The 108,226-nt window shown below is 36.6% G+C and overlaps 2 protein-coding genes, 2 long non-coding RNA genes and 1 other non-coding gene across 21 annotated transcripts; 2 read left to right on the forward strand and 3 right to left on the reverse strand.

Annotated features, from left to right (window-relative positions):
• Positions 1-29,378: 29,378 nt before the first annotated feature.
• csf1b (colony stimulating factor 1b (macrophage)) lies at positions 29,379-102,751 on the forward strand. Of its 3 annotated transcripts, NM_001080076.2 has the most exon segments (9): positions 29,379-29,662; positions 32,230-32,343; positions 32,444-32,506; positions 33,033-33,203; positions 46,223-46,409; positions 46,603-46,739; positions 65,188-65,234; positions 65,328-65,368; positions 66,293-66,704. In NM_001080076.2, coding segments are annotated over 9 exon segments (855 nt in total). In that variant the 5' UTR covers positions 29,379-29,623; the 3' UTR covers positions 66,349-66,704.
• On the reverse strand, positions 47,160-54,935 carry LOC147842787 (uncharacterized). Its single transcript, XR_015498285.1, has 2 exons — positions 52,491-54,935; positions 47,160-50,776 (listed from the first exon to the last, which is right to left on the reverse strand). It is a non-coding gene; the product is annotated as an uncharacterized LOC147842787 (long non-coding RNA).
• On the forward strand, positions 76,915-77,010 carry LOC137496409 (small nucleolar RNA U13). The gene has a single exon (XR_015498678.1). It is a non-coding gene; the product is annotated as a small nucleolar RNA U13 (small nucleolar RNA).
• On the reverse strand, positions 79,454-81,450 carry LOC141375885 (uncharacterized). Its single transcript, XR_015498292.1, has 2 exons — positions 81,361-81,450; positions 79,454-81,002 (listed from the first exon to the last, which is right to left on the reverse strand). It is a non-coding gene; the product is annotated as an uncharacterized LOC141375885 (long non-coding RNA).
• On the reverse strand, positions 82,421-105,725 carry rbm39b (RNA binding motif protein 39b). 15 transcript variants are annotated; one of them, XM_087263294.1, is made up of 20 exons: positions 105,491-105,723; positions 105,286-105,341; positions 105,106-105,162; positions 97,360-97,435; positions 96,009-96,120; positions 95,623-95,768; positions 94,238-94,290; positions 93,962-94,153; positions 93,268-93,333; positions 93,032-93,127; positions 92,596-92,713; positions 92,347-92,499; positions 92,122-92,259; positions 91,931-91,996; positions 90,977-91,181; positions 90,761-90,841; positions 89,562-89,676; positions 87,146-87,251; positions 83,333-83,411; positions 82,421-83,235 (listed from the first exon to the last, which is right to left on the reverse strand). In XM_087263294.1, exons 9-20 carry the CDS (start codon positions 93,330-93,332, stop codon positions 83,135-83,137), a joined length of 1,323 nt encoding a protein of 440 aa, XP_087119420.1. In that variant the 5' UTR covers position 93,333; positions 93,962-94,153; positions 94,238-94,290; positions 95,623-95,768; positions 96,009-96,120; positions 97,360-97,435; positions 105,106-105,162; positions 105,286-105,341; positions 105,491-105,723; the 3' UTR covers positions 82,421-83,134.
• Between the last annotated feature and the right edge of the window lie 2,501 nt (positions 105,726-108,226).

Raw genomic sequence — 108,226 nt, forward strand, 5'->3', positions numbered from 1 at the left:
TTGCAGATAAGAACAGCTGTCAGGTAAGCAATGTTCCTCCTTAGACACGTAAGTTATTGTTATTGAGCGTCGCATACACTGTTAATCCACACGTGACTCCAGCTGCGCTCTCACAGAGAGAAAATGAAAACAAAACTTAACTGCAGCAAACTATAAAAGCAACGCTTGTTTTGCCAATACAACGTGGTGTCTCAGTCGTCTAAACACTGTGACAGTAATGAATATTAATGAAGTTGCACAATAGAGCACGCTGATTGGTTTGAACCAAGCCTTACTCATGCATCAATGCAGCACACTCTGAGACATAATAAGGCCCACTTTGGTACAGACATCCAGTCTGCACGCTGGAATACATGCTATTATGTCATGGCCATGACGCAGCTTCAAAAATTCGTTTCAAACCGGAAGTACGAATTTGCTTGAAATAACGCAAAAACAACCAATTTACACTTTTTAGTGAAATATATGTGTCCTAATAGTGTTTTTAGCAGTGTGGGACACGTATACGACTGTCAACAGCTCAAAAAATGTGTTTTGGTGTTTTGTGACCCTTTAAAGGTGCAGTATGTAAGATTGACAACCAGTGGTCGAACTAGTTGTTGCATTCCTGGATCAAAAAAAACGTAAGCACAGGTTGCAGGATTGAGGACTAACAAGGCTGATTTAAATCGTGTTTTAAATAGTTTTTTCGAGCAACAGCATGCGATACAAAGAAAATTTTCCATTTTAAAAGGAGCTTTTGTTTCCCAGGGATGGGCTGGAAGAATGGAAGGGCATCCGCTGCGTAAAAACGTGCTGGATAAGTTGGCGGTTTATTTCGCTGTGGTGACCCCGGATAAATAAAGGGACTAAGCCAACAAGAAAATGAATGAATGAATGAAAGGGGGTTTTGTTCTAACCAGCTCCTCAAATTGCTAAATGAGAAACGGCTTCTATTTCTTACAGCTAAACAACAGAAAACTGACAATGATCACCTCAGGTACACCTCATGTGTTTTATTCAGTGTTTAATGCCATTTATTGTAATTTATTGCCATTCTACTAAAAGCAGCAGCAGCAGCAGATAGTTCACCTTAAGTCTTGAAAATAAAATAAACCATTTGAAATTGAACTTTAGAACTGACTAAAAACCAACACATCTATACAACATCTACATTTAATAATGTTAAAGAGGTGTAATATGTGTTAATTAGTGTATATACCTTACTATTTTGTGAGTGAGTGCATGTATTTGGCTGTATGGCTGTATTTAAATTTCTGTCGTGTAAACAGACAAATTGCTTATCACTGCAAAAGTCGTCATGTAGCGTATTGTTTGGACGCAGGGTTTCAATGTAACCCACACCTGCCAACACTCCTGTTTTTCCCAGGAGTCTCTTACTACTAAAACTACTTCTAAACTTACTACTAAACTACCGGAATTTCAACCCCCCCTCCCGGCCTCAGCTCTTTGGTACAGTCTGTAACACCCCTGGGTCGCTGACTTTTGTATAGTATGCGACACCTCAGACACCTCACCACCGACACCAACGTCCGCCCCACCAAGGGACCATGGGTCCGTTCTTACCTTAATTATGCAGATCTTAAATGATTTGACATATCCTGCATCTATTAATCTCAATAGTATCTTCATGCAGCCTCAGTGATGCAATTTCAGACACAATGCACTCAAAGGAGTAAGTGACGTCACTGTGATGGGTAAGGCTGGGGGTGGGGTTAGGTGAGCACATTAAAAAGCATTGGATGCATTTCAGATTGCACTGCACCAGGTCTGCATCCAGACCCCTCTCGTTAATCTTGACAACTGATCTCTGGCTAAACTGGTTTGCAAATCAGATTAAAATGTCAGGATGAACTAATCTGAGATCGCTGGTTGGCTGCATCTGTTGTAAAGGACAGATCCTCGAAATCATAATCAGCAGTGCAATGATTGGCTAAAAGCACAGCAGCGTAATGTTATAATCTGATTAATATTCAATTACCCATGTGAGCAAAATTTGTATTGAATTCTTAGTAAACAGTTTGTTAAATATAAAACACAATAACTTTATAACACATTTGTTGTGGGCTGCAGGCTTTACCCTTTTTATGCGTCAAGAATATTTAGCAATTTATTTTTACATTTTAGAGAGATTTTCTTTATTATTGTAGGCCTAATTAGGTTTCTTTATGGGTGAATTTAAATGAATTTTGCATCAAAAGCATTTTGATTTCAGTAAAGATGTCTGCAACTTCTGCAAAGCATCCAATCGCTGTCATATCAAAACATGCGCATGACTGCATAAATGTATTATTTCTTTAAAAGACAAACAAACAAAAAACAGTCGAATATTGTTTATTGTCATACACAAATTGTAAAGCTGGGTCAGTACCTTATTATAGTACTGTATGTGTTTGTATCTAAAAAGTCAATATTAATAAATGTTCTCTTTGATCCCCTTGGGGAGAACCATCCTATTTTGTACTTATTTCGGAGTGCAGATTGTATAAGTTTTATTTAAATATTTTTAAAATCTTATATGTATATAAGCAAAAATATTATAAATTATTTAATTTTAAATATTACAAATTATAATAAATTCTAAATGTATATATATACATTTATTTAACTATTTTTCCCCCCAGAGTATATAACCTATAGGCTACAACTGAAAATGTCAGCATATATACTTTAAGTGTTACCTTTGCTTGAGAAGACCCAATCTAATCCTGTTTATATAAAATGAGCCTGCTCCCCAGCAGGTTTGATCTATCAAAACAGTTGCTATGACAACAACTCTCAGATGAGTTTTAAGGAGCGAAACAATCCTGGATTATGTCAAATTGTCAATAACCAAATCCAGTTGATTGAGTAATCCACGTATAAACAACAGACCCCAGGGACCAAGTTTGGCTTCCATTCAAGGCCAAACATTGACCATATCTGGACCAAGGCTCAGCCAAGTTAACAACCTATAACTGGGACTGAACTGAGCCAGATATGTTAGTGTGCCACGACTGCAATGAATTTAATAAAGCCATTTCACTTTAGATGTTCTATGGGGATGCTTTTTCTTGAAGCAACCTGGGGTGCGTTTCCGAAAAGCATCATTAGACAGCTAAGGTCACAAGTTATGTTGTTACACACATAGTTTGTTAATTTGGCATTTCCCAAATAAGTCGTTCCAACAACCATTCACAAACTGTGTCGCACACTTCTATGCTTGCAACTACACCTCTAGAATTATAGTTAGAAACATAGTTCCTGGCTGTATTCTATTACTGATGATCCCCCTTTGTCCTATTTGTTTTGAACATTCTGACATTTTTTTTTAGCATTAAAGTCATTACTCAGCTGTAATTTGCTTTCAAAGTATTTTTACAGTTCAGTTTTAGTGATATTCAAGTTTACAATTGTGCTCCCTTTGCAGTGCACTTTGAAAACAGTGATGCCATTTGAAACACAGTCGTGGCTCATGGCAAAAGCTATAGGTGACCTATTATTTAAAAGCAGAATTTGTTACGTCTCCAAAGCTTGTGAAAACAAGACATAAAATATGTTAATGGTTTTAATTTATAGTAAGTTAATTATTAAGTAACTGTAGGGTATATGACATGGACCTTTTGGTTAAAACATTTCTGCAGTGGTTTACATGTTAAAAATTGTAAAAGTAGATTTAAAAAAATAAATAAATAAACAATATCCTACTTAATAATAATAATAATAATAATAATAATAATCATTAATATTATTAATAAAATTATTAAAGCATAATTTTTTCATTTCCTAATAAATTATAAATATTAAATTTCATTTCTTAACAAATAGCCTTTAACTGTTTATTTATATAATTATATATGATATTAGAATATGTGTTAGCTTTTGTAAGTGATTTTATGTTTTAGAATAGAATATGTAATGTTCTCAATAATATTTGTAAAGGAAACATAGGCCTATGTGCCATTTAAATAGATTTCAATTAATATGGAAAACGAGAGCATGTTTTTATCAAAACAAATATATTTTATTTATTATTATTTTATTTATTTTTTTTTTTTTGGTCAAATGCGTGTGCGTGTAAAACAATATAATTTGCACAAAAAAATTATGGGGTTCTTCTCTAAAGAAGTTGTTACTTCACCCCATTTAGAGCACTATTATGGCCGTTTTACATTATAACTAACTTGGTTTAAATGATGGATTTTGGGAAAGGTTTTGGGAAACACTCACCACTATATCGTTCTTTGTCCCAAAAAATGCATTGTATTATTATAGTTAAGTCGCGAGTTACGTCGTTGTTTGGGAAATGCACCTCTGATTGATGAAATTTTTTCTTTAAAGAGGGTCATCATATGGCAAACTTATGTGGCCCACATTTAAATTTTAACATCTGGTCTAAATACTACGCTTGAACGCCTGCTGTGCCAGCTTTATGCCAAATCTGGGCCAGAATTCTTTGCTACCTGGGACATTTTCAAAGCTGAAAAACTTCAGACCTCAGTTTTTTAAATAAACAAGTATGTTCACTTAGCATGTTTCTTAAATACCATTTTATGGTATTTTGATGCTTTAGAAGAGTCAAAAACTTGCATACAGCACCTTTAATATACAATTGAAGTCAGAATTGTTAGCCCCGCTTTGATTTATTTATTTTTTCCCAAATATTTTTCAGGGCAAGGAAATTTTCACAGTATGTCTGATAATATTTTTTCTTCTAGAGAAAGTCTTATTTGTTTTATTATGGCTAGAATAAACACAGTTTAACACTTTTGAAACACCATTTCAAGAACAAAATTATTTGCCCCTTTAAGCTATATATGTAACCACGGGGAGTAACACAAACAACTGAGGTAGGATCCAAATGCAGGTTTAATCAGTGGTCAGGCAAGCAATGGTCAATACAGTTGCAAACAGGTATATGGAGACAGTCCAGAATCGTAACCGGTAAACAGGCGAGAGGTCAAAAGGCAGGCGACAGACTAAGGCCCCGTTTACACTAGTGCGTTTTAGTTTTAAAACGCCGTTTTAGAATGAAAACAATCCAGGTCCACACTTGCGTTTTACCCAGCGTTTCTGAACTGCTCTTCGTCCACACCAAAATGCTGAAAACACACATCATGTGACCACACACACACTCTCGGGCAAGCGCTGCAGCATTTCTACCCAGATGAGAGCTCTGCTGGTCGGACTGCTCATCAAGCATCTCCCGCTGGATCTAATCTCGCTATATTTGCTAAACAGGATATTTCATTCATCTTGTTGTCTTTATCTAATGACATATTCCCTGACTTTGGTCATTGGAATCTATTACTTGTTCTCAGGTAACGTGTTAAGCGCAAAGTTAATGATTAATCAATGTACATTCTGTATATTGACTGATCGCTTGCCTTTATTTCCTACAATGTATAAACCTATTGTATGTTATACTTTTATAATGGCCATTATCGATGATTAAAACTGATATTCAGCAAAAGAGAGGGTGTGTTTTGTATTTTCACTGAAATTGAGAGGCAGTTGTAGGCTCCGTTTTGTTATAAATACCCACACAGTAAAGATGACGCTCATATTATACAGCACAACGCTTCAACATTTCTGCTGTCTGTTAAGAGAAGGGCTGCAGCCTTGATCAAACTTGTGATGTCTGAACTTACAAGAAGAGGATGCAAGACTGAACTGTGTGTGTAGGGTACTTAATATTGAGGAAAAGCCCCAATCAGATGTCTCCGTTTCCAGATGTCTCCGTCTTTCCCCATCCACACTGAGACGGAGCAGCAGTGTTTTAGAATGAAAACGGCCTCTCCAACGTTTTCAAAACGCTCCGTTTTCGGAGCTCGAGAACTCCGACGTAGTGTGGACGGATGGCGTAACCGTAGCAAAACTTATGCGTTTTAAAACGAAAACGCGTTAGTGTAAACGGGGCCTAAGACGAAAAGGCTAACAAGGCAGGGTCAAAACACAAGAAAACAAGACTAGGAAACCGCGTTGAAGTGTTACTAAACAGATAACAAGACTCGGCAATGGGAGTGAATGAGTATGTTGCTTAAAAAGTGTGTGCAATCAGTCTCTGACAATCCTCATGGTGCGAGTAATCAGTCTAGATGAGGAAGCATGTGTGAGTGTGACCGGAGTGCATGAATTAATATGTAGTCCAGAAATGGTGGAATTGTAGTCCATAAGTTATTGTGTGTGAGATCCAGCGATCTATAGAGTTATGATCGCAAGAGATTGTGACAATATATATAAATAACTTGCCTAAGTACCCTGACCTGCCTAGTTAACTTAATTAACCTAGCCTTTAAATATCACTTTAGGCTGTATAGAAGTATCTTAAAATCTAGTCAAATATTATTCTAGTCAAATATTATTTACTGTCATCATGGCAAGACAAAATAAATCAGTTACTAGAGATGAGTTATTAAAACTATTATATTTAGAAATGTGTTGAAAAAAATCTTCTCTCCGTTAAACAGAAATATTGGGAGGGGGGGGGGGTGTTGGGGGATGGGGGGGGCTAATAATTCTGACTTCAACTGTATATAACAGTGGTCACCAAACTTGTTCCTGGAGGGCCTGTGTCCTGCAGATTTTAGCTCCAGCCCTAATCAAACACACCTGAACAAGCTAATCATAGTCTTACTACAGTATACTTGAAACACCCAGGCAGGTGTGTTGAGGCAAATTGGAGCTAAATCCTTCAGGGCACCGGACCTCCAGGAACGAGATTGGTGACCCCTGGTATATAATGTTGAATAAAAATATTATTGTTGTTACATTATGACTGTTTTAATTAGCATATTTATATTGTTGTTTGTTAAATGTTATTAATTATTAAATTACATTTGATATAAATTTAATAAAATAATAAAAAAATTTATATTTAATAAAAGTGCTTTGCTGCACAATCCGGAGCACTGGAGAAGTAATGATTGGCCAGTTGAAGTTACATTGTTTCACCATAAGATAGAGACATATAGTAATCAGTCCAGTCTTTAAAGGAGAAAACGCTTTCTTCAGCATATATTTTAAAGTACAGATAAACAAGTCATTATAGAACAGCTAAATCCTTCCAAACCCTTCTAATTCTTTTTCTATTTTGCATTGCTGTATTAATACAATAGTAATATAGTAGTGTTTGCTTTGATTTGGCTTTTATGGTGTTAATGATGTAAAATTAATGACCAAAAACCTGTATACAGCTGAGAAATTCAGGGTAATTTTGTATTAATGCTGTTTTTATTCCATTCATCCTTATAATCTGTGAGCAAGATCCTGTTTTGCTATTACAAAGTCATTACAATACTCTGTATTATGCAAGGGAGTAACTCAAATGCTAGTTCAAAAGTGATGTTTTTTGGTTAGCAACAACTCTTGCAGTTTATATGGTCAGCTGCAAATGTGAATGCGTGGCGGAAGAAAGTAGTTCCTCACAGAATTTTTTTTAAAACTCTTTGTTTAATTTTATTTTTTATATTCGCAATTATGCCATCAAACTGTTGTATAAATGGAGTATCCCAAGAGTAACATTGTAATATGGCTGGATATCAGCGCTGATAGGATACCAACTATCCCACAAAACACAATTGTGTTCAAATGACGTCTTTTAGATTTTTTTGGGACAATTAGACGTTAAAATGATGTCCCCTAAGGGTGCAGAATGAAAGTTTTTTTGAAAATCTCAGCAGAGGATCATTAAACACCTCTACAAAGCGCATCGGCAGCTTCACTTCTGTTTGACTTTATTGCTGTCAGACATCTACTCAAGTTCTCAGTCCCAATTAGTGAGAACTTAAAGTTTTAAATGCTCTTTTGATAAAAAGTCGCCACAGCAGTGAAGAGTGGTCGCTTTACTTGAGGAGTTTCATGATAACTTTTCTTTGTTTGCCATGATTGTCATTATTTTACAACATTAAGGGCTCTATTTTGACGATCCATGAGCAAAGTCCAAAGTGCAGGGCCAAAAGCATTAAGGGCGTGTCCGAATCCAGTTTTGCTATTTTAAGGATGGAAAAATCTGCTTTGCGTCATGGTGCATTGTCTAACAGGGTTGAGCTTATTCTCTTAATGAGTTATAGGTGTGTTTTGAGAATAAACCAATCAGAGTCTCATCTCACATTACCTTTAAGAGTCAGTTGTTTCGCGCCAAAGCGCATTTGCTATTTACATGGGGGACTTTGTAAGTAAAAAAACAGAATGCTTCACTAACAAGAAAACAGTTAAACAGAGCATCAACAGAGGGAGAATGAGAGATGCTCCATATGGTCTAAAACCTGACAGGTGGGCAAATCTAAACTTGTTTTTAATAAAACAAATAATAATATAATAAATACTACTACTAATATTAACATTATACAAAAGCAAATTGTCATGAATAAACACAAATGAAGATGAAGAAGGTATAAAAACTATTACTTTTTATATTTGTGTAGGCTAAAAAATATTTTGTAATGTTTTAAATCTTTTTCATATGTAATGATATTTGCATATTGCTGTTTTAAGTGAGGCGCACAACTAAAGGGCTCTGCGCTGGACTTTAGAGCAGCTTGATCTGGCCTATTGTGCAGTCTATTATAGTTCCTCAAAATAGCAATGCGCCAGCAACGCGCCTTAACACAACATCTTTTTTAAACCAGAACGCCTATGAGCACACATATGAGCGCAAATGCATTGCCATTGAAACAGTGTGCTGCAAAACGTCAAAATGAGTCTTGCACTGAGCTGAAACTAGCAAACAACAATTGTGTTGCATCTTGCGTTGCATTGTGCCGGGTGTATGATAGGGCTCTAAAAGTCACTGACTAAATGAGATCAGTAAATCAAACTTTTAAATAACCCAGCAGCATTAACAAAATGCTTCTAGGTTTTCTTACCATAACCACAGTGACATGATTTAGCCATGCTTAAAACAGTGAACACAGGTCAAGCAGCCATCATTCACAACAATGGTAATTCTGAAAACATGTATTTTCAAAAAAACTAAAAAACTAAAACTAAAGCATTTTATTCTTAGTAAATGTGATGGGGGTATTTGAAGACATCTGACAGTAATAAAGTCAAGCAGGTTAGTATTAAGTGAAGCTGTTTATGCTGTTGAGTTGTTTATTGATCCTCTGCTGAGATTTTGAGAGATTTAATGTTTTAGTTGTTTTAGGCTGTGTCTAAGTCCTATAAGGACATCATAAAAACTTTCCTTCTGCAGCTTTAGGGGACGTCATTTCAACGTGTAATTGTCCAAAAGAAACGTCTAAAAGACTTCATTTGAATATAGGTGTGTTTAGTGGGATGGCACAAGGCCACACATGCATCACAGCAGTGCTGATATACAGCCATATTGCTGTGCAACTCGTGTGATATTGCTCTTATAACCACAAAAGGTCAGAGCTGACTTTAAACTTACTTCAATAGAAATTTCATTTACATCATATTTTGCAACAGCAGAACAAATGGATCTGTAATGGCTTTTATAAACTAGCTCAGACAGAGAAAAAAACAGACAGCGATTTGTTCCCCTTGAGTATTGTATTGTGTGTTTCATTGACCATGACATTTGGTTTTCGTTTTAGCTGAATATGTCGTAAAGGAGTTCAAAAAGACACACCCTTTGAGCTTCTGCACCAAAAAAGTTATAAAACTTATAGTTTATTGTTATATAAGATATATTTATAGTTACATAATGCTAATCATCTGTGTAATTAACAATTGCTACGTTAAACAAAACACGACATCCAAGAAAATCCAAATATTCCACTTTACGAACTGACTTTGGTATTGTTTTAATTTATTATTATCAGTAGACGCAGTATGTAATGATTTCACACATTAGTATTAGTGTTCTACAATGTGTGAATAATGTGCTAACACTCAATAAAGCAGAAACAACTGGATTGTTTTTAGTTGGCAACAATTCATTCTCCCCTCAGAGCAACCCAAACATGTGCATAAGGCGCATGAGGCAAAGCGAAGGTTAAGATAGATGAAGACGAATGTGTATTATATGTATACCACATTTGACCAACCTCATCCTATCTCCCGTTATCAGCTCTGGAAGCTGTTACGCGTCTCCAGAACTGACAAACAGCTGTGGAACATCTTCATTACTCTGGCGTGTTCATCCAAATAAACATTGACTGAAGACATTCCCTAGTTCGTGTTTTTGATGTTTTAGAGTCTCTGTCCCAGTCTTTGCGTGCTTGGAAACTTGCTTGTCTTGCAGCGTTTCTGTTGAGAAAGGTTGTGAAATGGAATGTGAGATGTGATCTCCTGCTGTTACAGTCACACTGAAGACGCCTTCCTCAGTGGGGGCTACAGATTTTATCACTATCTTGTATCTCCCTCTTTCTCTCTCCCTCCATAACTTCCGTGCATTCTTTTGCTGGATCGTAGTATTTATCATCACTGGTGTCAGTTTCGAAAGAGGTTATATCAGCTATAACAAATACATTTTTCATCTAATGAATAAAATATTGAATTTGAAATATTATGCAGAATATTGCTTATTCATTTCATACCTTTCTCCATCAAATAATTGTTTATTCTGCTGGTGTTTCATAATATTATTTTACCTAACAAAACAGTGTTGCATAACAACACTATGATATAAGGACATCATTTTTGCTTGGAAAACAACAGTGCAGACATGGAGTGTGTAAGGAATTATGAAAACAAGACTGGCCCCTTCATACACCTGATGCAGTGTGGCCACAGGTGCAACGCAAGTGTTTTTCATCATGGCTCAGGTATTATTTCACATCCTGCATCATGTTGTTTAAATAGTAAACGCATTTGTACGGATTTGTGCACCCATGGGCATGCTGGTCTGAAAAAGAGGTGCGTTAAAAAGACCCTATTATGGATTTTTGAAAGAAATTAATCAGTTTGTCACGCAGCTCTAAGTAAAGTGAAATATCCAGCTAGGCCTCAAATCTGAAAGTGCACACTGTTTAAAACTATTGATTCATCAATAAAAGAGTCGACTCGGAGTGGTTTAAATGAATTGTGAGGTAACAAGTCTTTAGCCGTGTCGGCGGGATGTCGATACGGAACTCAAGCCTATTTGTTGCACGCGCGGACCCGGGAAAATTGAAACCTTCGCCCATAAGCAATATAGAAAGAAAAAGAAGACAAACACTGTAGCAGATCCCGGTTCAATCATGTCACAAAGACTGAGGGAAAGTTTGTGTTATGTTTAAAGTTGTGTTATGAAAAAACGTGTTATTTTCCCTAGCCAAAGATTGCTTTGAAGACTCAGTGGTTGAAGTTTATTTTTTGCAAAAATACCATTATATACCATTATATAAGCATTATAGCCTTAGCCTTGTGCTGTGTTCCCGTCATTTTTCTGATAAGTGCTTCTGCAATCTATATGCTTACAACGGGGCATTCTTTGGCTATTTGTTAAAGAAAGGATCAGAAAAGACTATTAATTCTGTATGGGACTTTGTCAGAGCTTGATGTGAACTTTATCAGTACACAGTTTATGGATCAGTTCCTTCCTCCATTTCACAAGTGTAAGTAACTTAAGTGCGATTAAAATGGTTGCCTCCTTGTTTTCTCTAGCTTGCAAATGGGTTATGCATACACACTTTTAATTTCTTTTAAAGTCTTTCCATTACAAAATTGTCATGTTTAAGATCTGATTTCTTTAAAAAAAAAAAAAACAGCGATCTTCATTGCCTGTTAGATATATGATATGAAGTCCCTGCCATGTCTTTAACATATGACAGTTTGTTTTACCCCTGGTATTTTCAATGGAATTTCTGCACTAGCCTGTTCCTACTGATGGTCTTTTATGTTGTTTTACGTTTGAACAATAAAATTAAATGTTTTAGTCTATTTAAATGAATGTATTTTAATTACATCACAACATCGATGCTGTAAAAACAACCTTGTGAATTTGGCAATAGTCACATTAAGCTTCCATCGAAAGTTTACCGTCGGATTTAAAACTCTAGCTGTGCATAGAGCCCATTATGTATTTTAATTGTGCTTTGTTACTTATAATTGCTCCACACAGCTTGGAGTGTGTCTAGTTAATTCTCTAAAACCATACTGAAAATGCGAAACCTGTGGCTTTGTTTACGGGTATAAATGCCTTTGTGATCCTCTGCCGTTTGTCATTGCTATGGCCACCATCAGCTTTTCCTACACACCTGCAGCGGTCAAGGTTTAAAATAGTTCAGCTTTTTTTTTTTTATTGCTTAAAGAGTAACATTTAGAACAATACAAAAAGAAATGGAGAAAAAAATACACACACAAAGCAAATAATACTAATAATAAAAAATAAAATGTCAGGGGTATACAGAACAAAACATGTACAAGATGTGTATATATACATACTAATTATAAGATTTTGAAGGTTTCAAGTAAAAAAGCGGTTTTGTTGGCTTTTTTATTAGTGCTTTGCTTTATGATGTTTGTATAGTGTTTTAATTCAATTAGTATAGCAGGAAAAAATGTTTTTTGATTATTTATTGATTACAGTTTGCATCTGTGAATATGTTACTTTGTAAAAATTATCAAAAGATTAATGACATAAGCTCCCTTCTCTATATTTTTGTTGTAGATCAAAAACCCAAAAATAACATGTTGGTATTCTAAACGGAAATTCGGCAATAATTTTTCATTTATGAAATTGGTCATCTCGTACCATATTTTCATTGTGAACTAGCAATTCCAAAAGATATGCGGCACAGTTTCTGGCTGTAATAGTTCAGCTTTTGCCACTGTGTGGAATACAGAATATGTGTCATGGTTAAAAATGGAGCAAAATGCTGGTGTTAAACTGCATTGCTTTTATGCACTGGGCTCACACATACACTCTGCACTCTTCAACAATTGACTGCTTCAACAATGGTGATAAGCTGTGGTGGGCATTTCTTGCTTGGGTGGTATACAGGATATTTAAAGAGCACATTACTGATATGTGCCTATAGATGGGTCCACAATATGCATACTCATACACACAGACAAAAAAAAAATTAATAATTAAAACGTAAAAGATTTTTATTGTCTACATAAATAGAAAACCACTAACTCTTCTCACGCCTTCTTCACCTCAGGTGGCATTGTGGGAATCTTGCTTGATCTGTAGATGGTCTGCATGTGTTAAACTTGTGCATAAGCAGATTAATTACCTCAGTGTAACCCTGGGCCCTATCATACACTTGTGTGTGCTTTTTTAACTAGTTTTAGGGTGCTTTTACACTTGTAGATTGATGGTTTTGACCCGAAACAGGGATTACAATTGTTAGAATGTTTATTTTTGTTCTTCGTGTGGTTCGCTTTTACACTTCAAAGTTTCTAAATGGACCAAAATAGTTTAAACAAGGACATACCAGTAAACTCGGCTCATATTGGTCAGAGTTTTACAGTTCATTTTTCAGAGTCCCACTTAGTTTTCATGCATTTAATTTATAACAATGAGTTATTAGACATTAGCAAAAAAAAAAAAAAAAAAGCTGTGCTTTCATTTTTAAAAGTGACGTCCACAGACATCATCACCAAATCAGAGGTAAGACTTTCTCATACATAGCCTTTGGTTAAAATTATGCATTACAGGCTTTATATTATATAGAGAAGTAACAGATAAACCAAGACTGCTGTTCGGTAAATTTTCCTAACGGATAAACCGCTTTCTTTTATAGTTCAGCATGTTTTTACTTTTGTATTTAACATGAAACAAACATTTACCGGTAGGAATGACATCCCGACCTACTCAAAATTCTCTCTTCATAGCCATAATACACTGTGATATGGCTGGGTGGTTAGTTTTTTTTTTTTTTTTTGTATCGTATTTCTTTCTCACTACAATTGATTCACTCCAGAGTTTGTTTCAGTCAAGCCAAGACCACTTAATTCAGGCGATCTCGCACCGATAGTTTTGGCACGGATCAAATCGCGATTGCTGGTTTCTGGCCAAACAAACCACGCTAATTGGGGAAACGCGCCAGGTTTCGAAACAAACATCTAAGTGTAAAAGTACCCTATTTTGAAGCAACTGAAATTGACCAACACCATTGCCTTACTAAATATGGTCTAAAATCAATGTCACAGTTTTGTTTTAGTTATTTAAAGAGCACAGTAGTGATAGTGCCCGTAGACAAGTCCAAAACATGCATACAAGTCGCTTATTACACACACAGCGACGTACAGCAGCACACAAATATTCTTAAACATGAAGCAATTTTTGAATAAAAGAGTAAAAGATTGTTTTTGTCTACATAAATATAAAAAAGTTGTTTTCTTCTACTTTCTTTACCTCATGGGGACTTAGATGGAAACTTTCTGATGGTCTGCCCACACACTTTAACCTTGCTCATGAACAGATTTATTTCCTCGGTAATGACTGTTTTTATATAAACAGCGTGCCATGGTGCAACCGCAATTCGCTCTTAAAGGGAATGGAAAATTAGACTTTCATTGGGTTACTGCACATAGTGGCCAAAACACACCCATTACAAGGGCCAGACAGAATTTGAAGAATTTTTTTTCTATTTCTGCTGAGAATTTTGTTAAAACTCTGCAGATTAATGTGGAATGATTTTGGGAGTATCATAACTAAAACCTTATATATAATATATAATACCTTTTTAACTTTTATTTAATGTTTACAATGCAAATCAAATAAGATCCACTTATTTAGTAAACAGAGCAATTCTCGCATATAGTATAACTACTAAATGACAGAAAATATTATTTTAAAAACTGAATTGTAAAAAAGGCAATGCGGTGGCACAGTAGGTAGTGCTGTCACCTCACAGCAAAAAGGTTGCTGGTTCAAGCCTCGGCTGCATCAGTTGGCATTTCTGTGTGAAGTTTGCCTGTTCTCCCCATGTTCATGTGGGTTTCCTCCGGGTGCTCTGGTTTCCTGCATAGTCTAAACACATCCGGTACAGGTGAATTGGGTAGGCTAAATTGTCCGTAGAGTATGACTGTGAATAAGTGTGTATGGATGTTTCCTAGTGATGGGTTGCAGGTGGAATGGCTGCATAAAACATATGCTGGATAAGTTGGCGGTTCATTCAGCAGTGCCAACTCCAGATTAATAAAGGGACTAAGCTGATAATTAAATAAATAAATGAATGAATTGTAAATAAATCATATGAATATTTTCATATTAGTCAATAATTACACTGATATTAATTTAAAAACTGAATAAATATAAACTTATACACATTTACCCAAGTAAATAAATTCAATGATGGGCTAAAAATCGGGGGAATTCTGCATGCACAGATTCCATGTAGGCCTACCCATAACTGATAATGGGAATAAGGACAACTATTTTAGACCATGCACCAGGCCTATTTCCCAATAGCAAATGTGGATCCAGACACACAATAAGTGCACCACAAGTGCTTTAGACCATGTACTTAGTTCGTTAAAACAGAGCCTTACAGCTTCTCTGGTTAACTTTCGCAAATAAATAAATTAATGAATAATTAAATCTATTTTTAGGAAGGATGAATTACATTGAATTCTGCTGACCAAGGGTGCATCTTGTTATTAGTACTACTGGATCTTAATGCTGCATTTGACACCATTGACCATAAAATCTTCATAGAACGCTTATATTCTACAAGTGTCCAGGGACAGGCTCTAAAATGATTTAAGTCATACTTAGCTGACTGTTACCAGTTTGTGAAAATTAATGAACAGCCTTCACAAGTCAGGCCAGTGAAGTATGGGGTGCCTCAAGGATCAGTTTTAGGCCCTTTGCTGTTTACAATATACACTCTTCCTCTAAAAAAACATTATTAGACGACATGGGATCAGCTTTCACTGCTATGCAGATGATACTCATTTATATATTTCAACTAAACCTGATGAGATGTCTGAACTATCTAAGTTAACTAAGTGTATGAAAGATGTTAAAGACTGGATGACCAACAATTTCCTTCTCTTAAACTCAGACAAACAGAATTATTACTTATTGGGCCTAAATCCTGTACATAGCAGATCACACAACTCAACCTGCATTTAGAGGGATACAAAATTTTGCTAACCCTATAAAAGATCTGTGTGTCATATTAGACAGCAATTTAACTTTTAAAAATCATTTATCCCATGTCACAAAAACTGCCTTCTTTCATCTGAGAAATATCAATAAGTTAAGAAGTATGCTATCCATCTCAGATGCAGAAAAACTAGTCCATGCTTTTATGACCTCTAGACTGGATTACTGTAATGCTCTATTTGCTGGCTGCCCAGCATCCTCTTTTAACAAACTTCAGCTAGTACAAAATGCAGCTGCCAGAGTTCTTACCAGGTCTAGAAAATATGATCATATCACCCCAATTTTATCCTCCTTACACTGGCTGCCTGTTAAGTTCCGTATTGGTTTTAAAATATTACTTCTTACCTATAAAGCTTTAAATAATCTAGCTCCTGTTTATCTAACCAACCTTCTGTCTTGCTACAATTCAACCCGCTCTTTAAGATCTCAAAACTCAGGGCTTCTGGTAGTAGCTAGAATAGCAAAGTTGAGTAAAGGAGGTAGAGCCTTCTCATTTATGGCTCCTAAACTCTGGACTAGCCTTCCTGATAATGTCCAAGGCTCAGACACACTCTCGTATCTTTAGCAAAGCATACGCTCAATGCATCACATAGCGGTATGATGCTTGAATGTGCTCCACGCAGGTTTTTGCATCTCGTTTACATACACTATGAACAGTACCTATGCTAATTATTCTCTTTATTCTCTATTTCCACCAGGGGCATATTCATCCCGGAAGACTATGCTGTGCCACTAAAGCAATCCAAGACCTGTGAAGAAATTATCCCAAGGTTTCCACATTCCCGGACCAGGCCGTAGCAGCTGCTGTGGTGGTTATGGAGGAGTAGAGAGCCTGAGACCGCCGAGTCTTCCCTGACACCCTGGAGAACGCCTCCGCTGCCTAGTCTACAGCTCTCCACAAGACGTTTTGCCTTATAAGAAATGGTCATGCCCAACTGAGATTTCCCCCAATGATTTTTGTTCCTTCACTCTCGCCCATCGCCCTCGCCACTGTTGCCCCTGGTTTCCATAGTTCGGGACTTGTAAAGCTGCACACAGACTGATTACTCTTAAGTGTGTGGACTCTCAGCAGTGAATATTAAAACACATTGAATTGAACTGAGCTAATCTACACTGAACATAAAACTCTGAAAACTGAACTACACTGTTTCAATTCACTTAATATTAATAATATTAATATTAATTAATAATCCTTTATGTGAAGCTGCTTTGACACAATCTACATTGTAAAAGGGCTATACAAATAAAGATGAATTGAACATTACTAAAAGACTTATGTAATATTACACAAAGATTTCTATTCCAAAAAAAAAAAATAATAAAAAAATAAATAAATAAATATATTTATATTATATTATATATATATATATATTTTTTTTTAATTTTTCATTCAACAAAGAATTCAAAAAAATTGTTTTGTTTACATAACTGAGATTAAGGAATGTTTATGTTTTATGAATTAATTCTTTGGGATTATGCAATACACCTAAAACTGAAGTACTGATTTCTAATGACTACTAAAAATTCGGCTTTGGCATCAGACAATTTATATTTACAAATATAATACTTTCACTATTTTTACTCTCAGTAAAATGATTGTTTAAATCACAGTTGGCTCTTAAATGTTGTCATTTGACTGACAAACCATATAGCTCACTTTGAAATATGCAGATGTGTTAATAAAGCACAGCAAAGTAACAGATGTGACATCTGAACAATTAATCTCCTCCGTTGAGTTTTAGCTTGTACAGTACAATCCGTGTCATAATTTCCACCAGAGTAAGAATGAAACTTAAGATAAAAAACCTTTGCTGTTAGACGAGTCTCAGGAAGATAAATGATTTGCTTCGGCAAGCATTTTTAAGAGACAAAAAAAGCAAACATTAAAGAATAATAAAGATAAGAGTCATATGAATGCAATTTTGATGAAATATGTCCTAGTGTCACAGAACAGGCAGAGATTCAGTAATCACTCACAACATCCTTCCATTGTTCCTGTACTTGTCCATCCTCTCCACAAAAAATACACAACTAAAGGTCAAACGAAGTCTCATCTGAGCTCTCATAACCTGCATTTAATAACTATACAGCTAAATTTAAAAGCAGCTCACAGATATCTAAAAATATTCCAGATTAGATGGTAGATTTACCCTTTTGTCGATGCATGTGACATTCCCAAAGGCATATTACATTTTCAAAGGGACATTCTGGAAAAATATCAAAGATAGGTTTATCCAAATCATTCTGAAATGTAATAACGTATAACATTTACATTCCTCTTCCCTTAAGGCAGCTCCATTCATGAAAGGGTTAGATAGCAGATCTAACCACACAGTCAGTATTTACCGGCTTTTCTTCAGGTCTGATATCTCATCATCAGGTTATTCTTGGTCATATCCTGAGTTCAAGTATTGCTGAATGAAGTCAGTAATTCTTCATTAGTGGTAAAGAAGAGGTAAGCCACAAAAAAATCCATTTAATAAACATCTAAAAAGGACTTGAACGTAAAAATGAATACCCTGTGAATGTTGTTGTTTTGCTAAATGAAGCAAAAGTGCCTTTTGTTTGCAAGCTGATAAGCTTGTGGTGGCCTAGTTTGCCCTGTATCAAGCACACATGCAAGACATATGATCTGTTTATCTCAAGCTCAGAAGTGCAAAACACAGCAATCGCTCCTCATTTGCAAAACTGGAACGAAATGCAAAAATTGAGAATTATTCATTTTATCTGACATAATATCAATTTCTATCTTGATTCTGTAGTTTTTTTTTAAAGTTTAGTTCCTGTTTTTATAGAGGCTTTGTTCTAGATGAACAATAGCAACACTTTATTTTGATGGTCCATTTTAGTTTTAGTAGACTGTGTGCTTAATATTTGTTGATTCTACTGCTAAACAAATATTTAACTGACTATAAGAAGTTCATGTCAACTTACATTAACCTTAACCCCAACCCCAACCTAACAGTCTACTTATAATATAATGAGAATTAGTTGGCATGTAGATGCAATGTAACTTAAATTCAACAAACGGACCATCAAAATAAAATGTGACTGATTTTTAGTTCATAAAACTACTGGCCAAAGTATATAATGTTTGGCTTTTATTTCAGATTAGGGAGCAACCGAATCATAATCAGAATTAGTGATGTAAGGCCACATTTACACTGCACTGTTCGGGTGACTCAATTCCGATTTTTATCTACCATGTGGCACAGATCAGATATGGCCCATGTACGTGTAAGCAAGAACAAACCACATGGATTCCGATTTACTCAAATCAGATTTAGGCCTTGTTCATATGTGAAAATTTATCTGATATGAATCGGATCTGTGTTCTCGTGTCTACAGTGTAAGTAGGTAGGCCTGAAATGAAAGTGTCAGACGTCAAGTCTGACACTTTCATTTCAGAGCAGACTTCAGCAGAGTCCCAAAACTTAAATCTCATACACGAGGACTTAAACAGTTTTTATATTGTCATATAGCACAGGTATTTAAGCATGTTAACGAAAGCGAGAGAGGGCAATGTCCGCCACGTAAACCTAAAGGTTTAAAAAAGCTTTTATATCAAAAGAAGATGGACAAATGAGAACCTTTCTGTCATAAACTATAGTAAAAAAGCTTGTCAAAAGCTGTGAACAGATTACTTACAGGAATGGACAAAAGAGCATTCTTTAATTATCAGCTGTTCTTTTTGCTGTTTTTTTTTCCTGGTCATTGTGTCTTTGCCGTGTGCTGTGTAAATGCAGACGATTTGATTTGAGTCACTTTGAAACGATGATGTAAGCAGGTCAACAAAAAAAAATCAGATTCACAAAATCGGAATTGAACATCAAGATCTGCAGTGTAAATGCAGCCTAAGTGTACATAACATGCGAAACACATGCACAATTTTTAAAGTGTTACAAGACAAGCACATCAAGCAACCCAAGCTCATTCTGGAAACGTAGCCCCGCGGACGTTTCTGGAGACTGCTATTTACGTGGCCGGAGGTACGTACGGCCGTGTTTAGTTTTTTCAAACGAACGCTGCAGGGCGGTGTGGCGCCGCTCCGCTCCTCCTCTTCGCGCTCGCCGGCCGACGGCTCACCTCCGAGTGGAGGGCTTTCCTGATGCAACCAGTTTGTCCGCTTAGCTCACAGCGTTACGTCGGCGGAGGAGGCCCCGGAGGAGGAGGAGCCGGCCGCGGGGACGACGACCGGGATCGAGTCCGGGGAACAGCGGTTCCAGAGATCAGGTAAGACGAAAAACGGAATCCGAAAAATAAGGGCAAGAACGCGGCGGGATCCGAAAACGCGGTCGAAATCGAAGACGAAGGCTTTTGCTTTTTTTTTTCTGGACGGCTTTTACAAACCGTCGCTCGGGTTTAGAGAAGGAGGAGGAGGAGGAGGAGGAGGAGGAAGAAGAGGGCGGCCGGGTCTGCCTATCCGGTGGCTTTTGCGCGAGAACTGTGCGGGCATGGATGGCGCGCGCTCCCGAGCGGCCTCTCGCGGATCCGCGAAAACAAAAACCGATCGAATACGTACCTCCCGAGACGTATCTCGCGGTCTGAAGAAACGTCTGTGGGGCTACGCTTCCACAATGAGCCCGGGTTGACATCAAGTGAGCTAAAGTAAGGGATACTATTTGCCTGCTGTGTTGTGTTTTGCTCACAGTCTTGATGATAGGTAGCACTATAAGATATCTTAGTTGAATAAATCTCTCAACCCACCTTTTTCACTGAAAATCATGAGTCTTCTTCCAGTAAATAATTTTGTAAAATTCTGTACTCCATGCTAGAGCTGTAATCGGGCCTTAAAAGTTACAAGTGGTGCTCACTGCAGAGCCATTTGGGCAGAGCTGAGCTCCAGTGAGGGGGAGCTTGAGCTCTTGCTCCTCCTTTCTTGCACTTCTTCTACAAGTGACGTCACTGGGGGTTAGGGTTAGGGGTGGGTTGCGTGTAAGCATTAAAACAACTTATAGGAGGAGGAGCGAGAGCTCAAGCTCCCCCTCGCTGGAGCTCAGCTCTGCTCAAATGGCTCTGCAGCGAGCAGTGTCTCAAAAGTTAAGCCCAACAGGGCCCGAGCCCGACAGTATATTTTGATGCCTGAACCCATTTACAGCCCGACATTATTCAAATGTGCACATGCACACAGCTCTTTTGCCTTTTTTCAAGAATGAATCGTTTATACGTGTTTTAATATAATTTATTCATAACAAACATAGGCTATAGGCCACTTAGAAGTTGGAAAAAAAACAAATAAAATAAGTTCTCTGTAACATCGTAACATCAGCACTCTAAACAGACCTATAGGTACATAAACCTTTAAAATGCCCAACACACCAATAAAATTAAGTCTTTCTTAACAAATTAAATCTAAATAAATTCTAAGTTATGACGATTATTTGGCAATAACAAAATTAAGATAAAAACTTTGCAGGATTTATTTCGTCACTTCTCTTTACAATTCAGCCTTAGAGCAACAATGAAGCTGAATAATAAAAGAATAAGGCCAACATTGACGCAGTGGCACAGTAGGTAGTGCTGTCGCCTCACAGCAAAAAGGTCGCTGGTTCGAGCCTCAGCTGGGTCAGTTGGCGTTACTGTGTGGAGTTTGCATGTTCTGCCTAAGTTTGCGTTGGTTTCCTCCAGGTGCTCCGGTTTCCCCCACAGTCCAAAGGCATGCAGTACAGGTGAATAGGGTAGGCTAAATTGTCCGTAGTGTATGAGTGTGAATGACTGTGTATGGATGTTTCCCAGAGATGGGTTGCAACTGGAAGGGCATCCGCTGCATAAAAACGTGCTTCATAAGTTGGCTGTTCATTCCGCTGTGGCGACCTTGGATTAATAAGGGGACTTAGCCGAAAAGAAAATGAATGGATGAATAATGCCAACATTAGCCTATATACTCCATAATGCATTTTTGAGTAACACTTTACAATAAGGTTTATTAGTTAATGCATTTACTAACATGAACTAATCATGAACAACACATCTAAAGCATTTATTAATCATAATTGAACATTTACTAATGCATTATTAACAACCAAGTCCATGCTTGTTAACATTAGTTAATGCACCATGAGGTACCATGAACATACAATGACCTACTGTATTTTCATTAACTAACCTTAACTAATATGAACAAATACAGTGATAAATGCATTGTTCATTGTTTGTTCATGTTAGTGAATGCATTAATTAACATTAACTAATGAATGTTATTGTAAAGTGTGACCCATTTTTGATTCAATTAATATTTAGTTTAATTTGAGAATCCTTCACGCACCAAGATTAGGCTAAATAATTTTTTTTGTGGAAGAACATTATTGAATCCACTGTAGATGTCTTTAGCACGGTCCTGTGGTCACTGATGGTGCGTTCAGCAGCAGTGAATGGGTGTTCAGTGATGGGTTTTGATGATGTAACAAACAATTTGATTACTTTCTCACACTAATCGAAATACATCACATTATTAACAGTGCAAGCCGGAGCACAAGCACAAGCCTGAGCCTGGCCCAACCCTGTCTAAAATAATAGAAATTGAGCTAGAACCCACCTGAACCAGTCGGGTTCCTTCAGGTTTGGGCAAAGATATTCAGCTCTACTCCATGCCACTGTCATACATTACATCAGAGCCAACAGTGAAAGTTCAAATGCAACAAGAAAATAGACCAGTGGAAAACAATACAAATGTATGATTTCTTTTGTCACAAAAATATGTTTTAGGAAGTTGAAATATGAGTAGATTCTCTAATTAACTGACAGTATATATTTTTGTTTTTCACTTTCTTTGGAGATTATGAGCCATTCTGTGACTGTAACCCTTTTATCAGCAGGCCACAGGTATGAACATGTATGCCCTACCAAGAAAACATTATTGAGGTGATTTACCAGAAGCTCTTTTGGCAACATATGCTTCCTTTCCTGTGTTCATCTTCCAGTCTGCCAGCAGTATTCCTCCAAAACATTGCCCATGTCACACAGCAAATTGGGTAAAGTAGTTCCTTGAAGCTAAAAACACTTAAAGAACTGGTTATCCCAGATACTTGAAATAAACCTGAAACCCACTACATTAACTGAAGCCTGGGAGACACTGAAGAAGAGAATAAAATTACACCAGCATTCGCATGGTATTTAAAAAGAAACTAATCAGATGGCGCTCTGTGGTGTGGCAGAAACATGAACTGTGACCTGAGTCATGGCTGGGCGCCACCGACAGCCGCTTTCTTGCGGCAGCGGTGTGTGTACCGTGATATAAACCAATATTTAGAATTGTAAAATTCTGGTGTGCGACCTGCTTAAGGGTCTAGCGATGTCCAATAGCCTCAGATATGCTGAAATCATTAAAAACAAACAATACTTTCTATTCATTTGTGACTGCTGTAGATGTTGAAATTTTTAATTGCAATATTCTTTATGCTACAATTATTGTTCTCTAACTTTGATCACTGTTTATCCCTCTACTTGAATTCCCTTCTCGTTATAGTGGAGGGATTTGAATGCCTGAATGGTTTTAGGAGCCATGTTGTTGGGGGCTGAATTCCCCTGGTAGTTTCCTAAAGCAGAAAGGACCTAGGTGACAGGCCAGACCAAGTGTGATTCATTAACCTTATGCCAGGATCATTGCCCAGGATTGCACAGCCAGGCATCCTCACTGGAGTCATAACTGGATGAGTGCTCAAATGCAAGCACCTGGTGACCCAGTCAATACTTCTGTGGACTTAACTTCTGCAGGAGGAGCCATAGAGGGCAAGTACAAAGTGGATTGGGTGGTGGTTAAAAGCAATAGCCTTGATGACCCAATCTTTAAACATCTTAGGACATGGAGTGTCACCACACTAGAGGGAAGGAGCCTAAGTAAATGCAGGAGGTTGAGCATTAAAGACTAGACAGGATAGTCAGGCCCATCTTCACGCAGTTTGTGCTCTTATAATCAATATCTTAAGAATCTTAAGGATAGACTCTTTTCTATTTTGGAGTTGCCCATGGTGGGCTGGTGAGGCTCGCTTAAAGCTGTGTAGTTTATGTTGGAGCATAAGGGTGTCCATCAGTGCACATGTAACCAGGTCACCCTAGGCCAAATCTTGAATAAATAGAGCGGCACATGGTGTTGAATTGGATTCACTGACAAGGGAAGAGAACGGACAGACGCAGTGGGCCAAAGAGGTATTTTCTACTCTCTGGAGGCTGGAGACATTGAGTCAGAGTAAATCAAGTTCTCCTTCTCCATTGTTGATACATCACAATGAGGTCAGGGACAGTGCCCCTGGACTGGACAACTGGGGTGGTGGTCCCCCTTTTTAGGAGGGTGACTGAAGTCCGTATTCTGTCTAGATCACACCCCTCAGCCTACCCAGAAAGCCTACTGTAGGTCAGTGTACTTGGGAATGTCCTTGCCTCAGGTGGAGAAGTTCAAGTATCTTGGGCTCTTGTTCATGAGTTAGTGAGAATAGAATGTTAGATTGACTGGCGGACTGGCGCAGAGGCAGCAGCAATCTGGTCAGTGTTCTAATCTGCTAGATGAAGAAAGTGTTAAGCTTAAAGGCAAAGCACTTATTTTGATTGTCTTTCCAATGCAACCTTAAGGCAATATCTAGGATACAAGCAGCCAAATTAAGCTTCTTTGTTTGGCAGTCTGTGCCATCATCAATAGAATAAGGAGCTCAATTATCGGGACGAGGCCCTGGGGTATATCCAGGACACACTGGCTTTTCCAAAATTATCCATACCCATTGCATTCTGTCACAATCTATGGAAAATCTAAAGTTCTATACCCTTCCAAGTGCAAGTTGATCAAAAGTATCCTAATTATAGTGGTTCACTGAGAACAGCTTTTTAAATCAACTCAACAGGTAAAAAACAGAAGCTCTTTGCTTCTTTGGTTTGTGGACAGTTGTGGACAATAGGACAACAAAAAAAAGGAGCTCAGTAAAGATCTGTGGCTGTGCATTGTGACTTCTCACAAGTCAGGAAAGGACTGCAAGACCCTGCCTAAATGTTTTGAAGTTCCAGTGACTACAGTACAAAGTAATATTATAATATACCAGATGTTTCACACTGTTAAAATCTCAGAAGATGCGGTCAAGAGGCACCTGGTTGTGACACCTGTGCTGGCCAGGAATAAGAGAGATAGTGAGAGTGGTGGTATAATCCAAGGATTACCACCAAGGCCATCCTAAGGAATCTAGGCTCTGCTGGTGGCAACATTTCAAGGCAGACTGTCCAATGGACACTGCACACTGCTGAATTCCACAAACGCAGACCAAGGAAAACGCTACTTCAGAAAAGGTGCACAAAAGCCCTCTTGGCCTTTGAAAATTCTCATATAGAAAAAGACTTCTGGTCTTCTGTTTTATGTTCAGATGAAACAAAAATGTAATAGTTTGGCAACAACGATACAGCCTTCATTTGGCGTGAAAAGGAGAATCCTTCAATCCTAAGATCGCCATTCCCACTTTGAAACATGATGCTTTCAAACACCTAATGTTTTGGGGATGTTCTGCAGCTGGTGGACCATGGCGCCATGAAAAAGAAGCAATAGATCAAAAAATTCAACAACAACATCAGGCTGTCAGGATTCTGCCACTTTGGTCTTGGTAATCCAGACTAGTGATGGGAAGTTCAGATCATTTTACTGACTCGGATCTTTGAGTTTCGTTCATCAAGATGAACAAATCTTTTTTTGAGTCATTTCGTTCATTTGGTTCAATTTCCCAAAATATTATTAAAATGTTACGAATTGCTTCCAAACACATCTACAACAAGCCCAAAAGGTTGATTGCACGACAAATAAATCATAAATAGAATTTAAGGAGAAAAAAATACTTCAATGTTTACCTGCTCTTTTGTCTATGAAGGCATTTTTGTTTCTTTGCTCAGCTCACCTCTTCATGTCTTCAAATGTCAGGGGTTCATTCACGTTACACTGACAGTCACATATAATCTTAATTAATGCACAGTCTAAGCCAATAGGAGCCATGATCGTTCATTCATCACATGACAGAATGACTCAAACCCGAGGACTTGAGAGATGAACGTTTCAATTCTTTTTCAGGCTCTAAACGCATATGATTGGCCCGTGAGGAACGAATGACTCAGACCCGATTGAGGACTCGAGAGATGAACGGTTCAATTCTTTTTCCGGCTCTAAACGCGTATGATTGGCCCGTGAGGAACGAATGACTCAGACCCGATAGAGGACTCGAGAGGTGAGCGGATCAATTCTTTTTCCGGCTCTTAACGCATATGATTGGCTCGTGATGAACGAGTGACTCAGACCTGATAGAGGACTCGAGAGGTGAGCGGATCAATTCTTTTTCCGGCTCTAAACGCATATGATTGGCTTTTGCCAATGTGATGAAGACTTGAAATTAATGATACTACCTGCACAAATGTGCGCACGCACGGATGAACGAATCACTCCATGAGAGGACTCGCAGTTCCTGAGTCATATTGAAGATTCGTTCAAAATGAACGAATCGTTCATGAACGACCCATCACTAATCCAGACACTTTCCTGTCTTGTCTTGTATGTTGTACTTGGCTTGAGTTTTCTCAGATCGAGCACTCATATCTCCTGTCTTTGTCTGTCTTCGTCTTTGCACTCGACGTGACGTGGATACGCAAGGTCTGGATGAACTTGGAATGCGCATTTTTGTCCTTGTGTTTGTTATTCGTTTGCGCCGTGCTATTTCGTTCTCAATGCTTCGAGCAAGTTGGTTTCTGTTTCGGTTGGCACTGGGATCGGAACATGCACGAAGCATGTGTGAGTGCACGGTAAATGTTTTCATGTATCGTGTGCTGGTGTCTAATGTTAAGTGTAGAGTTGTGTTGGTGTGGTGTTTAGCACGTAGTTCATGTTTATTTGTTCTGCGTGCTGTAGTGCTGTTTCATGTGAACATTTGGTTCTCTCGTTCGCTGCGTGTTCTAGTCCTGTTTTATGTGAGCACATGGCTTGTGTTGTTCTTATTTTCTTTTCGGCTTAGTCCTTTTTATTAATCTGGGGTCGCCACAGCGGAATGAACCGCCAACTTACCCAGCTTATGTTTTATGCAGGAGATGCCCTTTCAGCTGCAACCCATCACTGGAAAACATCTATACACACCTATTCACACACATACACGATGGCCAATTTAGCTTACTCAATTCACCTATACCACATGTCTTTAGACTTCTGGCTTATAGCTCCCTCATGTCTGCTGTCCTGCGTCAGTTTGGCATCGCTTGTCGTTGTTCCAGTCCTGCCTTGTCCATTCTTATTCAGCCCTGATCCCTGCCAGCCTTCCCTGTCAAGATTGTTTGTTTGTTTATTTATTCATTCATTCATTCATTCATTCATTCATTCATTCATTCATTCATTCATTCATTCATTCATTCATTCATTCATTCATTTATATATTTTTGTTAATGTTTTCCCCCCTCTGGGTTGTTTTTGTTGCATTTCATTTTATTTGTTTTTAATAAATCCATGCTTTTGTCCTACACTTAAGTGATTGCTCTTTTCCTTTCCACCAACCGTGAAACAAGCAGTCTGTTAAGAATGTGGCACCAGTGGACATTTCAGCACAATAACAACTCAAAACACACAGCAAATTTGGTGAAGAAATGGTTAGCAAACAAAAACATTAATGTTTTGCAATGGCACAGCCAGAGTCTTGACTTAATTGAGAAATTATTACTAATGCTAAAATCAGCATGATGGCATAGAGAATCTGAGAAACCTGAAAGAGTTAAATACAAATGGGGCAAAAATACCATTGGAGACATACAAAAGCTGGTCAGCATTTATAGCAAGTGTTCGATGTTTTTCCCCCCACAATGATGCCTCTTTTATATTGTCTTATTAAATCTGTGTAATTTTTGGTTAGAAATACCTTGTATAAAGTATACTTTGAATAAAAGTAATTTAAAGTTAGAATTTGCCAGGGGTATGAATAATGTCAGACTTTACTGGGCTTCTGTACAGTTGAAGTCAGAATTATTTGCCCCCCTTTGAATTTCTTAAATTTTTTTTTTATTTCCCAAATGATGTTTAACAGAGCAAAAAAAAATTTTACAGTACGTCCGATAATTTTTTTTCTTCTGGAGAAAGTTTTGTTTGTTTTATTTCGGCTAGAATTAAAGCAGTTTTCAAGTTTTTAAAAGCCATTTTAAGGTCAACATTATTAGCCCCTTTCAGCTATATTTGTTTTCGATAGTCTACAGAACAAACCATCATTATACAATAACTTGCCTAATTACCCTAACCTGCCTAGTTAACCTAATTAACCCAACTAAGCCTTTAAATGTCACTTTAAGCTGTATAGAAATGTCTTGAAAAATATCTAGTAAAATATTATGTACTGTCGTCATGGCAAAGAAAAAATAATTATTATTTAGTTATTAGAAATGAGTTATTAAAACTATTATATTTAGAAATGTGTTGAAAAAATATTCTCGCTGTTATACAGTAATTGGAGACAAAAATAAACAGGTGGGCTAATAATTCTGACTTCAACTGTATTTATAAACTCCAGCAGCTTATTACTAAATATTTACCATAAATACTATAATTTATATGACAAACCTAGACTATAAATTCTGTCAAGCTAATAAAAAATGTCAATAAAAATAAACATCAAACATTGTCTGAGCAGCGATCAACATCTCATTGTGCAATCTGAAATTATAAGTAACAGAAAACATTAGCCAAAGCCAACTGTTAATTATTTTTTATTAGTTAAAAATGTACCAGTTTTAGAAAATCAGACTTAATTTATTTGATTGATAACTTGAATTCTTAAATCACACTTGAAGTCAACTATTGTGAATCATTTGGAAAACAGTTGTCCTTTCATGTCTCATGGATATAAGTGAGAATGAGTCATGGAAAATCATCTAGGAAACACTTTTGATTGACGCTTGTTTCTTTTTATCTTAACCAAGCCTGCGGAGAACACAGTATTTCCCAATCTCCTGAGGGCAATGACTTTTGTTCTGACAGTTAATATATTAAGATGTCTCTCAGCAGGCTTCAGAAGATGTCATCTGCCCAAGGAGAACACAGAGAACATCTGAGCATCTGACCATAAGCGTGCAAAGAGAAGAAGAAAAAAGCAATTGGTGTGAGAACTTTGATCATAAATAGGTTGACAGATAGACTGATGTATTAGGTGATTCTAAGACTGTGGCAGCGGGCTTTGAGTGAGGATAGAGAAAGATAATGAGGCTCAAATCATATCATTTCCTGTGTCATGTTTAATACATGGGCATACTATTTAAATTTAAAATGATGTAGTAAGCAGAAAATCCTGCTTTCATAAAGCTATTATGAAACAAGAGAACATTAAAAGAGAGAGTGAAAGAGGCGTGGGCATGGCAAGGCGGAGAGAAGTTAATGAAAAAGAAAAGGAGGAGGTGAAAGCAAGGCACACAGAGTTACTGTGAGACAATTTACTAACCACAAGTTGCTCAATCACTGTGCCCTGTTTAACAGGAGTATGCATTAAAGAGTAGGATTTGGGTCGGTGAGCTTGAATTTTAGATGGTGGATCAACTGAGTTATGAGCTTTGCTGTCATTCCAATTCAACTTTGAACACCAACTCATCACCTGGAACTGCTCAAATGCATCTAACCGAGGACTGTAATCTTCTCCTGCTGGATCGGTGAGCCAGATGAACAACCCTACACCCCTTCTCTTCTACAAAACCAAGGTAGGCTTACAGCCACACACGTGGTCCTTCCAAAGGCTGAAAATACATCTCATGTTGATTTGATTCTGAATAAGAGCACTTTATTTTATGATTTATGATTTTATTTATTTTTTATTTATGATTTAATTTTATTCTATGAATTTATGATTTATGCTCTATGATGTTATGGTTGTCTGATGTAAAAGTTATTTTATTTAAGACAATTTTGTAGTGATGAAGTGGTAGTATATATGCACTTTAATGCTCCAGGACATCTGGTGTGTTTTCTGAGATGTTTCTTTTGAGGAAATGTTCACATTCATTGTGAAATGATTACATCAGCTATATATGTCTGCTTATAGTGTACAATAGAGGTACAGTTTACCTTCAGGTCAACTAAGATAAGGAGAATAATTTATTAAAATTGGCACAACTGACTTCTTTACAAGCATTTGTATATTAGACAACCAATAACTAAAACGTCAGTTTGCTTGTGTATTTATTGTGAAAAAAACAAAAACAAAAAAAACTATAGATTATTCTTTAGAATTAAAGAACGGTTATATTTTAGTGTGTGTTGACTGTTACCATTGAGACGTTTACTACCTGGAATAAACAGAATTCAAAAGAATTTCTCCAAAAGGTAAAGCAGATGTAGATATATCAAAAGCAGCAGAAATGGAAAAAGAGAACAGATATATTGACAGTGATAGAAGACCAATGCCAGTGACATACCTGGCAAAAAAACCCCTGAAATTCCTTATTTTGGCTCTCCTGTAATAAACTGAAGACGTCTTGAAAGGTTACACCTTTATGACAGTATGATATTTTTTCTTCAGGAGAAAGTCTAACTTGTTTTATTTAGGCAAGAATAAAAACTGTTATTATTATTTTTTTTAATAATTTTAATGTCAGCTTTATAAGCCACTTGAAGCAATATTTTTTGATAGTCTACAGAACAAACCATCAATATTCAATGACTTGTCTAATTACCCTAATTTGCTTAATTAACATAGTTATGCCTTGAATATTCTTGTCTTGAAAGTATCTAGTAATATAAACTGTCATCAGGGAAAAATATATGAAATCAGTTCAATTTAATGTTGAAAAGCTGCTTCACATAGAATATTATAGTTAATTGAAACAGTGTCTGTCCAGTTTTCAGAGTTTAAGTTCGATTTAGTTTATTTCAGTGTGGTTTAATTTTCACTGCTGAAAGTCCAAACACTGAAGTGAAAATCCATCGTTGCGCAGCTCCACAAGTACCGATCCATGCAAGCCAGTGGCGACAGCGGCGAGGAACAAACTTCACCGATTGGCGAAAGTGAAGGAAAAAAAACCCTGAGAGAAACCAGGCTCAGTTGGGCACGACCATTTCTCTTATAGCCAAACGTCTTGTGTAGAGCTGCAGTCTAGGTGCCAGAGGCTGGAAAACAGTTATTATAAATGAGTTATTAAAACAATTATGTTTATAAATGTGTTGAAAAAATATTCTTTCTGGTAAACAGAAATCAGGGCAACATATACAGAGGGGCTAATATATACATAAAAATATATTTTATTCATTTCTCAGTGAATATAGGCAAAGTATTTTTGGTGCATTTAAGCAAAACAGATTAATTAAACAGATATACTTATTAAAATAATATTATAGTCACCAAACATATTTAGAAATTAAAAGATAATACAATTAAATTCATGCAAAACATTGCAAAAAAAAAAAAAAAAAACTACAAAATTTCAGCTGAACTTTTAATTTTTTTTGTTGTATTTAATAATTTTCTATAACATATAAATTTAGGTATACTAGTTTTTGAACCGTTATTTTGTTAGATAAGCTCCAGATTTGGCTTCAGTACTGACTTTTTTAATGTATATGCACAAATACAATATTGGACAGCCTCCTATTAAGAATATGAATTTAAAAGATAAATATTTGTGAGAAGTGTCTTGAAAAAGATCATATGAAATATTATGTACTGTCCTCATGGCAAATATAAAATAAATCAGTTATTGGAAATAAGTTATTAAAACTATTAGGTTCAGAAATGTGTTGAACCAAAATCTTCTCTCCATTAAACAGAAATTGTAAACTAAAATAATTCAGGGGGGCTAAAATGAGACAAAAGTTAATACAGGGCACTTTTGCCCTAATATCTTGGACTTTAGGGGAATGTAACTGCATTCTAAAGTCTCATCATGCAATGTGTAACTAATTAATTAAACAAGTACATTAAATTACTAAGTCATCAATACATATATTGGATTGAATTATATGTTATGTCATTGACATGAAAATTCTTATGTTAATAAGATAAATTGTATAACCAGTCATGTGTAAATTTATTTTAATTGTACAATTGTTTTATAAATATATAAATGCATTCATTTATATTGCATTACTTATTAAAATACTTTTTATTATCATTATTTTACAAAATCTAAATTTAAAATACAGAATAGTTTAAGTGCTTAGAAGGGTGCTTAAATTAAAACTTGCTATTATGAAATTGAAGCATGGCTATGGAAAGCCCCCAGATGATAGAAAAAACAAACATGTGTGTGTTTGTCTTTGCGTGTCACTATAGGTGAAGAATGTGTGTGTTCTCATGCTACTGTGTGTTCCCCTCTCCATGATGGACATCCCCGGTCCTTGCAAACATGCCATAACTATGGACCACCTGCTTCAAATAAAACAACTGGTGAGAAGTCCAATCACAATAAAGCTTTACAGCACCTTTTCCTTTCAAACGCAACACTTGGATCTCCTAACATTTCGCCTCATTTCATTTTACTGACCAGATAAGTAATCAGCTCCGGACTGGCTGCTCAATCACATACACATTCATTGAGAGAAAACACCTGGTAAGAATCTCTTTAAAACCTTTTGCTTTGCTTTTAAATCAGTGTTTAAAAACAGATCTTTGCTTTTTTCCATAATACAACCTTCTATTCCAACGTCTTCTGTTTTGAATCTGCCCTTGGAAATACATCAAAGCTGGAGGTGTGTTTTAGATTAGATAGTCAGTCCAAAGTGTCATCACTCACAGCTTGGATTTCTGTTGTGGCACCCATGACTTGGTTGAATTCAGAGTGCATTTTTGAAGTAGATCTCAAGTAGCTCCATCTTCGAGCACAAGAGTCTGTTGTTCTGTAGACAGCCTGAATTTCTGAACTTTGGTTTATAGGCTCCCAAATCCAAAACATATAGTCAATAGTACAATCTCACAAAAGATGATTCACAAAGTGCGTCATCAGTTCGGTAACTGAAACCAGCTACGAAGCCAACGCTAACGGCTTGATCTCTTCTGAAAATATAAGCTCACATGCAAATGTGTCATATTTTGTTCTTCAACCTGTTTCTTACCCCTTCTCGTTGTCTGTCTTTTAGAGTGTGGTGTGTTATGTGAAGGCTGCTTTGCCAAGAGTGCTTGAACTGGTAAACGTCCACTTCAGATACGTGCGGGGCTCAGGAAGTGCGCAATCAGTGGTCTCCTTACAGAACCTCATTCTCAACATCTACTCCCAGCACTGCGTACCTTCACTAAACGAGGAACTGGAGGTGTGTGCTGTCTCACATTTGTTGATCTCAGTGTTTTGGTTTATAATAAGCTTCAGTTTTCTTTGACTCTAATGAACAAAGCATAATTAATAGTTCAGACAATTTACTCAATATTTACTCATCCTCAAGCAGTGGTGGAAAGAGTACTGAAAAATCTTACTCAAGTAAAAGTACCATAACTTGCCCAAAACTGTGGTACAAGTAGTTTAAAAGTATCTGTTGTCAATATTACTCAAAGTATTGGTAAAAAGTAGCCCTTTTAAAAGTACTCAAGAGTGAGTATTGAGTATTGCGCTGTGAAAAACTACTCAACTACAGTAATTTGAGTATTTGTACTTTGTTACTTTACACCACTGTCCTCAAGCAATAATAAACACTAGAGATGGTTTTTTTGACAAAAGCTGAAAAACTGTAACTTTTGACTTCCATAGCCGAAAAACAAATACTATGGAAGTCAATGGCTTCAGCTTTCTAACTTTTTCAAAATATCTTTTTTTTTTTTGTGTTCAACATAGGAAAAAAACTCAAACTAGTTTGGAATAAGTGAAGGGATTGTAAATAATGATAGAATTTGCTTTTTTTTCTGTGAACTGAACCTTTTAGGCATTTTACTATGGAGACAGATAAGACTCATAAGTAATTCACGCAAAAGACACGATTTACACATGCATAGCCAAATTCATGTGCATAAAACCAAATTCACATGCGTAAAATATTTATTTATATTCACAAAAAAATTTCACATGCTCAAAATAAAAATATATTTTGCAGGATTTGCACATTCTCATTCAGGATGAACTCGCAAGTTTTAAACATTCAAAACTTTTTGTACACTCCTATACATTTGCAAATGGTGTTTTGCATTTGTGAAACGTATTTTATGAAAATCTATTTTTATTTTGAGCAGGTGAAATTTTTTTGTGAACATAAATAAATATTTTAGGCATGTAAATTTGGTTTTATGCACGTGAATTTGGCTACGCATGTGTAAATCGTGTCTTTTGCGTGAATTACTTTTGAGTCTTATCTGTCTCCATATTTTACTGGCATTGAGGGTTCTACGAAGAGCTAGGGATGCACCAATTGCTACATATAAGCGATTACTTATCTATAATAGGTGGATGAAAAGACTCGTTATCAATTATTTCCACTTAGTGGTAAGGTTTGAGCCCATGAAACCTAAATAGTAATTTTGACACATATTTTGAGAAAATGCTTTCTTTTTAAAAATTAACTCAACAATACACCCTGGACAATTGAATTACCTTTTTGTTATGTAAGGGATGAAAACATCCACTAAATTAAACTGCATCATATATATATATATATATATATATATATATATATATATATATATATATATATATATATATATATATATATATATAATTCATCTTTTTTTCGGCTTGGTCCCTTTATTAGGGTCGCCACAGCAGAATGAACCACCAACTTATCCAGCACATTGTTACACAGCAGATGCATTGTTAAACATACACACACACACACACAACTGTGGGGGAAACCAGAGCACCTGGAGGAAACCCACACAAATGGAGGGAGAACATGCAAACTCCACACAGAAACGCCAACAAAGCCGAGGTTCAAACCAGCAACCCAGTGACCTTCTTGCTGTGAGGCAACAGCACTACCTACTACGCCATTGCTTCACCCATATTGAAGTCAGAATTATTAACCCCCTTTTGACTTTTTTTTTCTTTTTTAAATATTTCCCAAATGATGTTTAACAGAGCAAGGAAATTTTCACAGTATGTCTGATAATGTTTTTTCTCTTCTGGAGAAAGTCTTATTTGTTTTAATTTGGCTAGGATAGAAGCAGTTTAAATTTTTTTAAAAGCCATTTTAAGGAAAAAAAAACTACACTTGATGTGTCTAAGAATAATCAAAGTGAAGTTTAAATTTAAACTAATTTCGAGAGGAGCACGTGCTCATCATTGACCCAGCTGGCCCACATTAGCTAATCATGATCTTCCAATCAAAGGATCCCAAGTCGCTATATATATCCTCATTTCCTTTCTACAACTATCTTTATCTGGAAGAAACCCCCCTCCTCCTCTCCTCCCCTTATTCCACTTTTATCCAGAATGGGTGGCACGGTGGCCCAGTGACTAGCACTATTGCCTCACAGCAAGAATACCAATGGCGTTGGGTCCTCGCTGGGCCATCTGGTATTTCTGTGCGGAGTTTGCATGTTCTCCCCCTGTCCGCGTGGGGTTCCCCATTTTCCTCCCACCATCCAAATGTGCTCTATATATTATAAATAAAACAAGGCTAAATCTTTTTTCTAATGTCTCTCTCTCAGGAAGTTCGCCTTGGCCTCAGCAGCGGGGGAGTTTGATATCAACCTGAGCTCAATCTCCCCTAGCCCTGCGAAAGGGGGGAGCCCTGGGCTAGAGGATTCCTTGAGCTCAGGGCTCTCTCCTGGGATGGCATGCTAAACAAGCCATGTATTAATCGTGAGCTAAGTGTGAACTCTTAAAATAGGCATCTCAACTATCATAACTACATGGAGTAAACAAAAACAAAAACTGCTGCATTAAATGTGGTTATAAACAGCCACAACAATAAATTAGGGAGAAAAAAATAAAAATCTAACAATGCAACAAAGCCAATGTTGTTATTAAGCATTCACATGTCCAAGACTGTAATATAACGTAAAAAAAAAAAAAAAATCCAATCCAATTTTTATATTGAAAAGTCAATTTGTGTGCTTTTTTTTCACTAAACCAGTGAAATAATTTGTAAACTTGGCAATTGAATAGTTAAAAACCCTGTAGTTTTTAAAAACATTTAGTAGTTTTGATCAGGACTGAGGCTGATTAACAGATTTATACAAAAAAAAAATGTATCTGATTCTTACCGAGATTTATTTCAGTGGATGTTTTTATCCCAAACATAAAAAAGGGTAGAACATTTGAACATTGCACAAGTGATATGATTTTTTTTTAGATTTCTGGCATCATTTATTCAATCATTCTATCATATAATTTCCATATAATTTAAATTAAATTGAAATCTGTTTATTTTTCTAACAGAATAGTGTCAACAAAAAGTGCTTACACTTGGCCTTGTAACATGAAGTTCTATTAAGACTGAATGAGCAAGAATATTGGTTTCATGGAGACCCTTTACCATCCAAAGAACCTTTTAATTCTTCAAATTGTTCTTAATAAGGGATTCTTTAGATTTAAAAAAAAAAGTTCTTAACATGTAGGGGGAAAAGTCATTGAAAATGAAAATCTTCACCTCACTCTAAACCGTTACCTTGGAATGTTCACGTTCGTAGTAAGAGAAGCTTTAAAGCCAGCATTTTACCAGACATGGCAGGTTTGCTTGATTGAAGGTAACATTTCAGAAGCAGGAGTCTGGAGTTGATTGTGTTCTCCGAGTGATATTGGATGTATATGAAAGGCTAAAACTGATCCACTCTTTTATGAAATGTATTCAGAAACATCACTCAAGCATTTTGACCCGTATCTGTGATCATATCAGCGCTCTTCATATGTTCTTTTCATGAGAGCTACAGATCTCCAGTAAACCCATTGGATTTGCTGTTCCTTATTACGCTAGTTGGGTATTTATAATTGGTTCACTTACCAGCTTGTCATATCTGTAGACATGTTCAACTATTTTTGAAAAAAAAAAAGTATTTTACAAAAATTCAGTTTGGCATTTCTTTGGTCTGGCAGCTGGTGTATCAAATATCAGCCTGTGCGTGAGAATTCTTAAGAACATGAGGTACAAAAATGTCACACTGCTACGCACATTAAAAAAAATGTAAAATGGCCACTCTACCCATTTTCAACATAATTTCTTCTTAAAAAAACTCCATTAAAGAATGTTTACTTACTTATTGATACATTTACTCTTGTTAACCTCGTTTCCAACTGAAACATGCTTAACAGTGTGGCAGAGCCTTGTCTTTCAACAGCCATTTCATCAAAACATAAGCTCCCATGACATGAAGCAAAGCTTGTGGATTATGGGATCTACTTAGACTTCACTTAAGGAAATGCTTATATCTGGCTATAGCACTGAACAGATCATTTGTCTTTCTTGGTTTAACTTGCATATGTTCCTATGAACATATTTCATAGGGATTCCCATTTCAGTTTAAAGGAAGAATCATACAGAAGCTAAATGTATAAACCTGCTACGTTCTTGACAGCATGTAAAAATGCAGCTCAATCAATCAATCAATCAATCAATCAATCAATCAATCAATCAATCAATCAATCAATCAATCAATCAATCAATCAATCAATCAATCAATTACAAGCCTGCAGTTTGAACTGCAGTGTATAATGTCCAGTAGAATAATAATACATATGCAGAACACTTCTAAAATCTGTGTTTTAGAATGTTTCTATTGTTTAACTCTGCTTTATTCATGCATATTAGTCAGACAGAATCACAAGATAACAGCTGTTCCAATTTAGCAGCAGAAAACAATTAGTTCACTTTTTGTCTCTGAATTAAGCTATACAATAATATGTTCTTGCATCAAGAACAATATAAAAATACAAAACACATACAATTTATATATATAGATAAATAAATAGATGAAATAGATAAAAAAACCTTATAGATAAAAGTAACACAGTAGGCCTTACATCAATACAGAATATATATATAATATGGAAATGGTACAGCAGTAGAAAATACCTCATCTTTTCTATTTGAATAGGCTGCATCAGATCATGATTGTTTTCAGAATGTTTTTTTTTTTTAAACATTATCTTGAATGATTTAAAATAATTATATATGCATTATATCAGAAGATTAAGAAAGTTTAGGGCTCTATTTTAATGATCTAGGTGCAAAGTCTAAAGTGCATGAAGCAAAAGCAATAAGGTTGTGTCCGAATTCACTGGTTTGTGCATGGTCTAACAGGGTTGTGCTTAGTCTCTCAATGAGTAATGGGTGTGTTTAAAGCATAATGTGCATTAAACCAATCAGAGTCTCATCTCCCATTCTCTTTAAGTGTCAGTTGTGTCGCGCCATGGTGCAGTTGCTATTTACATGGCGGACTTTGTAAGTGAAAAAACTGAAAGCTTTTTTAGCGAGAACACCTGACCATCTGCAGCGAGAATAAAGAATCCTCCATTCGGCCTCTTTACTTTCTCTTTACTTTACTTTAACTTTTTACACTTTTACTTTCTTGGATAAGGAAACAGTGATGTACGCACTCCATTGAAGAAATTCATTAACCTGCATATTTAATTTTTTTTTTGTTAGGCACAACGATTTGTTTCAAAGATTTGTGAAGAAGTCATGGAGGCAGGGGTTTTATATTTATAAAAAAATATTTTCTTTCTACACCGGAACACACATAAAACAGCAGAAATTAGGGTTGCATTGATCTGAAAATAGCAACACATCGCATCAAACACATCTTCGCCTTATTGCGCTGGGTGTATGATAAGACCCAAAATCTTTCACATATATTAAATCCACTCTACTGGTTAATTTAAGTATACAGGTAATGATAACTTCAATACTTTTGACACATAAAAGTGTAAGCCTGTACCAATACGGCAAATAACTAAATTATTTTTTGTTTCATTTATCAAATCGTTTTAGCTACTGAGCCTTTCATGTATTTTTGCTCTCATGGCTGATCATTGAAGGCTTATGGTGCCTTTACTCTGATAAATGTGTCTATTACACTGATAGATTTGTACTTCACAACAAACATGGGCACTTGAAGTAGTCAGATTTATCCATACAGATATTTTAAAAATGATTCACAAACTAGTTTAAAGAATCAATGTAACCAGAGGTCTGTTATCAAAATAAAAGATCCACATCTGTCAAATCATCTCTGATTCAACACTTGACATTAGGCATTCTCATGTGATTGAAGTAAATTTGCCGTTTGCTCTGTCCAAATGTAAAAGTTACTTGTCAGAGAAAACGAGAGATGGAAAGTAAATCATTTTTATCATAGATACAGAAAACATAGTGTTAATAGAGTATATTAGCATATGGCATTTATTCCAGCACTTCAGTGTTGCTCTCTGTACAGTTTATGTCTCGATATTAAAGTTAGATATTAAAGTGTTCATAATGACTCAGCCAAATTACTCTAAATTATGATCTGGAAATTCAAAACATTGTTTTTGTTCTCATAGCACACCCCGTCAAACTAAAATATAATGGCCATTTCTTAATAAAGGTTTAGGTAATCTTGCTTCACCTTAAATCACCATGTTCAACATCATCTTTAACTGCCAAATTTCAGTTGACCAACACTCTCATGTTCTCAGCATTCTTCAAATATTGTCTCGGGGGCTTTTTGTCATGACCTTTTAAAGATACCCAATAAGCCATTTTTATTTCCAAGTGTCTTTCCTTTAATGGCATTTTCACTCATTCCCATCTGCAGAACAGCTTTCTGTGATGTCTTAAATGCTTCACAGCATGTTCTCTAAGGTTTTTTCTCACGTCCAAAGCTCGATTCTAATACTCAAGAAGCAAGTACAGAGAATGTACGAAAGAACACGAATGTTTTCTTGGTATAGTAGATAAATCAAATGCAGACTTGTGAGTGCACTACTTACTCAAAATAAATAAAGGGAAGCATGGCATTATATTAATTTATTTTCTTTTTGTCTTAGTACCTTTATTAATATGGGGTTGCTACAGCGGAATGAACCGCCAACTTTTCCACCATCTGTTTTACACAGCAGATGCCCTTCCAGCTGCAACACATCACTGGGGACCACCCGTACACTCTCATTCATACTCATACTCTACAGAAAGTTTTAGCTTCCCCAATCACATGTATCGCATGTCTGTGGACTTGTGGGGGAAAACGGAGCACCTGAAGGAAACCCACGCGAACGCAGGGACTTCATACAGAAATGCAAAAATGCAAAAAGACCCAGCCGAGCTTCCGACCAGCAACCTTCTTGCTGTGAGGCGACAGCACTACCTGCTGCACCACTGCGTCGCCCACGGCATTATATATACACTATTATTCTTAGGTCATAGATATGTTGTAAAGAAATAAATGAAAATGAGAACCCAGTCTATAGGAGACTCAAACAAGCAGAATTACTTTATTGAGACGTATTACTTTGTCTGCAGTCTGCAAAAAAAAAAGTCCAAAAGCAAGCAAGCAAAAAAAAAAAGTCTATTATGCGTTTTAGAATGGGGCAGAGTTTGTAGATGGGGACAGAGAAAATGTGCTTGACTAAGTCTTAGTTATAGATCTTGTTTTAGGGTCTTCAATAGATCCTGAGGTTTCAACAGCTCTGACCAGCTTGAAAGTATCACTTTAAGACAAAGGCACAGTTGTTGAGACCCTGCCCTATCAAGTGTCCAGGAAGCAAAGGTTTTAATGTCCCTCATATCTGGGCTGTGATAGTTTTTATGGAATGACAATTCTAAAAAGCAAAGAATATAACGTTTTAGTTATATAAATATGACTGTTAATTTGGAACTAGATTATATAAATTTATATTCTCAAAGATATAACTTGTTTATCTCAGGAGTTTCTCTAAAAAGATCAAAATGTGTTTTAAATTAATAAATGCATGGAAAGATGTTTATTTAGGGACATTCCTATTAAAATTGATTTAATTTGTATATAAAGTATACATACAGTTGAAGTCAAAAATTATTACCCACCTTTTTTTCTTTTTTAAATATTTTCCAAATAATGTTTAACACAGCAAGGAAATTGTATGAATGTAGTCTAAATTTATTTTCTGTCAAAACGTGTGAAGGTCGTGTGACCAGGTATATCAGGGCATCTCATTTCTCACAGGATGCGTTCTCGTGGTCTTGCGAGTTTGTTCCTTGGAGGTAACTTGGCAAGACAGTTTGTCTGTTCTCCTCATTCTCGGTATTGGGAAACAGCCAATAAGTCTAGGGCTGCATTCCACTCCACTTTTAGAGATGCACCCGTGAACTTCCCTAAGCATTTCCCCTCTGAGTATTCCATGCCACCATTTTAAAGTGTGCTTCACTTCATTAAGCAACAGAGGGAAGCTTGCATGGACATACCCTTGACCCCTGGTTTTGTGATGTCACAATAGTGTATTGTTCAAGTGATTAAGGGTTTAAGGCATTACATTTACACCCATTCAGATGTTCCTCGAGTAATGGACAATTTTGTAACATAATCAATTATGTACATCAGAGTCAATGAAACAGAGGGAAGTTATTGAAAGGCATAAAAACTTTGAGTAGAATTTATCCTAAATCAGGGGTGCCCAACCTTGCTCTTGGAGATCTACCTTCCTACAGAGTTGATCAGCACACCTGTCTGTAATTATCAAGTGCTCTTTCAGATCCTAATTATCAGTTTGTAGATCTACAGGGAATGCTGCACCAGCTGTTCGTAAGTTCCTGCTTAAACTGGATTGTAAATCCACACTAAAGGCTTTGTAACTGCTAGCTAGTTTGTAACTAAATTTACTTCAGATGCAGCTCGTTCATAGGCAGAACGTAGTTAGTGTGTGAGTAATGCATAGTCACATTGAATGTAATACTCAATCAGAATCCTTCAAATTGTTCAACGACTCCCATATGTTTTGTTCAACGATTCATTTGTTCCCAAACCCCTCCTTTGCATGAGCCTTATTAGTCCAATGTCCCAGTCTGTTGTGATTGGTCGACTGGGTTCAGTGTGAGACAGAGAGAAATGCCCACAATGCTCATGAAGTAGTCAGAGTACAGAGTGTGCGAGCCCAATGCAGGAATGCAATAAAGAAATGAATTTAAACACCAGCATATTACTCAACTCTTAACGCTAACCCCAAGTAATAACAACGTCACACATTCAGTTATAATCCACACAGTGGCAAAAGTTGAACTATTTTAAAAATTGACCGCGCAGCTTGTGTGACAAACAGCTGATGGTAGAGGATCGTGAGTTCAGAAACGCATTTAAATCGTTAAAGGAAAAAGCAAACGTCGTGTTTTCAACGTGGTTTTGGACGCAATATGTAAATTACCCCATACAGATTTAACCAGAGAGATACAGTACAAGTAGTGATCTATAACAGACACATGATTACAAGCCGCACAGAGTGATCACAACTTACAACACCCAATTAAACACATATTTTGCAAAGTACAGAACGAGGCATCAATTTTAATTACACTAACATGTTATGATCCAGATGAAGAAGAAACTGCTCCAAATGAACTATAGCAGTTACTGACAAAGTCCCTATCAAAGTCTGACAAAGTCCTATACATGATAGTCTCTGCTGCTTCTTTCTTACATAGCAAACAGCCAGTTTATTGGTTATCAAATCAAAAATCTGAAAAATGACGGGAACAAACATGGGTCAGCTATTCTGTGGTATTGTTGTGAAAATGAACTTCAACTCTTTATTCCCTGCCGCCGAATCTTTAGTGATTGTCATCTTCGTGTCATGATCTAGACTAGTGTCTGAAAGGAAAGGCATATTCATGTTTTACCAGATCGGGTAGTTCGTATTTGGTGAGATACAGTACTGACGTCGATGCGTTCAGGCAAAAGATCCGAACCCAACACGATTCATTTATTAGACTCTGAGTCGACTATACTATACAAATATGCGCAAGACATTATTTAAAACTGTATAGGGTTTACATTTATTTGTGTATAACCGACTCTCCCCACAAAGAAACACAGTGGCTTTGTAAACAATGAAAATGCTGTGCTCTGTATTTTTCTATTCTTTAGGTGTGTACTGTGTCTCTGTTGTTAATGCTGCTGTTTGATATTAATTTAGCATTTGTATTTGATCATTTCACGGTCCAAAATAAATAAATAAATAAATAAATAAAATTTAAAAATACGAATTAAATTAAACAAAATGAAAGGAAGATAAATAATTAAATCATCTGAAACTGTCATCTGTGGTGTTATCATTGCTTATTGCATTTACACTGTCTTCTCTGTTGGTCAGAGAGCCCATAACGCGCGCTCTCTTGTTTTTAAATTTTGAGAGGAGTGAAATTTACATAGGCAGCCAGATACATCTAGCCCTGTCCTGGAATGCATCTGGTTGTTGAAACCAATGCGTCCCATCTGAAGCAGTTTGAGAGATTGGATTTATATCCATCTCAAATGCATTTCATTTGTCCATTTACACCTGCCAATTTCACAATCGGATTGTTATCATGCAAAAATGCATGAAATTACCAAGTTTCAACAGCCTCATAGAGCTACATCTAAAATATATTTAGTGGTGCAACAGAAAACTAATGAGTAGTGCACTAATTGTAACTTAGGGCTCTATTTTGATGGTCCATGCGCAAAGTGCAAACGCTTTCAAGGCGTGTCAGAATCCACTTTTGCTAATACAAGGACGGAAAAATCCGCTAAAAGGGTTGAGGTTATTTTCTTAATGAGCTATAGGTAGAATAAACCTCTCAAAAAGTCTCATTTCCCATTCCAGGCCTGTGCAGAGACCTTTTAAGACAAAAATTTTTGAAGTTGTGTGTGGGGGGGGGTTGGGGGGGGGTGTTGTTGCGCTAAAACTGAAGAGCGGAGGAGGGGGGGGTTAAATGTCACGCGAAAACTGAAGAGGGGGGGGGGGGTGATATGTCACGGGAAAACTGAAGACCGGGGGGGTGGGGGGGTTTCGCTAGGGCACTTCAGATCACTTTGGAAGGGCACTGTCTATTCAAGACTAAAAAGGGCATGTACACTGCACAGGTTGAGCCTTATGTGTGCACATGCCTGTACCATTCCCTTTAAGTCCCATAAGCGCATTTGCTATTTACATGACAAACTTTGTAAGTGGAAAAACTGAGCATTTCACGCGCAAGAAAACAGTTAAACAGAGCATCTGCAGCGAGAGAATGAGAGATAAGGCATCTCATAATCTACTTTCACTTTCGCTCTCGTGATAGGGAAACCTTGTATGCACATACATCAATTAGCCTATAAATAATTAATTTAATTTGTTAAGCGCTAAGATTTGTTTCAAAACTATTTCTAAATTCAGTTCTAATTTCCAGCAAATGAATAAATGAACAATAATAACGAAGTGTGGTCAAAAACCATATCCAAATACACATGCTGTGCCCCATATGGTCTGAAACTTGACAGATGGACAAATCTAAGTTTGTTTTTAATAAAACAAATATAAATATGGATATAATAAATAATACTGCTAATAATGATTGCATTATAAAAAAGCTAATTGAATTTAACTGAAATTTAACTGAAAAAGTCTCCCTAGATGAAGAAGGTATGAAGGCAGTGGTTTTTAAATTTATGTAGGCTAGAAAATAATATGTTTTGTAATATTTTAATCCTTCATATTTATATCCTAAATATATCCTTAATATTTTAATTCTTTTTCATTTGTAAAGATATTTGCGTATTGCTCTACATCTTGTGTGTATTAAGCAGTGTGTAAGCGAGACGCATAACTAAAGCGTCTTGCGTTGGACAATAGACTGGCTTTGTTTTGGTCTATTGAAAAATCTATTATAGTTTCTCAAAATAGCAACGCGCCAGCAGTGGGCCTCAGAACGCCTTCCCTTTTAGACCAGAACGCCTATGGGCGCACATATGAGCGCAAATGCCTTTGCTATTTAAACAGCGTGGCGGAATACGTCAAAACGACTTTTGCGCTAAGCTGAAACTAGCAAACAACTATTGCGTCGCGACTTGAGCCACGTTGAGCCGTGTGTATGATAGGGCCCTTAGTGTCTCTATAAGTCATTCTCCACATGCTATTAAGCTTTGAATTAAGGTATTTTTTGGCATTTGACAGCCTTAAACAAATAGCATTTTTATGTGATTTAGTTTATTTGAATAAATCTGAAAATGTAAAAGGTGTGAATTATAGTTGATGGCTACAAGAACACTTTACAGTTGGTTTAATGTAAATATTTTGCATTAAATATGATAGTACATGTTGTATTTGAATTTTAAAATTGTGAAAATTGAATGTCCAACACTGTATAAAATGCTTGGTTCCACATGATCGATTTGTGTTGGGACAACATAAAGGAATTAGGTTTTTTAGTTTTTACCAATTTAAGTGAACTAAACATAAAAAATCAAGTCCCCCACCTCAAAAAAACCCTCAATAATTGTCTTGTTTCAGCTCAATTTAATTAAGTAGTTTGAACAACCAACAAATGAAAAAAACAACTCTTTAACCTAAAAGATTAATTCAAAAAGAAGGATGTGTTTATGGACGCAATGCAACTATTTTGAAGTTGCTTGTCTGATAGGGGAAGTGCATTTTTCTTTCACTTGCCTGTCCAAAACATTCACTTGTTCCTGACAAGCGACAGGCCTTAATGTTCTGAGCAAGTTCTCAGATGATTCAAGCAATGTTCAAAAAGCAGGTCCTTGTTCTCAGAGACTGATTTTTATGTATTGTGATTATTTAAAAAATACATTAAATGGTAATTTTTGGCTAAAATAAAAATCCACATTTATCATTGAAAGAAAGAAATAAGAAACAAAGAAATAATGAAAAATGATGTTTGCTGTTTTCTAAAAACTACTTTTTTAAAAAATGAGCTGAAAGCACAATTCTTGATTTTTGGGTACAACTTAATTGGTTTATGGTGAATGTACTTAAATTTGTAAAAAATATGAAAATGTTGATCTGCTTGTTCAAACAATTTTTATTTTTACATTTAAATAATGTAAAAATTTATTTAAATTGAGCTGAAAACACAATTCTTGATTTTCCTTGGGACAAACTAATTGTTATATGTTGGATGTACTTAAATTTGTAAAAAAATAATAATAAAAAAATAAAAAAATAATGAGTTATCTCAATTCCATTCATCTGGCCTCATTAACATCAACAAAAAAACGGTTGTATGGAACCCAGAATTTTTACTGTGAAGAAAGAAAGAAAGAAAGAAAGAAAGAAAGAAAGAAAGAAAGAAAGAAAGTGGTTTTAGAGTTTAGGTTGAGTAGACGAGTGAGTTTTGAGTGAACCAAAACAATGTTGCACAGAGTTGAATCTAATCTCTCAGAATTTATTTTTACTTTTTGTTTTCAATCTTGTTCTCGGCAGGAGGACCCTGTAGCATTCGAGACGCAATACAAAGAGTCTCCTGTCCAGGCACTTCAAAGAGTCGAGGAGGTTCTGTCCCTTTACTTACACCTCATTACGTCCATCAACACCCCTGTTAACTGGACCTGCGAGCAAGAGTACAGCAGCAGTGACCCCCCGACTGTAACTCAACTAACCACCAGCACAGGTGAAACCACACACACACACACACGTATACACACACACAAATACACAAAGCTACATTAAGAAAAAAAAAAGATAAACTAGTAGGGCTGTAGGCAAAATTCTAATGATTTTCAAAGAAGCACACACACATGCACACACACACACAGACACATGCCTCCAGCAATGATTAAAGCCACATGTTTGTCCTTTGAAAGAGGCTGCGGTAGGATTATTCGGGCAAGATCCTCAGGGGTCCTCCGGCGCTGATTTCTACAGGCTGGGCTTCATTGTGGTCACCATCTGTGGAGGATTTCTTGTTCTTCTCACTGCCTACTGCCTCCTAGAGAGAAAGGTATGCCATTCCTTCCACAAACGTAGACATAAACGTCATGTGAGAATATCTCTTTGTGTTCAAAACATTTCATGCACACAATATGGTTTAATACGGTAAGTTTCCATATGGTGAAACAAGCAATGACCACGCAAATCAAATGGATTTGATCATTTTAATATGCATAAAGCTGCATGTTGTGGTGCCTTTGTTGATATATTTTGATGACAGGTAATGACAAACCTTTTCCAATGTCATTTCAAAGAGTTGGCAGGATTGTCTTACAATGAAAGACCTCCAGCCAGCACAATGAGCTTCACTTCAATCTGCTTTTGATTTGTGATTTGTGAGTGTCTACAGCACTCGTGGTTCTTATAGGAATTGGGTTGAGCTCTTAATATAGAATAAAGATAAATTGGCAAAATATACTGATTTGATGCATTTTTGAAAACTTTTTTTTAGTAATTAAAGCCAAATTTTAATAATAAGTTCTTTAAGGTAAATTAAGATACCTTGAAACATAGTTTTATTTATTGTGTTGATGAAATGTAACAGGAAGACAGGGCTGGACATATTCAGGTGCTCAATACAAGGCAAAAATAGAAAAGTGCACTCACCACATGGTTTTACCTACTTTTACTATATCTTCTTTGGAACTTTGCTTCCACAGATTCAAACCCGAATGCTCAGCATAGCTTATCTTCACAACTGTAGCAGTAGCAAGCAAACTGATCATGGCAGAAAGGTTTTCCATGCAGACATATATACAGTGCATCTGAAAAGTATTCATATAGTGCTTGACTTTTTCCAAACTTTTTTGTTACAGCCTTATTCCAAATGGATTAAATTTATTGATTTACTCGAAATTCTACACAATAAAGATTTTTTTGAAATTGTTGCAAATTTATTAAAAAAAAAAAAAAAAAAAATGAAAATCCCATGTGCATAAGCATTTACAGCCTTTGCCTATGAAGCTCAGGTACATCAGTTGCTACTGATCATTCTTGAGATGTTTCAGCAGCTTAATGTAAGTTCACCTGTGGTAAATTCAGTTGATTGGACATGATTTAAAAAGGCATACACTTGTCTATATAAGGTCCCAGGGTTGACTGTGCATGTCAAAGCACAAACCCAGCATGAAGACAAAAGAATTGTCTGTAGACCTCCGAGACGGGATTGTCTTAAGGCACAATGCTAAGAAAGGTTACAAAAAAATTCTGCTGCTCTGAAAGTTCCAATGAGCACAGTGTTTGGAACCACCAGGACTCTTCCTAGTGCTGGCCGGCCATCTAAGCTGAGTGATCTGGGGAACAAGGCACTGCTCATCACCAGGCTACCATACCTACAGTGAAGCATGGTGGTGGCAGCATCATGCTGTGGGGATGATGACCTCAGACCTAAATCCTATTGAAAATCTCTGAAGAGGTCTGAAAATGACTGTACACCGGCGCCTCCCATCCAACCTGATAGAGCTTGAGAGGTACTGCAAAAGGAATGAGCAAAAATTAGCAAAGACAGGTGTGCCAAGCTTGTAGCATCATATTCAAAGAGACTTGAGGTTATAACTGCTGCCAAAGGTGCATCAACAAAGTATTGAGCAAAGGCTAGGAATACTTATGTACATAGGGTTTTTCAGTTTTTTTTTTCTTTTTTTATGTATTTGCAACAATTTCAAAAAAATCTTTTTTTTTCACATTATCATTATATTATTGTAGTATTATGTGTAGAGTTTTGAGAAAATAAATTAGTTTAATCAATTTTGGAATAAGGCTGTAACATGAAAAATTTGGAAAAAGAGAAGCTCTATGAATACTTTCCAGATGCACTGTAAGTAAAGCAAATGTATTCTATTAAAAGTGAATTAGATTTACTTCATTCAATAAGTAAATTGTTCTCTGATATCCATATTGTAGGTTTGTGAGTTAGCCAAGTTAAAAAAAGCAGAAAAGATTTTATATGCTCATTTATTACCCCAGAAATTACCTCTAGAACAAGGGTGTCAAACTCAGTTCCGGGAAGGCCGCAGCCCTGCAGAGTTTAGCTTTAATTAAACACACCTGAGCCTTCAGGCTTGTTTGACACCTACAGATAATTGTTGGAGCTGGGCTGGAACTGCAACCTCAAATTAGAAAAAGTTGAGACAGCATGTAAAATGCAAATAAAAATTAAGTACTGATTTCTAAATTTACTTTGACTTGTATTTCATTGCATACTATACAACAAAGATTAAATGTGTTCCTCATGATTTTATTTCTTTATTTGGTTGTCTTGTTGAATGCATGGGCGTCCCTGTAAAAAGATTTCTTGTAGACAGCATATTGTTCTCCAATATCTCTATGTAGTTTTCAGCATCAATGGTGCCATCACAGAAGTGCAAGTTACATTTGCCAAGGGCACTGACACAACCCTATTCCATGACAGACCCTTGCTTTTGGACTTGTTGCTGGTAAAAGTCTGAATAATCCTTTTCTTCTTTGGTCAGGAGCATACAGTGTCTATTTCTCCCCAAAAATACCTTAAGTACTGATTTATCTGACCATAGTACACGTTTCCACTGTGTGATTTTCCATCCCAGATGTTTCTGAACCCAGAAAAGTTGACGGTGCTTCTGGACACTGTTAACATAGGGTTTCATTTTGGCGCAGTACAGTTTTTGCTGGGATTTGCAGATGCAACTAAATATTGTGGTACTTCACAAATTGGTGATAGCTGGCAGAATGTGCGCTAACAAAGTGGGCATACCAACAACGTAATGGGCCAAGCACCCGGCTCCTCTACCCCAAGTCAGGTGTTGAGGGCCTCGGAGGAACTCTTTAGGGTTTTCCAGATAGTGAAATAACTAGCAGAGTGGAAATAAGTATTATCATGTTGTAATGAGAGAAGCTGTGCCCAGAGGAGAACTTGCTCATGTCCTAGTTGAAAGGATGAGGTGGCAAAGCACTGTGCATGTTCAACTGACCTGAAAACTGTGCTAAAAATCCGATCATCAAAATAGTGAAAATGCAGATGCCCGCGAGGTGAAAAGAAGGTAGGGCACCTTATGCAAGCTTTGTGAAACCCCATGATGACCAGGACAACTCAAAGGGGAGTACCTTGAACTGTCATGAGCCCCTTTCACACATACAGACCTTTCTGGAAAATTGCCGGCAATTTTCCGGAAAGGTTGTATGTGTGAACAGGTCCTTTTTGAAAATACCGGTAAATTCGTTCTGGCTATTTTCCGGAAAGAGAAGTTGTAACATTACTGGCAATTTGCCGGAATGCTGCGCTGTGTGAATGCAGAAGGAAGATTGCCGGAATAAGCGCGTGCACGTTTAGAACGTGCTGACGTGAGACGTCTGCTTTAGCCAATCTGAACAGTCAGACGCATTTACGTCCATGCGGTTTAAGAGAATGAAAGCCTTTGAATATTTTTCCAGACACATTTAGCTGCTAGAAGTTAGTCAGATCACGTTTATATATTCTTCTTAATGCCAACTGTGTAAATAATCATCGATGAGATGCTTATGATAAGCCGTTGTTTGTTTACCTTCAAGCTTTGCGTGTACCTGTGAAACAGCCTGTGAACGCTTGCACACGCGCATATTATGAACATCTCGAAATGCGAAAGTGATCCTGTGAAAGTTGTTCACAATATTGATCATCCACAGAGTTTGTAATTTAGTCAAATGTTTACAAATACAAGCGCAGCCGTTTAAAGCTTATTTGTGGTGAATGATGTCAGAATTTACCGGTATTTTGGAATGGATGTGTGAATGCTCTTTTCCGGAAAATTTCCGTAGCGTCCTCGCCTGTGTGAACAGCGCTTTTTTGAATATAACGGTAAAGTCGTTCCGGAAATTTTCCAGATATTTACCGGTATCACTGTGTGAAAGGGGCTATGGTTTAGCCTCCGAGCACACACTAAAGAAACGTTTTGTGAAAAGGGATAAACAAGAAACGAAAGTGAGCAGGTCTACAGCTACAAACAATCCAAAGCTAAACGCATTGGGGGAGGCACTTCTTTCCTGCAAAGCCAGGGATGGCTTTCTTGGACCAATGTGTGGCCATCGTTTTCCCTGTAAGAATCAGCTCTTTGGTTTAAATCATGTTTAAACTTTGGGGATTCGAATCAAAGATTCGAACATGATTCACATAGAATTATTTAAAGCTTACACTTAACTTTAGTATTTGTCCAGCAAATAGAACGTTTAGTGTAAAGCAATCCTGTATTATATTATTACGTGGCCAACAATAACAATATAAAAACAGTATCTAATTATTTAATAAGCAAGGTAGCAGTATCTGAAGCTGAGGCATTAACTTATAAAGCTCACAACACACCAACACGGATCTTAAAACTAAACAAAAGTTTATTGCTACTCTATAACACAAAGTACTAATCTACGTAAAACAAACAAACGCACATACATACACACACGCACAAGCAGTTTGAGGAGTTTTGGCTGAGTGGATTTAACTTCTAGCCTTTGCTAAGTTCTTAGCATTGCAACCTGAGAGAAACCATAAAAGCAGAGAATTTTGCTATTCTTTACTACTTAAACATAATTCACACCAGATTCAGTAATGGGTAGAAACCTTGTTTGTGCTACTTGCGTTCTGATGTAATTTTGGTTTCCTTGACTGGTCCAAAGGGAAATCCCGGCGAAGCTGATTGGTCAGCGTAGCAACTTCAGTGACGTGATGGAATTCCCTTGTCGGTGAAGAGGGGTTTCCTTAGTCGGTTGCTAGGGATACGGATGTTGGACAAGGCGGCGTTCGAAGTCCTTCCTGGGTTCCTGTAGTTAGACTGAGTTTCAGAGTTTGGATGTGTTGACCCGATGGCTTGTTGTTGAAGCGGTTGCACAAGCAGATCGGGGGTCGAGCCGGCAGCAAGTGAAGGTCGCGGTCTGCTCCGTGATGTAACGAGGCTTCCGGCGAGGCGATGTAACGGCCACAGCACGAGAAGAGCGACGTCCGGGCAGCGACGGCGGTGACGACTGGCAAAGATGACCGGCAAAAGACGACGATGAAATTCCTTTTTCAAAGTTTTATAGGCTTTGGTAGAGGCTGGGTCTACACAATACTTGTCCAATCAGAGAAGGTGCGGGGTGGAGTCACACCCCAATTCTGCCCTCTAGGAGGCCGGGTTGACACCTGGTGTGGGTGCTGCTTTGATAGCACAGTGGTTAAAATAAAGTCTTATAACGTCAACACTTTTCATAGTATGGTTTCTTCATATAAACCAATGCATTTAAAATGTTCCTAGCTTTCAATCGATACCAAACATAAAGTATTTCACAAACATTCTGTAGATTTCATTTGTCACTGAGGGCTATTACTCAAGAACTATCTATAACAGTTTTGTTAAACACATGGAACATGTACACACAAAAACCTACAGAAACATAAAGTAAACATACATTACTCAAATAAACTGTTTTACTTAAATGTCCATTAAACTTTGGAAGCGTTTCTGATTGCTTCTGTGTCTGCCTGAGAATGTGTATTCCTTGCAGACGCCAAAGGGCAAGCGAACCAAAAGGTACTTCTCAAAAACCGGTTTGGTGGGTTTTTGATTGTAGAGCCTCTTATTGTTTTAGGGTGTAAAGTTAATTAACACGCAACTGTGATGTTGACTGGCTAGGTACCCTGTGGATTTGCCTTTTGCTGGGTGCCTGTGGATTGCTTTGAAAATGAAATCAATCTCAGACTCGTAGGCACCAACCAATCTTTTAAGGATAACATGGTCCGTGGCTTGTTCGGTTCTGGAACGATCCGTTGACTCCCCACATCCCCAAGGCATGGACGGCCAACTTAGGGTTTATAAGAGCCACCGTGCAGAGCTCATGCATCAAGCCTGGGGAAAAACTGCCTCAGCAGTGTGGGCTCTGGCCATGAGAGACACAGATAACCCAAACATCTTGGATAGGGGTCTCGGCTTACCCCTCCAGGTGGATGGCTTCATACCCGCTGACCGCCTTGCCTTCAGGGAAGTTGAGGGTGGAAATGCACAAAGATCAGAAGGAGAAAAGCACCGTCTATCCCTCTGTGAGCTCACTGTGTAACCCCAGGAAGAAGAGAATGGAGGCTGGGAGGATTTTACTTCTCATGTTAGCCCCCACGTTACACACCTCTAGAGGGTGAGGACCCTCTAGAGGCCACCTCTGGACCCACCGCTTAAGCTACCCAGGAAAGCACAGTCAACGACTTCAGATCATTTGAACATGACAGCCCACCCTTCGATGCTACGATGGACATTTGATCTCAGAAGCATGGTCATCCCAGAGGACGAGCCCCCACAAACACTTGAAGCTTGGAAAAGGCATGCTGTGGAGGAGTGGGGGGGGGGGGGGGTCTGAAGGCCCAGAAGTGACAGATAGGCCCCCACTGTGATCCTCAGATCTGCCCAAGTGTGAGCTGCAATCTCAGCGGTGCAACTGACATGGCCCCGCAGTGAAAGTGTGAGCTATCCATGAGCATTGCATCAAAATGCTGGAATCCCAGACATGTGATGCAGCACTCGTGTCCATCATCTGGAGATCCGAACCACCACATATAGTTTAACTGTTTCACCTCTAGTGAAATGCTCAGTTTTTCTACTTACAAAGTCAGCCATGTAAATAGCAAATGCACCATGGCGCGACAACTGTCTCTTAACATGAAATGGGAGATGAGATTCTGATTGGTTTATTCTCAAAACACACCTAAAACTCATTAAGAAAATAAGCTCAACCCTGTAAGACCATGCGCCACAGCGCAAATCGTATTTCTCCGTCCCTAAAATAGCAAAAGTGGATTCAGACATGCCCTTACTGCTTGGATTGATCGTTAAAATAAAGCCCTTCATGTCTAAATAATTAACATCATCTTTTTTTCACATTATAAATTCCTGATCCTTTGCATTATATTTTTATCCATATTAACCCAGTATAAAAACTATTAATGTTCTTCAATATTTATCTAACAATCAATTTATATGAAGACTACAGTATATATAATATGCATGGTAAAACTATTAAACAGTATAAATTATGTACTAGGAACTCGTTGGAAACAAAAATAAACACCATTGCATAACGTGTTCAAAGGTATTTAATTGCTTTAATACTAACTGTCCAAACATTGAAAAAAAGCAAATGATTGATAGTTTTTTTTCCGCAGTATTAAATTGAAAGATCAGAGATGTACAGTTCACCATGGTCGGAGGTGGACAAAAGACTTTAACCCCATTTTAATGTCAGATTTGAAAAAGCAACATGTCTATTGTTTTACCTGTGATCCGATCGACCAAAACGCTTCTTATTACCCAGTATAAACATGACAATAAACCTGACATCAGTCATATTTACATCGTGGACTCCCCCTGTCCCATCAACGTAAGCCAATCCCATGGTTACCTTAAATAAAAAAGCCGATGGTTCGCGATCAGTGGACGAAAATGCCGCACACTGCAGCATGCGCAATGACAGAATAGATTGACTGAAGAAAAAAGTCATTCAAATTGCACACTGACAAAATAATATAGATTGTGCAATGAAACACAATAAAACAAAAGTAATGAGCCCAATTTAAATGTAAGAAGTAGAAAGTACAGATATTTGTGTAAAAATGTAAGAAGTAAATGTAAAAAGTTGTCAAAAAAATAGTGGAGTAAAGTACTAACACCAAAAAATCTACTTAAGTACAGTATTTGTACTTCATTACTTTCCATTTCTGCAACTACCCATGTTGCATTCCCAGTCTGAAGGGGAACAGCTTAAAAGTTGATACAGTCCACCAAAATTCTAAAATCACCCTTCAAATAAAATGTTATGGTCTACTAATGCTTGAAAAGGGCCAGAATGTAAATGTAAGGCTTTATCGTGTTAATAAGATGCAAAAAATTGTGTGCTCATGTTTCACATTAAGGAAATCACTTTATTTTTTTTTAAATAAATCTTACTTTGATTATATACAGCTACTCAGCTAACAGGAAAACAACTGACATATTTCCTAGTGCCTTTGAAAGGCCATCCCTCAAGTGACATCAATTGGTCATGTGTCATAATGTGCTGTGATTCGTGGATTGGCTCCATGTCAGGCCTGTACAAGCATGCGCTTTTGTGCTGTTTAAAAAGTCAGTCAACCTCATGCCCGCTCTCTAAAATAACATCTGACAAGTGTCTGTAACGAGTGAAAATGGAGTGCGGCTCCTTTAAGAGAGATCGCTTTGTGTGTGCATGTATGTGTGTGTGTCAACAGTCTGTAGATGCGTGTAACACGAGAAGCGCATGTGCGCGAGAACAATGTTTATTTTTATTTTTCTCTGATGCTCAGATTAGGTTACTTTCTGTAATATACAGCGATGCTGTTGACAAAAGAATAAATCACTAGATGTGGGATTCGACCTGTGTGTGCCTTGATTGATTTTTCTGCTGCTACACAAGTTAGGTGAGCTCTCCTGTATTTTTTTAACTCAACGCGTTACACAGCGTCTTTCACGTATATTCGGAATATGCATGTGTAAGTAATTTGAATCGTTCACATATCTTTTGCGACTTCATTATTTGAGATGTAGAACGAGGGAAATCTGCTTAGAGAGAAACACTACACAGTCGAACATGCATAGAGAGATGCTGCACGTGCTGGTGAAGTGTGTGTGTGTGTGTGTGTGTTTACAGCGGTTTGACTGATAAATATGAATTTGTAGCTAAATCGTTAGAGGTGCCAAACAGCATTTCCCATTGTTTACATCTTTGCTACAGCATATAATTATGGCTAGACACTGTACATGTCATGATCAATTTTAACAAACAAACACTAATAGGGTTGTGAGTCCATAGCTTTTGCTTATCGGAGCTGCTCCTTTAAGGAGATTTTAACCGAATCCAGCCCTGAACTGGGAGAGATTTTGGAAGCTGTGTTTTGTCAAATCATGCTTGCTATGTATTTTATAATTCTCTGGAACATAATTAATATTGAACTGTAAGCAATTCTGTCTTTGGTTCATGTCTTTTGGAAGCCTAAATACAGAAACAGAAGAAGCTCTGTGGAAATAGCAGGACGATATTTTCTCCCTCTGCTGCGCAGTATGTGTGCACGGTAAAAGTATGTTTGTGATCTTACAAGGGCGGGAAGTATTTTTTGTAGTCCCCAAAATTTGTTCATTGTAGGCTTTGCTAAGCTAACTCTGTAAAAACCAAGGCTCCCTTTGCATTGATTTTTGAGCATTTTACAATCAGAGATGCTGTTTATGTTTACACAGCTACATTACACATCAACTAAAGTTTAAAATATGATATCATAGAGGACCACCCCTTTAATAATAGTCTTTGCATTATAGTCAAGTCTACCATCAAAAATATCCCTTTCACTTTAATTGACTGATTTATTGGTGAATGAATAATGATTTTTAGCTATTAATTGAGTTGTCTTGGTTAAATGTGTACAAGATGCAGCTGGCCCAGGCAATTCAGAATTCAGCTGCTTATGAAAACCAGCCCTACAGCTTGAAGCTACTATCACCTTCCTAAAATTCTATGTAGATTTCATCTTTACAGGTTTTGCTCCACAGAAAGGACTGAATTCTGCCTTAAAAGTTTATTATCTTCCTCTTCATCTTTTGCCACTGTTGAATTGATCCACTGTGATGTTTCCTTGAAATTAATGTGCACTTTTAGTTTACTTAATATTAATAAATTAATAAATAAATAACTTATCAAAGTGTTATAATTATAGTATTATAGGGTTAAAATTTAACAAGATAATTAAGTGATTAATGAAGTGTTAATTGATATACTGTTGAATATTATTAGCCCCCCTTTGATTTTCTTTTTCCTTTTTAAATATTTCCCAAATGCTGTTTAACAGAGCAAGGAAATTTTCACAGTATGTCTAATAACATTCTTTCATCTGGAGAACGTCTTATTTCATTAATTTTGGCTAGAATAAACAATAGTATCTGGATGCAGCCTTCATGATGCAAGCTGAGATTGCATCACTCAGCGATGCAATGTCAGACATAACGCACTCAAATCGAGCTAGGGATGTCACTGTGACGGGTAGGGTTAGGGGTGGGGTTAGATGAGCCCATTAAAAAGCATTGGATGCAGCCCAGATTGCACTGTACCAGGTCTGCAGCCAGACCCCTCTTAGAATAAAAGCAGTTATTATTTTTTAAACACCATTTATGATCAAATTTATTAGCCCCTTAAAGCTATTTTTCCGATAGTCAACAGAACAAACCTTCATTATACAATTACCCTAACCTGCCTAGTTAACCTAACCTAGTTACGCCTTTAAATGTCACTTTAAGCTGTATAGAAGTGTCTTGAAAAATATTTTTCAAGATTCAGATTCCATGTGGGCCTACTTATATTCTAACTGCTTTCATTTATTCCATTCTTTTTTTTTTTGCTGAATATTATTGTAAACAATCATAATATTGTATTATCATTCATAAAACATACAGTAAAAACAAATATTTTCTCTAGTAAATATTATAACAAAAAATAACAAGTCTAATATATCCACATGTATCCGAATAATGTAGCTACTAGCTAACAATGTTTATAAATTATACTATATATAACACACCTGTCTCATCTGCCTCTGAGCTAAAATACCTGAATGGTCTCCATCACTGCTCTTATCAAATGTCTAGTCTGCATCATTCTTATGGTCACTAAAACCCATCTCATCCTTCTTTCTTCTTTCACTTATGATAGAACATGGTGGTCCTCACTACACTGTTCCCTGTATTGATATCTATTCAAAAGTAGTATTGCCATCGAAATTAGATTTTATCCATGATGCAAATGCCGTTAACACATGACTAATCAACATTATATTACTAGTATTCATGTTTTTATTGTTACAACTTAAAAGTTCACAGCTGACCTTGCTAGCTAGCTAATCCATTGCATTATTGTACATTCCTCTATTGCACAGTGTTGCCATTTGGCAACACATACATTTGATCGATTTACAAAATAAGTAATTTGAATAAATCTTTTTTGAGTTGTGCATATGTCATCATAACTTACTAATGGTGGATTCAGATTTTTGTGCAGATCTGACATCATTTGATCCTTTTTATTGATGTTTACATTTGCATTCAATCAAGTCAGTCAAAAATCAAGCTGCAGAAAAACACTGCATGTCATGTGACTTTACCAAACCACATTATTGGCTATGCTAAGGTCTTCTCTTTCCAAAAAAAATAAATAAATAAATAAATAAAAAAAAGAACATTGGTCTTATAAACAGTGGCAGGGAAAATAACCATAAATCCGCTTGTCAGGTGTGACGTCATGCAAAGTGGCTTCTGGGTCCAAGCGCTCTATGAAACTGTATGGGGAGACTTATGAAATGGTAATAATAAACGTTTACAAAGCACTGTAATACTTTCGAAAATCACAATCACATTGTATATATCCATGGCTAATATTCGATGGCCAGAAAGTGATTAATTTTTTTTATAAATTGTTACAATTGTAATATTTGTGATGCAGCAAGCCCAGAGATTGTTGTGTACACTATGAATTGATATAAAATTCACTTTAATGTGTGATATGAATAAAAAGTGATCATAAACGAATATTTTCCAAGTGGCAGCCTAGACCCGGAAACAGTATTACATACATCACCAACACGTCACCACTTAACAAGCGGATTGCATGTTGCCACCATGCGGTAGAAGGTTAGGTAAATTGCAGTATATGTATCCACTTAGGTGTAGACTTACAAACAGTTCTCACCAGTGCAAAGCAAATACATTAATAATTTGAATAAATATAAATTATACAAATCAGCTGCTTTATTTATAAAAACGTCCTGTGAAAAGTTGGCAATGAAAATGAAAGGATTTGTAGAACTTCCATAAGTGTATTCAAATTAAGCTACCATATCAAGTTCTTTTTACCCCCAAATCCGGGTTAGTTTGACTAGTATGAATGCTCCATACCATGCCCAGGCATGATTTAGTAGGCCAGCCCTGGTAAAGTTTGAAGAGGGCCAGAGCATGGTTTGATTGGGGTTAAGGATGGTACCCATGCAAAAAAGACAGATTTTTAAGGGACCACATGTAATTATATATTCTTTAAAATTGTATATAATAGATTAGATTATATATTATATATTTAAATCTCATTACTACCTGTCAATGAACAAGAACTGTCATAGTTTATCAAAGATGCAAACCCTTTTCCTCATTTCAGCTGCCACCTTCAGCAAACCTCATATTACATGCAGCATGCTGACATTTAAGAACGCCAAAAGCAGTGGATCTGCAGCTAAATATTCTGCAAAGAGTCATTGCATCTCAAATTACTAAAAATAATACACAACAAAATAATTAAAAAAAACTGCATTATATTGAGAGAGAATGCTTGCTCTGGTAGTCTCTTAAAGGTTCCTGATTTGATCATTCTTGCACAGGGAGAGACAGTAAATACGTTTAAATGGACACCAATAGTCCAATTTAATATGATTAAGAGAATACTCTGATTAAGAGTCTACCAGTCTACCATGTAAACAGCGGTTTTTGATTAATCTGATTTAGGTCATAATCAAACTAAACAGAAATCGAATTAAGACATGGAGTATGCCGGTATTATTGAAGTGCAGCACAGACATGTAAATCAAACTCTTACCATTGTATAGGATATTGGCTGCATTTTGCTACATGATATTCCATACACACACGGCTGTTATTCTCTGCACTTACTGAGTCAGTGAAGGACCACAGATACCTGCATTTTAAAATGTGGAGTTTTTCCCATACAGCGTGTGGTATCAGTTTCCATTAAAACTACACTCTTCCAGCAGTTCATACTCGCATCCAATATCTTGTTTGTCACAGGGGGCATGCATGAAATGTTCCTGAATGAAAGTGAAAGTGCCAAACTGCAGTTAAAGTCAACAAATTACGATGCAATGGCGTTAATCAAATTATGTGCTATAACATGTAAAACAGTTTTATTTTCATAGTGTTTTTTCCCCCAGTGATTTAATTTCCTCCCCCTCATGTTTCTTCCTAATGGACACCATCTACACCCCTGGTTTTCTCATCTTCATGTTGAAGCAGGGGGAAAACAGCCTCGAGGACCATACAGACAGTTTCCTGTTCCTGGCACAACAATCCAGCTGGCCGGGCAACATGCTCTGCGGGTTCTTAAACTCCAACTTGAACACTGCTTGCAGAGCACGGTCGTCTGAAGATGGTTCTCGGGGCAGTCTCGTTGCCTATGTGGAGTAGACACTGTCGAGGAACCAAGCATTATTTGATGTCAGTGCCACTTCAGACTTAGCGACCAGCCCAACCACTATCTGCAGGGAGCATACGCCAGAGCCCACCGCAGACAGAGAACCACCCCCGGTGTGTGAGCCATCGCCATTGAAAGCGACAGAGCTTAACACCACAGAGCAGGAAGAGCTCAACCAGCCGTCTGACTAGGTGTGTAAGCCGGCAACAATGCTGAATGTGGGAGTCCTGGTGGACATCGAGGGACAGAGCGAGAGTTCCCGGCTTCCCGCCCACCGACCTACTGCAGAGGGTGAGCAGGCCCTGGACCCTAATTTGCTGCTCATTGACTTCTGGAGCGAAGTCAAGCCCCTTCCGCTGTTCCCAGACAGCCCTCCAGCCCTGTTCATCCCCGAAGTATCCCACCCAAACCCGCACTATTCACCTCTGTTGATGTCAACCACAACCATTCTGCCTGCTCCAGTACTGCTCCAGTCAGCCAGTCCCCCTGCTCGCTCTTCAGTCTCATGTGTGGAGGTATCCCTGAGGGCCTGCCTACCTGTTTTGCCGGCCAGAGGTTATCACCTGACGTCATCTCCTCCACCCTCCGAGCTACGACTCCGCCTCGGCCCTTTGACCCAATGGCTCCACGCTGGCTCTCTTCTCCCTCATCTCCTCCATAGACCGTCGGCCCACCGGCTCCACCAGGCTCCTTCGTCCCCCCGGCTTCGCCTTGGTCAGTCGTTGCCCTGACTCGCTGTGCCTCCTCTCTCCATCCTGCCAGCTTTATTGAGCTCCTCCTTCCCTCCAGCTTTGCCTCGGTCCTCTATCGCTCTAGCTTCACCGCAGGCATCCAGACCTGTGTCGTCGATTTGGTCGAGTGAGTCGTTCGCTCCATCTCGGTCCTCCAGATCCTCAGCATAACCTTCGCCCTCCACCTCCAGCTGCGGCCTCTCCCACAGTCGGCCCCCTGAAGTCAGCGACCACTCCTCCTCCATGGTTCCTCCCTCCGTCAACTCCACCCTGGGCCGTCCTCCTGGCTGTGTCCTGGTATCTCCTGCTTCTCATCCCTTCCTGGCTCCTTTTTCCTGCGACTCCTCCCTGCCCAACTCCTCTATTCCACGCCCTCCAACTCACCTCCTGGATCCTTCCTTCTGTGACTCCTCCCTGGCCACCTCCTATTTTCCTCGCACTCCAATTTCTCCTCCACATACTCTCCTCTCATCCCCTCCTTTCGTTTAGGTGCACAACTGGTACAACCTGTTATCCTTGTGTGTTTGTTTTCCTCGTGTGACCTTCACCATGTGCTCCTTTGTTCTAGTTCTAGCCATCATGTTCAACACTATCCCATGTGTCTCACCAATGACTATACTTTGGCAAAACGAAACAAAACAGCAATGGCAAAAGCAAGCAATGTGTATTGGAGGTATAGGGGTGTGGCCAGGTAGGGGGGCTACAAGACATTGTGCCCAGGGGCCTCTGAATTCTTAATCTGGGCCTATCTGTGGGAGACACAGATGTATTAGAGGAACACTTTGTTAGGGCATTATAGCAGCACCCCTCCACTCTTATCAAGGCAGCGCCACTGGCATTCCACCTGCTCAATCGCCCGCTCTACAACTGACCGAGATCCTGCCACCTTGGAGCCTAATCCCAACCATGCTGTTTATAAGGATGAATTAATCATGGGTTGACCAAGTTGTTGACCAAGGCCACCTTGCTACAATATTTGTTAAGTGCATTTGAGCATTACATATTATTTGCTCATTTATTGAATGGAAATGTTTCCGATTCACGTATGCAAATTCGTCTTCAATGGCGCCTTTATAGCAATGTGTGGGCAATCGATCACTCTGATTACATTGGGAAAACTGGTGAAGGCTGCAAATTGAGCTTTAATGTTTGGCTGGTCAACTGCATGGAAACTTTATATACTTGCTAGACATGCAGATGATCCTGTCCCATACAGCTGCCATTGTATGGTTCAAAGATACTTTGTAGTGTGCAATTTAACACAGTTGCCTCTAGGAATCGCCAATGGAAATAAAACAAGAAATGCATGTATGCCAGACATGACGTTGGCTTGGATCAACCAATAGTATCTGGATGCAGCCATTATGATGCACTCTGAGATTGCATCACTCAACAATGCAATGTCAGACACAATGCACTCAATGTAGTGAGTGATGTCACTGTGACGGGTATGGTTAGGGGTGGGGTTAGGTGAGCGCACTAAAAAGCATTGGATGCAGCTCGGATTGCACTGCACCAGGTCTGCATCCAGACCCCTCTCAGATCAACGCACATTGTCACATTTATTTCTTCGTTAGTAAATCCAAACATGAGCGTGAAATCTGGTGTACTCATAGTTTTTGTGCGTACGCAGCGTTGATACATGAGGCCCCTGGTCACTATCATTAAAGTGTGATACCAGCAGGTTTAGTGGAGTGGGCCAGAGAGGCTGAATCGTGCTGATGTCTTTGTTCACTTTGCTAAAGGTAAAGGAATAGTCACTCACAATGCGGTTTGGTGTAAGCTAGCTGACACTGTCATCAGTTGGGCCAGATTCATCAATTCGCTCCAAAAACAACATTTTCAAAGAGCCATTGCTGTCTCTGTGTATGTGTGTGTTCACTATTAAAGAGTTTAGATCCTTTTTTAGTTGTTTACAGTGAAATATCTCATCTTAAACAAAGGAGGTTGAGAAATTTTTTTTTAAATTCTATGGAAATTTAAGATGGCAAATGCAGAACCCAAATTCCAAGTAAAGGTCACCATAATTGGCAGCAAGTCACTTAATTTCAAGATTTTTTCCTAGTTTGCCCCATCACATCAGCTGCAAATGCAGGCAAATCTGAAAGAACAGACAGAACTAAGACAGGAGTTAGACAATGTAGTCTTTTGTTCAGTTCTTCAGAGCTGCTTGTCGAAATGAAAACGTGTCAAGATGTGCTACAAACAGATGTTTACCAGGTGCGTGTTATTGGCATGGCAATTGGTGAACTACACGCTATTTTACAATAGTGAGTAATGCTGTGAGTTTCATTTGGGAAATGTCTTCTGAGTTCTTCGTGAATGAACAATTTACTACTTACATGCCCATCTGTTGTTTTGGAGATGCTTCTACACACATAGACAATAAAATCGGGCATTTATCAAGATCAAATAAATGCTGGACTATTGGTTAAGTGCAAAGTTGGTTCAAACCTTGAGGTTGACAATTAAATATTCTTTCAAACGAATGTGAAAAAGACTTAATGAAGAAGAGTGAAAAGAATACCTTCATTCATTTCATTCATTTTCTTGTGGGCTTAGTCCCCGCCAACTTATCCAGCAAGTTTTTACACAGTGGATGCCCTTCCAGCTGCAACCCATCTCTGGGAAACACACACACACACACACACACACACACACACACACACACACACACACACACACACACACACACACACACACACACACACACACTCATACACTACGGACAATTTAGCCTACCCAATTCACCTGTACTGCATTTCTTTGAACTGTGGGGGAAACCGGAGCACCCAGAGGAAACCCACGCAAACGCGTGAACATGCAAACCCACGCGAAGGAGAACATGCAAACTCCACACAGAAATGCCAACTGAGCCGAGGATCGAACCAGCGACCCAGCAACCTTCTTGATGTGACCTCAAGAAAAGCCACTCTTCACTGCTGTGGTGACTTATTTTTAATAAAACAATTAAAAATGTAAGTTCTCATTAATCGCGACTGAGAACTTGGGTAGTCAATCAAACAGATTATTATAAGTGAAGCTGCTGATGCTGTTTGTAGAGGTGTTTATTGATCCTCTGCTGAGATTTTGAGAGACTTCATGATTTAGTTGATTTTACCTAAGACTGTGTCTAAGTACAAATAAATGTCATAAAAACTTTCTTCTGCACCCTTAGGGGACGTCATTTCAACATCTAAATATCCTAAATAAATGTCTAAAAGACATAGTTTGAAGGTGATTGTGTTTTGTTGGTTATGTTTTTAAATGGAGATACTCACAAATACAACAAAACTGCTTTGCTTTCATAAATAAAAATAAATTAATTAATTTAATTGAGATCATTAAGAGATCATTATGTCATTAAATACACTTGATCTCAGAACAAAGTAAAAAATATTATGTTGTTTTTAGAAATTATCAAAATGTTTCTTTAAAACAAGCTAAATAATCTACCATTGGGGTAGGTTTTTATGAATTTACTTACCCCATTATTTAACTTGTTTTAAGGAACATCTCACTTAATTTTGACTTTTTTATTTTTATTTTTTCATTTTTTTTATTTTAAAAATGGAAACTAGGAAGAAGAAAAAAACTTTTTTGGCAAGGCAAAAATTAAACTATCCTATGATTTTATTACCCTCAAGGCATTCAAGGTGTATACAAATTTCATTTTCAGTCAAATCAAATTGGATTTATTTAATTTATCTGTTGGTAACTTAATAAATTTGGCTTTTTCTAGCGGTACAATGGAAATAGTCAACTGATTTTTATTAGCAGTTCAAAAGTTCAATAAAAGGCATACATAAATAATAAATAATTGCCTCATATGGCTCAGGGTCTCCTCTAAAAGTTTCAAATATCTCTTCTTCAGTGTATGTATTTTTGAGCCAAAAAAAAAAAAAAGATTATAACCATTTTGTGTAACTTAGGGTTGTGCTCCATTTAATTTTTTAGACATACACTGTCAAACTTTCTCTCAGGGAAACAGTGAGTTCCACTTTGTCAAGTGAACGAGGGGAGTTTACATGGACATGCTCTCTGCCCCTCGATTTTAATCAAGCTTTATATGTCCACTCCAGCACCTGTTCCAGAATGCAATGTGATTGTGATGTCACAGTTCAGTTTCAACGTGGATTCCCTTTTAAACCCATTCAGATCTTCCCTCACGTAATCAATGACCTACATACGTGTCACCAAGACAGAGGGAAACTAGCTAATGAAGGGCATAAAACATTTGAACTGGAATGCATCTCGTGTGAGCCCCATCTGCAATCTTTTGGGGTACTTTTATTTTGGTGCATTAGCACCATATACTGGACAGGACTGCATTTTTCTATCTCTGATGTGTTTAAACCACAGTGAAAAGAGACAAAATGCAGTCATGTCCTTGAGGGTGAGAAAATAATGGGACAATTTTAGGTGAACTAACGCTTAACGACACTAATGACAAAATTTTTTGTTGAACATCACATCACTCATTTATATCATTTTACTGTGCTTACTCTACAGAGGCTGCAACGTCAGCTTGACAGAACAAGGAAATCATCAGACTGGGGGTAACTATTATTCCACTTAGTAAACATTTATTTATTACGTGCATAAGATTTTATACATCAAAACTAATATCTAAATAAATTTCTCTTTGACAGCCTGCAAGTTGTCGAAAACTATGAAATTCAAGAAGAAGTATGTAAGTATTTGATGTTAAATCATCGCTTTAGTGTTTTTAAATAGCAGATAAGTCAGTTCAGATTCCTCCCTCTTTGGTACTTAAAAAAGAAATGTAATATTTGATGTGGTGTTGGTTTTATAAATATTTTATCATTGATTGGATAGAATCTTTGTTAAATGATTTGATTATCTTTATAGTCCACATGCAGCCTATAACGCATGAAATTAAAGAATACAATGTCCATTCTTCCATAATCAATAATTAACAAACAATTTGGGTAAACATTTGTACATTAATATTCTTATACATTTCCCAAACTGGGTAAATGTACATGGGGGTTTGAATGGCAAGCTAATAATCATTTAAATAATATTTAAAAATGCTGTTATTTCCAGAAATCAGCCAGTCGGATTCAAGAACCACACAGAACTGTTGTATGAAGAGTTCTAAAACCTCTAAATGCCCTCTGAAATTTTCTCCTAAAACAAACATTTTTTCAGCCTCCAATGTTTATGTTCAGTTATTTCACTTTAAAGACAATGTAAGGAACTTATCTTCAATATAAAAGTAAGAGTCTACAAAACACGAGTCTGAAAAAATTGCTAATTTTAGAGGAAAAAATCAAATGGCATTTAGAACGTCTTGCATCTAAACTCTTCATATGTATTTAATTTTAAGTTAACCATTTTAATGAAGGGGTTAAGATGACAAATAAATATGGGAATACATATAAATTAAAAAAAAGACACAATCAAACAAATAAACTATTAGAAAGACTAAAATTTTTTCAGTCGGGAAGATTAAGGTCTTTACGCTTTTGACAGAAAACAAAGATACTCAACACTTGTCAAACGTCTCAACACCATTAGCATTCAGATGTTAACATCCTGAAAACAACCCACATGTGTTCATGTACTTAATTTTCCTTCTCATCTTTTGTAGACCAGATGACTGACCATCGGAAACAGTTTGACGTCCACCTCTCCACAGCCTTCTAACGGAACCTAACCTTTCTGGCTTTTAACAAGAGAGAGCATAAACAGCGAAACAGACGTGTTGGCTTCAGGAAGAACAAGACCATGACAGTGATTCAAACATCAGAGGAAACCGTGTTAACAAATACAATTTTGTAAAGATCATTCGTATACCTTGGACATTGTACATATGTAAATATACACACGATAACAAACATCTATTTCTGGACTACTGGACATGTCAAGGTATTGCATGCTCTGTAATGCTACAGTTACATCAATCCGCAGTGCATCTACTGTAACACCTACTAAAGAAAAGCAGTCAGTCTTTGTTTGTTTAATAGCTGAGCTGTACATTAAAGGCTTGTTAGTACAGAAAATAGGTGTATTTATTTCCATTTTCAGTGTGATGTAAATATATATTAATATTTGAAAGAGTTCTGCTAAAGTCATCTGGCAAAGTATTCAAGAGAAGACTGTCTAACATATCTTATTTCCTAAAATGAGGTAAAAAGGTTATCTTTCTTCCCTCCCGCAAGCGAGCTGACAACAACGCATTTTCCAAAACATTTTCACATTAAGTGGGCAGTTCTGCATCTGTACAGTAGATGTATTCACATCTTTCAGAGTAATCAATCTGCTGTTTGGGGAGTTTAATGTGGTTTAGAACAAAGCCACAATCCAGGCAGGATGGCATAATTTTTAAGCCAACCGAAGAAAACAATTCTAGACATGGGAAGTTTCCGGGCAACCTCGCTCGAGCATTTTTTGAGTCGCGTTTTGTTTCTGTCTGTTTCTATTGGAGAGTGTGTAACTGTTTGGCTTAGCATTAAACAATCACAGACCTCGCTCAAAATCAAAAACAGACAAATGTGGTGGAGATTTTGGGCATCTGTGAAAAATTAAAACAAGCCAGCCATCTCAGTGAAAGAGAAACACTTTTATTTAGCAGAAAACAGGACGTTGCTTCTTGTGAATGAGAGTATAAGGAAAGAGTATAAGGCTTCCTCTTAAAGATACTGATGGGGAATTTTAATAACAATCATCCATACTAGATTCAAAACAAATCAAATACAATAATCACACTAGGATTTTGCTGTAACATATCTTTCCCACAACCTTTCAGCAGGCTCTGATAACTCCCAACTTCTTCATTTATGCATGAATTCATTCATACTTTTGGATTAGACTCTATTTTAGAGGTCACCACAGCAGAATGAACTGCCAATTATTCCAGAATTCATCAAGATTCTTTGTATTCATCTTCAATACCTCCTCCTTTACCTTACCTCAGGCATGCTCACTAATGTTCATGTCTGATGACTGGGCTGGCCAATCCTGGAGCACCTTGACCTTTTTTTCTTCCAAGAACTTTGATATGGAAGCTATGAGATGCCAGTACTGGGAAACTCCCATACACACTCATAGCCTGTCTTTGGACTGTGGGAGAAACCGGAGCACCTGGAAGAAACCCACACAAACATGGGGAGAACATGCAAACTCCACACAGAAAAGCCAAGCGGCCTGGCGGAACCAAGGTTATTATAGTTAATGAAAACTAGAATTGAAAAAACTTTTTCGTGAACTAAAATAAAAAAAAAAAAATTAGAGTTTTTTTTTTTTAACTAAAGTAAAACTGTTTTGTGTGCTTATAAAACTAACTGAAGCAAACTAAAATTCTAGCTAAAATGTCCTTTGTATTCGTCTTTGTAAATGTTTTTAATACATACTCTAAGCCTTTTAGATGTAAATCTACTTACTTTGCCCTAAGTTGTGCTGAGTGTTTGAGTCTGTACAGAGTCTGTAATCCTGATGCCTACTTGGCCAGATCAAGCCAGTCCTCATCCAGTCATCCTCGCTGTTGCTCCAGCTTCTGTGACAAAAACAATGGCTAGACATGACAGCAGCATGGTGACAACATTAAACACAACCCAATATAAAAAATAAAAGTATTAAATGTATTTAACCCAGTAATGGGTTTTATTTCTGCATTAGTGATCGCGATTCTGAACATTCTTTTTGAATGGATAGTCTTAGTAAACCGGTTGAATTAATTCACCAAATCGGACTGAATCATTTGAAACAATTTACATGTCCAGTAACGTTAAGCACTTATCCACAAACAGCTTACTTTTTATCATGCCTGATACCCCCTCTGACTCGAAATCAACTGATATGTACTGGGTTATTCAGTTATAAGAACAGTATACTGAGATCTAATTTGAGAAGTAGTGTACCGATAATTCTGCGCATATGTGATTCAGTTAAATGACCAATCACTTTTGACAAACAGCACATGACAGTCTGCTGTGACTGAACTAAACTTGAACTGCAGCGCAGGTAATCTGATGCCTTAAATGAGAGGATCTGGCGAAATGTAAATTTATTTCATAACAGAAAGTCTTAATGGAGTTTTAATTAGCCAACTTTTCAGATCATGGTGATGTTTTAACTGATTGAAATTATGATTGTTGACAACATATTTTGATATGTTGACTCCAAACTTGGAAAGATATTCACAAAAGATCCGGGACTCAAACCAGTAGCCTTTTTGCTGTGAGGCGACAGCGCCAACAACTGAGCCACTGTGCCGCCTGAACCGTAAGTTGCTGAGACTATTATTTCAGTGTAAAATGATGTAACAAAATATTGATTATTAAAGAGTAGAAAGGCCACCACTTTAAACACAGAAGCAAATGGTCAGGCTTTGATTGAAGATTATCAAAACAAACTTTCAATTATTTAATTGTTCCCCTAAAGAATAGCAACGTGCACTAACGAAACAAACACATTTTGGTTTCCCAGACAAGCAATTTAGAATTTACCTAGAAAAATCCATGTGGCTCAAATCCGGCCCACACTAGACACTTACATCTGTTCCAGATACCGCATGGAACGATGGCACTTGGGCTGTCCGCTCCTGTTTGCCAGATCTGGGCCACAATTAAGCCATAGCAATATCACATAATAATTATCACCCTTTTTATGACCCCTACTACTCCGAATATTCGCCAGATATGTTTTAAGATGGATGGATCATATGTTTTAAGATGGATTGGCCACATTTGCCATATTTTCTCTGGGCCACTATAGGCTAACAGCCACATTAACCAAAGTATGCTTTGCCGAATATTTGCCAAAAGTGGCCCACATATGTTTTAAAATAACTGGGCCACATTTGCCATATCTTCTCTGGGGCACTTTAGGCTCACAGCCGCATTAGCCAGAGCTTACTGTGCCAAATATTTGCCAAAAGTGGCACACATATGTCTTAGGATAACTGGGCCACATTTGCACCTATGTGAGCAGGTTTAGACCCAGATAATACCCTTAAATGACTATGCCACATTTTGCCAACTGTAGCTCACATTTGTCCTCCATCATTTGGGCCAAATTTACCATTTTAAAATTGGCCACATTAGGCTCAAATTCACATTTTGCCATAAGTGCCATATCTTTGCCTTAAATGGCCCATATATGAATGTATATATTTGCGCCCCTTTGCCATTGTACAGGTATGCCACTTCAGGCTCTAATTCATTTTTTTCTGGGCCGAAGGAAGATCACCAGTGCCGCATAACTGCCTAAAGTGGCCCACATTCGTATGCTATTTGGGTAGTTTCTTCAGAGCAAAGTCTTTCTTACTTAAAACAACCTTCTGGAAAGCAGTCTGGTTTCTAGTTCCCTAGTTGTTTAGGCTCTGAAACTTCCAAATTCTCCACAATTATGCTGTGTTTGCAGCTAGATCAATGGTTGAAATGTGACCTCTCAGGTTGTTTTTTCCGGGTGTCTGGGAGGTGAGGAAGCTGGAACATCTACCTACTGGATGACCTCAGGGCTACAGACAACATTTTTTCTCCATCTACATGGCAACACAAGAGTCAGTTTTTCCTATCTCTGCTATCAATCCCGTCAATAAACTCTTTGCCTCATACCGGCCTGATAATCTGACAGTAGCTGCACGCATCTCAGAAATTTCTTGCTGGATAAAGGGCCATCATCTTCAACACTTCATCATTTTCCTTTCAGCTTTAACCATAACTTTTAACCATGACACACTGACCATTACTCTTTCCAGCAGAGGATTTTTGTGATTGATGATCAGCTGAGCTTCACAGACCATATTGCCTTTCAGAAGTCTGTATTCTGCAAGTGAAGGCTACACTGTGGTGCCAGCCAAAAGAGGCACATAATAATTTTCAAAATGTTCACTTTATACACATCCTTCTCGTGAAAGGAAACAACATTTTCAAGAAACAAAATACATGCAGTATTACAACACTTGACCCTCTAACAATAGCACTTTTTATTCATTCATTCTTTTTCTTGTCAGCTTAGTCCCTTTATTAATCTGGGGTCGCCACAGCGGAATGAACCACCAACTTATCCAGCATGTTTTTACGCAGCGGATGCCCTTCCAGCCACAACCCATCTCTGGGAAATAGCAATTTTTAATCTATTTACTTTATTATACGCTACCTGACAAAAGTCTTGTCCCTTATCCATGTTTATAAACAACAAATAATAACTTGTTCTAGTTCTAGTTGATCATTTGGTATCATACGTGGCTAATAAGAAAGGTCAAAGGCCTCTAGATTATGGTTATTTTACGAAAATAAAATATGATCATGCCTTTATATTTAATTATTTAATTAAGACAGTAAGGTCTGACTTTGTTTAGACAAAAGTCTTGCTACGTAACAGAAATAATGTACAGTATAGAATATAAAGTCATGGTGCAGTGGAAAAATAATTAATATTGTGCATGACTCCCATGAGCTTGGGGGACTGCATCCATACATCTCTGTAGTATTAATAAAGTTATCTGAAATGACAAACAAAGCATTCTTGCAGGACTCCCAGAGTTTATTAAGATTCTTTGAACTCATCTTTAATGCCTCCTTCATCTTACCCCAGACATGCTCAGTAATGTTCATGTAGGGTGAATGGGCTGGCCAGTCCTGAAGCACTTTGACCTTCTTTACTTTGATGTGCAGGCTGAAATATGAGAAGGAGTGCTATCCTGCTGAAGAATTTGCCCTTTCCTGTGGTTTATAATGTAATTGGAAGCACAAATGTCTTCATGCCTCAGGCTGTTGATGTTGCCATCCCCTCTGCAGATCTCTTGCACGTCCCCATACTGAATGCTGCCTCATCAATCAGGATTTTTCCTTCACTAAACTGACTAAACTGACTGACACACCTGACTAAAGATTTAGCTAAACATTACAGTTTTTGTATGTATTTGTATTCTGAATTTTTTCATTACTATTCACCAAGGATGCGTTAAATTGATCAAAAGTGACAGTAAAGATATTTATAATGTCACAGACGTTGTCTGTTATAGCTGATCATTTGAACTTTCTATTAATCAAAATATGAAGAAATGTATCACAATTTCCAGTTGATTTTATATATATATATATAAAATCAATATATGTAAATGTATATCAAAATATGTCAATGTATATAAATACAATAGAAGTCAGAATTATTAGCCCCCTTTGAATTTTTTTTTCTTTTTTAAATATTTCCTAAATGATGTTTAACAGAGCAAGGAAATTTTCACAGTAAGTCTGATAATATATTTTATTCTGGAGAAAGTCTTATTTGTTTTATTTCAGCTAGAATAAAAAAAATGAAAACTCTTTTAAAGACAAAATTATTAAACCCCTTAAGCTATATTTGTTTTCGATAGTCTACAGAACAAACCATCGTTATACAAAAACTTGCCTAATTACCCCATCCTGCCTAGTTAACCTAATTAACCTAGTTAAGCCTTTAAATGTCACTTTAAGCTGTATAGAAGTGTCTTGAAAAATATTATTCACTGCCATCATGGCAAAGATATATTACAACTATTATGTTTAGAAATGTGTTGAAAAAAATCTGCTCTTCTTTTAATATTAAATTGTAATAATATTTCATAATATTTTTGTTTTTCATATTAATGAAATGGAATTTACACTACCCACCCAAAACATTTAAAGGGTAATGCTGACTTGATTTGCTTTCATTGCTATTTGGTTCTTATTTGTAAGTCCTTTGGAGGTGTCTGGTAAAAAACATGAATTATTCTAATTTTCACTGCTCCTGCATGTTGAATTAATGCAAATAATTATTTTGTCATAATTAAAAAGTAATCGATAAATACTTTTAATTGTTTTACTAATTTTTTTTTTGCATCAAAGACAAAAAACAAAACAAACAACAACAACAACAACAAAACATAAATAATAATAACAATAGAATAAAAATGCCAACCAGCTCTACTTCTGCAATTAATTCTTTTTTCTTTTCCATCGTTGTTGCCAAAGTCAATCTTTATCACATTCATCCCAGATGTGTGGGAACATCAAAGTGCTGTTTTTGATATCCACTGGTGTTTTCCACATTGATTTTATTTTTCCTGGAAAGCATTCCTAATCTGCTGCCTTTCCACAAGGGAAAACAGCGTTTGGCTCTCGGCTGATGGTTATCTATTAGGAGACTCGTTCGTTGTTGACCACTTCCTAAGCTCCTTCTTTCTGAGACATCTTTATTATGTCTAATATTTTGGACTGAACCTCTTTGTTTCTTTGATTGCCAAACATAATAGAACAAGATGAAATGCATACAAAAAAATCATGAAAATAGGCGCAAATCACCAGAAAGAAATTTAAGTGTCTGTTATTTTAAAACATAGACAAACCAAATGTTCCCAACTCTTTAAAACGCAGCACTTGACTATAAGCAGACTCACAGCTCCCTCTAGAGGTCTTCTGCTCTAAATAAACATAAAGACGTCGATTATGTACATGAAGTTCTATATGTTTGTATATGTTTAAAAAATAAAAATGACCTTGTTAGAACCACTGTCAACTTTCAATGTTCGGACTGGAGTTCTGTGAGACTGTAAAAAGACCAGAATCCCGCTTAGCAGCCTATTTTCTTTTATGGCACAGTTTATCTTTTGACTTAGAGGAATACTGTGATAGTAAATCTAATGTGATATGAAAGCTGTCAGACTGCAGACACACCTTATGATCTGCCAGTCAATCTGCTTCACCTCAGTGAGTCTGAAATACATATTTGCAGTTCATGTTGCGGTAGAAGCAGCTTCATTTTCCCAATCATCTTGGGAAATAATGACAAAATGTTCATGTAATTCATTGGTTTGCATCTATATTATAATTCTATAGCATCTGAGAATTTTTTTAATGTTATTCTAAATAGGCAGCACTGTGGCACAGTGGGTATCACTGCGCCTCACAGTAAGAAGGTCCCTGATTCAATCCTCGTGTGGGTTTCTTCCGGGTGTTCCGATTTCCCCACAAGCCCAAAGACATGCGCTATAGGTGAATTGGGTGAGCTAAAAATGTCCGTAGTGTATGTGTGTGAATGAGAGTGTATGGATGTTTCCCAGTGATGGATTGCAGCTAGAAGGGAAACATATGCTGGATAAGTTTGCGGTTCATTCCGCTGTGGCGACTCCAGATTGATAAAGAGAAATTATTTATTCTGAATATATAGTTTAACTGGTTTAATGCAGTTTAACAGAAATTTCTGAACTATCTCTTTAATCATGGTTCTCAACCACATTCCTGGAGGACCGCAACATTATTAAATTCCATTCATTTTTACTTCTATAGCGCTTTTACAATGTAGATTGTGTCAAAGCAGCTTCGCATAGAAGATTATAGTAATTGTATTATATAACACAATATACAATATATAACTATATATAACATATATATAGTAATTATAGTGTAATTGTTTCAGTCCAGTTTTCAGAGTTAAACTTGACTTTAGTTCAGTTCAGTGTGGTTTAATATTCACTGCTAAGAGTTCAAACACTGAAGAGCGAATCCATCGATTCGCAGCTCTACAGGTCTTGAACCATGCAAGCCAGTGGCAACAGTGGCAAGGAGCAAAACTTCACCAATTTGTGAAAGTGAAGGATAAAAAAAACTCAAGAGAAACCAGGCTCACAACCGTTTCTCCTCTGGCCAAACATCTTGTGGAGAGCTGCAGTCGAGGCATCAGAGGCTGGAGAAAGCTGGACGTCCATCGTGGAGAAGCTGCAGGTGGGAGAGGTTCACTGGCTGGTGTACAGGCTGGCCCTTCAAGATCAATGCGAGAACCTGTCTGTCACTGGGGTCTTACAGAAATCAGTCTCATGCTCTCCACTCCTCCATGACCATCACAGCAGCTGCTAAGGATACGGCCTGGTCTAGAATTATGGAATCCTCTGGAATAATTAAAAAAAAAGACTAACATAAGTGCAGATGCTGTTCAAATTATAATGTCTTTAGGGAAGTGTTCCCGGCTCCAGTTGCGCTAAATAATGCAGACTAACAATCCTATAAAGGATTTGGATTTCAAATGTTTTTGTGTTTTATGTGTATGCTAATTCAAAGAGATGTGTCTTTAATCTAGTTTAAAACGGAGTCCCTGACTGTGCTAGGAAGGCTGTTCCCTTTAGGTGCCAGATATGAGAATGATCTACCGCCTACAGTTGATTTTGATATTCTGGGAATAATCAATTGTCTAGAACTAATTGAGCGTTGTAGACATAAGGGTCTATATAACACACCAGGAGCTCCCTCAAATACTGGGGAGCTAAGCTGTTCAGGGTAGTCATTAAAACTGTAAGATTTATATGATATTTAGGTAGCCAATGCAATCATGAAAGAACTGGAGTAATATGATCATATTTCTTTGTTCTAGAAATGTGAGGTGAATAACTTTATTTTGAACGCGTTTACTTGCATAACCTTTACATACATTCATTCGTTTTGTTTTCGGCTTAGAGCCTTTAATAATCTGGGGTTGCCAAAGTGGAATGAACCACCAACTTATCCAGCATATGTTTTTTATGCAGCGGATGCCCTTCCAGCTGCAACCCATCACTGGGAAACATCCATGCACTCTCATTCACACATACATTATTGTCAATTTAACCTACCCAATTCACTTATAACGTTTGTCTTTGGACTCTGGGGGAAAACGGAGCACTTGGAGGAAACCCACACAAACACGGGGAGAACATGCAAACTCCACAGAGAAATGCCATCTGACCCAGACGAAAGCTCGAACCTGCGACCTTTATGCTGTGAGACAATTGTTTTACCCATTGCGCCACCATGACGCATCCATTTAATTTAATATTTAACAATTTGTCACAGGGTTTGTATAAACTTTCTCACTTTCCAAAAATGTTCTTTTAAAGCGGCACACATTCTTAATTATCTGAAGTAATAAATGTTTTAAGGATTTTTCAATGTTGTTCCATGAATATTTTCTCTTAATGATTTAAAAAGATTTTTAAAACAAACAATGCACTTTTTCTGAGCTTTTGAGAACAAAGATAAAATTCAGTTACATACTAAAATTAATTAATAATAATTATTAATTATATTGCCACACACAGTGGTTAGCACTCGAGCCTTACAGCAAGAAGGTTGCTGGTTAGAATCCCGGTTGGGTCAGTTGGAATTTCTGTGTGGAGTTTGCATGTTCTACCCGTGCTTGCATGGGTTTCTTCTGGGTGCTCCAGTTCCCCCCACAGTCCAGAGACATACTCTATAGGTAAATTGAATAAACTACATTAGCCGTGGTGTATGTGTGTGAATGAGAGTATATAGATGTTTCCCAGTACTGGGTTGCAGCTGGAAGGGCATTCGCTATGTAAAACATATGCTGGATAAGCTGGCGGTTTATTCTGCCATGGCAACCCCTCATGAATAAAGGGACTAAGCCAAAAAGAAAATAAATGAATGAATGAAATTTGTTTTACAATATAATAAAATACATTTAATCATTTTGGCATCTTTCAATCAGAGAATATGTACTGAAAATAACATGGCATAAAGTAACGCAAATGCAAATTTTTGCTATCAAATGCCCACATCAAATTTAAACAGGATCACAATTTCTTAATGCTTAAAGAGATTTAAATATATATATATATATATATATATATATATATATATATATATATATATATATATATATATATATATATATATATATATTTCATATGCAAAATAAGTGTTAGGAGTCTGCAATGGGAAATACGCAGGGTAGATCTGCTCACAGGTATATCATCCAGAGCTGAAAATTCTGTCCTCGCTTACCTATCCTGAACTTGTTTCAAACCTGTTTGACTTGCTTTCTTCTGTTGAAGATAAAAGAAGATATTTTGAAAAACGCTGGAAACCTGTAACTATTGACTTCCATAGCATTTTTTCCCTACTATGCTATTCAATAGTTACGGGTTTGCAGGGTTCTTTCGGGGGTGGTTGGCTTTTACACTCTATTTTTGCTGATCAGTAAAGGGTTAAAGGTCTGCGGAAGCACGCCAGACAACCAATGAAAAGATCCCAGCATGCACTGCTCATGAATATAATTAAACATCCGTTAACGCTGCATTTTATCCTACATATACAAAATAATAATCTTTCAATTCTAACGCAACAACTAATTTACACAAGCTTTATATGGCATGCATTTTATCTATGAAAGAAAATCGAAAACCTAAGAATGTAACCACTGCGCAGAAAGGTGGAGCTTTAATAGTAATACACCAGTCCAATCAACAGCTCTACGATCCTTAAGGTTCATTCAACATGATGATTGGTCTATCACGACATTACGTGAAATGTGCAGCCCTTTGTTACGACGTGGCACATCGACCGTCTGATTCATATTACTAAATCAATGTTATAATAATAGTAGGACGAGAAACAATATGCGGAGATGTATATACATTACTATGTTTGACTTCTGTGGCATTCTTTTTCTTACACTGATGTGAAAAAGAACAGATGTGATTAATAAAAAGCGAGAATGGCAAATATGTACTCTGCATGTTCAGTGAAGACGCAAGACAATCGATTGCTACCAATTTTCCTCCGAGCGACATTTCTTTCATGTAACTATAGCAGAAATAAAACTATAGATCTATTGTCCTTATCTTACGTGTATGTTGACTTTGTCATATGGCGTTTACATTATACTGCTTTTAAAAGTGCACCAATGTTTTCACCCCTTTCTTTTTCGTCCCGTGGTCTGACAATAAATAAAAATAGACACATACAGGCTTGCAGCCAGGGGGGTTCGGGTGGTTTTAAAGACTAACCCCTCACTGACAAAAGTACAGAATTTGTCCTATACATGAGCTCATTTATCTTATTTTGACTGCTTTAAATAGTGAAAATATTCCAATAAAAGGCTTTAAAATCAAGCGGAATCCCTTGTCAGCTTTTGCTTGAGTGTGGCTAATCAGTTTTGGCCAGTGGAATGCTGTTTTTACTCTCTGATAGTCAAAGCAAGTAAAAATAAAAGTTATATATGCATTAAAAACAGTCAGAAAAAAAAAGAGTTTTATGTAAATTTAGACCACGAGTCCACATATGGACATAATTTTTCTCTAAAAGTGCGTATCAAAAGATGATACTTTTTTATTGTTTTATTCTAATTAGGTTCCAATAAGCCAAATAGCAAAAAGAAATAAAAAAAAAATGCATGTCAAAACACATTGGGCCTTAAGAGGTGAAAATGAATTTGAATACTAATTTAGATTGTTATCTATGGATTTTCAAATGTATCTTAGTGAAGCTCGACATTATTATTATTATTATTATTATTATTATAAGTAGAAGTAGTAGTAGTAGTAGTAGTAGTATTAATCTTATTATTATGTTTGATTTTTGTATCTTTCAAATGGCTAAATTCTGACTAAAGAAAATGGAATGATCTGGACAATTTTTTTTTTTTTTGGCCTAATTAAACAGCTTTTACTTTATAACTTTAACAGATTATTACTTTTTAATGATGTATGATGTAATAAATTTGTATTTAAAAAAAATTATATATATATATATATATATATATATATATATATATATATATATATATATATATATATATATATATATATATATATATATATATATATATATATATTCATAATTCTTTATTGTAAATCTTTAGCAAGTATTTTTCAAAAAGTGTGGTTATGATGACATCTGACAAGCTAATCCAGCTAAAAATAGTGCTTAAGATGTCACTAAACTGCATCATTTAAACCTCATAGTTAAATAGAAAATAACTGCAAAAAGGTCGATCCACTTTTTAAGAAAAAAAAAAAGAACCACTCCTTTCAACAGGCTGGCTACTGGCCTGACATACAGTAGCTATGGAAAAGTATAATTGTCAGTTTCTCAGTATTTAGTCTAAATTACTGGAATTATTAGGTAAGGATTTGAGTAAAGTGTCGGATAACACTTTCAAATTTAACTTTCTGATTGATTAAAAATCAGAATTATTGCAGCATTGCTCATAGTTAGGCCCACACGGAATCTGCACACACAGAACTCTGCATATTTCTGGCCCATTATTGAGTCTGTTTATTTACATAGGTAAATTTGTGTAAACTTATATTTTTTCAGTTTTTTAATTAATTTCCGTAATATTGACTAACATGAAAGTGTTCCCTTGATTTATTTACAATACAGTTTCTAAAAGTTACATTTTTTGTCTTTCAGTACATATTATGAGAGACTTGCTTTGTTTACCAAATAAGTGGATCTAGATGCATTGTAAACATTGAATAAAAGTTAAAAAAAGTTTTTATTTCTTTTATTAAATTTTTTTTGTTATGATACTCCCAAAATAATTCCATATAAATCCGCAGATTTTTTTTTTTTTTACAATATTCTCAGCAGAAATAGCAAAAAAATGTCCACAGGTTCTGTCTGGCCCTATTCATAGGTTATAAAACTGAATATAAACGTCTGAAAACATCACATTTTTTTGTTATTTCATGCAATGATACCAACAATAAATTTAATAATATAATAAAATAAAATAAAAAATATTTAATTACATAAATAAAAACTAAACCCAGTGAAACTTTTCTGAACACTATTTTGTTTAATGTATTCTGATTACATTAACATAATTCAAGAACTATGTAAGTGTGTTAAATTAAATAATACCAATTTAGTTACTTTTTAGTTTAGTTTATTTGCTTAAAATGAAGATAGTCTCATTTAATCCTGCATGCAATGAGAGCGCTGGAACAGACAGAAACCAAAATGGCAGAGAACATGAACACATGGAAGAAAAGAAAAAAGAGATTATCTGAATGGACAGGGATTTTACTTTTTTATTAAGACAACAATTACAAAAGTAGCAAACACATTGCTTTAAACTTTCATCGAAGTTCTCAAGATAACATTATCCTACATTTTTATGTTTTTTTAAAGACGAATGAGAGCCATATAGTGTTGCTAATTGCAGTGCTCCGATTTAAAAACAACCCTACAAGTTCTGAAAACCATTCAGCCAGATCACAAAAAGTAACGCAAAAGTATCTTAAGTAACATAACGCATTACTTACCATGTAAAGTAACTAAATAACACAACTAGTTACTTTTTGAGGGAGTATATAATTGTATAATTATCAATATTGTAATGCATTACTTTCTAAAGTAATTTTCCCCAACACTGGTTACCAATATTTTTTGTCTTAAATATATGATTTTTATGTGAAAGTCAGCCTTTCAGTTTTAGAACAGTGAGTACATTATAGACTTTTAATTTATGTATGCACTAGCCCTAACGTGAGCCTAAACGGATTTGATATTATTTTTATCATCGCTTAGAGCCGAGCTGGATCATCCTGGGATTAGGCAGAAGAGAAGGTTAAGTTTTAGTGGCTCAATTTTGAACTTCCTCCTCAGGTTCCCAAGGTTTCGTTGCACCTCAAACAAATCAAATTAACCCACCACACAAGGCTACAGGCAATATTTTATTAAGTACCAGGATTCTGGAATTAGAGTGATGTTGATAGAGGGTTATAGACATGCAGGTAGTTATATGTATTAAGATAAACATCTAAAATAGTCTTACAGCGAATATTTTCTCTGATTAAAGTCAACATTAATTACCCAATATAATACAGCATATTATAACTCACTAGATCCTACTAGATGCTTCTAAAAGACACTGGCATCTAGTCAAGGGATGACTATAAATCAAAGCAAAATATTAGACAGTTTTGAATATATTTTGAGCTGATTGTTTTATTTTGCTCTAATTATTCAAATGTTTTTTTCTACTTAATATTTACACATCCATATTTTTTAGCTTCATATATTGTTCACCTAGAATTAAAATTATGTATGTAATTTGCTGATTTTCAGGTCATTTGACTTTTCATTTAACAATAAACAAGCAGTTTTTCTGACCACTTCACATGTCAAAGTATCTTCTGTTAAAAAAAAATACAGATTTAGAAATAGCTTGCATAAATTAATGTATTTTCAAAGCTTTTCAAAAAGAGTTTAGTGTTGGGATAGGTGTAGACATAATCATTTGGTAATTTAATAATTATTAATTTAATAATATACTTTTTGGCCACTTTATTAGGTACAGTACTGGGTTGAGAAGAGATTTTGGTCCATATTGACATGATAGCATCATGCAGTTGCTGCAGATTTGTCAGCTGCACATCCATGATGCGAATCTCATATTTACCACATTCCTAAGGTGCTCTTTTGTTTGAGCTTTGGTGACTGTCAAGGCCATTCGAGTGCAGTGAACTCATTCAAGAAACCAGTCTGAGATGATTTGCGCTTTATGACATGGTGTGTTATCCTGCTGGAAGTAGCCATCAGTAGACGAGTACACTGTGGTCATAAATGGATGGACATAATCAGCAACAATATCGGCTGTGGCATTGACGCGATGCTCTTTTAGTATTAATGGACCCAAAGTGTGCCAGGTAAATATCCCCCTTACCATTACACCAAAACCACCAGCCTGAACCATTAATACAAGGCAGAATGAATCCATGCTATTATGTTGCTGACACCAAATTCTGAACCTAACATTCGAATGTTGAAGTAGAAATCGACTCATCAGACCAGGCAACAATTTTCTATTTTCCGATTTTGGTGTGCCTGTGCAAATTACAGCCTCAGTTTCCTGTTCTTAGCGGACAGGAGTGGCACCCAGTGTGGTCTTCTGTTGCTGTAGCCCACCCACCTCAAGGTTCGATGTCTTGTGCGTTCAGAGATGTTCTTCTGCATACCTTGGTTGTAACGAGTGGTTATTTGACTTGGGGTGCTTTTACACCTGTGAATAGATTCATTTGTTCAGAAAAAGGGATTAAAACTGTTACAATGTAGCACTTTGTTCTTGGTGCAGTTCGCTTTCACACGTCAAAGTTTCTAAACAGACCAAAAGAGCTAAAACAAGTCACGTGCGAGTAAACTCTCCTCACATTGGAGTTTTAGGGTTTATTTTGCAGAGTCCCGCTCAGCTGTCATGCATCCTTTTTTATTTTATGGCCATGAGCAATAAAGACATCATAAGTGAAAAGCTGTGTATCACTTTCTCACTACAATCGATCCGCTACCGAGTTAATTTCAGTCGAGCCGAGACCAACTTATTCAGGCGATCTCGGACCGATTGATTTGGCGCGGATCAGAGCGCGATTGCTGAATTCACATATGCCAAACGAACCGCACTAACTGGGCAAACGAGACAGGTTTTACAACAAAAGTCTAAACAAAAAGTTCTATCCCCTCAAACCAGTCTGGCCAATTTCCTCTGACCTCTGGACTCAAAAAGGCATTTGTGCCCACAGAACTGCTGCTCACTGGACATTTTCTATATCAAACCATTCTCTGTAAACCCTAGAGATGATTGTGCGTGGAAATCCCAGTAGATCAGCAGTTTCTGAAATACTCCGACCAGGGTGTCTGGCACCAACAATCATGGCACGTCAATTCACTTAAATCACAATTCAGTTTCAGTTGCTGCCATGTGATTGGCTGATAAGAAATTTGGCCAGTGAGTAAATAATCAGCATTTCTAGAAACAACCACTCATTTACATCCACTACGTATTGGACCTGATCAAGTATGTCATCGTGCTACAGACTGCGGGGCAAGGACACACTCGTATTTTCCTTTACTGTTTACAAAAACCTCATTCAGTTACCTAGATTGTAATACAAAAAATTTTATCTAACAGCCCCTTTTTTGAGGTTTTGTGCACTTACAACATTTGATTTTGATCACAAAGAGACAGACAAAAGTCATTGTTACACAGTGTTGTGAAAGTTATTTAATAAGTAGAAGACTTTTAGAAAAATCAATTTTTGATTATGAAAAGTTATAAATTCAAAGTTGTTACAGAAAACTTAACAGCTCGAGAAGACTCTTTCCAGAAGAAAACAAAAAACAAAAACTTTTTTTTTGGTTGCTTAAAAGTGAAGAATAAACAACGAACCAATAATTCACAACACAATGTCTGTCATAAAAAGACGAAGACTGATGAAAACATGTTTGACTTGACAGCCGAAGACACCTTCTTTATACCTTAAAAAGAAAAAGCAAACAGAAAGAAGTTCAAATACCTTTCAAGAAAACGGCAGAAACTCCTTCAAAGCCGGTTTTCAGGAGTCACGAGAGCTCATCCGGAGACAGCAATGATGTTATAGGTTTCCACTTATCAATAGACCACTGTACATATAGCTGGGAGCTGATCTGAACTTTGTGTTAACTACTACAGACGAAACAGAGAGGGTGATTCGAACTGTAGATCCACGCTCCAGCTACAATACAATATGAAAATACAGTCCGACTGTGAGATCTAGTTTCATACATCAGGTGGCCTTCCATGACAGGACTGTCTCAGACTCACAGCAGTTCATTTGGGAAGCGGTTGTACGGTAAATATACAGATGCATTGGGGTTCAAGATGAAGCAGGGTCAGGAAGAGGCAGAGGTCCGAGCCTAAACCACTGGCTGGATCACCGGTTCATGGGCCTCAGGACCTCCGTGGCTGTGGCAGCATCTGGAAACAGGTTATGGTAGGTGGGGAGGGGCACGTAGGCTGCTGTGATCATTTTACCTGTTAAAAGGAAGGAGATTGGATTTAATGTCAAACAGCTGGGCAAAGATCTCCTCTAGAGGAGCTTGGAAAACTGGAGAAAATGAGATGCATTTACCTGCAAACCACCGCCCGTGAAGAGAGCTGACAACAGCCATTGCTACTGGGATAGTTGGACATTTTACATAAACATTACCCTGCAAAGAATAAAAAAAAAAATATTAGACATATTTATGACCCAGGACCTGAAAAAACATAAAACCAGTAAAAAAAAAACACAAATAAGCTTTCCATTGATGTATTATTTGTTTGAATAGGAAAATAGTTGGAGGAGAAACAACTATTTGAATATCTAAATCTAAGGCTTTAAAAAAATCTAAATATTTAAAAAAAAAAAATTAAATTTAAAGATGTCTAAATAAAGCAATGCACATTAATAATCAAAGATTTTGAGTTTTGATATATTTGCAGTAGTCAATTGACAATGTCTTCACGGAACATCTTTACTTAATATTCAAATGATGTTTGGCATAAATAAACTATTGTGCTACAAGTCTCCAGTGACAAGCCAAGCCATTTGTCAGATCGAACTGGACGCAACATGACAGAAAATTTTAAATACCACCAGAGGCATTCAGAAGTGGAGAATAGGCTTCTGCACTCCCAACCGAATGGTAAGGTTTATAATCCTAATTGACGCATATTAAACCTCTTTATCATCAAATCATTATCAAAAAGTGCATGCTGAGTGACTGCTGTAGGTTTATATTTTGTGTTACTGGAGATTTTTATAGCCTGTCATTTGTCTATACTGTACCGTCCCTACTCTTCTCAACGACCCCTCCCCCGCCTCAGAGCACTGACAGGCAGCCCAGTCCTCTTACAGCAGTCTCTCCCACCTGCAACCCGAGAACAGATCTCTTCACTGCGTACCGACGGCAAATGATTTAGCACCGGCAGCAAGAGGGTATTTCTCGTACAGTCAAACCGATCTGCTTCTCCTTTATTTTAACAATTTAATTTGACCGTTTATTCTTTTCTTGTTCACAATAACAGATAGTTTAGAGACAATTTCAGAACTTGTCTGAGTTTATTACACCTGAGAGATTACTGCAAATTCACTACACATCTATACTGTATTCAAACAGCAATAAATTTAGTTCAATTGACATGCTTAAATAAAGCATAGTGCAAATATAAATCCCCCTTCATTAACCATAGGCTGTTAAACAAACAGAAATGGCAGAACGTGATGACGTCAGTAATATGCAAATTAATGTATGACATAATCTATCGACTTTTAGCGACTTTTCGGGCAGAGCTTGTCGCCTTTTAGTTGAAAATAGTTGCAACAGTGTTTCATTCATTCATTTTCTTGTTGGCTTAATCCCTTTATTAATCTGAGGTCACCACAGCGGAATGAAGTGGCAACTTATCCAGCATATGTTTTATACGCTGCAAATGCCCTTTCAGCCGCAACCCATGACTGGGAAACATCCATACACAATTTCAGCATACCCAATTCACCTGTACCACATGTCTTTGGACTTGTGGGGGAAAGCAGAGCACCCAGAGCAAACCCACACGAACACGGGGAGAACATGTAAACTCCACACAGAAATACCAACTGACCCAGCCGAGGCTTGAACCAGCGACCTTCTTGCTGTGAGGCAAACGTGCTACCCACTGCGTTGCCCCTGCTTCCACTTTCAGTATGGGAATAAATGTCATGTAAAATGGTATTTAAACACACATTGGTAGTATTTATCACTGAATAAAGCACATAATCTGCACCTGAGGTGATCACTGTCATAGTAGTTTATGCGGTCTTTCAGCCGTGATGTTGCAGAAAGAGAAATAATTTCTAAAATTGACATTTCACTTGTCACAGTTGTGGATGGTTAGGTCAAATACTCCCTTTAACATGGGGAAGACACCATCTTCACAAAACTTGTACAGTGAAATAACCCACTTTGGCCCAATCCCAATTCTTCTTTTTAGCCCTCATTTTGTGCGTTCACGTGAAGGGATAGGCGTGTCCCAACTCTCTTAAGCTTGAAGGCGTAGGGCTAAGGTTAGGGGCTAGATAGCCATTGAAACTGAGTTTTTACAGGACCAAACCCAAAACCAAGGGGTACAAAAATTTCCCAGAATACACCAGCTACAATGGCACAGCTGCACACCGAAGTCAGGAGATGTACAAATCAGTATTTGTTTTGTAATTTTTACAACAAACAAGCATATGTTTTAATACATGCCCAATGGCATTTATGTATTACCATCTTGCCAAAAAAAAAAAACTTGAAAAAAAACTGCTAAATTTTATAATTCCTAATAATAACTCCTGTATAGTAGTCCCACAACATCCTTTTACATATGTCACTCGATGACACTCAAATACCCTGTCAGAAAAGTCTAGTGGCTGGGAATGACTTTTTTACAGTGTCTGCTATAATGTTAATGTTGTTTTTCTTGTTTTTAAATAGATGAATATGGTCACGGTGTAAATGCACAGTACAGTGATGAGCTTATTGCCACATTATATCGTTATGATAATATGATATATGCCTTCAGTGATTTCCTAAAGATAAATACCAAAAAATAACACAATAACTACAGCAGTGGCCATCGTCAATCTCATATACAGCAAGAGCTTGCGTTGACATGATGGCGTGTACAGGTGTTGTAGTGTTGTCTCGTTTCTTAGGGGTAAAATTTGAAGCCACTCCCCTTCACGCTCAGTTTCAAAGGGAAAGAGTAAAAAAAAAAATACAACTTTGATTGGATCTTTATCAATGACTGTAAAAAATATGGACGACGCGACAGCCCTTTTTCCCATTGAACGCCTTGAGGGCAAAACGCCTGCTTGACGGGCACAAACTGTCGCAAAAGACTGCTGAAATTGGAGCCAGACATGCGCAGAAGGATTGTCTGATGGAGCCAGAGGAGGAGCCGCGAAAATGAGCAGAGTCGAGCTTCCAATCAAACGCTTTATGTAAAATCAACTAGCAAACTCAGCATGCGTTTGCTGTCATATCAACACAAATGGATGTAATAACGTTAACAAATATGAGGGTTTTATATATTCAATCGCGCCAGCTCCAGGCCGCAGCGCATAACTTACTCGCGGCGTCGCGGGCTGATTCCGGCTCGCATGCGGCAGCGCCGGCTCGCTCGACCGCCGCATCTGGCTCGATTGACTCGGGCTGGAATTGGGTAGTGACTCCAGGCATCCGGAGTAGGTCCAGCAGAGGTAACATTAGTCAATCTGAGCTCTAAGAGATAAGTCTCCGGCAGGCGAGAATCTAGCCGGAACTGTGTTTTGCTATCTGGGTGGCTAGGCGTGTATCAGCAAACTAATAAAGCCCGAAAAAGCCCTGAACTTAGCGAATAAACAGTGTTCCACCAGGATCATGTATGTCAGAAACTATAGTTTACTGCTGAACTCATTTTGTCATGGTAAAATAACACAGAAATCGAATAATAACACTTCAGTCTCCTGCCGAAGCTCAGACGCCGCGCTTTGAGAAACTGTCAATCACAGCTGTCAATCACGATGACACGCCCAGCATTAAATTAATGCTAAAAACAAACTGTTTACAAAAATGAAGATCTGCACCTATTTCAGCACAATAACCAGTGCCTTAATCGACCAGAACCATCTTTCGGGACATTTTATTGCAAGTGTAATATTTTTTTTTATTTGGGCTCAAGTCTCCTTCATTAACACGGAGGAGGCGGGCTTTATGACTTGTACTGCAGCCAGCCCCCAGGGGGCGATCTAACGGCCGAAACCTTCACTCAAACGTAGGCTTGCGGCACACTTGATCTTTATCATCTACAGACCCTTGCAATTAGGAATTTGCTTCTGGAAAAAGCACTCAAAATGGTCCCCAACATTTTTTATAACATCATCAAAGTTGTCACTTACTTGAGCAGAGTTTTTGTCGACATATATGTGAATTACACCTCCGTGTTTCCTGCATTCTTCAATGACATCATCTCTTATCTCAATGTCCCAGCCAGGTTCATTTTCCCTACAAAGCAGCACATCGAGAATGTATTATTATTTAACCACAAATCATTCCACACAGCATTTGTCAAAGAAAATCACCCGGTGCTTCATGATCAATCATTATATACATCTTTTCACTCTTATTTTTTTATCGTGGTGCAAGCTGATGTAATTGGCTGTCGTCACTATGATAATTGTGTCAGTGTGAAGCTTCAGACATGCTCTCCGTCAAGCATTAACACAGACGGCCCGTGTGAATGGAGTGTCACTGCTTGATAGGGTAGCGACATTAGCGAGGTAACAAGTCTGCCACCTAAGCTTTTGGACAAAGCCACATTCATTTTCTAATCCCTGTCTATTCAAAATAAACTGCATTACTCGAATGTTATTATCTCTTATATTCCCTGCCTAAGCAAACTACGATGAGCTGCATAAACGGGTTGGATTCCCTGTGTTTGGATGCTGGTATAAGTTTGCAAAGTTATTAATATAGATGCCGATGCATTGTTGATGCCACCTTCGTATAGGTTGTTTTCAATCACGTGGTTCTGGTGATGTGTGAAATTCCGATGGAGGTCAGAAAGTAAAAAACTGAATGGGAGACATAGAGGAAAGTCCGGATATTCGTATATTTTACACCATATTTCAAAGGTGGTATAAATAGAAAATAGGCACATATGTTAGGCATGATCCTTAAATCATAAAGAGGTCCGAGTTTTTTACTGAACTAAAATATATTTGCCTGTCATCAAGGCGTTATATACTGTAAAACCTATTATGTTACATGAAAAAATAAATACTAGAGTGTTTGGAAGCATACAATAGATAATTACTTGAATTAAACTGTTGTAGCAATTATATTGTTGCTGTCGTATGACACAACTGTAGTAATAAATAAATTAATCAATAGGCTTCAGTTCTCAGCGCTATAATTATACACCACCACAATGCGTGAATGCACCACAGTTTACCCTATACTGTAGCGTTCGTAAACAAAGAGTTATACAACTTACCATGTGGTTTAAAACATGTTCATTATAAATTACTATACTTTTCCCCCATGGAGATATCTTCCAGACATCACGAAATAACTTACCTAACACATTAATAATAATGATAATAAAAAAATAATAATGAAAGCGTACAAAAGCGTATACACATAGTCTACATTATTATTCATTTATTCATATAGGGTGCAAAAGTGCTCCAAAATAATAATGATCAAGCTTGATTTCAAGCTTGTTTAGCCGCAATGGTTACATTTCATTTTTGTTGTCGAGGAACTTACCATCATCACACTTTCACCGCTGCTGCACATATAGATGTTACGGTTGTTAATTCCACCAAAAATGCCAGTAAATGCATGAATTATTGCAAAGCAAGACAGAGATTTCATTACAGCGATTACATAGCGGGGTTGTTTATATTCTCCTGGATTTTGTACAATTGTGGTGGTGTTTGTATTTTTATAGAACACATTAACATATTTATACACATAGCTAGGACTGTATAACATCTTTGTTGGTGCTGTCAAACAAATATTGCGCTTGTTTGACAGCAATCCAAAAGTTTGTACACATGGATGTATTGAATAAATGTTTATTACATGCTGCCTTTTCCTCTATTTTTTTTTTTTCAGCCAGCAGAACTTTTCCCCATTTATGAGCAAAAACTTTTGGAAGTCTATAAAAGCTGTTCGGCATTTCTTATTTTGACCGATTTAAACAATTATAAACAACATAAAAAAACAGACACATGCTGATGTTCTGATGGTGATTCCTATGTAGAAGAATCACTTCCTGAGTTTCGTGCATCATCAATGATGTCATGTGAAAACAACCAATTTGGACCCTTCACATTTGTGTAGCTGGGAAAGATGAGAAGTATGCAATGGCATCAGACCTGGCTCTACCATACCTCTGAAGCCGGTGGAAAAGCAAAGTACTTTGAAATTTTTATAATTTGACAGGTCATCTATGCTAGTAAACTATGAATGCACATACTCTAACCCGATAATTTAATAAATGAACTGCCCATTATTGTCTAGAAAAGATTAGACAAACTAAGCAATAATAATTTTGCTATAATCTGCAGCATTGTGCTGTTCATTAGATGAGTGGACCGGTGCATGCGCATTCAGCCATGTGACTGGTGCAGCAGACCTGTCTAGTTTCTGTTTTTAGCAAGATAATTTCATTGACAAAATTAACACTTTCAGAAGACTTGCAAGATAAAGGAGATCTAAACTGGCAAAAGCACTAGCTCCAAACTAAAACCTGGTTTGTGCTGGTGAAAAAAGGTTTAAACTAGTGTTAGAATTATTGCAACTCACATCTGTGGATTGAACATGTTGGAGAGCTGTAAACAGTGTGTGGCCAGTGGCTGGGTTGGAAGGTTCATAGCTTGGTTCATCCCAGGATTGGGAATAAGAGGAGGTGTTGCTGAAGCTGTAAGTGAAAAAAACATACACAAACAACATAAATAACTGCCACAAGCTACGTGTCCATCCACTTATTTAATGCACATTTTGGAAAAGCGCATAAAAAAACAGTGGATGAAAACGCCAAGATGCACATAATTTTAAAAATGTGCATAAAAAAACATGCACATAACTGAGTAAGATAAAGTTAAGATAAGAAAAGATGCGCTTAAACCACAATGAAAACACTTTTACCGAACAAAAAGCCATACCAGCAGGCTGAGCACATTGTAAAACATCTGAAATGTTGTTTTTTGTCATTCTAAAATGCCTTAACCATCTCAGTATTTGTGTTCTTATATTATTAATGACTTCCAGAATCAGGAGCGTCTGTGCTCCGCGTCTGATGCCTTCAAATGCCCAAGTCATTTATTAAATAAAGAAAAGATTCAAGCAGCTTCTCCTACTGTAGTAAATTCCGTTTTTACTGTTGGTATTTGGCACCAGTTTATCAGAAAGTGACAATTATGTTCGCTTTGACTCTCTGGATAGAAACGCTGCTTTATACACACATCTTTTACTTTATATTCAAGTTTAGCATAAGGTTTATTCACATTTTTGGATGAAAACATAGCTACACACACTACACCATACCTTACGCCATGCAGGTAAGCATCGCAGTTCATAGGAAAAAAACTAAAACTCTGAACTCAGTAAGTTCTAAATATTTCAGAATGCTGCAAACTGGACTGGTCATGTGACAATGACAATCTGATCAGCTTCACCCTTTTCGTAACAACACTGAAAGCTCAGCATAGGTGGAGGCAGAGCTGATGTAACTGTAGAGGGATAACCAGAGCAGGACTATTTGTAAATGGCTATCACTCTTAGCCAATTGTAATTTAAGTATGTTTTTAAGTTTTGGTTTTAAATTCTAAAAAAAGTACCAAGTAGTATGTTGAACAGTTTATAGCTATAAAGTGAGAGTGACCAAAAAAAAAAGTTTCACAATCACTGAATTCAATATAAACAATATGAAACGTGTTTCCTCTTTGGGGTCTTACAATCTAATGCTTTCTCAGGTTAGAATATGAAAATAAATCAAGACTCACCATTTGGCATATTTCCAAATGACACAGAGCCACTCATCTGTAAGGCTTGCTTAGCAGCGGCAGGAATCTGTAGTCCTGTACCTGAAAAGGGAAAAAAATTCAGATACAATATCAATATTTGTATTAGTTTGAAAAACAAAGCACTCAAAAACACAAGTTGTTTGAATAAGGCATTGGTACATGGAGAAACAATAACACTAATTTATCAATCTGCACCTTCTGCAAGTCTTGCCATCAGCTGTAGACGACCTGTCGTGCCCAAGTCAATGCCAGTTCTCTCCAGCTCATCATTGTCCAAGAATGAGCTTGCTGAAGAGGCATCTGATCGCTCAGTAACATGACCCACCTTCATTGGCCGCCCCGCAAGCTCAAAGCCATTTAGCTGCTCCAGGGCTTTTTTAGCACATTCTGCATCTGCAAACTGTAAAAGCAGACAGCCAATGAGAACAAATAGACATAGTTGTGCTTCCTTTACCAGTCAGAATGAAAAGAAAATAGAAGGGAAAATAAATACATACCATAAGATTTGTAATTATTTTCCTTAAATGTAAGATTTTATATTTGTTCACCTCTGAAATGTACAGTAACAATTTCTAAACATTATTATTGCTATGCAACAGCAATAAAAGTCATCATTTCTTTAAACTAAGTTAACTTGATACAATGATTCTGTCCATGTTTTGCTCAGTGTGGACATCACTAGGCATGGGCCAGTATGGAATTCTGACGGTATGATAACCTTTGGATAAAAACATCATGGTTCATGGTATTGTGATTAGTGCTCTAAATTTTTTTTTCTTCCAATTTCTAGGTAAAAAACAAAAAAAATTTCCTCTTTGTAGAAAATATTATTTTCGGAAACATATTTTGTAACAGTAAAGTATTTTGTAACAGTAAACATTTCAGGCTAAATAATTAAAATAAATCATTGACTTCTGCTGTCTTCATTAGTTTCAAAAACACAGATTTCTTTACAATTTAAAATGTCATATTTGGATATATTTTCTGCTGATAAATAATCTTACATATATCATAGAAACGATATAGCAGAAAATTTTGCTGGTTTTAAAACCTTGACCTTTCCAAACCGCACTATACCGGTTATCGTCCCATGCCTAGACATCACAAGACCTATTTAAACTGAAGAAATTTGCATTCTGATGAACTCACTGATATGAAGCCGTATCCTTTTGACCTGCCAGTCTCACTATCCATCATTAGCTGGATGCCCTCAATCTGAAAACAGAAAAATAAATAGCTTAGCAAATTCACTCCCTGCCTATTTTATCCTCCTTTAGCTGATTATTTATGAATGCTAAAATAAATAGCAAAATAATGATGCTTTAAAATGTCATACAAACCTTTCCAAAGGGCTCAAAAATACCCCTGAGCATGTCCTCGGTTATGTTAAAGTGCAGCGAACCCACATACAACCGCATGGGCCCTGCGCCACCTCTCTGGAGCATGCTGGCCATGGCTGCTGCTCTGTTCTTCTCAGCCTGAATTGAAAAATTTAACAAAATGAATCCCATAGATTATATTAAACATCAGAAAGAACATTTGTGCAGAATTAAAATTACTCTGACCTGTGAGGCCTGGACTATGATAGGCACTCCAAGCACCCTCTGTCCTGTGAGGCCGATTGCTAGTGGGACTGATGTTGAATCCACAAACTCAACGTAGGCAATGCCTTTCGACCTCCGAGAATTTCTATCTGATATCATCCTGACGTCACGGACCTTAAAAACAGAATGTTTTGTCTGTCATTTAACAACAGTAAAAAGGAACTATTATGGAGATCACAAACAAACATGATTTAATCTGGGGCTTCATACTTTTCCTACTGCTGAGAAGAAGTCTTCCAGATCTCTGGGTCGAATTCTGGCAGCGAGCTGCATGCAGAACACCGTACGGGCATCTCTCTCCTCAGGGCTCAGATTATCTATCGGCTGCCTGTTTGAAGAAACACACATGTAAATAAACACTAAAACACATGTCGTTCCCTCAGGAAATAGAGATTTTGTGAATCGTCCCACTACATAAGCCATTCTGCAACCATTAATAAAGTACATATATATTCAAGAATTTTTCTCTGAATGACCTTTGACTTTCTTTGCATTGAAATTAACATCACAAAAAATACAAAGATCCTTATTGGTTAACGCGGCGTGAATGTCCGCTGAAGTTCAGATTGTCCAACTTGGCTATGGAGTAATTTGTGTAAATACTTTAATTCTACAGTACTTCAGCAGACAGTGATGTGCATCTCACCTGACAGGGCTTTTGTCCTTCTTAAATGGGCTTTTGTCCTTCTTGAATGGGCTTTTCTCCTTCTTAAATGGGCTTTTGCTCCGAGACCGTTTTCGACTAGATTGAGAAAGCTTGGTTAGTTTTTGTTGATCACTGATTCAGGTTCAAATTACTCTAAACAAATATACATACAGCAAATACACATACAACAAGCACACACACACTCAACAGGTAGCAAGAGTCACAGATGAGATCACCTGTGTTTGGGAAAATGTTGTGGGCCGGTCTTCCCTCCAGGACCACCATTTAATTTCTGCCCCATACTGTGACAAAAAGACAAAATGACAGTTTGTCGCTATAAAATAATTTTAAAATAGCCAAATGCAGACAGAAAACTTCATTACCCATAACGCTGAAACTTAAAACCATGGGTAAGAAATGAACTGATCCAAAAAAATGCCTTAACTCATATTTTACATTTAGTATGTTATATAAAACATGAGGGGACGAACCATGACCACAGTGTTACCTACCTATAATTTATTTAAATAGAGTACAACTAAATGATAAATTAAAACTAACAATATCAATAATAAAATAAAAATTATAACAATTTAATAATAATGTACTAGCAATAGTTAAAGCATTCACTAAATATCCTTAAGAAAATTAGGATTGAAATAATATTTATTTAAAAGCCTGTGCAATTTGTTAATTAAGCCATTGTTTATTAATAGAGAGAAAAAAAGAAGCATTTTTTTTATTACCCCCAGCTTTACTGAACTAGGCCTTTAAAGCAAGGTATGTACCCAACTGTAATTTTTGTGTAAAAAACACCTATATATTTTACGTCCACTGTGAACCCCCTAAACAATCCAATGAAAGACAAAGCTGCACAAAATACATCAGAATGTAGCCTCTACACTTAATTAAAGTGAGGGTTTAACTCACAAAGGGCTTTTGCGTCCACGGCTACGTCCACCGCGATCCTTACTGCGGGATCGTGAACGTTTTCGCTCTTTGCTCCGTGAAGGCTTCCGCTCACGGCTGCGACTCCTGCGGCGCTCTCTGCTCTTTTTGCGACCCCCGCTTCTACTCCTCCTTCGGCCTGGGCTTGGACTTCGACTATGGCTGCGTCTTTTCCTTTAAGTAAAGAAAAACAACACCAATTTAGCTTTTTTAAGCATAAAAAGAAATAAACACACGTAAAAACAGGTATTTGCTTACTTCTTGCTGCGTTCCTCATTGTGACCATTGGCGCTAGATGACTTGCTTTCACCCTGAACAGCATTGAAAAAGAGAACAACATGAATCAGAATCAGATTTCCTGCCAATTATGTTTACACACTGACACAAGGACTTTTTCTGGGTGACAGAAACTTCCAATGCATTGACAATGACAATATTTAAAGAGATGATTGACCTAAAAATGAATATTTTCTCACCCTCAAGTGGTTCCAAACCATTTAAAGTCTTTATACTATTGAACACAAAATAAACCTTTTTGAAGAAATCAGCAAACCTGTAACCATTGACTTCCATAGTAGAAAAAACAAATACTATGGATGCTAATGGTTACAGGTTTCTTAAAAATATGTTCTTTAGTGTTCAACAGAATAAGTATGTCAAAAAGGTTTGTAAATGATGAAAATGTAAATTTATGGGTAAACCATCCCTTTAAGATGTACATAATATAGTAAAAATAAAACAAGTATTCATTTAAAATATATACATAGGTGTATGTAAACACAATATATTTACAAAAACGAAAAAAGACAAGCATCATTGTACAGGTTATACACATTTATGCAAGGAAATATAAACAAAGGGGTTTGATAAGGTGAATTAATTTGCTTAAACAGCGTTGAATACAGAACTTCTTTAACATGGGTGACAAAAAACGTTGTGCCAGAAACAGGTGGAAACATTGGAGGTGGAGAGGGGAGGGGGACAAGAAAAAACGACAGAAATACTACTATCGTAGGTTCATTTATGACAAACTGCTTGCATGGTTTATTTTTATAAATAGATATACAGTAATCACAATCTGTTTTAAAAGGGCTATATGAAAGAATTTGCTTGTATGAATCATCATATGTAAAAGTTGAAAAACGAGACCTATCCAAATTTCATGGGTTTTCTATAAAGGCTTGTAGACCTTGGACATTATTGCCAAAAAAAAAAAAAAAACCAAATAGATTTGATGTTTTCGTCAAGTACCTGAACTAAATCCACCACATGCATTCAAATCGGAGTCTTAATGTATGTCAGCAGTGTAGCATCTTTCTAGATGTCTGTTACTAGTATATTGCTACAAATGCATTTTGCTTTTTTACTTTTAACCCAATAACTAAAACAAACTTTGTTTTGAGTGCACTGGGGAACAGAAACACTTGTAGTATGTTGTGTGTGCATAAGAGAGAGCACAAATATTAAGTTGCTGGTCACAGTTCAGTTAATGGCCAAAAAATGCTAATTTCTACATATAGCCCATTTAAATAAGCAGATGCTAGCAGGGTCTGATATTTAACATCTGAAAAGTATGATTTAAGTTCAAGGTCTTGAACTTAGAACATTTTTTGGGGAGACTGTCAGGGACGTGATATAAGTACCCTGCTATTTAAAGCCTAAGTCTTGTTGTAGCCATGCTACAGAGATGCTAAATTTCCAGAGTCGAGGATGTCAGTCCTTGTGATCTTCCCCAGATTGCGCTGTTGCACTGTGAGAGCTCGATGCCATCTCTGTCTCACAGCTTGTCCTGAAGCAGACAGGGATTTACACGGCTTAGTCATATCGCTTCCCAAAAGACACCGCATCAAAGTCAGCCAAAAAAAAAAAAAAAGATACAACTTCAAACTTGACCAAAATATGTATATTTATAATTTTAACAATGTCTGTTAATAAAAAAAACAGAAAGATGTATATATATATATTTACTGATAGAAATGCATATTCTTGTAATAGTAAGTATGGAAATATAAAAAGAGAATGCACAAACCAAATGTCATCAGCAGCAATGGTTTTAAAGTAACTGGGTAGAGAGACAGCATTGCATTCATGTAGTTAAAAATAATTGATAGAAGACTTCCATTCTTTTCACCTTTGAACACCTACGATGACATCAGATTTCAGGTCTTAAATTTACAAATCCAGGAGCAATGAGCAGGCTATACCATAGAGAAATTTAAAATTAACAATATTTCCAATGCAATATATTTTTGGAAGTTTTAATAATTTTTAATAGCATTTATCACTATGATGAAGGTCTACAGTGTATGCAAGGTGTACCGAATCTACAATACAATTCCAAATGTTTGGTGTGTGTATTAAAAACTAATTAAACTATTATTAAGATATTTGTTAAAATGTGCTCAAAAAAATCTCTTGATTTCTATTCATGAAAGAAACTTAATTCATTGCTACTGCTTGTAACAGTGGCAACTAAATAAGTAAACAATAAAAATATAAAGGCTGACTGATTTTGATTTACCAAAAATAAATAAATAAATAAATAAAATAATCACTTTAATTTGTAATACTATCCACAAAAGTACTGTTGTATTTTTTATAAATAAATGCTGCTTTGGTAAACACATATATATATATATGTATAACTAAATAAATATATAAATATATATAAACACACACAATTGAAGTTAGAATTACTAGCCCCATTTAGATTTTTTTTAATCACTTCCCAAATTATGTTTAACAGAGCAAAGAAATTTTCACATTATGTCTGATTACATTTTTTCTTTCGGGAAAAGTCTTATTTGTTTTATTTCGGATAGAATAGAAGCAGTTTTTAATATTTTACAAGACATTTTAAGGTAACCTCTTTAGGCTATAGATTTTTGATAGTCTACAGAACAAACCCTCGTTATAAAATAACTTGCCTAATTACCCTAACCTGCCTAATTAACTTATTCAACCTAGTTAAGCCTTTAAAACACACTAAGCTGAATACCAGTGTCTGGAAAAATATCTAGTAAAATAGTATATACTGTCATCATGGCAAAGATAAAATAAATCAGTTATTAGTAATGAGTACTTATATGTATAGGAATGTGTTGACCAAAAGATTTTCTCTCTGTTAAACAGAAATTGGGGAAAAATTATTTGGGCTAATAATTCTGACCTTACTTTAGTGTGTGTGTGTGTGTGCGTGCGTGTGTGTGTGTGTGTGTGTGTGTGTGTGTGTGAGTGTATATATATAATCTTGAGTGACAGTGTTTATTTTTCTGCCTCTGCATTAGATTTTGTTCTGAAATTGATTTGTTTATAAGATAGCGTTCTATTTTTGTTTACCTAAGGGATCAAAGTACATTAATACACTGCGCAATTACTACCTTAGGTTTTTTCACAGTTCACACTGGAATCAAAGATGTATTCAGGGGAGTAGAGGTGAGTTATCATTAGGCAAGTCTATAAAGAGAGATAGATGGGCATTTATTTGTCGTTCAGGATATCATAACTCACAACATAACTCTCTCTCTTACACATTAGAAAATTTCAGTCATGCACAGACAACAAACGCAGGATTTCTGAGCAACCATATGAAAACAAGTTCAGCTCAAACACATACGGAAATTAGGTTGTCATTTATCCACCCATGTCATTCCAACCTGAATGGAATCATTTACTTTTTTTTCTGAGGAATATAAATGAGAAATTAAAAAGACCCAACATATTGATAACAATTACTAATAATAAAGTAGCACATGAAAGTTTGTTTCAATGTGCAATATGGAAGCTTTATGGGTGAAATAAGCCAAACGTGTGTATTCATTTATGATGTTGAAAGCTTTCTGATTACTAAATAACAGATTCTCAAGGATTTGACTTTAAAGTGCATATTTCAACTACCATTGATGTGCCAAGAGTGTCAAAATAGTTTGGAAACTGTTTTAAAATTCCAAAAAACAACATCAAATTTAAGCCTTTTCTTACACAAAGTAACAACAGTCCACAACACAACAAACCACATTTTTACTGGCTTAAGTCCTGGATATTTTCTATTCGTTTTATTTATTTATTTTTTTTTAATGAGGATGTCAAAATAGCCTTTGTTGAAGAGTTAAAAGTATGACCCAAAGTCACCTATGAGGTAAAACAAAATAACATTTTGGCAAAATATGCGCACAACGACAAATATTTAAATATTTTGCAGAGTAATGGTTACAATAGTTTACATTGGATTTCTTTTAACCCTTTAACTGCCTGTTCTACCAAACGATTGACCATTAAATAAATAACGTTTTAAATAATAACGGTTAAAGTCATTTAAAGAATGGCCATTTTAAATAATTGTTCACACTACACCGCATTGTTGGTTTAGGAAAATTAAAAAAATAAAACAAACATAATTCTGTTGCATTACTACACTAGTTTTTGGTTTTGCTTTTTTACAATAAAACATCATTTTCAAAATCATGTTAAATGAAAATCTGAAACATTGTTTGGCATACTTTAAAAAATAAAGATGATTTAGTTTTCAAAAATGTTTTATTTTGGTTATTTTTTTTTTAAAAATTGGTGTCTCACTTTATATTTTCAGATTTTTCAAAGTATATGTATTAATTCCGGTACTTTTACCATAAATCGATATATCTACCATTTGGTAGAGGTTAGCCGCTTTCCCATTATCGTGCTGAACCATTCTAAGAACACTTCTGTACGATTACCTTTGTTTCTCCACTGAGCCTGGAACGGAATCAGAATTGTTCTCAGCCCGGAATTCTCGGCACGGTTAGACAACCATGCTGAAATGTGCTGACAGATTCTGTGCTTTGACGTCGCGGCTCTAATGCCAAGCTACCACAGCTGGCTCAGCGGAAGCGCGCTTGTCATCAGACATCCAAAAGTGAACTACACTACATTTAATATAAAGAAAATGATCCAGGTCTAAACGATACAGTTTGAAAAAAGTTTTAAAACCATAGCGCAGTCTCTGGCAGAGAAGTAAATAACTCATCACATTCTCACGAAGATATTTTATTTATTAAAGTTATTATTTCATTGACGTGAATACAGTTAACCAAGTACAATATAATTACAAAGCTGTCATCTAAAATCTTAAAACAATAAAATAGCCTATTATTTTATTTATGGCCAGAGTTTGATTTAATTTGATTGAAATCCTAGGCAATGAGACCTTTAATTCACCTGACTGAATGCGAGTTTGCAAGCAGCGCTGCATTTGGTCGCACAAAAACTTGCTCTGATCCAGGAAAGAACTTTACCAGTGACTATATGCACTGCTGAAAGCCTTTTTTTTCCTTTTTGAATACAACGAATAAAGACACTTAACATCATCAATGTCCACAACAACATCACTATATCCATGGAACACGAACTTGCAGAATCTTTTAACGAGGAAATAACTGCACTTATTGGCAATAACTGCAATTAATAAATGCCCCGATGGCTTGTTAATTTATTACCGGCGAGCCCACCTGAAGGATGGTTACAGCGTGTTGTAATGTCGGCTGTCCAAAATTCTACGATTTAAGTCAACTCTTTTTATAACTTTTATGGACTTTGCTTGAAAGCTTTACGGAGTGGCACTGTCTGTCCAAGGTACTGTTGTATGATTTATATTAAAGCCTATATATGCACCAATAAACAAGTCAAACGAATTAATGAATTAAATAAATATGTATTCTTAAATGTCGGTATTGCTTTTACTAAAAAAATAGTATGTTTTACTCAAAAAACTGTACGTTTTGACGAATGTTTTATAATAACAAAATGAGCCGTTTTCATCGTTTCAGCTATAGGCCATTATGAATCAGTTATACATAAGTTTGACATTCATGGGTGCATGTAACATTTTTCTGTGTTTTTGTTCTCGGTGATCTTTAATATATACTGGGTAGCTACGCAAATGTTGTTTCATATTCGTTTTTTATTTCACTTGATACATTTATTATTCAATGTTTGAATACTGAAACAAATAACAGCCATCGCTTAAAGGGTTATGTTTACCATCAAAATGTAGTATATTTTATATCATTATCAACTTTTTATATAAATGTGCTGTGTAGTTTAATTGATTGTCAAAAATTAAGAAATTTAAGTGCTATATTTTTTTATTAGTGAAAGTGCCCGCTCACTTTTGGCAAGGCCTGCACAAAATTATATTTCAGCCACTATGATACAAATGCACTATTCTAATCATTTTTAATCATCACTTTACATTTTGGTAATTTTCCCTCTAAATAAAATTTAGCCAGAGCCGTGCAATATACTTCTAAATAAATAAAGGTGCCATGACTATATTTAGCACCCCTATTTGATAGAGCGGGCGTAAAGCCTGATTTATACTTCTGCGTCAAGTGACCAGCGTAACCCACGGCGCAGGCAACGCGCGTGGCTGTGCATTTATACTTCTGCGCTGTCTCTGTTGGTCTGCATAAACACTTCCGAAATGCTAGTTGGCAGTGAGGTGTAAATGTTCCTCTGTGTCGAGTTTCTTCGCTGCTTTTTTGCTTTTCCTGAACACTTCCGGGATGTACAAGTGGCTCAAACTCGCTCATTTTGAGGCAGGAACCAGCGGACGTGCAGCAACTTTAACTATGAGGTAAACACAAAACAAAACTTTCCATCCGGAGCTCCTTCACGGGACTCCACACTTGTAAACAATCGCTACATTGGGTTCCCGCCATTCGCGCGGCTCTCGGTCCCGCCCCGAGTCGTCAGCGCTACCAAGCCGACCAATCACAGAGCTTGCGCTATGCGTTGTTGCGACGTGTAGTTACATTTTTTGTGAGGTGCACGTCAGTGACGGTGATGGCCACGGCGAAGGGCTATGCGTCAGCGCCGTAGCATACGCTGTGTTTGACGCAGAAGTATAAATCAGCCTTAACAGGGTTTAGTTACGCAGTTGCTTTCGTTTTTATGAACACGAAAAAAATAGTTTCGGCTTTTATTTAAATTTAATTGAACAAAGGGAGCTGTTTACATTGCCAGGGCTGATAGTGGAAAAAATTCCTGAGCCTGAACTTTTTTTCCTTGCCCCTGAGGTGAGTAGGGGTGGGGGTATTATGTATGCAACGCACTTTTAACACATAACTTGTGGGCCCCTGGGCCCAAATATATTAACAGCCTATGTGTAACCCTGATCATCATTATTGTCAAGTGGCTCTTTTTAGACACATGCCAGTAATGTCAGTGACACATGCCAGTAATGTCAGTGACACATGCCAGTGTCAGTGATCTTGTGACATGTGCCAGTAGGTGTCAGTATAAGCACGTTATAAGCACATTAATCTTATTAGTCTCTTTGCTTTAATATTTAAAAATCATTAGGCAAATGACACCTGTTATCTTACATGCATATATGTTATGAGTTTTCAACATGCATTTTATTATAACTTTTTAAAGGATATTATTTAAAATACCTTAAAATGAAAATAAGTTAAATAATAAAATAAATGAATGAATTAAAAACATAGAGAAGTCCATATTGTAGGGAACAAAGGAACTGCCAGGATGCAATAATATACAGTACAACAGATAAGTGTAACCCCTCCCATACATAAGCATGCCACAATAAATTTGACTGACATGTACTGTCAAATGACTATATTACGTACAGAAGTATGACGACGAATACATAAAATAAATGCGTTTAAATTAAAACATCGTGGAGTAGCTCAGCAAATAAACTAACTTGCGACGCGATAAATTAGGTTAAAAGTCGCGTAATGATTAAATATGGTTTTGCTCGTGTTTATTGATGTCATAAGCTTCGCCAGGTGTCGATGTCACTGCAGTGGCATGCAGCGCGACACTCTGAGTGACACAGGTCACTACACATGCCACTAGCGAGTGACACATGACAGTGGAAAACCGGACGTGCCACCGGAAGTGTCACTACACTCAGTGGCATGTGCCAGTGTCATCTGTACGTCAGATGGCGTGTCACTCCATGTTAAAACTGCTACTGTGAATCCGCGTTCAAGCGCACACAATAAGCTAAAACTCGCCCCAAGCACCGGCAAAAACAAATAACAATGAATGTGTCGAGGAAAGAGTAAGGACATATCTTAATTATTTATTAATAAACTTATTCTGAGTCAGTGTCGCAAAGATCCTGACTGGCAATCTCCTCTTGGACTCGCCTTTAGAGAGAAATTCATCTTTACGGATTACATGAAGGAGTTTTTTTGTTTTTGATTTGTTTTATTACGTTAATTAATAATTTAAAGCTTTCTATAAATATATTTATTACAGGGCTCGAAATTAATTTTTTTACTTGGTAGCACCGGTGCTCCCAACTTCAAATATTTAGGAGCACCAAAAAAAAATTTAGAAGCACCCACCAAAATGAATGAGCACCGCTGCAAATAGTTTTTTAAGGTATTTATTGTATTTTAAAACAACATCAATAGGACTAACAAAAACCAGAAACAACTATCTAACTAATGCTGTGATGACTTGATATTTGTGTGCAATAATTCCAAAATGAATGTCTAATAATTATAGAATATTAATGATAATGAAAATGACAATAATAGTAACAATGAACTGCCTTGAACGTGCATGAATATCTGCTATAAAAAGTCTGTTACTTTATGAAAAATAAATGTATAGTTTGCATCAAACAAAAATGAAGCATTGCAGTAAGAAATATTTATTTTGTGCTGTTTTATATGAATGTCAATTTAATAAATAATTCAATTCAATGCTGAAAGCTGCAAAGCAGTCATCAGTAAATAAATAAAAAATAATATACACCTCAAAAAAGAACAGACGGAAAAAAAAGTAAGTAAAGTCTCACTTCTATCACTCTTTAAAAGTTTTGGTTTCAGTTTGTGTCAATTTAAAGATTCAGTCTGAGCTGATCTTAATTTTTCTGTTAGTGGAAAGCAGGCGATTCAGCCGACCCAATTTATGAGCAGGTTGAGCAGGATTCTTGCTGTGACCACCGGCGCAAAACCGCTGTTTGTTATGATGAGCCGCAGTTTCAGTGTAAACTTAGTAAAGGCGAGCTTCTTTGGCAATGATATGTACAGTATTAGATTTGACTTTTAGCGGACATTTGCGCTGAACACGCAGTGAATGCAACGCATCGAGATTCGGGCGCTTTCTCCGAAAAGCACGTACTCGATTGATCTCAGCTGGCAGATATCCATCACGTGTCACGATCGCTCTCATCTGCGCCCTCAACTTTAGGTGGGGTTTGCAAACCTGCATGCTTTAAGTTTTCATTCTTCAGCCGTTTGTATTTCCCGTGGTCATTAAAGCTCCTTCCCATTCATCTGACAGCGGAATACCTTGAGTGATTGACAGCTAATATGAACCAATATAGCGACAGGGAAGAGCGATTCAGCACGTTTTTACAAAAAATCAAAACAGGTTACAACCATTATCTGCAGTCGCACTAATGCGCCAAAATATATTATTAGGTCGCATAGATATATTTTCGGGCGCATATGCGACCAAAATGGTCGCAATTTCGATCCCTGTATTATGTCTGTGAGGCATATACATTTTGCTTCATTTTGTTAAGCGCTCCTGTTCAAAAACCAGACGACAGAAAGGGCATAATTTTGGTTTTCTTTATTTTATAAAAACGCTGTAACGTTTTTTGATGTATTACTCGTACTTTGTGAGTAAAAATGACGGATAACTTTAAATTGCTCCCACTGAAAAAATGCAAGTGATTGCTCTGGCGCCTCGATGTCCTGCAAGCTTTTTATAAGCAAACTATGCGCCTAATAGCACACATTCTTTAACGTTTAAGCTACCATTGTTTTATACTTGAACTGTTTTATATCTTTTATTTTAGGCAAGTCGTGATGATCTGAGAAGGCAAACTGATCAAACAGTCAATGATGGTCTTCCGCTGGGCGCTGTTCGTTAAAAAAAACTTATTTTTAACGAATAAAAAATGCTCCAAACGTTTTTCTAAATAAGCTGAATAAAAAAACGAAACTAAATATAAACACTTTGCAATTAGGCTACATACAAAACTGAACTATTTCATAGCTGAAACACTAAGTTGTTTAAGGACAAGGGGGAAATATATTTTTGTCCCGTCTATTGCTTTACCGTTATTTCGAGAATAAACCCAGCGTAAATATGCAGATGTCATTCCCAAAACATATCAGCGTATATGTGCCGAAAACGAAAGTTTCATACAAATTCTGAATGGATTATAGCCTGGAAAGTGCAAAGCACGCTCCTCTTATTATCACTAAAAAGCGTCACTAATCTTAGTTCATAGAGATCTCATAAAGATCCGTTATAATTTATAAAGCTCTCTAAATTACACAATTAATCTTTTATTTACATGGCGTCTACACTCAAAAGATGATTCACGAGCACACAAAATGGCACTTAATAAAAACAATCCGGCGCTTTCAGCAGTGAGTGAATTCTGTGAATAGAGAAATGACAGATCAATATCCGTGAACCTGATTTTTTCCCCCGCAGCCACAGTACGCCGGAAATCCGGCGTGGTGCCGGAACGCTATCACCCCTGCATTGCGTTGCCAAGGCAACTACTCATGCGTTTTGTGTAAACAGTTTTGTTGCAGCACGATAGTGGAAAATTAAACTGTATCTGTGCTGTCTGGCCTGGTTTGGCACAGGATGGAGCGCTTCTGCCTAAAGAACGATTCAGCACGATAGTAGAAAAGCGGCTTTTAATATTTTATAAATTATGAAACGTGTTTGATGCATTGAGTGTGTTAACTAGCGACATTAGGAGATAAGATATGCGATCCAAACATTTTTTTTCTTGGTGGGGCTGTTAAAGGGATAAATCAATGTAAATAGATTAAATTAGTGATATTACCGGAAACAGACTGTTGTACTCTTGTGTGGCATGAAACTGGCATAGTAAATCAAAATGTTCAATTTAATAAAAGATTGAAAGAGTTCTTAATCACTGAATGTGCTATTTCTATTTGAATCTTTGAGTTCCTCATAAAAAACCGACAACCATACAGGTTGGAACAGTGAGTAAACTTGTGATTTTTTATTTTGGGTCAACTAATCCATTAACACCCATCGAACAAAAAAGGAAGAAAAAGAAAGGGGAAAAAACAGAGAAGAGATCAGGTAACTTCCGGTCGCCCACCCACCTTCCTATAAGGAGCTTCTAGCATGGCCTCAACGTCGAAGTCGTCTGCCATCCTGACCTGTTGTATGAACAAAACACGGGGTTTACAAAATACAACACGACGATTTATACGTTATGGTTTTGTTAAACTATTTGTGTTAGAGCTACATCGACCAAACAAATAAACGTAAATGCATCTTACAGCCGAGTTGTGGTCTTACTGGTTTATAAATAACACGCTCGATTCTGCAGCAGACGCTATCGAGACAACAACAGCATTACATAAGCGGCTAATTTAGACTCCACACTCATGTTCTCACTGACAGAAATCTGTGGTTTGTGCACCATTTTCACTGATGACTGATCCAAATTCATAATTAGACATAAAACATGTTTGGAAAAATTACCTGTTTTTATTTACTCCGTTTGTCGTCGCGACCTCTGCGACGCGCGTGAAGCCAAGAACTGCAAAAACAAATGGTCAGATTCGCTTATAGACCAGCAACACACACAACGATCAAATATTCTAACAAAAACAAAGAGCGATGGATTTGTCTATTGATATTTGACAAGAATCGGTTTAGTTTGTCATGAGGTTTTCCCCACAAGACAACTTCCTGCTTTGCCCAAAATGGACGCTGTTAGGAGGCGGGGTTTCCTGTCTTCTCGTTGTTTTGATAAAAGTCCAAAAATTTGAATTGTTATTTTTTCTGTACATTCTGTGGTTTATTGGCATCAAAAATAAATAAATAAAAACAATTATGTTTTTTTTTCTCAGGTTCTCTTTTTTGTCTTGTTTTTTATTATTATCTCTGCTCGTAATTGCATCGGAAAGAAAAAAATTATAAATAATATAGAAGTCTGACGTATGGCAATATAACTATGCAAATTGCATAGTATATATATATATATATATATATATATATATATATATATATATATATATATATATATATATATATATACATATATATATATATATATATATATATATATATATATGAATGATAATCAGTTATTCACAGTGTGCGATGTTTCTTCATGTTAGACAAATCAGTTTTTTTTTTTATTAAACTCAGCTTTACACATGCAAAATTATGTGTGGTTATGCTTAGTAATTTTTTTGTAAATTGAGTTTAGTGGGAGTTTAAGAGTTTATCCATTTTTCTAATAAAAACCTAATGTTTTTCTACATTAATAACAATTCATTGTCATTTCCACTACCACCCTGTCATTTCCGCCATCACAAACATTTATTTTTATTTTTTTTTAAAGTTCTTATCACACATTAAAATTGTTTTCAAAATTTATGAGTTCATGCTCTATTCAATAGAGAAATTCAATTTATTTATTTTCTAACAAGTTCTTAACCAAATTAGTATTACATTTTAGAGTGTGACAGGTGTACAATTCAGCATTTGTTCCTGAGGGACTAATTTACTTCATCGACAAATGTATAATTATTGGATACATTGTGCAAAGATTGGCCAAACTAGACACAAAAATGACTATTTTTGACTGCCATAATTTATTTCATAGATAAGTATATTGAGATGTGGTGGATATGGCATTTGTTCATTTTACGATGGAAAAAATGTTAAATATTAACAATTTATTTTCTTATCTACGTTTGCCCTCTAACTAGACACATTGTTTATGAGGCTATGTTGCATTTCTTTTTAACAGTTTTTTTTTAATTAACTTCACAAGGCTAAAAGTGCCTACATATGTTCAAAGCTACATATATTAGCTACATAAAAAATATTTATTTATATACTATATTGGAACATACAGTTGAAGTCAGAATTATCAGCCTCGCTTTGATTTTTTATTTTTTTTATATTTCCCAAATTATGTTTAACAGAGCAAGGAAATTTTCACAATATTAATATTTTTTTCTTCTGGAGAAAGTTTTATTTGTTTTATTTCGGCTAAAATAAAAGCAGTTGAAAAAAAATGTAAACACCATTTTAAGGAAAAAAATTATTAGCCCCTTTAAGCTATATTTTTTCGATAGTCTACAGAACAAACTATTAATATACAATAACTTTAATTACCCTATCCTGCCTAATTAACCTAATTAACCTAGTTAAGCCTTTAAATGACACATTAAGCTGTATAGAAGTGTGTTAAAAAATATCCAGTAAAATATTATTTACTGTCATCATGGCAAAGATAAAATAAATCAGTTATTAGAAATGAGTTGTTAAAACTATTATGATTAGAAATGTGTTAAAAAAATCTTTCTGTTAAACAGAAATTGGGGAAAAAAATAAAGAGGGCTAATAATTTAGGGGGGCTAATAATTCTGACTTCAACTGTACATGTACTATTAAAATGTAATTGCATATTATATTATCTTTTTTATATAAACTTGATAAATATATTTGGTGATTATTTATTAAACACAAATGAAAAATCGACCATGAATGTGTCGAAGCATGACAAATCCTGTGTGTCTGATGTTCATCAACACCAAAAAGTTTCGAAAGCTCAACCAAAACAATTGTAGTTAGTTAATATTTTTTTTCCCTCATGGAGAGGGTGGGGTTTATGGACAATACTGCAACCAGCCACCAAGGGGCAACATAATGTTTTCTTGTGAGGTACACCTCAGTTTAAAGCGAGCTGTCACTGCAGCAAACTGTTTTTACAAGGTAAACCTTTGTCATTTTTGAGTACTAAGGTGTTGGGTACACTTTATTTTATAATATGTAACATATTTAAGATACCAATATGAACTACTTTGGTATAAATGAGTAGGCTGCTACTTTTAGAAAAGAGAAGTGGCCTACTACCACCCCGTTCTTTATTTCTGAGAGATCAGACATGCCCAAACTAGGGCCCATTTTAACCTTTGATTTGGTCCACCATTCCAGTTGAGAAGAGAGGGAGAATGATGAGATAATTTCCAATTTAATGTAGCCTTTTGTTTGTTTGATTTGTAATTTGAATTAATCAGATGTTTAAAAAAAAAAAAAAAAAAGTAAATAGCCTACTGTCACTAGACAGATAGAGACGAATAGATGCACAAGACATTGGCGAGCCAATCTAAGCAAAGGCAGGTTCAGTTTAGTGTATTCAGCATAGAACTCCATTGTGTTATTAATGGGATTGTTTATGTTTTTATTGTAATACTTTTA

The sequence above is a fragment of the Danio rerio genome, chromosome 8 (genome assembly GCF_052040795.2).
Source record: "Danio rerio strain M-AB ecotype USA chromosome 8, GRCz13ab, whole genome shotgun sequence".
Lineage (NCBI taxonomy): Eukaryota > Metazoa > Chordata > Actinopteri > Cypriniformes > Danionidae > Danio > Danio rerio.

What these genes read in the sequence shown, in the direction of transcription:
- rbm39b (XM_087263288.1), bottom strand. Translation starts at nt 105,156, where the DNA reads ATGGCAGACGACTTCGACGTTGAGGCCATGCTAGAAGCTCCTTATAGG. An exon ending in TAGAAGCTCCTTATAGGAAG is followed by an intron (nt 94,291 to 105,105) that starts GTGGGTGGGCGA and finishes AATGCTGTTCAG; the next exon opens with GGTGAAAGCAAGTCATCTAG. An exon ending in TCACGGGCGGTGGTTTGCAG is followed by an intron (nt 83,236 to 83,332) that starts GTAAATGCATCT and finishes TCCTTTTAACAG; the next exon opens with GTAAAATGATCACAGCAGCC.